The following is a 144,179-nucleotide window of genomic DNA, read 5'->3' on the forward strand; positions in this document are numbered from 1 at the left end:
GAGTGCCGAGTGTCGAGTGCCGAGCGATTGGGAAGATTGAGTGATTGTGAGGACTGGGTGACTGTGAGGACTGAGTGACCGGGAGGACTGAGTGAATTGATACTTTGAGAGTATGCATATGGTTTTATTACTGAGTTGCATCGCATTGACATGCACACTTGACATACAGGCATAGAGATGCATTTTTCCTCATGTTGTACGATATTGCGTCATTCATGACTTTACATACTCATTGACATGTAGGCATAGAGATCTATTTTTCTCATGCCATTTGAAAATAAAACATCCTATCTGTTGTTGAAAAGTTTTTGGGAAAAGTCACAGTTTTACAAAATGTACTCATATTTTGATGATTTCGGTAAACTATTTGGGTTTTCACTGATATACTTGAAAAGCAGGTCTATTTTTCTGGAACGGTGAAAGAGCTGAGCATTTTATCTTTGAGCTACTTGTTTTATTACTTCTATTATGTTGTTATGAATTATTATTGGCTATTGGTGTTAGACCCTGACCTTTGTTCCAGCTCGTCACTACTTTCAACCTAAGGCTAGGTTTGTTACTTATTGAGTACATGGGGTCGGTTGTACTCATACTACACTTTTGCACCTTGCATGCAGATAGTGGATGTTAATGTTACTATCATCGACGGGAGCTGGATTTGAAGATGTACTTGTGTTCCGGTCATAGCTGCCTCTTGTTCATGGTAGCCTTAGATTTATAAAAATATTTTTATGTACATTTCAAATAGATGATGTATTTTTTTCATACCAACTTATAAATTCTAATCTTAGAAGCTCATGATTTGTACTACCAGACCTTGGGGAGTTTATTAGAGTCAATTAAATATTATTGGAATTGGATCGTTATTAGTTGGCTTACCTAGCGGGTTGGGTTAGGTGCCATCACGACTAGTTGGATTTTGGGTCATGACAAGTTGGTATCAGAGCTCTAGGTCCATAGGTTCTACAAGTCATGAGCAAGTGTCTAGTAGAGTCTTGCTGATCGGTATGATGACGTCCATACCTATCTTCGAGAGGCTACAAGGCATTTAGGATAATTTTCCATCTTTCTTTCCTTATCGTGTGGAATTGATTCAACTTGAAACATAACTCTTTGAATTCCTTCCACGCATTCGTGTGAGCATGTGAGCGCTTGGTATCAGTTTGGCATTTCCGTCTTGTGATTTCAGGGATGACATGCGAGATGTGTATTCTATGTTTTGGTGATAGGCCAGTCTGGAGGACTTGAAGCCAGGTTTAGACCGCATCATAGACTCAACAATTTCGGTTGTGAGAACTTGTACATTTGGACCCATATGTCCGGTAATGTCCCCACGAGTGGAATTTATGGCCCGATGAGTGATTGAATGGCTATATGATAAGTATGATGTGACTGCGGGATGTGTTCAGATGGGTTAAATGTGACGAATAAAGTTTACTTGTGACTCAAGAGTTTGCTATTGGGTACTTGATTTCTGTCTTGATTTGACGTATAGTCTCAAGTTATGAGTGTGTTGAAGGATCTTTCATGTTCTTAAATTGTGGGACAAATTAAATTCTCATGTCTTGTTAATGAATTAGGACTCAGGAAGATTAAGTAATTGCTTAGTAATTATGGTTGCGAAGAGGTTTAACAAGATGCGAATTTGAGGCTAAGCATGCGGGTTATCTCCTACAGGATAATCTACATATGTGTGTTCCTTATAATGTTGAGCGGAGAGTTTCTTTTCTATGAGCGGGATGTATATGTTGAGATCTGAATTTGAACCTGGTTGAGAAAGTTGACTTGACTGTCAAGAGAATAAATGTGAGCTTAGCGGATGATTGGGGTATTTTATGATTGGTGTTGCATTGGCTTGAAAAGCATTTTCGTTGAACTGACTGCAGTATTATGGCAGTAATAGAGTATGAGTATTGTGAGCTATCAAGTGTTTTAATCCATGTCTTAGAGCCAAATAGGGGAGCCTGCTATTGACAATTCAATTTCATCGTTATATGTTAAATTTTAGTTTTGGTCTGAGACATACTTGTGGGTTAGTCATGACTTGCAGAGGTTGAGATCAAGGATGACTCAAGTAGAGAAAATTTCTGAATACGGGTTACACTGCACTTTATGAAAATATGAAAATCATGGAATGATTAAGTTGTTGTTTTGAAGAATATAGTGCGCACGAAGTATGAATTTTATTGATGGTGTTAAGGCATGATTACTTCTTTGGGTGTTGTTGTGATAATGGGCCATGTGTCTTTCGGCCCGTTTGGGCAGTGCAATTTGGATTTGAACAAAATGGGTGACTCTCGAGAAAGTTCCAATGGTTTCGAGGTTTATATATAGAAATTGAGAATTTCTCCGGACTTGTGTATGGATAAAATCTGAGATTTGCATTTGATGGTGATACGGTAATTCTGTATGACTATGGATTCTACATTCCAGTATAAGAAAGGTAAAAGAATAATTTTAAATTCACATAATATACTTTTAGAGTGGGAGTTTCGATTGTGGTACTTATGGGGTGCTTAAGAAGAATATTGTGGCTTATGGGCCTTAGGGCGTGTCGTTTTATGTTAGGAGGTCTTGTAGTGAGCTTTGGGTAAGGATCGTAGAGTTCTTACAATGAGAAGTGTCAACTTGAGGGTAATTCAGAAGAAACTCGGAGAAAGTAGGACGACTGATAGTAGGTTGGACCAGTATGGTAATGGTATGATCAGTTATTTAGGTACCTATGATGTGGGGAGACGTTACATATGATTTTGTGGCAATAATCTTAGGTTTGGCGACTTGCGTAACTTGGTTGAGTTAGAGAGATTCAGTTCTGATGGCCTGGTTATGTGAAAATGGGTTACGAAGAGTTCTCGATAATTTCTATCACGGTTCGAGGAGGATATTTCCTATTAGCGTGAGGAACATGTTGCATATTGGGATTTTCTCCTGGATGAGATCAAATGGAAGGTTCCTGGCTAATTGAATATGTAGTTTGCTAGTGATCAGAGTTGATTATGAGATTCTCGTACCTTTTCATATGATGTGATGATAGATGCAGTGTGTTGTGTAGGATTCAGATTTGCATGTGCAACGCCAAAATTCAGTTTTGAAGGGAAGGTCATGAATTCTTAAACAACATGGACGGTTTCTAATATCTGGATGAATGCTATTACTACTTGGTATTGCCTGAGAATGGTGCGTATTTTAGAAGGCGCATTGTGTTTTGACTTACGGATGCTTCATTGGTATTGCGATGCTTGCCTGGTTGATCGACTGTTGATATTCAGATTTTGCTATGTGGCATGGAAGAATTATAGAAGTATTCCTCGTGGGATGATCGTGTATGAGAGATGTGTTAGATATTCGGGTGGTGGAGTTGGGATCATATATGATGATTTGTGTGTTCTATGGATTTGGAGATTGGGAGTTCTCAGGAGCAGATTGTTTCGTGGTTGTGGACTGTGAACTGTGACCAAAGCTAGCCAGATGATAGTATGTGTTATGATTCAGTCATTGTGGACTTTCGGAGGGTTATTTATCTATTTATGGGTGACCATAGTTGATTTGGGGTCCATTGGTAGGCCCAATGAGGATGTGTATTCTATATCGGGTCGAATTTGTTGACTCCGGACTGCTACTGTTGAGGGATGTGTCATTCGGTTAGAATGGATTTTATTCGTATTTGTTATGTTCTATGAGTTACTATTCCATGTTATGAGGGGTTGTGATTTGTTGGTTATATGCACACATGGTGCAGTTCTGTTTGGGCTTTATAGCGGAATTCGAGCGAGATGGTGATTGGGGTGTTTAATGGTTGATTGCGCCTTGGTTATGGTCTTTCTAGGCTATAGTATATTGTCTTATTGGCTTCTCTATGGTTATGATCATGCACTTCGTGTACTTGATGTTTAATTGCATGTAGTTGTTTATTTTGAGCATTGTGGCTTAAAGTATTTCATATGGATCGGTATTTGGATGGCCACGCATTGCAGAGGGGCTATGTTGGGATATGATCCTTTGTGTTACATTTGTGTGTCTTGGTCCTACTATGTGTGATGGGTTCATAGCATTGCGTTGTAGTGGTACTTACTGAGCTTGCGGGACGATTCTCTCATTTGAGCCATTTTCCCTAATTGAGTACATTTAAATTATTGCTTGTTGGTGCATAAATTGCACGGCTATGACTTTAGGTTGTATTGGTGTGGCATATCAATAGAATAGTTTTTTTTATTAAGATAAGGTCATTGGACCTAGAATGGATATTATTGGTTTTGATTACGGTATGTTTGGAAGAATAACATCGGAAGTCGGTTTAGAACTTGGCTTTGGTTCCCGTCGGACGATAGAGAGCTTCATGACTTATTGACATGACGAGTGGTTAAGAGTTTCTATGTGTTTATTTCATCATCGGCAGTGTACAAAGGTTCAGAACAAGATTTTAATTGATATGAGGTTTGTTACCGATGTTGAGTTGGTTATCGAGCAGCTATTGCGGTCAAAAGTTATTGCTATGAGTATTTTAGTTATGTGGTATATCATGTTATTGTGTCTAGGGTTATGGTTATGGCTTTGTGCAACTTGTTCAGACTTAGACAGTGTGTAGATGCAAGATTCGGGTCTTGTAGAAAATTCTGAATGTTGGAAATTGGATTCTCGGGATTATGGGCTAAGGTTGAAGTAATGAACTTCAGTATGTTGTGTTGTTGTAAGGCCCTATAAATGTTTTACCTAAAACCCGAGGTTTCATGGCGCCGAGGTTGGCTAATATGATCAAGGATTGTAGAATGCGCTAAATTGTTGATGGAAAAGAGTTTACCGGAGTTTGACTTTTATGCAAAATTTGAAGTCATTTCGGATTGATTTGATACGTTTCGGCGCAAATTATAGAATTTGGAAAATTCATAAACTCATAATTCGATTCGAGGCATGATTCACAATTTCAGCATTGTTTGGCGTGGTTTGAGGTTGTAACAAAGTTCGTATTGTAGTTTAAGACGTGTTGGTATATTTGGTTAAGGTCGCGAGGGTCCCGTGTGGGTTTCGGACGGGGTTCAGATCGATTTGAGCTTTTTTGAAGTTATTGGTGCACGTTGGACACGGTTACCCCAACTGTTGGAACGGTTGCCCCAACTGTTGGGCACGGTTCAAGAGCTGAAGAAATGAAGGTTCTGGAATTCATCACGGTTCAGCGCATTTAACGTTTGACCTCACGGTTGGAACTTTGTACCCAATTTAAGCCAATGTCGGGATTTATTTCCCCATTTTCTCTTGGCCGAATTTTGGGGTTTTCCTCCACTCTCTCAAGACCCCCAACTCCTCTCTTCTTCAAGGTAAGTAATCCCCATTATCTTGCTGTGAAATTCTATAGGAATCTACACATGAAATCCTAAAATCTTCAAGAAATTTCTTTCAAGAACTCAAAGGAGGATTTTGCAAGATTTCATCCAAAAGGTAATCCTACACCCTTAGACTTACATGTATGAATTTATTATGGGAATATGAGTATGAATTAAGTATTGAAACTCATGGTATGGTGATTGGAAGCCATAAGTTCCCAATTTAAAAACATAACTATTGTAGAGATTGAGAGGCGATTATTTGATGGGATTTTGTTGGTTGGGTGTGGATAGATGGTCATACATGTGATGTTGGAAGTTATAGATTGTTTAAGAATGATGGTGGAATAAGTAATTGGAAAATGATGGTAGTTGAATGCACTTATTCTATAGTTATGAGATGTAGAGATTTATGCCTACTAGGTGTTTGATAAAGTGGGATTATACTGGGTGACAAGAGTGGGTTGCTCTAGTGGTGAGCACCCTCCACCTCCAACCAAGAGGTTGTGAGTTCGAGTCACCCCAAGAGCAAGGTGGGGAGTTCTTGGAGGGAGGGAGCCGGGGGTCTATCGGAAACAGCCTCTCTATCCCAGGATAGGGGTAAGGTCTGCGTACCAACTACCCTCCCCAGACCCCACTAGTGGGATTATACTGGGTTGTTGTTGTTGTTTGTATTAGTTATCATGGCCTAAAACTATGGAATTTGTTATTAATATTGTTCCCATTGGATATTGTTGTTGTAGATTGAAGTTTCTTAGTGTAGTGGATCATTGTAGTATCATTAAGGGGCGAAATTGAGGTATATTGGCTAAACTTATCTCTTAGAATTGAATCCCACGATATTCATGTAATTTATGTAAGTCCCGAGTTGTTCATTATAGAATTGGTTATTCTGAATAAGTTAGTGTTGAAAGATATATGTTCAATATGCATTTAGAATAAGCAAGGTGTCGAGAATTATGTATTCAAAATGTGTTCTGAGTGTTCCTATCTCATTATGTTATCCTTCAGGAATGTGTTCAAGAATGATATGTGTATTAAAATGTTATGGCTTTGAGTAGTGTTTCAAATGAAAGTTATCATGCCAAATTGTGGGAGAAAACTCGATGTGCTTAAGACTCTTAATTGCTCATATGTGTACCTTAAGTCTTGATTGGAAATACCTTGTTGTTGATAATGTATAAAGATGCTCGAAAGCGAAAAAAGTGAGTTGGTGATATAAAGTGCGGCCACCGTGCCAAGATTGAAAATTATACTTGTGGCTAGTGGTGCCAATGAAATGAGATGACGTGAGAAAGATTATGAGATGAGATTTGATTCAACTGTTCCAAAATTATTTCGAAAATAGAATTGCCTAAAAGCTTATGTACTCAAGTGATGCCCATATGTGGATTGTTTAACTAATGTTATGCTTTGTAAGTATTTTCGATGAGTTGAAATTATGTATTACCCTTTCTGGGGAAAAGTGTTTCAAGAATAAATGATGTGTTACTCGGTTATGATTTTAACTTGTGTTTCGATTGCCAATCATTTTACTCCATTTCTTGGAAGGAAATTCATTGTGTTTAAAGCCTTTATTACTAATGAACCTAAAGTTGTGGTTTCCAGAATATTCTATTTGTTGATATTTGTGATGATGATCCATGAAAGGGAAGAAATAAAAGTATGGAATATGAAATACGACCATTGTGCCATGAATGAAGAATCATATGTATGGCCAAGAGAGCCAATGAAATAATGATGTTGAAAGTGCCAATGAGGCTATATACGGTATGAAAGGTTATGAGGTAAATGCATTCATATTGTTGTTTCCTATGTAAGAAAATCAAAAATATTTTTGGGAGTATCGATAGTCACCGAGGAAGGGTAGGTTGAAATAACCTAACCCCGAAACTACACGTGTCGGTGTAGGAGTGGATTGTAATTATTCCCCTTATTTGGGAAGAGATTGATGTGATAAAATTATTCCCCTTAATTGGGATGAGATGTCACGGCCCAAAATCTCACATGTCGTGATGGCGCCTATCTCAACACTAGGCAAGTCGAAAATCTCAATAAAACACCATATCTTTTAAATTGGAAGGAAAAATATTTAAATTCAGCGAAAGAAATCTCACAATTTCAAATATAACACTCCCAAAACCAGGTGTCACTTAGTACATGAGCATCTAAATGAATACAAAGTCTGACCGATAAACATCATTGTCTGAAGTATAGAACAGTACAATAACTAAACAGGAAGGGAATCAAGTCTGCGGTCGTCAAGCAGCTACCTTGATATTCTCCAACAGAAATAACTCTGAATTCTAGTAGTTGTCGTATCCGGGAGCACCTAGACCTGCACACGAGGTGCAGAGTGTAGTATGAGTACAACTAACTTAATAAGTAACAAGACCAACCTCTAGGCTGAAAGAAATGATGAGCTCCGTATGTACAGTCCAGTAAAAATAATAGTACAGAAATATAGGCATGCTTTCAAGTTCAACAGTTAAACTCAGTACAAGTGAAATAGAACAATGCTGCATGATATGAGGCATATGACATCTTAGTATAAAGACCTCATGTAAATACTGGTCACAAATTATCCGGTCACTCGGTATTGTTTATGGCCAATCCAACCCAGGGGGTGTGTACAGACTCCGGAGGGGCTCCTTCCGCCCAAGCGTACTACAAATCCAGCATAGCCTAGTGCAGGCGGGCAGTCCCGATCCGTATAATAACAAAGCCTATAAGGCCTGCTGCAGGCGGGCATCCCCAATCCATAAAATAATAATAAAGCTTATAAGGCCTGCTGCAGGCGGGCAGCCCCGATCCATAAAATAATAATAAAGCCTATAAGGCCTACTGCAGGCGAGCAACCCCGATCCATAAAATAATATTGTATAAAGCCATTATGGCCTGTTGCGTTACGCAACTCAATCCCATAAATATCCTCACAATAGACAATTATTACTGAGTGTGAAATATATATTTTTGAATAATTAATTCAACAACAACACGACCCCATGGGTCCCAAAATATCGGTACGTAACCTAAACATGATTTTTTAATAGGAGCCACAACTCAATTTCTCTAACACGGGTCACATGTTCAGATAATAACACGATTCTTTAAATTTTACAACTTCACAAAATTTATTCAAGACCCAATTTTATGGTGCACGTCCACATGCTCGTCACATATCGTGTGTGTCACCTCCAAATAATTTATATCATACCAAATTCGGGGATTCATACCCTCAGAACCAAGTTTAGAAGTGTTACTTACCTCAAACCGTGTAATTCTTTACTCCGGTATGCCTTTGCCTCGTAAATTGGCCTCCACATGCCTCGAATCTAGCCATAAATAATTCGTTTCAGTCAATAAAACTAATAGAAATTAATTCCATAAGAAAATACAAATTTTCCATCAACATCCAAAATTTCACCCAAATATCACCTGTGGGGCCCACTTCTCGGAACCCGAAAAAAGTTACAAAATCCGAAAGCCCATTCAACCATGAGTCTAACCATACTAATTTTACCAAAATCCGACCTCAACTCGACCTCCAAATCCTTAAATCTTACTTTCCAATTCCTATGTTCAAATTCCCGATTTACATCTCAAAAACATATAATCTAGTCGGATTATTCGATGATAATTCAATATTATGGAGTAGAAATGATCACAAGTGACTTATCTCAAGATTTCCCCCGATTTCTTGCTCAAACATCGCCAAAACCCGAGCTCAAAATGTCAAAAATGATAAAATTGTCGGAACCCTCATTTTTAAACACTTCTTAGGCATTTTCGCACCTGCGGTGCCTGGGCTCGCACCTGCGCATCTGCTTTTGCGGACAAAAATGCGCACCTGCGGAATCTGCCAGCCTTCCAAAGCCTCGCATCTGCGTGCTCGCAGATGCGCATTCCCCTTCGCACATGCGTTCGCCTCACGCTAGCCCCAGTCCGCATCTGCACCAACACCTTCGCACCTGCTGCCTCGCAGATGTGAAAAATTCCTTGCACCTACGAACACTACCCAGTTCCATACTTGGCCGCTTCTACAACTGATTTCGTGCACATGCGGCTTCGCACCTGCGATCAAAAGCTTCGCAGGTGCGATCACACCAGTAGGCAGCAACCCCAACATTTCCTTAAGTCCAAATTTGATCTGATAACTGTCCAAAACTCACCCGAGGCCCCCAGGACCTCAACCAATTATATCAACAAGTCCAATAACATAACACAGACCTACTTGAGGCCTCAAAACACACATAAACATCGAAACAGCGAATCACACCTCAATTCGAAACCATTGAAGTTTGAAAACACAAATTCTATAACTTGTGCCGAAACACATCAAATCATGTCCGATTGACCTAACGTTTTGCACACAAGTCACATTGCATATTACGGACCTATCCCAATTTCCAGAATCAGATTCCGACCACGATATCAAAAAGTTAACCCACTGGTCATACTTCCCAAAAATGCAACTTTTGACATTTCATGCCAAATTCCACTACGTACCTCCAAATAATTTTCCGGACACGCTATTAAGTCCAAAATCACCATACGGAGCTATTGGAATTATCAAAAATTCATTCCGGAGTCGTTTATACATAAGTCTATATTCGGTCACTATTTTAACTTAAGCTTTATACGTGGAACTAAGTGTTCCAATTCATTCCAAAACCTCATCGGACCCGAACCAATTACCCCAAAAATTCACAAAACTGTAAAGCACAATTTGAGCAATAAATGAGGAAGCGGGATTGTAATTCTCAAAACGACCGGTCATGTCGTTACATGAGATGATTGATAGAAAAGGATGATGTCGATCCACATGGCATTGTGGTGAGATGGCCTAGCCGATCGAGTCGAGATCAGACACCATGTTGCACACATGGTGGTGATTGTACTAGAAATTATAGTTGAAATTGTGATTGTGGTAGATGTCTCGAATGAGATGGCCTAGCCGATCGGGTCGTGATCGGACTCCGTGCTAAAAATATGGTGGTATTGGTATTGTGAATATTGTTATTGTAAATAGTGGTATTGCGGATAGTGGTATATCAGTGCTAAAGATCTCCCAACCAAAAATAATATTATCATCATATTTTGATTATCACTTCATAGTGTTATCTTCATATTTTGAAAATTATTATGTATTAACTTGACATTTGAATATCATTGATTGTTGATTGTCATTTGCATGGTTTTCCCTTTCTTACATTGGTATTCTATTTTGAAAGACAACATTAAGTCATACATACTAGTGTTATTCGACGATACTAACATTCCTTTTACCGGGGCCGCTGCATCTTTAATGGATGCAGGTTGTTCTACAGCAGACGGCATTGATCAGTGATAGCGGTACACCCTTTTCCTACCTGACTTGGTGAGCCCCACTTCATTTTGGGGTCATGTATCTTTTGTTTCTCATGTATTGTGTTTTAAGGTATAGCCGGGGCCTTATTGCCGGTATTTCCATATTACTCTTCTATTGTACTTAGAGGCTCCGTAGACTGGTTGTGAGTTGTGGTTTATGTTGTTAATTGAACTAGAAATGTTGGTATTTGGCAAACATGTTTATCATTATATCTATAAACTTGTAATATTTTAGAAATTTTAAATGAAGTTGATAATGGATATGAAATGGTAGTTTTTAATAAAATCTTTTCAACGCTTGATTAATGGAGTACATCTCCTCTTTATTCACGGATGTGTTTGGGCAACGGGAAATCTAACAGGCTTGCTCGGCCGAGTTCACTCGGTTGAGCGCCGGTCGCACTCCCCGAGTTCGGGTCATGACAGTTATCGAGCCTATATGGAATAGAATGGCGTGGGATCACCCCCGGATATGTGCATGGTAAGGTTACACGATGATCTAGCGGCTTAAGAACAACTCCGGGCACGTTCGAGGACGAATGTATGTTTAAATGGGGAAGGATATAACGATCCGACTAGTCGTTTTTAGCATTTGCACTTCGCACGGTAGTTTGAGGGCATAAGTAGCTCTGTATGATGTATTATGACTTGTGTGAATCGTCGGTTATGATTTTCAGGTTATTCAGAATTGATTTGGAAGAACGATTCTCAGCTAGGAAGCTTTAAGTTGGAAAAGTTGACCAAGTTTGATTTTTGTGAATTTTACCCCGGAATGGAGTTTTGATGATTCCAATAGCTCCGTATGGTGATTTTGGTCTAAGGGGCATGTTCAGAAAATTATTTGGGAGTCTGTAGTTAAATTAGGCTTGAAATAGCTAAAATAAAAATTTAAATTTGAAAGTTTGACCGGGGAGTTGATTTTTTGATAACAGGGTCGGAATCCAATTCTAAAAAATTTCATAGGTCCGTTATGTTATTTATGACTTGTGTGCAAAAATGTGAGGTCAATCGGACTTTATTTGATAGGTTTCGGCATCGAATGTAGAAGTTAGAATTTCTTAGTTTCGTTAAGCTTGAATTGGGGTATGATTCGTAGTTTTAGCGTTGTTTGATGTGATTTGAGGTTTCGACTAAGCTCGTATTGTGTTTTAAGACTTGTTGGTATGATTGAATGGGGACCCACTGAGGTCATTTATACTATTGAATTATATGTTTAAACAATAATTTCATATTCAGTTATATTCATTCATTGCATATCATATCTCAGTCTCTGCTGTTATTTATTGATACATCATATCAGCATTTTGGGCAAGTTTCATGACATTGTGAGCCCGAGAGACTAGAGATATTGATGACTGTGTAAGGCAGAGGACCTGATTGTGAGGATAATTATGGGATCGGGCTGCACGCCGCAACAGCCCATATTGGCTTATTATAGCACGTTAGTTGTCTGTGCATCACGTGGTTATCCGTGCGGATTCAGATATTGATACTATAGCACGTGAGTTGTCAGCGCGGATCCAGATATTGATACTATAGCACGTGAGTTATACGTGTAGCACCTGAGTTGTCCATGTGGATCCAGATATTGATACTATAGCATGAGAGTATGCATATAGTTTTATTACTGAGTTGCATCGCATTGACATGCACACTTGACATACATGCATAGAGATGCATTTTCCTCATGCTGTACGATATTGCATCATTCAAGACTTCACATACTTATTGACATGTAGTCATAGAGATGTATTTTCCTCATGCCATTTGAAAATGAAACATTGTATCTGTTGTTGAAAGGTTTTTGGGAAAAATCACAGTTTTACAAAACATACTCATATTTTGGTGATTTCGGTAAAATATTTGGGTTTTCACTGATATACTTGAAAAGAAGGCCTATTTTTCTGGAACTGTGAAGGAACTGAGCATTTTATCTGTGAGCTACTTCTTTTCTTACTTCTATTTATGTTTTTATGAATTGTTATTGGCTATTGGTGTTGGACCCTGACCTTTGTTCCAGCTCGTCACTACTTTCAACCTAAAGTTATGTTTGTTACTTATTGAGTGCATGGGGTCGGTTGTACTCATACTACGCTTCTGCACCTTGCATGTAGATATTGGATGTTGGTGTTGCTGTGATCGACGAGAGCTGGATTTGAAGATGTACCTGTGTTTCGGTCATAACTGCCTCTTGTTCATAGTAGCCTTAGATTTATAAAAATATGTTTATGTACATTTCGAACAGATGATGTATGTGTTTCATACCAGCTTATAAATTATAATCTTAGAAGATCATGATTTGTACTACCAGTCCTTGGGGAGTGTATTAGAGTATATTATTGGAATTGGATAGTTATTAGTTGAATTACCTAGCGGGTTGGGTTAGGTACCATCCCGACTAGTTGGATTTTGGGTCGTGACAATACTCCTCTCAAGAAGCTCCAAAATCGCCTAAGAATGAAGAAAATGGGCTCAAAAATGCCTGAGACCCGTTTTTAAAACATTCTGCCCAGCACAGCAGCCTCCTTCTTCGCGAACACGGTAAGGACCTCGTGTTCGCGAGGCAAAATTCCCCAGGACCTTAAAATGCCCTTCACGAACGCATCAGGGGAAGTGAACGCGAAGGCTTACTTGGCCACCTTTCGCGAACGCGTGTGCTCCTTCATGAACGCGAAGGGTAAAATGTGTTGACCCATCCTAGCCCTCGTTCCTTCTATGCGAACGCGAGAAGGCCTTCGTGAACGCGCAGGCCTGGGATCCCCAAGCTTCACGAACACGAACCCCTGCCCACGAATACAAAGAACAACCACCCAGCTCCTCAAATCCATCATCGCGAAAGCGAGAGTCCTTCCGCGTTCGCGAAGAAGGAAACCAGAACTGGAAAATCTGGTTTTTTCAACTTAGCTCCGGGTGGTTCAAAACTCACCCGAGCTACTCGGGACACCGTCCAAATGTACCAACCAGTCCATGAACATAATACAGACCTGCTTGAACTCTCGAAACACATAAAATAACAGTGAAACTAGAAATCATACCTCAAAACCAAATTGAATCAACTTATGAACTTCAAGTTCTTCCAATTAGCTCCAACGTGCCAAAACATACCTAAATTACTCGGAATGACACCAAATTTTGCGTGCAAGTCTTAAATCACCATACGGAACTATTCCCAGGCTCGGAATTCCAAACATGCCTCGATTACTCCAAAACCTACTCCAAACCAAATATGAAGAACTTTAAACCTTCAAATAGCTAACTTTCACTATTAAGCGTTGAAACGTTCCCGGGTCGTCCAAAAGCCGATTTGAACATACCCCCAAGTCCAAATTCATCATACGAACCTATTGGAACCGTCAAATCCTAATTTTGAGGTCGTTTACTCAAAATATTGACCAAAGTCAGACATAGCCTTATAAAGGCAAACCAAGGAACCAAGTGTTCCGATTTCAACCCGAACCCTTCCAAATCCCGAACTAACCATCCCCGCAAGTCATAAAATAATAAAATCACATACGGGGAGTCTTATTTAGGGGAACATGGTTCTAGAAGGAAAAATGACCGGTTGGGTCTTTACATTCTCCACCTCTTAAACAAACGTTCATCCTCGAACAGGTCTAGAATCATACCCGGAGTGTTGATTAAGTGTGAATATCTGCTCCGCATTGCCTCCTTGGTCTCCCAAGTAGCCTCCTCGACTGGTTGACCCCTCAACTGAACTTTTACCACAAAAATCTTCTTGGAGCTCAATTGGCGAACCTGCCTGTCAACAATGGCAATTGGTTCCTCCTCATAACCCAAGCTCTCTTCTAGCTAGACCGTGCTGAAGTATAAGACATGCGACAAGTCGGCATAATACCTCCAGAGCATAAATACATTTAAAACCGGATGAACTACCGATAGATTGGGAGGCAAAGCAAGCTCGTAAGCAACCTCCCCAACTCGTCTCAACACCTCAAATGGGCCTATAAAACCTTGGGTTCAACTTGCCCTTTTTCCCGAACCTCATAATTCCTTTCATCTGAGAAACCTTCAAGAGAACTTTCTTCCCCACCATAAATGATAAATGATGCGCTTTCTGATCCGCATAACTCATCTGTCTAGAATATGCTATACGAAGTCGCTCCTGAATTAACTTTACATTTTCGAATGCATCCTTTACCAAATCAGTACCATATAACTTAGCCTATCCAGGCTCAAACCATCTGACGGACAACGATATCGCCGACCATATAAAGCCTCAAATTGAGCCATTTCGATGTTGGATTGGTAACTGTTGTTATAAGCAAACTCGGCCAAACTCAAAAAATGATCCCACCACTCTCTGAAGTCAATCACACATGCCTTGAGCATATCCTCCAAGATCTGAACTGTCCGCTCCAACTGCCCGTCGGTCTGCGAATGAAAGGTTGTGCTGAGCTTTACACGAGTCCCCAACTCACTCTGTACTGCTCTCCAAAAATGTGAAGTAAACTGGGGGCCTTTATCTTATATAATGGAAACAGGTACACCATGGAACCGAACAATCCCCTAAATATAAATCTGGCCAACCGCTTTGAAGAATACGTGGTCACAACCGGAATAAAATGTGCCGACTTGGTCAAGCTGTCGACAATGACCCAAACTGCATTGAACTTCCATAGAGTCCGCGAAAACCCAACTACGAAGTCCATAGTAATGCGCTCTCATTTCCACTCAGGTATACTCATCTGTAAAAGTAGGCCACCTAGCCTCTGGTGCTCATACTTAACATGCTGGCAATTTAGGCACCTAGATATATACTCAACTATGTCCTTCTTCATCCTCCGCCACTAATAATGCTGCCTCAGGTCGCGATACATCTTAGTAGAACCTGGATGAATAGAATACCGACAAGTGTGTGCCTCCTCTAGGATCTTTTCCCTCAGCCCATCCACATTAGGAACAAATAGATGACCCTGGAGTTTCAGAACACCATCTTCATCGATAGTAACCTCATTGGCACAACCCCGTAGTACCGTCTCTCGTAGAACCAACAAGTGCGGATCATCAAACTGGCGAGCCTTGATCTACTCAAATAGTGAAGACTGGGCAATGACACATGCAAGAATATAGCTGTGCTTTGAAATATCCAACCTCACAATTCTGTTAGCCAACGATCGAATATCCAAAGCTACTGGCTTCTACTTTGCCGAAATGAATGCCAAATTACCCACACTCTCCGCCTTTTTATTCAAGGAATCCGCGACTATATTTGCCTTGCCCGGATGATAAATGATGGTAACTTCATAACCCTTCAGTAACTCAAGCCACCTGCGCTGCCTCAAATTTAGATCCCTCTGCTTCAACAAATGTTGCAAGCTACGATGATCAGTGTAAACCTTACAGGACACCCCATAAAGATAATGCCTCTAGATCTTAAGAGCATGAACAATCGCAGCCAACTCCAAATCATGTACCGGGTAATTCTTCTAGTGGGGCTTCAGCTAACGTGAAGCATATACAATAACTCGCCCCTCCTGCATCAATACATAGCCCAAATCAATCTGTGAAGCATCGCAATACACAATATACATCCCCGAACCGGAAGGCAACACTAACATTGGTGTTGAAGTCAATGCGGTCTTGAGCTTCTCAAAGCTCACCTCATAATCATCGGACTATCGGAACAAAGCACCCTTCTGGGTCAATCTAGTCAAAGGTGCTGCAATAGATGAAAAACCCTCCACAAACTGCCAATAATAACCCGCTAACCCCAGGAAGCACCTGATCTCAGTCGCCGAGGTGGGACGATGCCAATTCTGAACTGCCTCGATCTTTTTGGGATCAACCTTAATACCCTCGCCCAATACAATATGCCCCAAGAATTCTACAGAGTCTAGCCAAAACTCACACTTGGAGAACTTAACATATAGCTTTTGTTACCGTAAGGTCTGAAGCACCACTCTCAAATGCTGCTTGTGCTCCTCCATGTTGCACGAGTAGATCAAAATATCATCAATGAAGACGATGACAAATGAGTCGATATGTAGCCTGAACACTCGGTTCATCAGATCCATAAACACCGCCGGGCATTAGTCAAATCGAAGGATATTACAAGAAATGCATAATGGCCATATCTAGTCCAAAAAGCAGTCTACGGAACATCTGAATCCCGAATCTTTAACTGATGGTACCCCGATCTCAAGTTGATCTTAGAGAACACTCTGGAACTCTGAAACTGGTCAAACAAATCATCAATACGCGGCAACGGGTACTTGTTTTTAATAGTAACTTGGTTCAATTGGCGATAATCAATATACATATGCATACTCCCATCCTTGTTCTTCACAAATAATATCGGTGCACCCCAAGACGACACACTCAGCCTGACGAACCTTTTTGGTAGTAACTCCTCAAGTTTCTCCTTTAACTCCTTCAACTCTTTTGGAGCCATGCGGTACGGTAGGATAGATATAGGGTGGGTACATGGAGCCAAATCAATACAAAAATCAATATCATAATCTAGTGGCATGCCTAGAAGATCAGAAGGAAACACATTGGAGAACTCCCAGACTATAGGCACCGACTCAATCGTCGGAGTTTCTGCAGTAGTATCCCGAACATAGGCTAGATAAAACAAACAACCCTTCTCGACCATGTGCCGAGCCTTTAGAAAAGAAATAACCCGACTAGATGCACTCTCAGACTAACCCTTCCACTCCAATCTAGGCAACTCTGGAATTACCAAGGTAACAGTCTTGGCATGGCAATCTTGGATGGCATAATATGGAGATAGCCAGTTCATGCCCAAGATGATCTCAAAGTCGATCATATCAAGCAGCAGAAGATCTGCTCTAGTTTTATGACCACAGAATGTAACAATGCAGGACCGGTAGATCCGATACACAACAACAGAATCTCCCACAAGAGTGGACACATAAATAGAAGTACCCAAGGACTCACGAGAAAAACCCAGTAAATAAGCAAACAGAGATGAAACATAAAAATACGTAGACCCTGGATCAAATAATACTGAGGCATCTCTACCGCAGACAAAAATAATATATATGATCATGGGATCTGAGGCCACTACATCTGATCTGGCCGAAAAAGCATAGAACTTAGTTGGAGCGCCACCTGGCTGGCCTCCGCTCAATTGACCTCCACCTCTAAGACGACCCCTACCCACCTGCCCTCCGCCTCTAGGTGGCCAGACGGCTGGTGGGACAACTAGTGCTATAATCATAGGTTGCTGACCCTGCTGCACTGCTTTGCTTCGAAGCCTGAGGCAGAATCTCCGTACATGACTGAAATCCCTTACTCGAAACAACCCTTCGGTACGGTGGACTACTGACCTGAAGTCTGGCCCTGAAGGCCTGAATACCCACTGGAGGAACCCTGGATAGCTGGTGGGCGGTAAGAACTCTCTTGCATAACACTAAAGTAAGGTCGCACTGGAGCACCCCGAGGAGGTGGAGGTGCTGGATAATTGGGCCTGCTAGAGTGACCCCTCACGAACTGACCTCTGCCCCCCGCCGGGGCACCACTAAACTCCCATGAATATCGATACCGCTTGTCTCTCGCCGCCTGCTCTCGGCTCCACTGACAGACACCCTCGATCCTCTGAGCTATCTCCATAACTAGCCCATAAGAAGTCCCCATCTCCACCTCTTGAGCCATGGTGGCCTGTATACTAGAGTGCAACCCAGCGACAAACCTCTGCACTCCCTCTGTATCGGTAGGAAGTATCATAAGTGCATGGCGAGACAACTTAGAGAACCTCGCCTCATAGTTGGTCATTGACATCTGACCATGCTAGAGTTGCTCAACTGGAACTGCAACTTTTCCCTCTGAGGGGGTGGAATGTATCTATCTAAGAAGAGGTATGTGAACTGATCCCAAGTCATGGGAGGAGAACCTGCTGGTCTACCGAGAAGATGTGACTGCCACCACCTATGGGTCCTGCCCTCCAGCTAATAAGTAGTGAAGTCTACCCCGTGGGACTCTAATTTCCTCATGTTCTGCAGTCTGTCCATGCACCGATCAATAAAATTCTTAGGGTCCTCATGTCGCTCACCTCCGAAATCAGGAGGATGAAGCCTAGTCCATCTATCCAATAGCCTGTGCAGATCACCGGTTGCAGTTGGTATGGGCTCCGGTGTAGCTATCGCAGCTGGCTAAGCTCCACCCACGGGTAGTGTACCCTGGGTATGATATACAGCAGTTGCATGCCCATGAGCCTACGTGGTAGGGGTCTGTGCTCCCCCTCCCACCTAAGACGTGGTTGGGTCTGCCGAAAATAAACTGTCTTGAGTCATAGTGTCCATGAACCGCAGCATACGGCCCATGACCTCCTAGAATTCCGGTGCGGACATGAAATCTACTGGGGCTGGCTCTTCCGCAGGTACCTCGCCCTGCTCCTCAATAATAGGATCCTCTACTAGATTCACTGGTAGCATAGCTGAAGCAACTCTGGGGCGTCCTCGTCCCCTACCACGGACTGGAGCCCTCCCTCAGCCTCTGCCTCGGCCTCTAGTAACAGGGGGAGCAGTTATTCCCTGGTCTAGAACATCCGTAGAGCGCGTTCTCACCATCTGTGATAGAATAAGAGAAAGATACTTAGTACCACATCAACTGCACGATGGGAGATTAAGAAAGGTAGTTTCCTAATACCCTATAGCCTCCCGAAGATAAGTACAAATGTCTCTGTACCGATCCACAAGACTCTATTAGGCCTGCTCATAACTTATGAGACCTACGTGAACCTAGTGCTCTGATACCATGTTGTCACGACCCCATTTTACCTATAGGTCATGATGGCGTCCAACGTTACCGCTAGGCAAGCCAAATAATAAATTAGACCGATTATTACTCTTTTCATAACTTCCCGAGAAATTAAACTTTCCTTATTTACCAAATTTAAGAAATAAAAGGTTTAAACAAATAAACCGAAAATTGCTGAGTGTGTCCATAACCAAAATAATAATTCAATACCACAAGTCTACTAGTGTGTGTGCCAAGACCTATTTTCACAAGTGCATGAGCATCTAGTAGATTATACAAAATTCCAACTACTGTCTGAACATAAAATAGACAAAATACAAATAAAAGAGAGACTCTATGGGCTGCAGAACGGCTCAGGAAAATAGCTCACTATTAGGCCTCGGGATATCTGGGATGTACGTCGGTAAGACCGCTTGATGCACCTGTCTCAGATTCTGCACAAAAAGTGCAGCAAGTGTAACATGAGTACGTAACTCAATGCGTACCCAGTAAGTATTAAGTCTAACCTCGAAGAAGTAGTGACGAGGGGTCGACTTCGACACTTACTATGGGTCAATAATATTAAGATAGAAATCTTAAATAAACACGGGTTATGTAAATGATAACAAGTTTCCTTAGCAAGCAGGAGCAAATAATTCTTTCACAATTTAATAATTTCTAATAAGGCATTTATCTTTACAAGCTGTAACCTTCCAAGCCACAACAAAATATCGAAATACTGAGTATTATTATTAAGCACGATTTATGCCGAGGTCGTTCGGCCTGATCAAGAATAATGTGTACACTGCCGAGGGCCGAGCGGCACGAACCATAGATGCATTTATCTACTGCCGAGGCATTCGACCTGCTCCACAAGAACAGAATGATATTTATAAGCATTTGACTTAAACGTTATTAAGGATTAATACACAAAATAATATAAATTTCGTTAGCGATCTTTCACAAAATCCTCTAGCCGGTTATAATATAATTTAGGCACTTTAATTAACAAGTAGGGTGCAAACAATTCAATAGTTCATGATTTGGGTCCTAAAACTACCCGGACATAAGTATAATTAGTAGCTACGCACGAACTCTCGTCACCTCGTACGTACGTGGCCCCCACAATTAGAAGCAAACATTAATTTAAACCACCTATGGGGTAAAGTCTCTCTTACAAGGTTAGACAAGAGACTTACCTCGTATCAAAGCCCACTTTCCGGTAATAATTACATTCTAAAGCCCCAACTCGGTACCGATCAATCCGAAACTAGTCAAATATTATATAATTTAATCAGTACATGCTCAAAATTTGTAATTTAATTTTTAGATTAATTACCCAACCCAAAATGGAAGAATTCCTAAAATTCACCCCGGGTCCACATGCCCGGAGTCAGGAAATATTTGAAGGACTTTGTTGCCCATAACCTTAAGAACTCAAATATACAATTTTCATCCCATTCCATAACTATTTTCGTGGTTAAAATCTCATTTTTATCAAAACCTAGGTTTTTCATCTAACCCATAATTTTTCACCATTTACATGTTAAAATCTACCCATAATCTATGTATTTAACTCACAATAGGTAGAATTAACTTACCTCCAAGTTTCTAGGTAAATACCTCTCTCAAGAAGCTCCAAAAATACCCATGAATGAAGAAAATGAGCTCAAAAATGGCTGAGCCCCGTTTTTAAAATATTCTGCCCAACACAGCAGCCTCCTTCGCGAACGCAGTTAGGGCCTCGCGTTCGCGAAGGCAAAATTCCCTAGGCCCTTGAGTGCAAAATTCGCGAAGGATCCCAAGCTTCGCGAACACGACCCCCTACCCGCGAACGCGAAGAGAAACTGCCCACCTCCCCAAATCCTTCATCGCGATTGCGAGAATCCTTCTGCGTTCGCGAAGAAGGAAACCAGAACTAGAAAATCTGATTTTTCCAACTTAGCTCTGGGTGGTTCAAAACTCACCCCAGTAGTCCATAAAAATAATACGGACCTGCTCGAACTCTCAAAACGCGTAAAATAACAGCGAAACTAGAAATCGCACCTCAAAACCAACTTGAATTAACTTATGAACTTCAAATTCTTCCAACGCGCCAAATAATTCCTAAACTACTCGGAATGACACCAAATTTTGCGTGCAAGTCTTAAATCACCATACAGAACTATTCCCATGCTCGAAATTCCAAACGGACCTCGATTACTCTAAAACCTACTCCAAACCAAATTTGAAGAACTTTAAACCTTCAAATAACCAACTTTCACTATTAAGCGTCGAAACGCTCCCGGGTTGTCCAAAACCATATTCGAACATACGCCCAAGTTCAAAATTATCATACGAACCTATTGGAACTGTCAAATCCCGACTCCGAGATCGTTTACTCAAAACGTTGACCGTAGTCAAACTTAGCCTTTTAAATCCAAACTAAGAAACCAAGTGTTCCGATTTCAACCCGAACCCTTCCAAATCCCGAAATAACTATCCCTGCAAGTTATAAAATAATAAAAGTACATACGGGGAGTATTATTTAGAGGAACGGGGTTTTTGAAGGCAAAACGACCGGTTGGATCGATACAAAACTTATGAAAATTGTCAGTATTTATAATTCTGTAAAGATTTATCAAATAACACAAACTAAAAATTAATCACCTGGTCTTTTAAAATTTTGCGAATGAAAAAAGTTGGCATTATACCTTCTAAGAATTTGATAGTGACAATGTAAAGTTTAAACAATGACTAATATTTGAACTAATATTTTACAAGAAAAAACTTAGTATAAAATTTATAGCGAGACGTTTTCATTTGTTAGACTCCATGCAAGAAAGAAACATATGACAACTCATTTATAATCTAGTTGGAGACGTTTTCATTTGTTAGACTGAATGCAAGAAAGAAACATATGACAACTGATTTATAATCTAGTTGCCTTCTACAATTTTACCTTATTGCTTAAATTTTGGTTTTTCACCAATTTGAATCTTTATTTTTTACTATAATTAATTTTGCTATGTTTTATGATTTCTTTCACTGTCCATACTCTTCTTAAAAAAATAAATTTTATGCACTCTAAGTGTTTTGTCAATTTAAAAAATATTTTTTCTTATATGATAAATTTGTAAAATAATTGAATTGGATTCGTTTGCTAATTAGTTAATGGAGCGACATAATTATTTGTTCTCAACATTAAAAGAAATAAATTATTTTTATTATTTCAAATTCTGAAAATTTGCTCATTCTAATTTTTAAATATTTGATAATAATTATAATTTTTCAATAAGAAGTCGACTTTCTAATAGTAAGAAAAATCATATGTTTTGAATCTTTATGTTTTCAGAATCTTATTGTGTGTTTGACTCCTAAAGAATTTTGCTATCTCACGTTTGCATAAAAAAGAATCTTATAGAAATAGTTCAATACAACTCTAATATTAACAACAACAACAACAACAATAATAACAACGACGACCCAGTGAAATCCCACTAATGGGATCTGGGGAGGGTAGTGTGTACGCAGACTTTACCCTATTTACCCCTACCCCGAGGGAGTAGAGAGGTTATTTCCGAAAGACCCTCGGCTCAAGAAGACGAAAAGAGACAACATCAGTATCACCAATAGAAACCATAGGAAAAATAACATCATGTAAATGAGAAAGTAGATACAAAACAAACGTGATAGAGAGTACATAGACCCGACACTATGGAAAACAGAAGAGTAGTAAGACACAGCATTGCCACTAGTTGACATCGACAAAAACCCTACCAGATTAGCCTCAGAAAGGTACGAAGTAAGGGAAACAACTCTAATATTAATGGGCTTTAAATAAGAAACTTTTAATAATAAACTTTTAGTTAATTTTCAAGTCCTAAAATTAGAAAAATAATTAAGCAACTATTTTATCTAGTATAAAATCTATTTTTAAAGGGCAAAATAGATGTATATATTTCGCTAAGGGTTTTTATATTTTTAATATAGTATAAATAGATAGATAGATAAAGATTTTAATGTTCTAATGAGATGTAAAAGTGCTCCAACTACACTAAATAGGGTTATGACATTTTGGGACGGTTCTAATTAAATATGTCAAAATGTTGGCGTAACATTTCAATAAACGGAGAGAGAAGAAACCAAAATTCAAAAGAATAATTTGTTAAAAAATTTATTTTGCCTTTTTTCGCTTTTGGTTAGCAAATTAGCCGATAAGTAACAGGAATAGACTAAAAAGGTGTAAAACTTATGTATAATTTGGATTTAGCTCCTACAGAATTTTGCTATATTTAACTATTTAAGTTCAAGCATAATTTATATTATTTATAACAAAACAAAAAGGGTAAAGACTTGAAAAATAAATATTCCTGACGGGGATTTGGACAAAGATAAAATTTTATTATATTTAACTATCTAAGTTTGATACTAAATATGATTAAATTATTTTTTATCTAAATAAAAAGGCCAAAGACTTGGAAAAAAACCGCCTAACGGTTCCTAACACGGTTTAAAACAAAACTTGGAAACTTAGAAGGATTTAAGAAGAGTCCTAATATATAGTATCTTGTACGAAGTTAAAATAAGGAAGTATTTAATAAATAATTTTAGTTGATTTCAAAGCCCAAAATTTTAGGGAAATAATTAAAGGAATATTTTGTCTAGTATGAACTCTATGTTTAGAGAATAAAAAAGGCAAACGACATTTCGCTAAATATCTTCGTATTTTTAATATAGTACTAGTCTCTATGTACGTGCATCGCACGTAATTTTCTAGCACTAAGAAAATAAAAACGTGAAAAAAAGTTACACAAGAGAGTAAATATAAAAAGTATATAACAATAACATGTCGAATAGTTAACGGGAGATATGTGAATACACTTGTTACAGCAAAGCGCTGATTTCATCCAACTTATGATATTAAAGATACCACTTTTTGTTAGCTAATTCATTTTTTTTAATCATAATTACTTTTTTAGTTGCTTATAAATAAAGATAAGGAAGACTTTCGTGCGTACATAAGAGACTTGATAGATTGAGTTGTAAGAACTTGCTTCGTGTTGTGTCGTTTTGTCATATGAAGGAAGAGACTTCTAATTCTAAAGTATAAGAAACGTTTAATTTAATAGGATGTATTAAAAAAGAATCTGTGTAAAAAACCTTAATCTGGAAACATATCTAAAATAAAAAATTATGTACGCTAATTAAATGTCCAAAATCATAGAAAATTTTATAAAGAACAAAGCGAATCAAATGAATTATCACAAACTTAAGCTATTGAATCTTTATGAAACCAAAATACCCGTATATTTATGCACAATAGATATTTCAAGAAAACATCTATCTTAAGGTAAATCACAAACTGAATCAACTAAAAAAATGATCTGAAATACAGAACAGATGATGAAAAAATATGACTTGATATTAGACTTGTAGAATTACAAGGTAATTGGATCAAGATGTTTTGAACCAAGATAACTCAAATAGTGTGTATGGGCCAGATATTTGGACAGAGGCTGTTGGGCTGGGGTCTGATGACCCAAAAGGTAATCTTATGTTTTAGAACTCGAATATGCACTCTTAACCCTTAAAAATCTCAATTTTACCTTCTTCGATTTACGTGCACGGTCCGGGGAAATTTCCGGAAAGCTTTTATGTTGAAAATTGATGAAAATAAGAATTTATGTCGTAAAAGTTGATTTTAGTTGATTTCAGTCAATATTTTTGATAAACGGACCCGAATCCAAATTTTAACGGTCCTGGTGGGTCCGTATCGAATTATGGGACCTGGACGTATGCCCGGAATCGAATTCGGAAGTCCCTAACTCAAGTTATGATTTTTTTATGAAAATAAAAAGTTTGGAAATTATTTATTTTTAAGAATTGATTGATGTTTAGCATTGTTAGTACCGGGTCCGTATTTTAGTTCCGAAGCCTGGTACAGGTTCATTATGATATTTAAGACTTGTCTATGAAATTTGGTGAGAAACGGAGTTGATTTGACGTGATTCGGACGTCTAGTTGAGAAGATAGGAATTTTAAAGTGTTCTTGAGAATTTTATTTGATTTGGTGCTAAATTCAAAATTTTAAGTATAATTTTGGCGATTTGATCGCGCGAGCAGGTCTGTATGATATTTTTAGACTTGTGTGCATGTTTGATTTGGAGCCCCGAGGGCTCGGGTGAGTTTCGGATAGGCTACGAGGTGATTTGCACTTAGAAAATCCGAGATTTTTGCTGCTGCAGCTATTCTGGTGTGCCCTTCTTCGCGTTCGCATAGGTAGTGTCGCGAACGCGAAAGGTAAAATGGGGGCAGGGAAATTTTCTTCTTCGCGAACGCGAAGGACTGGTCGTGAAAGCGAAGCACTGGGGGTGGTACCCTTCGCGATCGCGATCTATCTCATGCGAACACGATAGTTTAAGGGACGTGGGGGAGGGGGTCATGTTCTTCTATGCGAACGCGTCCACTGGGTCGCGAACGCGAAGTCTTGGGGGGAGCTGCCTTACGCGAACGCGTAGAAAGACTCTTGAACACGAAGGCCTTAGGCCTCTGTGCATCGCGATCACGACAGGCCTCTTGCGAATGCGATGAAGGCATGTCCAGTGGCTTTAAACAGACTCCAAACACGGGTTTAAGTCATTTCTTCAATATGTTTCAAGAACCAAACGGGTATAGACGATTTTCAAGAGTTATTTTCTTCCACAAAGTGTTGGTAAGTGATTCTAAACCATTTTCTTTCAATTACCCATTACATTTCTTGAATTATCAACCTAAAATCTACAGTTTTCATGGTAGAATTAGGGGTTAGGGTAGAAACTAGGAATTTCGGAAATTTGGGGATTTAGACCTCAATTTGAGGTCAGATTTCAAAACCAATTATATATTCGGGCTCAGGGGTAAATGGCTAAATAAATTTTGGTCCGAACCTCGAATTTTGACCAAGCGGGCCCGGGGTAGATTTTTTGACTTTATTTAGAAAATTTAAAAAATTTAATTTATGCAATATAGTTGATTCCTTTAGCAGTATTTGATATTATTGAGTCATTTTTGAATATATACGAGTGGTTTGGAGGTGAATCCCAAAGAAAAAGTTGTGATTGAGAATTAAGTGACCTTCGGAGCGAGGTAAGTGTTGTGTCTAACCCTGACTTGAGGGAATTAGGAACCTTAGATTACTTGCTAAGTGAAATCCATGTGAGCGGCGTATATGTGAGGTGACGAGTACTTATGCGCCGCCAATTTACCTGTTTTCCATGTTTCTCTGTTTTTCTTATATTGTCCCTTTCCTATGCCAAATTGCTACGTGTTATACTAGTGTTGTTCAATTTATCGTTCTCATCATGTTTATGGATTTTCTGGTGATAATTGAGTTTTTATTTCAAAGTTGAGATTGATATTATGGAACCAAATGTTGAAGTAAGGTTTGTACTTGTTATTCTATCTCCTTGTTATTATTTATGCATTGCATTACGGTAAGGGAGAGTGTTAATGCATGAAGGGTGATGATGTGCCATATTGTGAGTATTAATGCACGAAGGGTGATGTCGTGCCATATTGTGAGTGTTAATGCACGAAGGGTGATGTCGTGCCATATTGTGAGTGTTAATGCATGAAGGGTGATGATGTGCCATGATATGAGAGTTAATGCACGAAAGGTGATGTCGTGTCGTTTCTATTAATTTTATGGTGAGATTGATAGTAAAAGCACGAAGGGTGATGTCGTGCATTTTTTCTTACTGTATTCACTATTCCTGTTGATTCATGGTATACTGACTGCTCCGGTGATCATTCTTTTGTAGTTCTTTATCTTGTATTTCCCCCAGTATGTTCCCCTCCCGACATTTCTTGCTTAGTTCTTCATTTCTGTTATTTGTATATATACTGTTAAATTGTACAGGTTGATTTGTAGGTGCCTTGCCTTAGCCTCGCCACTACTTCGTCGAGGTTAGGCTCGATACTTACCAGTACATGGGGTCGGTTGTACTGATACTGCACTTTGTACTTTCTGTGCAGATTTTGATACCGGCTCGGGTTGATCGAGATTTTGCTATTAGTCCGTTGTCCGTAGGCTCAAGGTAGATATGTCGGCGTTCACAGACCTTGAAGTCCCCGTCTATCTTTTTTGTTCTACTGTTTCTTTCATTCAGACAGTTGTATTTCTTTCAGACTATTACTTGTAGTAAATTATAGAATGCTCATGAATTGTGACTCCAGATCCGAGCGGTAGTAATTAATACAAATTTATGATATTCCGCACTTATTATATTTCATCTTAGTTAATTACTGAATGGGAATAAGAAATTGGTTTAATGATTCTCTAACCTTGGCTTGCCTAGCAAGTGAAATATTAGGCACCATCACGTTCCCGTCGGTGAGACATTTCGGGTCGTGATAAGTTGGTATCAGAGCACTAGGTTGGCTAGGTCTCACGATTCACGAGCAAGCTTAGTAGAGTCTGGAGGATCGGTACGGAGACGTCTGTGCTTATCTTCCAGAGGCGAGGACGTTTAGGAACAAGTTTCACTTCTATTCTTCTCTGTCGTGCGATTTTGCTTTCTCAATAGTGATTGATCTCTTCTACTTTTATTCTCTCGCACATGGAGAGAACACGTACCGCTTCCTCAGCTGAGCAGCAGCCAGAGCCTCCAGTGGCAGATCCTACGCGGGGCAAAGATCGAGGCTGAGGTTGTGTCAGAGGCAGGGGCAGGGCTCAGCCTAGAGATCGAGAAGCAGCCCCAACAGTGGAGCCTCAGATAGAGCTTGACGAAAGGGTTCCAACCCAGACTGTTCCTGCCGGACCAGCTCAGGTTCCGGGGGGTTCATTGTTACCCCAGTACTTCATGACGCTTTGGTCCGTTTGGTGGGCTTTATGGAGAGTGTGGCACAGACTAGAGCATTTCCCACGGACCAGCAGTCTCTCAGGCTGGAGGAGGAGCCCAGACTCCGACCACTCCTGCTCTGGAGTAGATAACTCCCCAGTATCAGGCTCCAGCAGCTCAGCCAGTCGGATTAGCTCAGCCTATCAGATTGCAGATAGCTAAGGAGACTGGGAGTGAGATTTCTTTTCTAATGTCGCCAGATGAGTCAAAATGGTTCTTACTCAGGGAGGTCAGGGGTCTGACAAGAGACCTCGTCATTTCGGTGAGTTCAGCGGTGCCTCATTTAGAGGTAGGAGTACTTTTGGTAGAGGCCATCCTCCTAGGCAGTTTCATTCAGCGCTCCAGGCATCCCACGGTGCCTCAGGTGGTCGTGGCCCTCAGATGCATTATTCCGACTAGCTAGCCTATAGTGCACCACCAGCTCCTATTAGTGCACCTCCACTCCAGAGTTATCAGGGTGGTTATTCAGGTCGACAGGGTCAGTTTCAGGGTCAGCAGTCACAGCGGCCGAGGTTATGTTATACTTGTGGTGATCCAAGACACATTGCTAGATTTTGCCCTCGGGCAACGGGCAGCTCACAGCATCAGAGTTCCTGTGCCATGGTTCCGACACCAGTTGTTGCACCACCTGCTCAGCCAGCCAGAAGCAAGGGTCAGGCAGCCAGAGGTAGAGGCCAGACTGTTAGAGGTGGAGGTCAGACCGTTAGAGGTGGAGACCAGCCAGTTAGAGTCTGTCCTAATATCGTAGTCCAGGGTGGTAGGGCCCAGCCCTTGTGTTATGCTTTCCCAACCAGGCCTGAGGCTGAGTCATCTGACGTTGTTATCACAGGTACTTTTTTAGTTTGCAGTAGAGATGCTTCAGTTCTATTTGATCCGGGATCTACTTACTCTTATGTGTGATCCTATTTTGCTTCCTATTTGGTTGTGCCCCGTGATTCTTTGACTGCTCATGTGTATGTGTCCACACCTATGGGAGATGCTATTATTGTAGATGCATTGTTTGTTTACCTTTAGTTCACCACTATCATTTAACCATTGGAGTCTACAGGGAGTAGGGTGTTTCATGCATGCAAGTCCCAATTGTTTCACAAAGTATGAACTCGCCACATTAGCACAACTACCACTATCAATGATCATAGAACAAGTTTTCCCCTTTATCCCACACCTAATATGGAATATATTCTCCATTTGTTCTTCACTATTGCTTCCCAAATTGATAGGCATAATCCTCCTAACTACCCCAATCATGCCATCATTAGGTAGTTCTATATCATCATCATTACTCACATCTCCCTCTTCTTCTCCCTCACTTTTTTCACTCTCATATCTTCCTATCTTCTCTAAGAATGATATTTCTTCTACTTGGACATTCATGCATCATATGTCCCCTCCTTTACATTTATGACACTGAATAGAACTAGAAGGTGTTTGTTTAGGATTAAGGTTTTACCTCCCTCTTTGTTCTCAAATTTACCTTATCCCAGTCTTCTTGAGGTCTAGAAGAACTCTTCATCTCTTGATTCGACCATGGCTTCTTGGAGATGGTGTTTGACCGACCTTTCCATGGGCTAGTTTGCTTTCTTTTATTTTGATTTTCTACCTTTATAGACAAATCAACTAACTCATCTATTGTTATATATTGTTGTAATTCTACTACATCATCTATTTCCTTATTTAAACCATTTAAAAACCTAGCCATTGTAGCCTCTTCTTCCTCCATACAATTAGCTTGGATCATAGCCATATCCATAGCCTTAAAGTACTCATCCACATACATGGACCCTTTCTTCAATGTTTGAAGACATTGTTGTAGCTCTCTTTGAAAGTGTGATAATATGAATCTCTTTCTTACCACCCTCTTCATCTCAACCCAAGTAGCAATTGGTGTTTGTCCTTCTTGCAAATTTTCCACCAAATAACACCATAATCAGAAAACTCAACAATAGCAAGTTTAACCTTCTTACCCTCGGAGTAGTTGTGACAATCAAAGATGGCTTCAACCTTTCTTTCCCAATCAAGGTACAATTCTGGATCCCTTGTTCCCTTGAAAGATGGAATCTTCATCTTTATAATGCTTATATTATCTTCTTCTACTCTACCTCTTTGTCCCTCCCGTCTCTTCCCATACTATCAAAATCAATATCATTAAAATCATCTATAGGGTTTTCTTGATTTACAATGAGAGCAAGGGGTAAATTTCTCCTAGCTTGGGGCCTAACATTATTTTTCCTTCTAAGTTCAGCTATTGTATCATTTTTCTCAGCAATGGTGTTCCTCATCTCTTGGAGTTGCAAATTCCACCTTTCGAATTGTTGATGCATAGCTTGCAAGGTAAAATCATTTATTGCTTTGATTTCGGCTTCTTGAAGAACCCTTCGTTCATCATCACTACATGTACATGACATCTTAAATAATTAAACTGTATCAGACAAATTGACTTTTTCCTCAATTGTTCTAACACACACTTTGCCTTATTTTTTCTCTCTCGAAATAACCTTTGAACAAAATACTTTGTAGATTTATAGTTAAACCCAACTCGTATAAAGCTCTTAGTAGTAAAATATAGATTTTTGGAGAACAAATGAAAGAAGAACCAAATCCTAGAATTATTAGGCTCGGTTGAAACAAGACACGAACAAAAAGGACAGGATTATATATTTAGATTAGAAAGAGTAAAAGAAATTTATTTTTGTCTTATCTTTTATAATATAGAATCCCCTCTTTTTGTTTCCTTTGTTAGTATTTGGAAACAAATTAGATACAAAAGAAAGTTTCTCGAGAGCAAGAAATTATTTTTTTAAAACTGATTTTCATTTTTTTTTTGGTTTTTTTAACTTGTTTTTTTTTTGCTCTTCGTATTCAAGAAATACCCAGAATTATCAAAAATGAAACCTTGATAGAACCGCTCTGATACCATTTGATAACGACAAGGTCAGGAATTCAAACTAGAGTAAGAATTTGAAAAGTAAATGCGGAAGCAATAACATCGTTCATGTGTGGTCACCATTGGTAGTCTTGAGACTCGTGTAGATCTTTTACTTCTCGACATGGTTGATTTTGATATCATATTGGGTATGGATTGGCTGTCACTTTATCATGCTATATTAGATTGTCACGCCAAGACGATGACCTTAGACTTGTAGGGGTTGCCTCGATTAGAGTGGAGAGAGAATCTTGTCCATTCTGCCAGCAGGGTTATCTTTTATGTGAAGGCTCGGCATATGGCCGAGAAGGGGTGTCTAGCTTATTTGGCCTATGTCCATGATTCTAGTGCGGAGGTTCCTTCCATAGATTCGGTGCCGGTTGTTCATGAATTTTCAGAGGTGTTTCCTGCAGACCTTCCGGGGATGCCACCCGACAGGGATATTGATTTCTGCATTGATTTGGCTCTGGGCACTCAGCCTATTTCCATTCTTCCCTATCACATAGCCCTGTCAGAGTTGAAATAATTGAAGAAGCAGTTTCAAGGTTTGCTTGATAAGGGCTTCATTAGACCTAGTGTCTTGCCCTGGGGTGCACCTGTGCTGTTTGTGAAGAAGAAAGATGGATCGATGAGGATGTGTATAAATTATTGGCAGTTGAACAAAGTCACTATCAAAAACAAGTATCCATTGTCGAGGATTGATGATTTATTTGATCAGCTTCAGGGTGCCCAGGTGTTTTCAAAAATTAATTTGAGATCTGGCTACCATCAGTTGAGGATTAGGGCATCTGATATTCCTAAGACAGATTTTCGGACTCGGTATGGTCATTATGAGTTTCTAGTGATGTCATTTGGGCTGACAAATGCCCAGCAGCATTCATGGATTTGATGAACCCGGTGTTCAAACCCTACTTGGATTCCTTTATGGTTGTGTTTATTGATGATATCTTGATCTACTCCCACAGTCGATAGGAGTATGAGCAGCACCTTCGGATCGTTCTTCAGACTCTGAAAGACAGCCAGTTATATGCTAAGTTCTCAAAATGCAAATTTTGGTTAAGTTCAGTTGCTTTCTTGGGTCACGTTGTATCAGCAGAGGGTATTTAGGTGGATCCTAAGAATATTGAAGCAGTCCAAAACTAGCCTAGACCTACTTCAGTTACAGAGATCCAGAGTTTTCTGGGTTTAGCAGGTTATTATCGTCGGTTCGTGGAATTATTTTCATCTATAGCAAGCCCACTGAGAAAACTGACCCAGAAAGGTGTCCCATTCAGGTGGTCAGACGAGTGTGAGGCGAGCTTCCAGAGGCTCAAGATAACTTTGACTATGGCACCAGTTTTGGTGTTACCCACAGGTTCAGGATCTTATACAGTATATTGTGACACATCTCGTATTGGTCTGGGTGCGGTATTGATGCATTGTGGCAAGGTTATTGCATATGCTTCGTGGCAACTGAAGGTTCACGAGAAGAATTATCATGTTCATGATCTAGAGCTGACAGCCATTGTTCACGCGCTGAAGATTTGGAGGCACTATCTTTACGGCGTGCCATGTGAGGTATTCACTGATCATCGGAGCTTGCAGTATATCACCATATTGTATCATGTCGGGAAGGCCAATGTGGTAGCCGATGCTTTGAGTAGAAAGTCAGTCAGTATGGGTAGCCTTGCATATATTCCAGTTGGTGAGAGACCGCTTGCATTGGATGTTCAGGCCTTGGCCAACCAGTTCGTGAGGTTGGATGTTTCTGAGCCCAGCCGTGTTATAGCTTGTACAATTGCTAGGACTTCTTTGTTTGAGCACATCAGAGATCGGCAGGATGACGATCCTTGTTTACTTGTCCTTAGAGATACAGTGCGGAACGGTGGCGCCAAGCAGGTTACTGTTGGAGATGACAGAGTTTTGAGGATGTATGGTCATATTTATGTGCCTAATGTGGATGGACTTCATGAGTTGATTCTTGAGGAGTCACACAGTTCCCGGTATTCTATTCATCCGGGCGCCACTAAGATGTATAAGGACTTGAGGCAGCATTATTGGTGGAGGCGAATGAAGAAGGACATAGTTGCCTATGTAGCTAGGTGCCTAAATTGCAAGCAGGTAAAGTGTGAGCATCAGAAACCTGGTGGTTTACTTTAGAGGTTAGAAATTCTTGAGTGGAAGTGGGAGCGTATCACTATGGATTTGTTGTTGGACTCCCATAGACTCAGAGGAAGTTAGATGCAATTTGGGTTATTGTGGATAGGCTGACTAAGTCAGCGCACTTCATTCCTGTGGCAGTTACCTATTCTTCGGAGCAGTTAGCAGAGATTTATATTCGGGAGATTGTCCGTCTTCATGGTGCGCCCGTGTCTATCATTTTTGATCGAGGTACACAGTTTACCTCGCACTTTTGGAGTGCAGTACAGCGTGAGTTGGATACACGGGTTGAGTTGAGCACAACATTCCATCCTCAGATGGACGGGCAGTCCGAACATACTATTCAGATCTTGGAGAATATGCTCTGCGCTTGTGTCATAGACTTTGGAGGTTCTTGGGATCAGTTCTTTCCCCTTGCAGAGTTCGCCTACAACAATAGTTACCAGTCGAGCATTTAGATGGCTCCCTATGAGGCATTATATGGTAGGCGGTATCAGTCGCCAGTTGGGTGGTTCGAGCCGAGAGAGGCTCGGTTGTTGGGCACAGACTTAGTACAGGATGCCTTGGATAAGGTCAGGATTATTCAGGATCGACTTCGTATAGCTCAGTCCAAGCAGAAGAGTTATGCCGACCGTAAAGTTTGTGATGTTGCATTCATGGTCGGAGAGAGGGTGTTACTTCGGGTATCACCCATGAAGGGTGTAATGAGGTTTGGAAAGAAGGGCAAGTTGAGCCCTAGGTATATCGGACCTTTTGAGATTCTAGATAGAGTGGGAGAGGTGGCTTATAGGCTTGCGTTGCCACATAGTTTAGCGGTTGTTCATCCGGTATTCCATGTGTCCATGCTTCAAAAGTATCACGATGATCCATCCCATGTGTTAAATTTCAGCTCTGTCCAGTTGGACAAAGATTTGACTTACGAGGAGGAGCTGGTGGCAATTCTAGCCCGGCAAGTTCGCCAGTTGAGATCAAAGAGTTACCTTTCAGTTCGAGTGTAGTGGAGAGGTCAGCCTATTTAGGCAGCTATTTGAGAGTCCGAGTCCGATATGCAGAGTAGAAATCCCCACTTTTTCACCGGCCCAGGTACTTTTCTATGTCCGTTCGAGAACGAACGGTTGTTTTAGAGATGGAGAATGTGATGACCGAAAAGGTCATCTTATGTTTTAGAACTCGAATCTGCGCTCTTAACCCTTAAAAATATTATTTTTACCTGCCTCGATTAGTGTGCGCAGTCCGAGCAGGTTTCCGAAAATCTTTTATGTTGGAAATTGATAAAAATAAGAATTTATGCCTTAAAACTTGATTTTAGTTAATTTTGGTCAACATTTATGGTAAACGGGCGCGGATCCGTGTTTTGACAATCAAGGTGGGTCCGTATCGAATAATGGGACCTGGGCGTATGCCCGGAATCGAATTCGGAGGTCCCTAGCTCAAGTTATGAATTTTTGATGAAAATTAAAAGTCTGAAAAAGATTTGTTTTAAAGAATTGATTGATGTTTGGCATTATTAGTAACGGGTCCGTATTTTGGTTCCGGAGCCCGGTCTAGATTCATTATGATATTTAAGACTTGTCTGTGAAATTTGGTGAGAAACGGAGCTCATTTAATGTGATTCGGACGTCCAGTTGAGAAGATAGGAATTTTAAAGTGTTCTTGAGAATTTCATTTGATTTGGTGCTAAATTCGGAGTTCTAGGTGTTATTTTCGCAATTTGATCATGCGAGCAGGTTCGTATGATGTTTTTAGGCTTGTGTGAATATTTGGTTTGGAGCCACGAGGGTTCGGGTGAGTTTCGGATAGGCTACGGGGTGATTTGCACTTAGAAAACCCGAGATTTTTGCTGTAGCAGCTGTTCTAGTGTGCCCTTCTTCGCGTTCGCGTAGGTAGTGTCGCGAACGCGAAAGGTAAAATGGGGGCAGGGGAATTTTTTTCTTCGTGAACGCGAATGACTAGTCGTGAATGCGAAGCGCTGGGGGTGGTACCCTTCGCGAACGCGGTCTGTCTCACACGAACGCGATAGTTTAAGGGACGTGGGGGAGGGGCCATGTTCTTCTATGCGAACGCGAAGGCTTTGGGGGAGCTGCCTTACGCAAACACGTAGAAAGACTCGCAAACTCGAAGGCCTTATGTCTTTGTGCATCGCGATCGCGACAGGCCTCTCGCGAACGCGATGAAGGCTGTTCAAATGCCTTAAAATAGACTCCAAACACGGTTTTAAGCCATTTATTCAACATTTTTCAAGAACCAAACGGGTATAGGCGATTTTCAATAGTTATTTTCTTCTCCAAAGTGTTGGTAAGTGATTCTAAACTATTTTCTTTCAATTACCCATTACATTTCTTGAATTATCAACCTAAAATCTAGAGTTTTCATGGTAGAATTAGAGGTTAGGGTAGAAACTAGAAATTTTGGAAATATGGGGATTTAGACCTCAATTTGAGGTCGGATTCCAAAACCAGATATATATTCGGGCTCGAAGGTGAATGGGTAAATGGTTTTTGTCCCAACCTTGGGTTTTGACCAAGAGGGCCCGGAGTCGATTTTTTGACTTTTTGGAGGAAAATTTGGGAAATTTAATTTATGCAATATAATTGATTTCTTTAGCAGTATTTGATATTATTGAGTCATTTTTGAATAGATACGAGTGGTTTGGAGGTGAATCCTAAAGGAAAAGCTGTGATTGAGAATTAAGTTCCCTTCGGAGCGAGGTAAGTGTTGTGTCTAACCCTGACTTGAGCGAATTAGGAACCTTAGATTACTTGCTAAATGAAATCCATGTGAGCGGCGTATATGTGAGGTGACAAGTACTTATGCGCCGCCAATTTACCTGTTTTCCATGTTTCTTTGTTTTTCTTATATTGTCCCTTTCCTATGCCAAATTGCTACGTATTATACTAGTGTTGTTCAATTTATCGTTCTCATCATGTTTACGGATTTTCTAGTGATAATTGAGTTTTTATTTCAAAGTTGAGATTGATATTATGGAACCAAATGTTGAAGTAAGGTTTGTACTTGTTATTCTATCTCCTTGTTGTTATTTATACATTGCATTATGGTGAGGGAGAGTGTTAATGCATGAAGGGTGATGTCGTGCCATATTGTGAGTGTTAATGCACGAAGGGTGATGCTGTGCCATATTGTGAGTGTTAATGCACGAAGGGTGATGTCGTGCCATATTGTGAGTGTTAATGCACGAAGGGTGATGCTGTGCCATGATATGAGAGTTAATGCACGAAAGGTGATGTCGTGTCATTTCTATTAAATTTATGGTGAGATTGATAGTAAAAGCATGAAGGGTGATGCCATGCATTTTTCCTTACTGTATTCACTATTCCTATTGATTCATGGTATACTGACTGCTTCGGTGATCATTCTGTTGTAGTTCTTTATCTTGTATTTCCCTCGGTATGTTCCCCTCCCGGCATTTCTTGCTTAGTTCTTCATTGTTGTTATTTGTATATACACTGTTAAATTGTACAAGTTGATTTGTAGGTGCCTTGCCTTAGCCTCGTCACTACTTCATCGAGATTAGGCTCGACACTTAACAGTGCATGGGGTCGGTTGTACTGATACTGCACTATGCACTTTCTGTGCAGATTTTGATACCGGCTCGGGTTGATTGAGATTTTGCTATTGGTCCGCTGTCCGGAGACTCAAGGTAGATCTGTTGGCCTTCACAGACATTGAAGTCCCCGTCTATCTTTTCTGTTCTACTGTTTCTTTCATTCAGACAGTTGTATTTCATTCAGACTATTACTTGTAGTAAATTCTAGAATGCTCGTGAATTGTGACTCCAGATCCGGGTGGTAGTAATTATTACAGTTTGATGATATTCCGCACTTATTATATTTCATCTTAGTTAATTATTGTTAATTACTAAATGGGAATAAGGAATTGGTTTAATGATTCTCTAGCGTTGGCTTGCCTAGCAAGTGATATGTTAAGCGCCATCACGGTCCAGTTGATGGGAAATTTCCGGTCGTGACAGGGGGCTAAACCGCAAAGAGGTCCATGATTTAGAAAGCCCAACAAAAGATTTGTCTGGGATCCAGGTTAAGGAAGCAAGCGACTAAGTGAATAAAATAGGTTATTGTCTAGGTTTGAAGATTAGGCAAATGTCATGTGAAAAGCTCTATACTCTCTTCTCTTTCTGTCTAGGCTTCTTATGTAATGACCCAACCAGTTATTTTAACTTTTAGAACCCCGTTCCCTAAAATAAAATTTTTCGTATGCGCTTTTATTGATTTATGACTTACGGGGATGGTTGGTTCAGGATTTGGAAGTGTTTGGGTTGAAACAGGAACACTTGGTTCCTTAAGTTGGCCTTAAAATGCTAAGTTTGACTTCGGTCAACATTTTGAGAAAACGGCATCGGAATAGAATTTTGACGATGCCAAAATCTCCGTATGTATTTTGGACTTAGGAGCGTGTTCGTAATTTTATTTTGAAGCCCGTAGTTAAATTAGGTTTGAAATGGCTAAAATAGAAATTTATATTTGAAAGTTTGACCGGGGAGTTGACTTTTTGATATCGGAGTCGGAATCCAGTTTTGAATATTTTCATAGCTCTGTTATGTCATTTATGTCTTGTGTAAAAAATTTGAAGTCAATCGGACTTGATTTGATAGGTTTCATGAAGAAGTTGGAAATTTTAAGTTTCATTAAGCTTGAATTGTTGGATGATTCGTGGTTTTAGCGTTGTTTGATGTGATTTGAGGTTTCGAATAAGTTCTATGATGTTTCAGGACTTGTTGGTATAATTGGTTGAGGTCACAAGGGGCTCGGGTGAGTTTCGGACGGCTAACGGATCATTTTTGGCTTTGGGAACATTGTTGATAGCTACTGGAAAATTTCTTCTGATTTACTTATACGCGCGCGTGGATTGGGTTGCGATCGCGTAGGCTTAATTTGGCAGCTAAGAATTTTTTCTATGTGATCGCGTAGGTTGGATTCAGTTGTGCTACGCGAACACGTGGCTAAGGCTGTGTTCGCGAAGAGGAAACAAAGCAGAAGCTGACCACGCGCTTCATGCTTCACGATCGCGTGGGGAGGCTCGCGATCGTGTAGGCTTGCGGAGACTATGCTTCGCGATCGCGTGGGATTTTCCTCGATCGTGTAGGGTTAATATTTGGGCAGTAAAAATTTGTGCTACATAATCACGTGAGGAAGTTCGTGTTCGCGTAGAAGAAATCACTGGGCAGAGAGTTTAAGTTCGGAAAATGGGACCATTTCCCATTTTTAATGATTTGGAGCTCGGATTTAGGCGAATTTTGGGGGATTTTCCGAGAAAATAATGGGGTAAGTGTTATTAACTCAATATTGGTTAAATTACCTGAATCCATCACTATCTTTATCATTTAATTAGTGAATTGAGTTGGAAAAGTTTGAAAACCCTCTTGGATAGATTTAAGGATTTGAGGGCCGAATTGTTATCGAAATTTAGTTTTTTTGGTATGGGTAGACTCATGGTTGAGTGGGTGTTCATATTTCATAACTTTCGCCGGGTTCCGAGACGTGGGTCCCACGGACGAATGTTTAATTAATTTCGGAGTTTTTATTGAAAATGTAGTATTTTTTTATAGATATGATTCCTATAATTTTTAGTGATTGTATCGAATTATTTTTGGTTAGATTCGAGCCAGACAGAGTTGGATAATCGTGAAAAAGGTCCTCTAGTAGATTAAATTGGAGCTAGACGAGGTAAGTCTCTTGTCTAATCTTATGAGGGGAAAATTACCTCATAGGTGATTAAAATTAAATAATTATTGCTAATTGTGGAGGCCTATGTACGCACGGGGTGACGAGAGTCCATGCATAGCTACTATTAATGCTAAAGCCCGGGTATTTTAGGACTCAAAGCATGAATTACTTGTGTAAATTATATTCCTTGTTTAATTAATATTACTTTATATATATATATATATATATATATATATATATATATATATATATGAATTGTTAGCTAAAAATATTAAAGGATGAAAATCTCATATACTTTATTTTGTGTTTAAATTAATTAATTGTTAAGAGAAATTATTCTTCCTCCCGAATTTATCTTATAATAAATATACTCTCCTTCCGGAGGCACATAAGAAAATGTCCTCCTTTCTTGTGGAGCGTGCCGAACGCCTCGGCAGGATAGATGCATCTATGGATCGTACCGCACATCCCTCGGCAGTGTACACGACACTGTGGATCGGGTCGTACGTCATCGACAGAAATCATACTTAATAATAATAATTATATAATATTTTAATAATTTATTTCAGCTTGCGAAGCTAATTGATAAATTGGAAATTCCTTGGAATTTAATGAATTATTATTCTTACATGTTAAAGAATCAATTGTTATTCCTATAAATGACATTTAATTGATAAATTAGAAATTATTTGAATTGAAGAGAGTTCCTACCGCCCACCAGCTATTCAGGGTCCTCCCAGTGGGTATTCAGTTCCCCAGGGCCAGACACTTATTCAGCAGCCCATCACACTGAAGAGTTGTTACGAGTGCGGGGATCCCAGTCACATGCAGAGGTTTTGCCCTAGGCTTCGGTGTAGACCAGTACAGCAGGGTCAGCAACCTATGTTTACCGGACCAGTTGCTCCACCAGTAGTCCAACCACCAAGAGGTGGAGGACAAGTAGGTAGGGGTCATCCTAGAGGTGGAGGTCAGCCAGTTGGTGCTCCAGCTCGGTTCTATGCTTTTCCGACTAGACCAAATACAGAGGCCTCAGATACTACGATTACAGGTATTATTTCTGTTTGCGGCAAAGATTCCTCAGTATTATTTGATCCAGGATCCACGTATTCATATGTGTCGTCTCTATTTGCTCCATTCCTGGGTGTTTCTTGTGAGTCCTTGAGTACTCCTATTTATGTGTCCACTACTATAGGCGATTCTATTATTGTGAACCGGATCTACCGGTCCTGTATTATTACATTCTATGGTTATGAAACTAGAGCAGATCTCTTATTGCTCAAGATGATCGATTTTGAAATTATTCTGGGTATGGACTGGTTATCTCCATATCATGTTATTCTAGATTGTCATGCCAAAACTGTTACCTTGGCTATTATATTTTTGCCTAGGCTGGAGTGGAAGAGTTCGTCGATTAGTTCATTTAATCGGGTTATTTATTTTATAAAGGCTCAACACATGGCTGAGAAGGGTTGGTTGGCTTATCTAGCCTATGTTTGGGATACTACTACAGAGAATCCAGCTATTGATTCAGTGCCAGTAGTTCGGGAGTTCTCTGATGTATTTTCTTCAGATCTTCCTAGTATGCCACCTGATCATGATATTGATTTCTGTATTGACTTGGCTCCAGATACTCAGCCTATTTCTATCCCACTGTATCGTATGGCTCCGAAAGAATTGAAAGAACAACTTGAAGAGTTACTAGCCAAAGGGTTCGTTAGACCGAGTGTATCGCCTTGGGGTGCACAGGTATTATTTGTAAAAAAGAAGAATGGAACAATGCGGATGTATATTGATTATCGCCAATTGAACAAAGTCACTATTAAGAACAAGTACCCATTGATGTGTATTGATGATCTATTTGACCATTTGCAGGGTCCTAGGATGTTCTCTAAGATCGACTTGAGGTCGTGGTATCATCAGTTGAAGATTCGAGATTCAGATGTTCCGAAAACTGCTTTCCGTACTAGAAATGGTCATTATGAGTTTCTGGTAATATCTTTTGGTTTAACTAATGCCCCGACAGCGTTTATGGATCTGATGAACAGGGTATTCAGGCCATATATTGATTCGTTTGTCATTGTCTTTATTGATGATATTTTGATCTACTCGCGCAACAAGGAGGAACATGAGCAGCATATGAGAGTAGTGCTTCAGACATTGCGGGAACAAAAGCTATATGCTAAGTTCTCTAAATGTGAGTTTGGCTAGAGTCTGTAGCATTTTTGGGACATATTGTATCGGGCGAAGGTATTAAAGTTGATCCCAAACAGATTGAGGCAGTTCAGAATTGGCATCGCCCCACTTCGGCGACTGAGATTAGGAGTTTTTTGGGTTTAGCAGGTTATTATCGTCGTTTTGTGGAAGGTTTTTCATCTATTGCAGCACCTTTGACCAAATTAACCCAGAAAGGTGTTCAGTTCTGATGGTCCGATGATTATGAGTCAAGCTTTCAGAAGCTCAAGATAGTATTGACTATAGCACCAGTGTTAGTGTTACCTTCCGGTTCAGGAATGTATACAGTGTATTGCGATGCTTCACGCGTTGGTTTAGGTTGTTTCTTAATGCAGGAAGGGCGAGTTATTGCATATGCTTCACGTCAGTTGAAGCCCCATGAGCAGAATTATCAGGTACATGATTTGGAATTAGCTGTGATTGTTCACGCTTTTAAGATTTGGAGGCATTATCTTTATGGGGTGTCATGTGCAGTTTACACTGATCATTACAGTTTGCAGCATTTGTTCAAGCAGAGGGACCTAAATTTGAGACAACGCAGATGGCTTGAGTTACTGAAAGATTATGATATTACTATCCTATATCATCCGGAAAAGGCAAATGTGGTTGCAGACGCCTTGAGTAGAAAGGCGGAGAGTATGGGTAGTTTGGCTTTCATTACAGCAGAGGAGAGGCCATTAGCTTTGGATATTTAATCCTTGGCTAACCAACTTGTGATGTTGGACATTTTAGAGCCCAGACAAATTCTTGCATCTGTTATAGCTCAGTATTCACTATTTGAGCAGATCAAGGCTCGCCAGTATGATGATCCACACTTAATGGTTCTTCAAGAAACTGTACTACGGGGTGGTGCCAAGGAAGTTACTATTGGAGCGGATGGTATTCTAGGACTCCAGGATCGTCTATGTGTTCCTAATGTGGATGGACTGAGGAAAAAGATCCTAGAGGAGGCACACAGTTCTCGGTATTCTATTCATCTAGGTGCTACGAAGATGTATCGTGATTTGAGGCAACATTATTGATGGAGGCGAATGAAAAAGGAAATAGTTCAGTATGTAGCTAGGTGTCTAAATTGCCAGCAAGTTAAATATGAGCACCAGAGGCCAGGTGGCCTACTTCAGCAGATAACTATACAAGAATGAAAATGGGAACGCATTACTATAGACTTTGTAGTTGGGTTGTCGCGGACCTTGCGGAAGTTTGATGAAGTTTGGGTCATTGTTGACAGGTTGACCAAGTCGGCACACTTAATTCTGGTTGTGACTACGTATACTTCAGAGAGGTTGTCTCAGATTTATATTCAAGAGATAGTTCGGTTGCATGGTGTGCCTGTTTCCATCATATCAGATAGAGGCCCTCAGTTTACTTCACATTTCTGGAGAGCAGTACAGAGTGAGTTAGGGACTCGTGTAGAGCTCAGCAAAGCCTTTCATCCGCAGACCGACGGGCAGTCAGATCGGGTAGTTCAGATTTTGGAGGATATGCTCAGGACATGTGTGATTGACTTTGGAGGTCAGTGGGATCGTTTCTTGCCTTTGGCCGAGTTTGCTTATAATAACAGCTACCAATTCAACATTGAGATGGCTCCATTTGAGGCTTTGTATGGTCGGCGATGTCATTTGCACATCGGGTGGTTTGAGCCCGATGAGGGTAAGTTATATGGTACTGATTTGGTAAAGTATTCCTTGGAAAAGGTAAAGTTGATTCAGGAGAGACTTCGTACATCATAATCTAGGCAGAAGAGTTACGCGGATCAAAAAGCACGTGATTTATTATTTATGGTAGGTGAGAAAGTTCTCTTGAAGGTTTCGCCGATGAAGGGAATTATGAGATTCGAAAAGAAGGGCAAGTTGAGTCCAAGGTTTATAGGCCCATTTGAGGTGTTGAGATAAGTTGGGGAGGTTGCTTATGAGCTTGCATTGCCTCCCAGTCTATCGGGAGTTCATCCGATTTTCCATGTATCTATGCTCCGGAAGTATCATGCTGACCTATCACATGTGTTGGACTTCAGCACAGTTCAGCTAGATAAGAGTTTGGGTTATGAAGAAGAGCCATTTGCCATTGTTGATAAACAAGTTCGCCAGTTGAGGTCCAAGAGGATTTCTGCAGTAAAGGTCCAGTGGAGGGGCCAACCAGTTGAGGAAGCGACTTGGGAGGCCGAGGAAGACATGCGGAGCAGATATCCACACTTATTCAGCACTCCAGGTACAATTCCAAACCCGTTCGAGGACGAACATTTGTTTAAGAGGTGGAGATTGTAATGACTAAACCGATCATTCTAACTTTTAGAACCCCGTTCCCTAAAATAAAACTTCTCGTATGTGCTTTTAATAATTTATGACTTGCGGGGATGGTTGGTTCGGGATTTGGAAGTGTTTGGGTTAAAACCGGAACACTTGGTTCCTTAAGTTGGCCGTAAGTGCTACGTTTGACTTCGGTCAACATTTTGAGAAAATGACTCCGCAATAGAATTTTGATGATTCCAACAGCTCCGTATGCTGATTTTGGACTTAGGAGCATGTTTGGAATTTTATTTGGAAGTCCATAGTTAAATTAGGCTTGAAATGGCTAAAATAGAAATTTAAGTTTGGAAGTTTGACCGGGGAGTTGACTTTTTGATATCGGAGTCGGAATCCAGTTCTGAAAATTTTTATAGCTCTGTTAAGTCATTTATAATTTGTGTACAAAATTTGAAGTCAATCGGACTTGATTTGATAGATTTCGGTACCGAATGAAGAAGTTGGAAATTTTAAGTTTCATTATGCTTGAATTGGAAGATGATTCATGATTTTAGCGTTGTTTGATGTGATTTGAGATTTTGACTACGTTCGTATGATATTTTAGGACTTGTTGGTATAATTTGTTGAGGTCCCGAGGGGTTCGGGTGACTTTCGGACGGCTAACGGATCATTTTCGACTTTTGGAACATTACTGATAGCTGTTAGAAATTTTCTTGTGATTTCCTTATACGCGATCCATGGATTGGGTTGCGATCGCGTAGGCTTAATTTGGCAGCTGAGAACTTTTTCTATGCGATCGCGTGGGCAAGTCCGCAATCGCGTTGGTTGGATTCAGTTTTGCTACGCGAACGCGTGGCTAAGGCTGCGTTCACGAAGAGGAAACGAAGCAGAAGATGACCACGCGCTTAATGCTTAGCGATCGCGTGGGGAGGCTCGCGATCGCGTAGGCTTGCAGAGACTGTGCTTTGCGATCGCATGGGATTTTCCGTGATCCGGTAGGGTTAATGTTTGGGCAGTAAAAATTTGTGCTACGCGTAGAAGAAATCACTGGGCAGAGAATTTAAGTTCTAAAAATGGGACTTCGGCCCATTTTCCATTTTTAACGATTTAGAGCTCAGATTTAGGCGATATTTTGGGGGAATTTTAGAGAAAACAACGGGATAAGTGTTCTTAACTCAATATTGGTTAAATTACCCGAATCCATCACTATTTTTATCATTTAATTAGTTAATTAAGTTTGGAAAAGTTTGAAAACCCTCTTTGATAGATTTGAGGATTTGAGGGGCGAATTGTTATCGAAATTTAGTGATTTTGGTATGTTTAGACTCGTGATTGAGTGGGTGTTCATATGTTGTAACTTTTGCCGGATTCCGAGATGTGGGTCCCACGGACAAATTTTTAATTAATTTCAGAATTTTTATTGAAAATGTAGTATTTTCTTATAGAATTGATTCCTATAATATTTAGTGATTGTATCGAATTAATTTTGGCTAGATTCGAGCCAGACAGAGTTTGATAATCGTAGAAAAGGCCCTCTAGTGGATTAAATTGGAGCAAGACGAGGTAAGTCTCTTGTCGAATCTTGTGAGGGGAAAATTACCTCATAGGTGATTAAAACTAAATAATTGTTGCTAATTGTGGGGGGCTACGTACACACGAGGTGATGAGAGTCCGTGCGTTGCTACTATTAATGCTAAAGTCCGGCTAGTCCTAAACTCAAAGCATGAATTACTTGTATAAATTGTATTCCTTGTTTAATTAATATTACTTGGTATATATATATTGTGAATTGTTAGCTAAAAATATTAAAGGATGGAAATCTCATATACTTGATTTTCTGTTTAAATTAATTAATTGTTAAGAGAAATTATTTTTCCTCCCGAATTTATCTTATAATAAATATACTCTCCTTCCGGAGGCACATAAGAAAATGTCCTCCTTTCTTGTGGAGTGGGCCGAATGTCCTCCTTCCTTGTGGAGCGGGCCGAACGCCTCTGTAGGATAGGTGCATCAATGGATCGCGTCGCACGTCCCTCGTCAGTGTACACGACACTCTGGATCGGGTCGTACGTCCTCGGCAGAAATCGTGCTTAATAATAATAATTACACGATACTTTAATAATTTATTTCAACTTGCAAAGCTAATTGATAAATTGAAAAATCCTTGAAATTTAATGAATTATTATCCTTGCTTGTCAAAGAATCAATTGTTATACCTGTAAATGATATTTAATTGATAAATTAAAAATTATTTGAATTGAAGGAATTTAATTAATATATTGAGAATTGATGCATTTGAAGAAATTTGATTATTTCTGCTGATTAAATAAATTATTTTAAATTCTGTAAATCATGCTGATTTAAATATCCTAGTTGTATTTTAATTATTATTATTGACCCATAGTGAGTATCAAAGTCGGTCATCTCGTCTCTACCACTTCGAGATTAGGCTTGATACTTACTGGGTACACGTTGTTTTCGTACTCATACTACACTTGCTGCACTTTTTGTGCAGGACCTGAGGCAAGTACTAGTGGGGGGCCTATCGTCTTATACCCACGTTATACAGGGGCATAGTGGTGAGTTGTTTCTCTGATCCGTTCTGTAGCTACTAGTGTCTCACTTTGTATTTTTCATTCTGTCTATTTTTATTTCAGACAGTATTTGAGGTTTTGTATAATCTACTAGATGCTCATACACTTGTGACACCAGGTCTTGGCAGGCACATTGGTAGAATTTGGTTTTTATTATTTCTCTTGGTTTTAAATTTTGTCAATGAATGCTTAATTTATTAAGTTGGCTTGCCTAACCGTAGTGTTGGGCGTCATCACGACCTATATGTGAAATTGGATCGTGACATCTTATCTCCTTCTTTTATGGTATATTTCTGTCCTATCGTCCCTCTCTGTTATCTCTCAATTATTCATTACTGTTTCATTGCATTTTTCAGTTATTTATAATCCCGTTGAGTGGATCAATATAGCTAGTTGGTTTGGTTGTTATTCGGTTCGTTCCAAAGATGAAAAGGAAGATGTGCAAATCACAGAGGTGCGAACAATTTAAAAAAATACACCATTAGTGTATACAAATTAAACTGTATTACTCTATAGCCAATGACGCAATGGTTCACCTTGTTGGTGTTCTACTGCCTAATCCTGTGAATATCATCCAAAGAGGTCATCGCTATCTGGCAAGCCAACACTTTTATATACGAAGTCCGATAATTGCTTATCTTGTTATAGTTATTTAAGAACTTCTTTTATATAGAGAGAGAGAATATTTATTGTTCTCCAAAGAATTAATATTCAAACCAAATACTATCGTTTTGTCTTCTCTTTGATATTTCTTCAGCAAGAATTTGTATTGTGCTTAAAAACTCGAAGTAGCAAAATCATTGTTGAATTCAAAATTTCAAGTTTAAAGTGTTAATGCTTTATAATTTTATTGAACAAAAAAACAGTTTAATGTTAGGTCTCGTTGATTAATTTTAATCTTATATTCTCACTTAGCTTCGTTGGTTTTAATATTTATGTTTTGACTTGGATTCAGCTCTTTGCATAAACTAAATTAATTTCAAAGTCTTACATTTATTCAATTATGAAGGAATTATGAACGAATTACAAATTTAATAAGTTTTATTAGTAGTTGATTTTAAGAGTCTTAAATATTACAGAGCTTTATCTAACTTGAGATTTTCTCTTTGAAGAATTTATTTAGCTTACGAAAGGCATAAAAGTTAGTTAAATTTGATATTACTTCCGCCGATCAACATTATGTTTTGAAGATTCGTGCTTTCGATGTGTCTTTCTAATCCAAGTAGGATCAAAAGTCAAAGAATCTTGAGAAGAATTTAGATACTAAATATTCATAGCATGGATAAAATTTTTACCTGTAATTTGTATTACAATTTGAGATTAGTTTGCTCCGCCACCGTAACAAAAACGAACTTAGGATTCCTAGTCGAGTTGAGAATCTTATAAATAGCAATCCTCTCCTAATCAAATTTAGTGTCCTACCACGAAAAAGATCTCATAAAGATAACCTCTTAATTGTTTGCAGGATCCTTGTTTACCCGAAAAATCGGATAATGTTGAATTTATGTATGGTTCTAATGGTAAGTAGATTCCTTTGATCTGAAGATAACAATACACGTATTTATGATGTAAAATAGGAAATGATGAATAAAGATACTTAGTGAGCTTTAAAAAGATAAACACAATGAATTCTTAATCCCGGGGAAGATGTCTTCTATTACAATCTATCTTGCCTTTTATAGCCAAGGATCACTACTTTATCTATAGTAACATAATGGAATAATATTACTAGTGGAGGACCCATGATGATGTGTCTCCTCCTTAATTCCCGCCAAGATTCTCTCCTTTGGTGCGGTTGTAACAACTTTTTGTCTGTGAGCTCGATACCGACTCGAGCTCGGTGTCGGATCGGAACCTCGGCCTTGGTTTCGAGCTTGGTGATCACTTTCGGGCATCTATGTTCGGGACCTGTATCGGTCGATGTTACCTCAGTCGATTCAGACGCCCCAAGTTCGACGCCCCCGTCTCGAAATTCATTCGGGTTCTCCATGAAGATACCCCTTGACTGAGATGCCATCCTCGATCGATCTTCATGATCGAGGATCGATTTTAACCGTATACAGATAGCCCCCTCGTTTCTTGGAAAGGAGATGACGAGAAACGATGTGATTTCCCTAAGGTTCGACCGAATCAACGATGACGTTTCTATCGACTTTGACTATGACGTGCGCGATAGCTGTCCCATCGATTTGGTTTTATCGAGGTATTTAATGTGTGTCAGTCGGTGGTCGGCCACCACTAGAAACGAATCGCCATGCCTTATAAATAGTTTTCTCATGTAATGTTTTCCACTTTTGTGCTTCCTCTTTTCCCAAATTCCCTTTGTTTATTTTCTCTACTTCATTGCTTTAGTGCCGCTTATACCAGAGTTTTGGTGTTGTCCCCTCTTTCACCTTCCTTTGCGACTTTTCTTCTCATATTGATGGCGAAAACATCAAAAATCGTACCTCACAAGGAGAAAGCTTCCTCCTCATGGCCGTGTGACGATAAGGCGCCGACGGAGCCATCCGTTCAAGATTATATTCCCGGCCCGTATATTTTAAAAACTGATTTTAGGGTGGAGAACCCTTCGTCCGTTCCGGGTCGTGTGAGCACGTATCGATGTATACGTGCTCTATAGCGGAGGTTCACCTCGAGGCCGTCAGAAAAGACTGCGGCTGGGGTTCTGAAGTTGTGTTACAAATCACATCCTCCGATGAGAGCGTCACTACCTACGTGGAGGGATTTTTAAGTGTTTACATTGGGAGCTGTCGATCCCGTGATTTTTGATTTCTGCAGGAGATATCAGGTCACCCTCGGCCAAATTCATCCTTCCTTATGGCGTATAGTCATCTTATTGCGTTTCTTCTCTACCAAAGCCGGAGGGTTGGATTTTTCTCTGAACCACCTTATACGACTGTATCGGCCTCAGATTTATCGTGGACTAATTAGGCTACATCGTCGAGCATCGAAGGCTTTGATGTCGAGCATCGATGAAGATAAGGATCGAGGTTGGATGGGTCGATATATTCGAGTGAGGACTCGTGATCTTATCCCGGAGGAAAAAATGTCGTTTCCTGAAAAATAAAATTTCGACCGTAAGTGATTCTTGTTTGCTTTTTGTGTCTTTTTTTATTTTTGTTAATATTATTTTCTGATGTCCAGCTGCACCTTGGATGCCACAAGTTGTGCTTGATCTCGAGGATTGGGTTCGAAAGTTAGCCTTGACTCCATCCTATGCCGAGCGCGCTTGGCGTGATTTGGCTAAAGGTAGATGGGAGGCCAAGAATCATGGTGAGGTTTGGTTCCTGTTTCCCTCGAGGTATATTCTGCGTTCATTTCATTATCGATTTTTCCTTTGTAGATAGATGTAACTAGGGATGCTGTTTTGAGGCCTTCGAGCGGTGATGAAGGAAACCCCGGTCCTGGAATAGGGAAATGAAAAGATTCGAAGGGCTTCCTCTCGGCCGGAGGACCCTAAGCCCAAAACTCGAAAGGTGAGGAGAAAAATCATTGCCCTTTCGATCGACTCGGTCCAACGACTGAGGGAGGAAGAAGAAAAAGAAGATAGCTCCTCGGCTTTGGTAGTTCGACCTGCGGAGGCAGTCGAGGTTGCTAGAGCTGCTGAGCCGATGGCGGTCGTGCCCATCGGGGTTGGTTCCGAAGACCTAAGTCTCGATCGGAGTACTCCGAGTGATTTGCTCGTGCTTCCACGGCTCCAATCCGTGACCTATAGGTCACACGGATACAATTTTATCTTGTCTCCAAAGCTCCCATTCTTTTGTCAAATATGAAAAGAAAAAAGGTAGCCCGATGCACAAAGTATCACGCATTTACGCAGGGTTCGGGGAAGGGCCGCATCTCAAGGATATGATATAGACAGTCTACCCTAATGCAAGGGTTAGTGACTGCTTCCACGGCTCGAATCCGTGACCTATAGTCACACGGAGATAACTTTATCGTTGTCTCCAAAGCTCCCATTCTTTTGTCAAATATGAATATGAAAATAAAAATTGAAATGGCAACAAGAAGGCACGTAAAGACCTTTGATATAATTCTAGGAGTAAAACCCAAACGAGCTGCACATGTCAAAGCATTCCCAGTGTTTCCACCTCCTTGAACCTATACAAAGCAAATATCCCTTGAAAATTCAATTAAAATCAAGAAATTGAGCTCACTTTTACAGAAGAGTACTAAAGAAAAACCAATCACACCAGAAAGCTGGTGCTACGAATCTTATCATCAGGCTTAGGATAAGAATCAACAGTCACCAAAAAGTCCAATGCCACCATCCCACAACCCAACTGCTTGAATGAAAAAGAAAAAAAAAGTTAATTCATCAGATAAACCAAATCCAAGAAAATCGCGAAAAGTGATAATCAACAGCTAGCTAATAAAGAGGAGTACACACAACAATGTTGTTTATTGGGTTTGTAGCCGCTGATGGGGTTGACTGAATCGACATTTTAACCATACATTTTCTGCAGTAAAGCAGGTATCTGATATGATCCAGAAAGTGTATCCTTGGTGCAACCCTATTATAACTGGAAAGTGTTCCGAGTCTTCTCCCATAGTCTTCACCAGAGTCTTCGCACTATCATATATATCCTTAATCATCCTAGTGTACGCTACCAAGATGCCGTTAACCTCCAAGCACCTCCACAAAATCTCCCTCGAGACTTTATCGTATGTTTTTTCGAAGGTCAATGAATACCATATGCAAGTCATTCTTACTCTCCATGTACTGCTCCACTAGTCTCCTCACCAAATGGATAGCTTCCGTCTTCGAAAGCACCGACATGAATTCGAACTAGTTCTCGGAAATAGACACGCTCCTCCTCGCCTTGGATTCCATCACTCTCTCCCAAATCTTCATAGTGTGGCTCAATAGCTTTATACCCCTGTAGTTGTTGCAATTTTGACTTGTTCTTGTACAATGGGACCAGCATACTCCACCTCCGTTCTTTGAGCATCCTCTTTGTCTTAAAAATAACATTAAGCAACTCGGTAAGCCACTCCAAGCCAGCTTGGCCCACATTCTTCTAAAATTCGACCGGAATTTCGTTTGGTCTCATCGCTTTGCCCCTGCTCATCTTATGTATCGCCTCTCCACCTCTTCTGCCTTAATACGCCTACAATATCCAAAATCATGCTGGCTCTCAGAGTGCTCCAACTAACCCAGCACGATGCTTCAGTTCCCCTCATTGTTCAACAATTTAAGGAAGTATGTCTGCCATATTTATCAAATATGTGCCTCGTCCATCAATACTTTGTCGTCCTCGTTTTTTATGCACTGCACTTGGTCCAAGTCTCGGGCCTTTCTCTCCCTCACTTTATATAACCAGTATAGCTTCCTATCCCTGACCTTTTCCCTGAGTTCCTCGTACAAACGTCCAAAAGTCACAGTTTTGGTCGCCATAATTGTTAACTTCGCCTATTTGTTTGCCTTCTTATAACACTCCTGATATGTCCTTTTCTACTCATCGTCTTTACTCTATACAAGCTTCAAATAAGCAGTTTTCTTGGCGTTCACCTTACCTTGAACCTCTCCATTCCACCACCAGTCCTCTTTGTGACTCCCAGAATAATCTTTCAAGATCCCTAAAATATCTCTAGCAGTTTTCCTAATGTAATTCGTTATCGTGGTCCACATCATAGTCGTGTCCCCCTACTCCTCTATGCCTTCATAGCCAACAATCTCTCCCCCAACTCCTGGGATTTATCCTTAGTCAAGTTACCCTGCTTGATCCTAGGTTGCCTGCACACCACACTCTTCCTCTTACTCCTTTTGATCTCCAAGTCCATAACCAGAAGCCTATGCTAGGTCGTGCGGTTCTCACTCAGGATGACATTGCAATCAATGCATAAATCTTTATCGCATTTCCTATAGAGAAGGTAATCAATTTGGGTCTTTGCCACCGTACTCCGAAAGGTGACCAGGTGCTTCTCCCTCTTTGGAAAACTCTAGTTGGATACCACCAAGTCAAAAGCACTAGTGAAATCCAACAGTGAGGTACCTTCCTCATTTCTAACCCAAAAACCAAATTTGTCATGCACACCATCATAGCCCCTATAATTAGCCCCAATATGGCCATTGAAGTCCCCTTTATTGAAAATCTTCTCGGAGTGTGGGATACTACACATCACATTGTCCAAATCCTCCTAGAATCACCTCTTGACCTCCTGATCTGATCCTACCTGAGGGGCGTACGCCTTAACCACGTTTACAGTAAACCCTCCAACTACAAGCTTAATACTCATCAACCTATCGTTTACCGTTCTAACCTCTACCACCAACTCCGTGAGTTCCCTGCCAACTAAAATAGCTACCCCGTTCTTTCCCCCCAACGCATTCTGAGAACCACAGTTTATATTGTTCTACATCACGTGCCTTAGTACCTATCCATCTAGCCTCCTGGACACATGTTATGTTGATCTTACTCTTCTGGAAAATCTTACCTAACTCTATAGAATTCCCCGTCAACGTCCTTATATTCTAGGACCCAACTCTTAGCCTAGATGCATCTTTTACTCATTAAGAAGCAATACTATAAATTACCGTACAAATAAAATTTATTGAGTATTTATTTTTTGGGAAATAAAATGTGTAGTTTGATAATATTTTTTTAAGATTGTGATTTTGAATTATTTCAATGTTAAAACGTTATTAGTTGAGTTATATTTATACTATAGTAACTTTAACACTATTGGATTATTTATACTTGTAAAAATATGCTAGTTATTTTATTTTCTATGAGTTTCTTTAATTTTTTTAATTTTCTTAAATTTAATGTATTTTTTATATTATCTTGTGTGATTGTGTTATATTATTAATCTATAAATTGAAAAATTTAAAGATCTTAAGTTTTATAGCTTGAGGTTTACACCTCTCCCGTGTCAAATACGGCCGATCTTTTAAAAGAATGGTCAAAAGGAGGAACCTGATTAGCATTTGGAATTTAGAAATGTAATCCAGTCCTAATTTCCTGGAATTACTCTCCCTAAGCTTTTTAGGTTAGGCCAAGTCATCATAGCTAGGTCAGAATAGGTTAATTGGCAAATTAAAGTTTTTTGACTAAACATGTCCTAATCTTAATTTTGTTGTGCAGTATTTTTTGCAATTCATGCCGAAATGATGGCAATGGGTTTGTGTGGGTGCGGGGCGGGGGTTTAGACACATGCGGGACGGTGCGGGTTTAAACATATGGGGTGCAGTGCGGGTCAAAATAAAAATAAAAAAAATCTAGAGTGCGATGCGGGTGCGGGTTTAAAAACTTCATCAAAGAAGAAAACTCAATTTTCTGACTTTCTAAAATTTCATATTGTTTGAACTTTGAACCTAATGCTTGCACGTCAAGTTCAAATTCTTTTCTGACAAGTTCTGATAATGTAATATCCAACACATAATTATTAATTAATTATAAATTTATTTTATTGATCAAACTAATATATCTAACACGTGATTGTTTAAACGATAAGTATTTCGAACAGTTGTAAATTATACTTAAACAAGTTAATATATGTTGTACTTGTCGTTTTACATTATTTTTCACTAAATTTTCTATGATAAATCGAAACACGGAGTTTTAATATGTTAAGATCATGATTTGATATTACTTAGTCTTATAGTAAATATAGTATACATGAAATTTAACTGAGCTGTAGAGCTACTCTAACTGTACAATGTGTTTAATTGGTCAATTATTGCATATGGCCCCATAGATGGCAGCTCTTGATTTTTGCACTTTGGCCTCAAAAAAATATAATATAAAGTATTGTAAAAAACAAAAATAAAAAGAGAACACTTATTTTAGTCACATAACAGTTGTAATTAAGAGATATTATGATATCAAAGATTTTTGTTAAGTAACTTTATTGCATATGTGCAAAATTTAATTCTGATAAATATATTATCTTCTTCTTTCCATGACGGAAGTCTAATGTAATCTTTAGAATTAATAAAAGTACGAGTATATATCTAAAAGTGTAAAAGAATCTAGGCAAAAGATTTAAAAAAAAATTAAAACTAACAACATAAAACAGTTATGCGGGGCGGGGCGGGGCGGGCGTGAGTGTAGATGCGGGACGGGTGAACGTGGGTGCAACCCGCACCACTTGCCATCCCTCAGCCAAATTCTAGAGAGGCTCACTTAAAGTTTTGTTCATGATATTTCTTCGTTACGTGAACATTATAAAATCTGGTCAAGGACTGTATTATGGGGATCTCACTCTTACTGCATTTTTATGATTATGACTAGGTTTCTTGCCCAGATTTTAGAAAATTCATATCTAATTATTTTGTGTTGCTGGTAAATTCAGTATTTGCTGGAAATCGAAAAAACAACATACTATTATTTTCTTATTTTCAGTTGAAGTCGAGCACCGTCCATCCGAATGCTTGTATCTGAATTGATTTGGCTACAACAAATACTGTATGATCTCTCAACGAGAGAATCCAACTTTGTCCCCAAAATGGAGAGATTTAACTCCAACTCTCCCCAAATTTGGGGCACACTATTCATCTCTTCATTTACTATTCTCCATTAAAATATTATTATTTTTATTATTTAATCTTTTAATTTATCTTTTTGACAAGAGTGGTTTGTTCTAGTGGTGAGCACCCTCCACTTTCAACCAAGAGGTTGTGAGTTCGAGTGACCCCAAGAGCAAGGTGGGGAGTTCTTGGAGGAAGGGAGCCGAGGGTCTATCGAAAACAGTCTCTTTACCATAGGGTAGGAGTAAGGTCTACGTACAAACTACCCTCCCCAGACCCCACTAGTGGGATTATACTGGGTTGTTGTTGTTGTTGTTTTAATTTATCTTTTTACAAATACTTAATTATATTTATATAATATATTTACCTAATTAATTTTTCATCTTAACTTTGACGTATAATTTTGAAAAATTAATTATCGTGCATCTATTTTTTTTTATGTAAAATTGGTAGTTAATTTTATTATGAGTTATAATTGTATGAAAAAGATATAACCATCACAAAAAATGAAAGGTGCAAATATAAAATATTTGATGTTGCTAAAATTGAAATACATTAAACTAAAATACATTAAAATTGAAAATACATTAAAATTAGAAATACATTAAAATTGAAAATACATTAAATTAAAGTACATTAAAATTGAAACTACGTTAAATAACATAATAATTTAGTAGCGAGACATGTCATTTTCAAGTACACCAAAATTATTATAGTACTGAGTGAATGAGGCAGATGATTGTTGTGGTTGTGACTGTTGTGATTGTTTTTTTATACATTATTTGTTGTTGTTCTTGCCGGAAATACTCACGACGATCTCGATCCAAAACAGAATCCACACATGATCAAATTTAAATTCTTTTTTGAAGTTTGGATCTGGCATAAATAAAACTTTTGCCTGTGTAAGCTGCAATTTTTAAAAAAAGATAAGGAAAACAATAAGTAAATATATACAAATAAAGTAAAAGTGTGATGACCCAAAATGTCATATTTAAATTTAATAAGTAATTCTGTATTCTAAAATCTCAAAAAGCACCATTCATCATTTCTCGACATGCGTGCGCAGTTCGTAAAATTTTTTGAAAAGTTTTTATGTGAAAAATGAATTAAAATATGAAATAGAGCTTTAAAACTCAACTGAGTTGACTTTGGTCAATATTTTGAGAAAATGAACCCAGATCAGTGTATTGACAGTTCCTGTAGCTCCGTATCGTGATTTGGGACTTGGGCGTATGCCCAAAATTTAATTTGGAGGTCCCTACCTCAAGTTATGACCATTTAACGGAACTAGCAATTTAAAGGCTAAAGATTCCAAGTTTGACCACGATGTTGACTTTTTTATATCAGAGCTGGAATCCGATTCTGAAAATTTGAACAACTCTGTTATGTCATTTATGATTTGTGTGCCAAATTTGTAGTCATTTCGGATTCATTTAATATGTTTTGGCACGAGATTTGCAAATTGAAAGTTTAAAACTCAAAGTTTGAATCGGGGTGTAAATTATAATTTCAGCATTGTTTGACGTGATACGAGACCTCGAGTAAGTCCGTATTATGTTATTGTACTTGTTGGTATATTCGTACGGGGTCCCGAGTACCCCGAGAGTGATACAGACTGAAATAGGATCAAGAACTGTATTTTCCATTCTGCTGTAATCGCAGCTGCGGATTTTTCTCGCAGGTGCGAGCTCACAGAAGCGAGCCTTCGATCGCAGATGCGCCCGGACGTGGCTGGGCAAAAGTCTGCAGGTAAGGAAACCTGCGCGCACTCGCGCATCCGCAGAAGCGGACCAAATGATCGCAGAAGCGAAGGCAGCGCAGGTGCGCATTTTTCCTCCACAGGTGCGAGGCCTCGCCTGGCAGTCCCATTTCGCAGATGCGAGCTCGCATGTGCGAGCCCAGGCACCGCGGGTGCGGAAATACCTGGGTAGTGTATATATCGAAGAGTCCGACATTTTTACTCATTTTGGTCATTTTGAGCTCGGTTAAGGCGAATATTTCGGGGATTTTCACGGGAAATATTGGGGTAAGTGTCCTTATCCTATATTGATTATATTTCATGATTCTATACTCGTTTATATCATGAATCCATGAATTTATGGAAGAAAAATTAGATTTTTCTAAAATCTTCCAAAAACGAGAAATTTAGATTTAAAGGTCCATTTGATATCAGAATTGGACAATTTTTGTTTGGTTGAACTAGTATCGGAACGGGTGTTCGGATTTTGCGAGTTTTTTCGGATTTGAGACGTGGGTCCTACTATCGAATATTTAAATGTATTTCAGATTTTTATCCGAAAAATTTGTAAATTCATATGGAATTAATTCCTATGATTAGTATTAAATATATCGAATTGTTTGTGAATAGATTTGAAGCTTTCGGAGACAAATTTAAAAGGAAAAGTTGTGCTTGAGTAATTGATTAGAATTTGCAAAGCGAGGTAAGTGTCGTGGTTAACCTTGACTTGAGAGAACAGAACTCTTAAATTATTTATTATGTGAATGTGAACGATGTATAGGCGAGGTGACGAGTGTCTATACGTCGTCAAATTAATTGTTTGCCTGCTTACTTAAAAAATCATAAAATATTTTAAAGCATGAATTAATTATTATAATAATTATTTCTCTCCTATTCTTTGTCAAATATTAATTCTTGAATTCGTGCATTAATTGTTACATGCTATTTGAATTATGTGCCTTAATTGTTATTTGACATTTAGCATATTAAATATTAAACTGTATATTTTCTCTCTGATTTCCATAATAATTTGCTATTTGCCTTTGTTTGTTTCATAATTAAATCATAATTATTGTATGCTTGTTATCTTATAATTTTATATTAATTATTTTATTTATTGGGGAAATTTCTTCTATAAGGATTGGTAAATGAATATGTTGGAAGAGCGGGTTGCACGCCGCAACAGAATTGATTATAATGAATATATTGGAGGATCGGGTTGCACGCCACAACAGACTTATTAAAAGTCCATATTGGAGGATCGGGTTGCACGCCGCAACAGACTTATTAAAAGTCCATATTGGAGGATCGGGTTGTACGCCGCAACAGACTTATTTAAAAGTTGACATACATATACATATTGGGGGATCGGGTTGCACGCCGCAACAGACTTGATTAAAATGAATATATTGTGAGAGCGGGTTGCACGCTGCAACAGAATTGAATGTGAATATATTGGGAGAGCAGGTTGCACGCTGCAACAGAATTGATGGAAATGACAATTGGTTATGACTGCTGAGTTGGCTTCAATTATTATAAATGAATTACGTGATTTATTTCTATTATTGTTGTTGTTACTAATACTGCGAACAGGTATTGTAAGTGAACCGCCTTAACCTCGTCACTAATTCGTCGAGGTTAGGCTCAGCACTTACCAGTACATGGGGTCGGTTGTACTGATACTACACGCTGCACTTCTTGTGCAGATTGTGGAGTTGGTCTCAGCGGCGTACCATAGACTTGCTCGGATTTCAGCTACCATAGGAGACTTGAGGTATAACTGCATGGCGTTCGCAGTTATGAAGTCCCCGTCTATTTTACTTTAGCTATGTGTATATTTCCAGACAGTTTTATTTTATTTCAGACCTTTATTTGTATTATTCTAGAAGCTCGTGCACTTGTGACACCAAATTCTGGGATGGTATTTAGACACCGTTGTTTTTACGGATTATTCACTATATTTTAAACTTTGCTTCCGCATTTGTTTCTTTGATTATTAATAATTTAAAATTTTCTTAAAAATTGGTTAATATTATTCTAACGTTGGCTTGCCTAGCAAGTAAAATGTTAGGCGCCATCACGGTCTGAATGTGGGAATTTCGGGTCGTGGCAGTTGGTATCAGAGCACTAGATTACATAGGTCTCACGAGTCATGAGCAAGCTTAGTAGCGTCTAAAGGATCGGTACGGAGACGTCTGTACTTATCTATCAGAGGCTATGAAGTTTAGGAACAATATCACTTCTTTCATATTCTGTCGTGCGATTTTATTCTATCATCGATGATTGAATCATTCTTCTCTTATTCTCTCGCAGATGGTGAGAACACATAATATCTCTACCGATGGAGAGGGACCAGAACCCCCGATGGCAACTATGGCCAGGGGTAGAGGTCGAGGCCGAGGTCGTGCTAGAGGACGAGGTAGAGCTCAGTCCAGAGGTCGAGAAGTTGCACCTGTTGTAGAACCTCAGGTAGACCTTCAAGAGGAGGTCCTAGTTCAGAATGTACCAGTTGGACCAGTTCAGGTCCCGGAAAGATTCATAGCCACTCCAGTGCTTCAGGACGCTCTAGTCCGATTGGTGAGTCTTATGGAGGGTGTGGCCCAGAATGTTATATTTCCAGTGGCACCATCCGTCTCACATGCTGTGAGAGGAGCACAAATTCCCACTACTCCCGCCTCGGAGCAGATGGCTCCCCAGAATCAGGCTCCAGCAGCCCCGCCAGTTGGGATAGTTCAGCCAGTTGTTACGGCACAAACTGGTGATAGGCCTGCCATGTCTTTTGAGGCCTTATTGAGACTGGATAAGTTCACTAAGCTCTTTCCAGTTCACTTCGGTGGTACACCTTCTGAGGACCCACAAGATTATCTTGAACACTTCCACGAGGTGCTGCGGAACATGGGTATAGTTGAGACCAATGGGGTTGATTTTGATGTATTTCAGATGACGGGTTCCGCCAAGAGGTGGTGGAGAGATTATACATTGACCCGACCAGTCGGATCGCATGCACTTACATGGGAGTAGTTCTCTCAGCTATTTCTGGAGAAGTTCCTTCCTATCACACTGAGAGAGGAATTCCGCAGGCAATTCGAGCGTCTACAACATGGCAGTATGACTGTTACTCAGTATGAGTCCCGTTTTGTGGATTTGGCCCGTCATGCTCTCCTTTTACTACCTACGGAGGGAGAGAGAGCGAGGAGGTTTATTGAGGGACTCACTCACCCTATCAGACTTTAGATGGCCAAGGAAACCGGAAGTGAGATTTCTTTTCAGGCGGCTGCTAATGTCGCAAGGAGGATCGAGATGGTTCTTGCACATGAGAGAGGGCAGAGGTCCGATAAGAGGCCTCGTCAGTTTGGTGGTTTCAGTGGTACCTCGTCTGGAGGTAGGGGTAATTTTGGTAGGGGTTATCTGGCCCATCTGGGTTAGCTTTAGCCGCCACGGCATCAGTATGGGTGTTATGAGTGTGGGAGCATTGGTCACATTAGGAGGTACTGCCCTAGATTGTCGAGTAATAGATCTTGGCAAGATTCTCGTGCTATCATACCGGCATCGGTTGCTTCACCGCCTGCTCAGCCAGCTAGAGGTAGGGGTCAGGTAGCTAGAGGTGGAGGTCAGTCCATTAGAGGTGGAGGTCAGGCCACTAGAGGTGGAGGTCAGACCGTTAGAGGTGGAGGCCAACCAGTTAGAGGTCGTCCCAGGGATGCAGTTCAGAGTGGTGGGGCTCAGCCCCGATTTTATGCTTTTCCAACTAGGCCTGAGGCCGAGTTATCTGATGCTGTGATCACAGGTATTATTCCAGTTTGCCATAGAGATGCTTCGGTTCTATTTTATCTATGATCTACTTATTCCTATGTGTCCTCCTATTTTGCTTCATATTTGGTTGTGCCTTGTGATTCTCTGAGTGCTTCTATGTGTGTATCTACACCGGTGGGAGACTCTGTTGTAGTAGATCATGTCTATCGTTCGTGTGTGGTTACTATTGGTAATCTTGAGACTAGTGTGGATCTTCTACTTCTTGATATGGTAGATTTTGATGTCATCTTGGGTATGGATTGGTTGTCCTTTTATCATGCTATATTAGATTGTCATGCCAAGACAGTGACCCTAGTTATGCCGGGGTTACCTCAGTTAGAGTGGAAAGGGACTCCTGGTCATTCTGCCAGCAGGGTTATTTGTTATATGAAAGCTCGGCGTATGGTAGAGAAAGGATGTCTAGCCTATTTGGCTTATATTCGCAATCCCAGTGCGGATGTCCCTTCTATGGACTCAGTACCAGTTGTTCGTGAATTTCCAGAAGTATTTTGCTGCAGATCTTCCAGGGATGCCACCCGACAGAGATATTGATTTCTGTATTGATTTGGCCCCGGGCACTCAGCCCATTTCTATTCCACCATATTGTACGGCACCGCCAGAGTTGAAAGAATTGAAAGAGCAGTTACAAAACTTGCTTGATCAGGGATTCATTAGACCCAGTGTCTCTCCCTAGGGTGCACCAGTATTATTTTGTAAAGAAGAAAGATGGTTCTATGTGGATGTGTATAGACTATGGGCAGTTGAATAAGGCTACTATCAAAAATAAATATTTGTTGCCAAGAATTGATGACTTATTTGATCAGCTTCAGGGTGCCAAGGTATTTTTGAAGATCGATTTGAGGTCTGGTTACCATCAATTGAAGAGTAGGGCATTTGATGTCCCTAAAACAGTTTTTCAAACTCGATATGGGCATTATGAATTCCTAGTGATGCCATTTGGGTTGACAAATGCCCCAGCAGCATTCATGGATTTGATGAATCGGGTATTCAAGCCTTATTTGAATTCTTTTGTGGTTGTATTCATTGATGATATCTTGATTTACTCTAGCAGTCGAGAGGAACATGAGCAACATCTTCGAAGTGTGCTTTGCACCTTGAAGAATAATCAGTTATATGCCAAGTTTTCAAAATGTGAGTTTTGGTTAGACTCAGTTGCCTTTTTGGGGCATGTTGTATCGGCAGAATGCATAAAGGTGGATCCTAAGAAGATTGAGGTTGTTCAGAATTGGCCTAGACCTACTTCAGTTATAGAGATCCGGAGTTTCCTAGGTTTAGCAGGCTATTATCGTCGGTTCGTGGAAGGATTTTCATCTATAGCAAGCCCATTGACCAGATTGACCCAGAAAGGTGTCCCATTCAGATGGTCAGACGAGTGTGAGTTGAGCTTTCAGAAGCTCAAGACCGCTTTGACTACGGCGCTAGTGTTGGTATTACTCACAGGTTCAGGATCGTATACGATATATTGTGACGCATCTCACATTGGGCTTGGTGCAGTATTAATGCAAGATGGCAAGGTAATTGAATATGCGTCGCGGAAGTTGAAAGTTCACGAGAAGAATTATCCTGTTCATGAATTAGAATTGGCAGCCATTGTTCATGCGCTGAAGATTTGGAGGCATTACCTCTACGGTGTCTCGTGTGAGGTATTTACTGATCATCGTAGCCTTCAGTATCTGTTCAAACAAAAGGATCTTAATTTGAGGCAGAGAAGATGGTTGGAGTTGCTGAAAGACTATGATATCACCATTTTGTATCACCCCGAAAAGGCCAATGTGGTGGCCGATGCTTTGAGTAGAAAGGCTGTGAGTATGGGCAATCTTGCCTATATTCCGGTTGGTGAGAGGCCATTAGCTGCAGATGTTCAGACTTTGGCTAATCGATTCTGAGGTTAGATGTTTCAGAACCCAGTCGGGTTCTAGCTTACACAGTCACTCGGTCTTCTTTATATGAGCGCATCAGAGAGAGGCAGTATGATGATCCTCATTTACTTGTCCTTAAGGACATTGTGCGGCACGGTGATGCCAAACAGGTTATTGTGGGGGAAGATGGGGTTCTGCAAATGCAAGGTCGTATTTGTGTGCCTAATGTGGATGGGCTTCGTGAATTAATTCTTGAAGAAGCACACAGTTACAGGTATTTTATTCATCCAGGTACCGTCAAAATGTATCAAGATTTGCTGCAACATTATTGGTGGAGGAGAATGAAAAAGGATATAGTTGCATATGTAGCTCGGTATATGAATTGTCAGCAAGTTAAGTACGAACATCAGAGACCTGGTAGTTTGCTTCAGAAGTTAGAAATTCCTGAGTGGAAGTGGGAGTGTATCACTATGGATTTTGTTGTTGGTCTCCCACGGACTCAGAGAAAATTTGACGCATTTTGGGTCATTGTGGACAGGTTGACCAAGTCAGCACATTTCATTCCTATGGCAGCTACCTATTCTTCAGAGAGATTAGATGAAATTTACAATCGTGAGATTGTCCTCCTTCACGGTGTGCCCGTGTTTATTATTTCAAATCGAGGTACGCAGTTTAACTCACATTTTTGAAGGGTTGTACATCGTTAGTTAGGCACGCGGGTGGAGTTGAGTACATCATTTCATCCACAGATATACGGACAGTCAGAGCGCACTATTAAGATATTGGAAGATATGCTTCGCGCTTGTGTTATAGACTTTGGAGGTTCTTGGGATCATTTCTTGCCACTTGCGAAGTTTGCATATAATAATAGCTACCAGTCGAGAATTCAGATGGCTCCATATGAGGCATTATACGGAAGGCAATGTCGATCGCCAGTTGGTTGGTTTGAACCGGGAGAGGCACGGTTGTTGGGTACCAATTTGGTACAGGATGCCTTGGATAAGGTTAAGATTATTCAGGATTGACTTCGCACAGCTCAGTCTAGGCAAAAGAGTTATGCCGACCGAAAAGTTCGTGATATTGCATTCATGGTTGGAGAAAGAATATTCCTCCGGGTTTCACCTATGAAAGGTGTAATGAGGTTTGGAAAGAAGGGCAAGTTGAGCCCTAGGTATATCGGACCCTTTGAAATTCTTGAAAGGGTGGGTGAAGTAGCCTACAGGCTTGCATTACCACCTAGTTTATCAGCGGTTCATCTGGTGTTCCATGTGTCTATGCTCCGAAAATATCATGGTGATCCGTCCCATGTATTAGAATTCAGTTCAGTCCAATTGGATAAAGATTTGACTTACGAGGAGGAGTTGGTGGCTATTCTAGCCTGGCAGGTCCGACAGTTGAGGTCAAAGAGTTATCCTTCAGTTCGGGTGTAATGTAGAGGTCAGCCGGTAGAGGAATCTACCTGGGAGTCCGAGTCGGACATACGGAGTAAATATCCACACTTATTCACTAGCTCAGGTATTTTTTTTCTAACTCCGTTTGAGGACGAACGTTTGTTTTAGAGGTGGAGAATGTGATGACCCAAAATGTCATCTTTAAATTTAATAAGTAATTTTGTGTTCTAAGACCTCAAAAAGTACCATTTATCATTCCTCGACATGTGTGCGCAGTCCGTAAAATTTTTCGAAAAGTTTTTATGTGAAAAATGGATTAAAATGTGAAATAGAGCTTTAAAACTCAACTGAGTTGACTTTGGTCAACATTTTAAATAAATGGACCCGGATTAATATTTTGACAGTTCTGGTAGCTCCGTATCGTGATTTGGGATTTGAGCGTATGCCCGGAATTTAATTTGGAGGTCCCTAGCTCAAGTTATGACCATTTAACGGAACTAGCAATTTAAATGCTAAAGATTCCAAGTTTTACCACGGGGTTGACTTTCTTATATCAGAGCTGGAATTCGATTCTGGAAATTTGGACATCTCCGTTATATCATTTATGACTTGTGTGCCAAATTTGAAGTCATTCCGGATTCATTTAATATGTTTTGGCACGAGATTTGCAAATTAAAAGTTTAAAACCACAAAGTTTGAATCGGGGTGCGAATTGTAATTTTAGCGTTGTTTGACGTGATACGAGACCCCTAGTAAGTCCGTATTATGTTATTGGACTTATTGGTATATTCGTACGGGGTTCCGAGTACCCCGAGAGTGATACGGATTGAAATCAGATCAAGAACTGGACTTAAGCAAAATCTGTATTTTCCCTTCTATTGTAATCGCACCTGCGGATTTTTGTCGCATGTGCGAACTCGCAGAAGCGAGAGCAAATGCGCCCGGTCGTGGCTGGGTAAAAGTCCGCAGGTGCGGAAACCTACACGCACCCGCGCGTCCGCAGAAGCGGACCAAATAATCGCAGTAGCGAAGGCAGCGCAGATGCGCATTTTTCCTCCGCAGGTGCGAGGCCTCGCCTGCCTGCCCCATTTCGCAGATGCGAGATTTTTCTCGCAGATGCAAGCTCGCATGTGCGAGCCCAGGTACCGCAGGTGCGGAAATGCCGGGGCAGTGTTTATATCGAAGAGTCCGACATTTTTACTCATTTTGGTCATTTTGAGCTTGGTTAAGGCGAAATTTTGGGCGATTTTCACGAAAAACATTGGGGTAAGTGTTCTTTATCCTATATTGATTATATTTCATGATTCCATACTTGTTTATATCATGAATCCGTGAATTTATGGAAGAAAAATCAGAAATTTCTAAAATCTTCCAAAAACGAGAAATTTAGATTTGAAGGTCCATTTGATATCGGAATTGGATAATTTTTGTATGGTTGAACTCGTATCGGAACGTGTGTTCGGATTTTGTGAGTTTTTTTAGGATTTGAGATGTGGGTCCCACTGTCGAATATTTAAATAAATTTCGGATTTTTATCCGAAAAATTTATAAATTCATATGGAATTAATTTCTATGATTAGTATTGAATATATCGAATTGTTTGTGAATAGATTTGAAGCTTTCAGAGACAAATTTAAAAGGAAAAGTTGTGGTTGAGTAATTGATTGGAATTTGCAAAGCGAGGTAAGTATCGTGGTTAACCTTTACTTGAGGGAATAGAACACTTAAATTATTTATTATGTGAATTGCATGTGAACGGCGTATAGGCGAGGTGACGAGTGTCTATACATCGTCAAATTAATTGTTTGCATGCTTACTTGAAAAATCATAAAAAAATTTAAGGCATGAATTAATTGTTATAATAATTATTTCTCTCTTATTATTTGTCAAATATTAATTCTTGAATTCTTGCATTAATTGTTACATGCTATTTGAATTATGTGCCTTAATTGTTATTTGACATTTAGCATATTAAATATTAAACTGTATATTTTCTCTCTGATTTCCATAATAATTTGCTATTTGCCTTTGTTTGTTTTATAATTAAATCATAATTATTGTATGCTTGTTATCTTATAATTTTATATTAATTATTGTATTTATTGGGAAATTTTCTTCTATAAGGATTGGTAAATGAATATGTTGGAGGAGCGGGTTGCACGCCGCTACAGAATTGATTATAATGAATATATTGGAGGATTGTGTTGCACGCCGCAACAGACTTTTAAAAGTCTATATTGGAGAATCGGGTTGTACGCCGCAACAGACTTATTAAATGTCCATATTGGAGGATCGGGTTGCACGCCGCAACAGACTTATTTAAAGTCGACATACATATATATATTGGGGGATCGGGTTGCACGGCGCAAAAGACTTGATTAAAATGAATATATTGTGAGAGCGGGTTGTACGCTGCAACAGAATTGAATGTGAATATATTGGGAGAGCGGGTTGCACACTGCAACAGAATTGATGAAAATGACAATTGGTTATGACTGCTGAGTTGGCTTCTATTATTATAAATGAATTACCTGATTTATTTCTATTATTGTTGTTGTTACTAATACTGCGTACAGGTAATGTAAGTGAACCGCCTTAGCCTCGTCACTACTTCGTCGAGGTTAGGCTCAACACTTACCAGTACATGGGATCGGTTGTACTGATACTACACTCTGTACTTCTTGTGCAAATTGTGGAGTTGGTCCCAGCGACGTACCATAGACTTGCTCGGATTTCAGCTACCAGAGGAGACTTGAGGTATAACTACATGGCGTTCGCAGTTCTGAAGTCCCCGTCTATTTTACTTTAGTTGTGTGTTTATTTTCAGACAGCTTTATTTTATTTCAGACCTTTATTTGTATTATTCTAGAAGCTCGTGCACTTGTGACACCAAATTCTGGGATGGTATTTAGATACCGTTATTTTTATGGATTATTCACTATATTTCAAACTTTGCTTCCGCATTTGTTTCTTTGATTATTAATAATTTAAAATTTGCTTAAAAATTGGTTAATATTATTCTAACGTTGGCTTGCCTAGTGTGATGACCCAAAATATCATCTTTAAATTTAATAAGTAATTCTGTGTTCTAAGACCTCGAAAAGTACCATTTATTATTTCTCGACTTGCGTGTGCAGTCCGTATAATTTTCCGGAAAGTTTGCATGTGAAAAATGGATTAAAATATGAAATAGAGCTTTAAAACTCAACTTAGTTGACTTTGGTCATTATTTTTAGCAAACGGACCCGAATCAGTATTTTGACAGTTCCGATAGCTCCGTATAGTGATTTGGGATTTGAGCGTATGCCCGGAATTTAATTTGGAGGTCCCTAGCTCAGATTTTGACCATTTAACGGAACGAGCAATTTAAAGGCTAAAGATTTCAAGTTTGACCATGCGGTTAACTTTTTGATATCGGAGCTGGAATTCGATTCTGAAAATTTGAACAGCTTTGTTATGTCATTTATGACTTGTGTGCCAAATTTGAAGTCATTCCGGATTCATTTAATATGTTTTGGCACAAGGTTTGCAAATTAAAAAGTTTAAAAACTCAAAGTCTGAATCGAGGTGTGAATTGCAATTTCGATGTTATTTGATGTGATTTGAGACCCTGAGTAAGTCTGTATGATGTTACGGGACTTGTTGGGATATTTGGATAAGGTCCCGAGGGGCTCGGGTGAGTTTCGGATAGGCTACGGGATGTTTTGAACTTAGAAAATTTTGTTGGTATAACTGAACCTGTTGCAGGCCTCTGATCTCGCAATTGTGAGATCAGGCATCGCAAAAGCGAATCAAGCAAGTATGGCAATTGCGAGATTTTTATCGCAATTGCAAAGAAAGCCTAGGTCAGCAGTTCTCGCAATTGCGAGTTTATCTTCGCAATTGCGAAGGGCCAATTGTAGCAAATACAACATAATCTTCGCATTTGCGAAGGCAGCGGGATTGTGAAAGGCATCGCTATTGCGAGTATTTCTTCGCATTTGTGAAGCTCATGTCGCAATTGCGACACCTGCAGCTGAACGAAATGACTTTTGGACGGGATTTTTGATTCATTTCCCAAATCTTCAAAACCTAAAAACCTCAAGAGGCGATTTTGGGCAATTTTCACGGGAAAACATTGGGATAAGTGTTTCTTATCCTATATTGATTATATTTCATGATTTCATACTCATTTATATCATGAATCCGCGAATTTATGGAAGAAAAATCAGATTTTTTCTAAAATCTTCCAAAAATAAAAATTTAAGATTTGAAGGTCCATTTGATATAGAAATTGGACAATTTTTGTATGGTTGGACTCGTCTCGGAATGGGTGTTCGGATTTCGTAAGTTTTTCCGAGATTTGAGACGTGGGTCCCACTGTCGAATATTTTAATGAATTTTGAATTTTTATCCGGAAAATTTATAAATTCATATGGAATTAATTCCTATGATTCGTATTGAGTATATTGAATTGTTTGTGAATAGATTTGAAGCTTTCGAAGACAAATTTAAAAGAAAAAGTTGTGGTTGAATAATTGATTGGAATTTGCAAAGCGAGGTAAGTGTCGTGGTTAACCTTGACTTGAGGGAATAGAACCCTTAAATTATTTGTTATGTAAATTGCATGTGAACGACGTATAGGCGAGGTGACGAGTGTCTATACATCATCAAATTAATTGTTTGTCTGCTTACTTGAAAAATCATAAATTATTTTTAATCATAAATTAATTATTATAATAATTATTTCTCTCTTATTCTTTATCAAATATTAATTCTTGAATTCCTACATTAATTGTTACATGCTATTTGAATTATGCGCCTTAATTGTTATTTGACATTTAGCATATTAAATATTAAACTGCCTACTTGCTCCCTGATTTCCATAATAATTTGCTATTTGTCATTGTTTGCTTCATAATTAAATCATAATTATAGTATGTTTATTGTCTTATAATTTTATATTAATTGTTATATTTATTGAAAAAATTTCTTCTATAAGAATTGGTAAATGAATATGTTGGAGGAGTGGGTTGCACGCTACAACAGGATTGATTATAATGAATATATTGGAGGATCGGGTTGCACGCCGCAACAGATTTATTAAAAGTTTATATTGAAGGATTGGGTTGTACGCGGCAATAGAATGATTAAAAAGTCTATATTGGAAGATCGGGTTGCACGCCGTAACATACTTATTAAAAGTCTATATTAGAGGATCGGGTTGCACGCCGCAATAGACTTATTAAAAGTTCATATTGGAGGATCAGGTTGCACGCCGCAACAGACTTATTTAAAAGTCGACATATATACATACATATATATATATATATATATATATATATATATATATATATATATATATATATATATATATATATATATATATATATGGGGGATCGGGTTGCACGCCGCAACAGACTTGATTAAAATGAATATATTGTGAGAGCGGGTTGCATGCTGCAACAGAATTGAATATGAATATTTTGTGAGAGCGGGTTGCACGCTGCAACAGAATTGATGGAAGTGATAATTGGTTATGACTGCTATGTTGGCTTCAATTATTATAAATGAGTTACCTGATTTATTTCTATTATTATTGCTATTACTAATACTGTGTACAGAAAATATAAGTGACCCGCCTTAGCCTCGTCACTACTTCTGGGATGGTATTTAGACACCATTATTTTAATGTATTATTTCACTATATTTCAAACTTTGCTTCCGCATTTATTTCCTTGTTATTAATAAATTTAATTTTTTTTAAAATAATTAATATTATTCTAACGTTGGCTTGCCTAGCAAGTGAAATGTTAGGTATCACGGTCCGAAGGTGGGAATTTCAGGTCGTGACACCTAGCAAGTGAAATGTTAGGCGTTATCACGGTCCGAAGGTGGGAATTTCGAGTCGTGACAAAAAGTAACTACAAAATAAATACTCACAATGTCTTGCTCTGAAGCACCACTAAGGCGCAACATTTCTACTTGACGTACACATTCATTTAATTTTCTTACTGCTTTCTCAATATTTGCAAATCGATGTTGTAGTGATTTTTTGTTGCGAATCTCCCAATTAGATACATTTGCATTATTGTATGCATCTACAACTCGAGACCAAAATAGATCTCTAGATTGATAGACGCCCGTTATTGGATCTTGAGAAATATCTAAATACATTTGGTGTAATAGAAGATCTTCATCTACAGAGTATCCTACAAATCGAATGGACATTTTATTTTCAAGTGATTAGAGGAAAAGTGAGTTATATGGTTAAAGAAAAATAAAAGGCACTTATGGTTATGGAAGGATATGCTAACACCATAAATATATATATATATATATATATATATATATATATATATATATATATATATATATATAGAGAGAGAGAGAGAGAGAGAGAGAGAGAGAGAGAGAGAGAGAGAGAGAGAGAGAGAGACACTATAAATTAACAGACCCCAATAGAATAAGATTTATTTTGATCTAAGTCGTCGAGTGGATTTCGTCCTAATCTCAACCGTCCGTTGGATTTCATCCTTATCTCTATCTTATATTTACTAAATAAATATCTCTACATATTATTTAATAGACAACTCACCAGAGTCAATAATTTAATGGACCCCAATAGGATAAGATTTATTTTGATCTAAGCCGTCGAGTAGATTTCGTATTAATCTCAATCGTCTGTTGGATTTCATCTTTATCTCTATCTTATCTTTACTAAATAAAAAGCTATATAAAAAGGAACATTATTTTTAGAAAAATAACATCAGATTTTCAAATCATTTCAAAAGTAACTAAAAATTATTATGTGTCTTCTAAAAATAAATTTCTATATGGGAGGTTCATCTAATAATAATAATTCAAATTCCTTCATCATCGTCATCGTCTTCAGAAGCGTTACAGTCACATGGCCTTGAAGCTCACATGCAATTGTGCATGCAAGCATTTCAGATGAACAATTATGTGTTGCAGTATTTGCACGATCAAAATAATAATGTTATCAGAGTTGGCTCTGTTCCTGGCCATGTGGTAATCAATCGAGATCGTGAAGGTGCTGATAATAATTTTTTTCTGGATTATTTTTCAGAAAATTCACGCTATAATGATCGCCAGTTTCGTCGTAGATATCGGATGTCTCGTAATTTGTTCCTCCGAATAGTTGATGAAGTTAAAGCTCATGATATGTACTTTGTACAACGCGCCGATGCTATGGGTAGATTTGGATTATCTACTCTACAAAAAATTACATCCGTGTTTAGAATGCTGGCATATAGTTTGCCAACGGATGCCACTGATGAATAAGTAAAAATTGGAGAGTCGACTGCAATTGAAAATCAACGATTTCAAAAATTTTTAGCTCGACATAGAAGAATTAAGGACAAAGATACTCATTTTGCACTTCGTAATGCATTAATAGATCATTTATGGGAGAATACTAGAGGTTAAAATTGAATATTTATGTAGTATTTCGAATGAATTTTATCGTTATGTAATATGCATTTAATTAATCTTGTATCACAATGATTTCACTTTTATTTGAATTATTAGTTAATCTATAATAATTACTTACAAATTATATTATTTAAAATTTTATGGAATTGTTTTAATGAAAATTATAAATTAATAAAAATAAAAGATAGAATTTATTTAATGGAAATTAAAAAATAAAATTAAAATGAACGATAATAATATAATATAGAAGAAAGAGAAGAATATAAAAAAGAATATTCACTTTTGGGGAAAAAAATGAGGGAATGGTTGGAATAAGTTGCCATGATATAGCTTATCTGTCTTGGTTCACTGTGATAAAAAGACTGCAACACGCATTTCCAAGAATCTTATTTTCTACGAGAAAATCGAGCATATTGAGTTGACTTATCATTTTATTTTTCCTATACTTATTAATGAGTTTTTTAAAATAAAAATAATTTTATTGATGAATTTTTGTGGGTACAACAATGTTTGTTCTTTCGGTTCTTCTCTTCGAATTGTTCTCCGTGATTGGAGGGCTGAAAAAATATGTTTCTCGAACGTAAAATAATGCACTTCCTTGGAATGTATTTGATCTCCATGAAAAGGAAGAAAACCTCTTGATCACTTCGGCTTTGAGAAAGATATTATTTGATGTGTCTTTGATCGCTATGTGAATATTTCATGAATTTATAAAATTTTCGGGATGATCTCCTTGTTAATATTACACAAGTTTATGGAATGTTTTAGATTACCTATTAATGAGTTGATTCCTCTAAGCTAAACTCCTTCTCACCTTCGAATTGGGTGATATTTCTTGAGGAATTTTCATAAATCACTATAGTTTAGAACCTAGTAACTATAGTTTACCTAATTATCATTTATAATTACTATTTAATTGTTACTAACTTGTATCACTTGTATTTAAACGCTCAACGAATACAACCTGTGTCAACTGTATTCGTTCGCGCAATGAATACAATATGTATCAATTGTATTCATTCGCGCAATGAATACAACATGTATCAACTGTAACCAAGGCAAAATACAAGGGTATATACAAAGGTTACAATTTGTATCCATTGTATACATGAGTGTATATAAAGGATATAATATGTATCGACTGTATTCGTTCGCGCAACTAATACAAATAAGAAAAAATACACAAATACAGAAAAATAAAATGCTTTTGTTGAGAGTCGAACTCTAGATCTATGCTATCTAAGCGAGCGCTCTAACCAACTAAGCTACAAGATCTTATTGCTCTCTTATTTTAGTTCAAAATAATTATTCTCTTATTTCATCGATTTGCTATAAAATTTAAATATAGCTACGAATGATAAATTTGCTGAAAGTGTAACTATGAATGATAAATACACTATAAATGATTGATGTATTGCATAATATTTCCATATTTTTATTAAGGCATTACCTAAATTCAACACCGTGGCATCTTATTCAGGTCGGGGTTTCTAAGCCCGCTCTAACTTGGAAGGGGATGTTGAAGGATTATGTCACTCTTTTGTATTATAGTTGTACATTTACGTTGTTTGTGCCTTTTGTCTACTTCATAGGAAGTGTACAATGTAGGGATGTTCGTCGGTCGGTAAGGTACGGTATTTAGATATTTTGATTCAATATTTTTGGTATTCGATTTATTAAAATGTTATACCAATACGTACCTAATTAAATGCGGTATGGTTCGATTTTCTCTTTTCGATTTCAATTTATTCGGTTCGGTAACTTCAGTTTATTCGGTTTGAATACTAACTAGTGCATAGAGACATAAACAGTAATATTTCTAATTAAAGTACTCAAAAGTACAAAACTGAAAATGTTTGTTGACAAAAGTTTAGTCCAAAACCAACAAATATCAACCCATAGAGAGAAAATTGTGAATAAAGAAAAGTAAAATTTTAGATTTTTTTTATATTTATGTTATAATTAATAATATGTGTATTGTGTAGTATAATATATATTCCGGTACGATATCGTTATTTTGGTATTTTATTTTAAAATACCTAATACCATTTTTTAAAAAAAAATTTAAACCAAATATCATGCCGAATATCAAAATACCGAATACCGAATTTCAAAATTTTTAATTTCGATACGATAATTCGGTATTTACCAAATTATGCACGACCCTATTGGAATGTGTTTTAATGGTAGTGCGTACTTCAAGTCAGTAACTAGTTAGTCAATGCATATATATACTAAGGACATGATTGATATTTCTAGATGGAAGATGATTAAATCAAGCGTTTAAATTTTCCTCTTTTCTTCTCATTTCAGATCTCTATATTTCTTCCTCATCCTAGAATCCTAAATCGATTTTCCCCATTCCATATGCAGCCATAAAGTAAAAGGAAGAAACAAATAGATAATCTATAATTAGAGGCCAAAAAGTTGATAACCACAAGAACGTACGTTGTTCCTTTATTCATTTGCTTAATTTCTTAGAAGTTAGAAACTCTCCTTCAACGGTATACTTACTTAAAAATAAGTAGAGCTTTAAAATCTATTACATTTTTATGTATTTTTCGAACTTTATCTAATATTGGTATATCGATTCTGTTAATTGACGGTGCAAAAATATTTATACCGTCAACAAAGTTTGCATAAAGCATGTGAAAATTGAAATAACATAGAAAAGATAGCCGCCATTGGTGTTGGTCAAATTATGATAATCGTGTATTCGCAATGTGGTAATAAAACTTAAATTTTGTTGGCTTTTAGCATGTGGATTCTTTTGGAATATGCTGTCAAAGGTATGGTGTAGTACTACTTAAATGTTAGCAAGACATCTTGTCAAAAGGCCGAAAGAGTCCAATTAATTTTTTCTTTTAAAAAGAAAATTTTGAGAAGAGGCTATGCTGATATTCTTGTAGGGTCTACCTGCATATACTCTAATTTCATATTTGAGAGATCGTCTTGACAGCAATTTAATTTATTTATTATGTATATGTTCTTCCAATTAATTTAAAAAAATTACTTTCTTAATATAACTAATACTACGTATATGTTGTTCCAAATAATTAAGTCAATCAGCGGTGTAGTCGAGGATTACTGACTACCTCCTTGTATAAAACTATACTATATCTCATAATTAATGATGGAAGCAAAAATTTCATTAAAGGGTGTAAAATATAAAAAAACAATTATACAAAAAATTAAAATAATTCAACATATAGTATATATACATAAAAATATAATTCTAGCCTAACTATGTAATGTATTTTTCCAACAAAGGGTATCAGACTATAACTTGACACCCCGTAATCTAAGGTGCTCACAACCATCATCATCAATAACCATTATCAGCAGATGTCATTAACATGTGTTTCATCAAACAAATAGTTTTTAATCAACATACCGTAGTATAACTTAAGATTTTCTTTGATATTATAGAAAATAGCTTTTTAAATTATGTATTTATTAGTTTTAGAATAAAAATTAATTATATACATTTGGATGATGAGAGACAAACGAGATTAATTATTTAATGTTTAGATTTAGAGACAACCTCTTCATAATTAATTAATTATATAAATAGTTAAATTAGATATTCAATTTTAATAAAAAGGATGCGGTCCAAACTAGCTTAAAATTGATTATTTAAATACCATTATCTTTTAAAAGATTCGGCTTGAACTTATATTGGTCAAAGTGAGATGTTGAGACTTGATAAACTTGAGATGTGATGTGATGTGATGTGATAACTTCGTTAAATTAATACATTATGAATTCTTACTAGAACAATAGAGCTTTACGATCTAACGAAAACAACGCACAAAGTACTGACACGAAATCGTATTATATTATAATAACACTGTATTTACCCATTTCTAGAGGTCCTAGTGGAATAGGACAAGTGTTTTTTTTTTCCTTCTTTTTTTATTAGTACTTATCATTTTGATTACACAAGTAGCAAACAGAGGAGTAGTAATAATGTTTGTCTTTCCAAGAAAGAAACCCACGTCAACATTGGAACCCCACTTTAATTTGGCCCCATATCCAGTTGGAGGAAGAATGAAAAAAATAGTTTGGGTTTTATTTTACAAATACATATTTAATTATAAATTTAGATTTTATTTGGTAAATATATATTTGATCATAGATTTTGTTTATATTTTGGTTAAACTTCAAATCTTAAATTCGGGCCAAAATATCACTATTATATTTTTTAAAATTTGCCCGACTTTTGTATTTTATAAAAGAGTCCACCATTTATTATTTTGTAACGATGTTGATTCATCTTCTCAGTCATCTGATAATGTATCATGTAATTCATTATAAAAATAATAATTTTGTATCAAATTTATTTATGTTTAGAACTATGATTTACGATAATATAATGAATATTATTGATAATGGTATTGTTGGGTATTTGTGATAGTTTTTAGAACTTGTAGGTATAAGTCATGTTTTATGTTTTTTCAAATCAAACTTCACCCAAAAGGCCAAAACAGATGTCCAAATATATTTTCATTTTCAAACCAAACTTCACCAAAATCAGGTTTTTCAGAATAAATTTGAGAATTTATGGTCAAACACTAGCTTAAACATCTGATTCATATCCCTTTAGCTATACTCAAGGGCGGATCTACTAGTGCCCGAGGAGCAGTACGCCACCCACAAACTTCCGGCGAAACGTTAAATATATATATACATACATATGCAAAATCCCATAAATATTTCACTTTTCATCGAGGGTAACAAATGATGTCACGGTATCAGTGGCAAGAGGCAGAAAGTTCCTCTTCGGTGGCGGGGAATCGAGACTTCGTACTAGCAGCTTCCAAAATTTTGACATAAAGTTAAAATACTTTGACAAATCTTCTCTCATTAGAATTTCAAACAAAACCTCGACCATCGTGTCACATCCCCTTCAACAGTCGCCACGACACCGCTACTTCTTTCATCGGCTTGATATGACTTGCTTTTTTGCTCAATAAAGGCAATTTGCTATTTTAGAATTTATCTTTAGATGGCGATCGACTCTTGAAGGCCAAGTTCATTGACGATTGATCTATTTCTTAAGATTTAATTGTTAAGAATTGAAAATCTTGCTATATTTTTCTTTGAGCGAGTGAAATTTGGGATTATGCATTGATAAAAAGGGGTGTGATTCCCTTATTGAATTCGAATTAATTATGAATTAGATTGAACTTTTGTTTTGTAGGAAGGTGTTCTAAGTTTGTGAATCGAGATGCATATTAATAATACTTTTAGAAGTTTTATACTTTGCGTAATGTTATCATAATTATTATATTTTTTCGTTCGATATATTTGTTTATATAAATCAAAAAAATAAATAACTCAAATCGAAATTCCGATCTATTTGGACCGTGTAAATAGCAACTCGTCTACGTCCAAAGTAGTGTGGCACCTGGAACCTTAAAATCCTGAATTCGCTTCTGGCTATACTAGTGTTAAAATTCGCAATATGCGCGAATAATTTGACGACAACAACAACAACAACCCAGTATAATCTCACTAGTGAGGTTTGAGGAGGGTAGTGTGTACGCAGACCTTACCCCTACCCTGGGGTAGAGAGGCTGTTTCCGATAGACCCTCGGCTCCCTCCTCCAAGAACTCCCCACCTTGCTCTTGGGGTGACTCAAACTCACAACCTTTTGGTTGGAAGTGGAGGGTGCTCACCACCCCACCCGCGAATAATTTGACACAATATTAATTTTATAAAATTATAATTTAATAAATCATGTTATTTTAATAAATATTAGTTGTTAATTTATTATGCAATATAGTGTACAAAAATATAATAAAATCTATGCAAAATCAAAGAATATACATTATATAGTAATCAAATACTAATTGTTTGTTCCTTATTTATTCTTTGTCATTATTAAATCAGTATGTACTTAGTATTATACATTTACTAATATGACTTTTTATTAACTTATCAATTGGATTAATATTTTGATACTACTTCTCTTTTAGTATAATATAGATATATATTTTCTTACTCTGAAAATATTTTTATTTTTTAAACTTATGTTAGATTATTCAAAATTCTTCAATTGTCTAAAGTATATAGTAATATGAATATTTAATAAATATGCAATTTAATCTAACACAATGAATATAATTCTTTATTATTCTTGAAATTTAACTTGACTTTATCAAATTACATCGATATTTAAATTTATCAGTAATATTTTTGAGTATTATTTATTTACTTAATTTTATCAAATAAATTTAAAGCGTGGATATAATCACCTTATATCTATTATCCTCCTTATACATTAGTTTTTATTCTACAATATTTTAACTTTTTTCATTTAGTGCTTATCAATAATACGAATATTATTATATTGTTTTTCTAAATGGATGGTGGTGAATTAATTCAAAGGTTAAATAGAGAAATTATTTTATTATATTTCATAAATCTACTAATAATTGTAATTATTATTATTTTTGTATTGTTTTCAATAAGAAATTAAATTAAATTCTTCTTCCCCTTTGTATTTAATATGAAATTTTAATTTTTTTAATTAAAATTACTACATAATAAGTTAAATTATATCTTTATATATTTTGTTTTCTTGAAATTATTGTTTATATATTTGTCTTTAGTTTTATCTATTATAACATTTTTAGTGACGTGATCTTATATATATAGCATGAAAATATGAATTATTATTCAAAAACTTTCTCATCTCAAAAAATAAATTAGTCTTATCATTTTACATATATCTACATTGAATGTATTTATTTATATATATTTTTCTTTTTTTATCATATTTTTCTTTAAAATAAAATGTTAATTTATTTATTAATTATTAATATAGATTTTGTCCTCCACGTTTTTATTTATTAATTTTGCTAAGTGTTTGATTTATTTATTTTATTTTATAAAATTAGGATTTTTCTAGTAGTGACACTTGTCATCCTATCCTTGATTTTCCTCTCCTATTGTATATAGATAGATGACACTTGTCATTCTATCCTTGTTTTACCCCTCCTATTATGGATAGATAGATATATAATTATTAACTACTTATGCCGTGTGACTTTTTTCTTAGGCTGCCACTTGGCTTAAGGAGAGGGCTTTATCCTCTCCTTTTAATAATATATAGATTTTTGTATGCTTCTTTACTTTCTTTATATATATATATATATATATATATATATATATATATATATATATATATATATATATATATATATTTAATTCTATTACTCTCAATAATAGTTTTTGATTAAATAAAAACATTATTTTTAAAAAGAAAAAAATAACTACTTATGTCGTATGCCTTTTTTCTAGGCTGTCACTTGGTTTAAGGAGATGACTTTTTCCTCTCCTTTTAATAATACTAGTATAAGAACACGCGCGATGCGCGGATAATTTATTAGAATATTAATCTTATAAAATTATGATCTAATATATCGTATTAACTTAATAGATATTAGTTGTATTATTTAATATAGTGTGCAGAAATATAACACAATCTATACAAAATTAAAGGATACACATCATTGCATATAGTAATCAAATAAATTGTTTGATCTTTTTTATTTTTATTATTGAATTAGCAAGTACTTAGTATAATTGATAATTTTCTTGAGTGTTATTTATTTATCTTTTATTTTTTAATTAATTTAAAATATAAATATCATAAAATTATCTATATCCCCCTCTTTTCTTACATTATTTTCTATTGTAATACTTATTTGATTAGTTTTCAAATTTTGTAGTTTATTAAAAATTTAAATAATGTAATATTTTTTTATTAAATTATAATTTTGAATTCATCAAAAATATAAAGAGATAAGCATTTTATTATTTTTATAAAAAACCTACTAATATCTTTATATATTTGTATTTTTCATTTGACTTGAAATTTTCTTTATTTTTTATTTTGTTTTTTTATTTTAAAATAATTTTAAAACTCCAACTTGAAACTACTCCCCAATTTGAATGAGTAGTGTTTTTTCCTTTTTGTATTATATATATTTTCATTTTTTTATTATAGCTATTTTTAAAAAAAAAAATATTTATAAAACTTCAACTTGAAATTACTCCCTAATTTAAATGGGTAGTTTTTTTTTCTTTTTTTTATTATAACTAATTATAAGATATCTTTATTTATAATTTAAATAGAGTAACCAATTAATTTAAAATTTAAAATTCAAAGGGTTTTTAGTTAGAAAGGGAGTAACCAAAACTACTCCCCAACTTGAATAGGTAGTTTTGCATTTGTTTTTAATAATTTCGTTTTATACTGTAGCTAATTTAATTTTTTCTTATTTTTTTTTTTAATTTTAAAATAATTTTAAAATTCCAACTTGAAAAAACAAATAAATTTTGAATTGACTGTTTTTTATTTTTTTTTATTTTAGTTTTTTATTTAAAAATAATTTAAAAACTCCAGCTTGAAACTACTCTCCAATTTATGGACAGGTTTTTTAATTTTCATCTTTCATTATAAAATATTTTATTTTATTATTTTATAGATATTTAAATTCAAAAAAATAACAAATAACTAATTATTAAATAAATAACTACTTATGTCATATGCCTTTTTTCTATGTTGCCACTTGATTTAAGGAGATGACTTTTTTCTCTATTTTTAATAATATATAGAATAGATTTGCCGAGCCATCTGCTTATGTCACGCAAACATGGTTAACACTCAACAATTAGAATTGTTTACTGTTTAGCACATTTGTTCTAACTAACTAGAGATATTTAATTAGAAAATCGTGAAATCGGGGGTTTTATTTTACATAGTCGTGCATGTTGAGGTGTTAGTTTGTTTATTGGATTTTTTTTATTTTTAGCGCGCGTTAAAAATTATTTATATTCGATAGTTAAAAATGTGTGTGTGTGTGTGTGTGTGTGTATATATATATATATATATATATATATATATATATATATATATATATATATATATATATATATATATATATATATACACACACACACACACACATTTCGACTATTATTTTGAAAGCGACTAAACAATGTCATTTTTTCTTATTTTTTATTAGCTTAACTTAGTTATAGAGGTTGATATATTAATTTGAGCTTTTCTGAATTTATTAGTAGTAAAATTCAAACTATACTAATTTATGAATTTAAAATTTTATAATCTGGGAAAAATTATAAAAATAGTTGCATTACTGGTGTTGTATCAAACATTTTGAGATGTTGAAAATAGAGAGGATCCCATGAGATGATGAGTTTGAAAACTTGCGCTGGAAGTGGACACAATGCGATTTGTAGCAGCTAAGTTTCTTTTTGGTCAAATTTTTTTTTTTAAAGTTAAAGTGTTTGGTTAAGGTTTTAAAATAAGAAAATGCTTTTGAGTAGAAGCAGAAGCAGAAAAAAATAACTTTTTTCCTAAATTATTTTTTTTAAAAGTATTTTGGGAAAAAATACACTTAGAAATACTTTCGGCCAAACATTATTGATGCTCAAAAGTACTTTTCAAATTAATTAGTGAAACATAAACTATTTCTCACCAAAACTTTTAAAGTACTTTTCAAAATAAGATGATTTTAGAAGTTTGGCCAAACAGGCTATAGAGCTCGTAATTCTTAGCTGATTTAATAAAGTAGCTTATAAGCATTAAGTACAAAAATTAATTTAATAAATAAGTTGATATATGTTTGGATAAAAGTGTTGAAACTAATAATAAGTCGTTAAAATATTTGAGGAGAAAATGTTGATACCCAATTTTTCTGTTGAATCGACTCAAATAAAATGCCCTAAAAGCCATTAACACTCATAAGAATATGATTATTATATTTCAATTTTAAATCAAGATTAATTTAACAGAGAAGGTCCAAATATACCCCTGTACTTTCGAAAATGGTCTAAGAATACCTCTTGTTATACTATTGGGTTATATATACCACTTCAATCATACCCCTCATTTAAACTGAGGGACACGTGTCATCGTCTTATTAGTCAATTCTAAATATCTCCTAATTAATTAAAAATACTCATTATCCATACCCGAAAAATAATTTTATAAAGTAATTTATTTATTTTTTTTGTAAAAACTAGAAAAAAAGAATATTTTTTACTAAAAACTGAAATAAACAAAAAAAAAATTCTTTTCATTTTTTACAAAACAATCTGCTTCAAAAAAAAACTGGAAAATATTTTTTAAAATAATGTTTTTGTAAAAACTGAAAAATAATTTTCTAAAGCAATTAAAAACGGGAAAAAACTGATTTTGTTTTACTAAAAACTGAAAAAATTAAAAATATTTTTTTTCCAGTTTTTAGAAAAACATTGCTTTTAAAAAAAACTTAAAAATAATTTCTAAAGCAATATTTTTTGTAAAAACTAAAAAACAAAAATTTAAAAGCAATATTTTTGTAAAAACAGAAAAAATGACTATTTTTTTTCTTCACTTTTTTCAGTTTTTAATTGCTTTAAAAACAAAATTTCAATTTTGTTATCCAGTTTTTACAAAAATATTGTTTTAAAAAATATTTTTCATTTTTTTTTGAAGTAGAGTTTTTTTGTACAAAATGAAAAAAAATCGTTTTTTTTTCAGTTTTTAGTAAAAATAAATTAGTTTTTTTTTTCAGTTTTTACAAGAATAAATTGCTTTATAAAATTATTTTCCGGGTATGGATAATAGGTATTTTTTATTAATTAGGATATATTTAGAATTGACCAATAAGACGATGACACGTGTCCCTCCGTTTAAATGAGGGGTATATTTGAATCTAAAGTATGAGTGCAGGGGTATAGATAACCCAATAGTATAACGATGGATATTCTTAGACCATTTTCGAAAGTAAAGGGGTATATTTGGACCTTCTCTGTTAATTTAAATACAAAATAATTTAATGTCTCAATTTATTTTTAATCTAAAATTAATTAGATAAAATTATTTTATGATAAACTAGAGCAAAATCATGAACTAGCTAAAATGACCCCTGACCCTTCATTGCGTTCACGAAGCCCCTGACCCCTGACCCTTCGCGTTCACGCTCAAACTCTCGCGTTCGCGGTAGCCAGCTACCCCCAGCCTGGAACTCCTTTCGCGTTCGCGGTCTAAGCTTTGCGTTCGCGAAGGCTTAATGGCTCAGGGTCCCCAGCTCTCCTTCCTTCTTCGCGTTCGCGACCCCTATGTCGCGTTCACGTAGGCATGTATCGGTTCTTCTCCGCGTTTACGTTCTCTGTATCGTGTTCGCGATGAGTAATTTCCTCCAGCCCACAAATCCTTATTCGCGAACGCGATCTCCTCTCCGTGTTCGCGATGAAGGACACCAGAACCAGCATCAGCGGCAACAAAACATGGGGAAAATGACCTGAAACTACCCGAAACACACCCGAGGCCCCCGGGACCCCCGTCCAATCACACCAACCTGTCCCAAAACATGACACAAACTTGATTGAGACCTCAAATCGCATCAACCGATATTGAAACCACGAATCGCACCCCAATTCAAGCTTTATGAACTTTAGAACTTCAAACTTCTACATCCGACATCGAAACCTATCAAATCAAGTCTGATTGACCTCAAATTTTGCACACAAGTCATAATTGACATTACATACCTACTCTCACTTCTGAAATCGGAATCCGACCCCGATATCAAAAAGTCCACTCTCGGTCAAACTTCTCAAAATCATCCAAATTTTCAACTTTCGCCAATTGATGCCGAAATGACCTACGGACCTCCAAATCAACGTCCAGACATGCTCATAAGATCAGAATCATCATACGAAACTATTCTCGATTTTGGAATCCCAAACGGACATCGATAACATAAAACTTCATTCCAACCCAAACTTAGGAAATTATTAAGCCTTCAAAATACTAACATTTCGTGATAAGTGCAGAAATACTCCCGGGCCACCCGATAATCGACCCAAACATACGCCCAAGTCCGAAATCATCATATGAACCTATTGGAACCTTCAAATCCCGATTCCGATATCGTTTATTATAATTCCAAACCTTAGTAAATTCTTCCAACTTAAAGCTTTTGAATTTAGAATTTACTTCTTGAATCAACTCCAAACATCCCGAAATTCGATTCCGACCATACGTACAAGCCATAATACCTGAAGTGAAGCTACTCAAGGCCTCAAACCGTCGAACGACGCACTAGAGCTCAAAACGACCGCTCGGATCATTACATTCTCTCCCACTTAAACATATGTTCATTCTCGAACGTGCTAAGAACTGCTCTGGAGTTGTCTGAAATCAGTGTTTAACACCTCGAGCACCTACCCGTGCTACCACAACTCAGTTGATCACATTAGTTCGAGCAAATCTGAAGATCCTTCCCTTTATTTAGGCAAATAAGCCTTAGAGATAAATTTCAATATCTGAAATTCTCTACTAGGTCTGCTTCCAACATACGAACACTATTTCAATCACTACACAATGTACCACTACATGATTGTATACTCTCATTGAATTCACACCATGCACCGCATTATTCACATGAGCACAATAACATCCTCTGACAACAATAGCCGAAATCCCACAAATCTGATGCTCACAACACACCTCATGACACATAAAAGTCTTGTTCCAACTATTGAAATGTTGTCACGACGGAAGAGATATGTAGAAATTCATACCAACTGCCAAGTCAACAAGACATTGGGTTTCTCCTCCCGACAAGGACCATTACCTCATTATGAACCAAATAACGGTATTTGCTCTTTAATACGCTTTATATAAATCTTATCTCACTGATCTCGGGTCCATTAATCTCGTCTCACCCAGTATAAGCTGCTCAAGCAAGAAGCCACCTCAGACACTGCCAAAAATCTCATATGATGCCCCAATGTGCCAACAAGCTATAAACTCGAATGTGATACATAAGAAAAAATGAACTCTGGAAAAAACTACTTCACCCATGTAACTAATTAAACAACCGAAAGCATGTTATGAACCTTCCTCAGAAACGAGAGACAAAATATACAAGAATAGATATGGAGAAATGTACTCAACATCATACTGTTGTGGCGTGCATCCCAATCTACACATGATACCGTTGCGGTGTGTAACCCGATCCAAACAATATACCCGTGGCGGCGTGCCACCCGATCCAATCATATTCCCGTGGCAGTATGCCACCCGATCCACACATGACAATAAATAGGGAAGTACCCATCAAGCCAAAATGCTTATACCTACAAAATACCCGAATGCCAACCACAAGCACGCCAAGTGCACAATACCATCAGATAGCGTCATACGCTATAAAACTCAAGCACGGCTAAGATGCAATAACTGACTTGCATCTCGAGAGCCATCCTGATCATATAACACCGCAAATTATATAGGATCTCAATACGAGTGTGAATAATCAAACCGCCTTATAACCCACATGGTACAATAGAGACTACACGGAAGTGCCAACAATAGAAATAACATACAATTCCCGAAGGCCCCTCCGAAAACAACGTTATGCTAAAATGAACACATCCAGCCTGATATAGAGCCTATATTCACATTTAGATCCATCCACGGACCTCAAGCCGATTCAGATCGTACCGCATTGGGCTAATAACCTTTCAAGGATCCACAATAACCCTTTTTCCCCATGACACACAAGAACAACCGTCAAATCCAGAACAAACTTCCACAGTCCACAACCAAATGAATTGAGAGCCCTTCAGGCATAAATTCTCACATTAGCGATAGTACCACAATCTCCATACTTGGTTTTAAATCTTTAATCAATCAAGTGACTACATGTCACACTTATACAATTTTCCCGTGGGATACACTCCCACGACCCTCCGTACTAGGTAACAAGTCTACACCTCCATACCACCGGCCACACTAATGCTATAAAGCAAATCAGTAATCCGCGATTAGTACGTACAACCTCTTACACATAACACCGATCTCAGGTGATGCTAAAGACAATACTAACTTACTCTAACCTTCTGAATCCTTTCCTGCTCATCCGAGCTCTTGACATTCTTGTCGACACCAAACTATAACCTCGATCCTCAACTTCCAATTCCCATGCCGCTTACTGCACCTAACATACCAATACGTGAAAGAATAAGAATTCCATCATGATTCCTGATCCACTAATAGACTAAACACTCCATCATGTAGCAACCTTTTACTTAACTCATTTCAGGAGAACCATTGCAACACGCGACTAAATTCCTATAACCGCAGAAAATACAATCTTCAAGTAGTGGTCTAAACCACCATAACTCTTTCGGGATCCATCTACACATAACAGGACATAATACTCGAATGCCTCTAAATAAAATCAATTACGGAGGCCGTCAAGCCTTGCATGTATTGCCACGAATCACATGTATAACTTAACACGCTGAGGGAACTGATCATTACCACCATCATTCCAATTCAACCATTGCTAACAGATCCGACTTCTTCTAATTTACTATGGATTTTCCTTAGGAATAATAATAGCTCCATTCAAAGTATCATGAACCCAAATACGCACTCATCCCGAGTGACCCCATTTCACGAGACCACGTTGTCTCCAAAACCCACGAACCATCTCATACCCTTCTTATGCGCATATTCGCATCTACCACTGGTACACCTATTCTGAAAATCCCTCTATGAATCCGAAATTATTTTCTCCCATTCTTCCAATTCCACATCGCAGACCAAAGATAACGTAGAACACTCCAAGCCACTTCCCTAATCAGTTGCTAAAGCTCGATACTTAACCATACTACGGAATCGAAATCCTTAGGCACCGCACTTTAACTTTTGAATCCACTAGGACCGTTGTTGCGAGTCACCTATTCTGGCTTGGTCTAGACTATAATCAAATTCCAAGGCCTTGCTTGAACATGAACACCCTCTCAAAGAAGCACCCGACTAGATCACTTTCCTTGTACATCACCTCCACACGAAGCATAAACCCTGAGTCTTCTCAAAACTGAACATGAACCGATAAGGCCCAAGTATAGCACACATTCCTCCAATCCTTTGCTCAAATTACCACTAATATTTTCTTTCCTTAGTCGTAATAATCCACCAATATGCTGCTAACCGGAAACCTTACAAGTAGATAACCATGTAATCCAATCCTAGACGGTGGGGCTCTCCCACATAGCTTGAAGCTACAATTACATAACCCCGGAACCTACCAATATTCCTCCTTCCTCATAGACATGAGCCTACACAATCGACCTGCCAAATTTCTCGAAATCCTCATGTTAAACGTTTCGTGAACATTCTGAATCACTAGTCACATTCACATATTCGACCTCTTACTGGATAGCCAGTACAATTCTTCACATAATCTTCGTCAACATCACACGACTACTAACCTACTCACAGGAGATAACCCACATATGGAAGATACATGCCGACATCTTCCAACAGCGCTACACCGAGTACAATTACTACGAAATCAATAAACCACCCTGAGCCCGTGTTCATTCACCAACTGTACAAGTACGTTCACTCCCTGTTGACATCAACTAAAGATGCTACGATACATTCCAACCCAAAGTCATGTTGCATCCCTCTTCATATTAAGCAACTCCCTCCTGTCGTATCCAATCCTCCTCAGTATAGTAGCCAATATTCCAAATTAGTCTGTGGACCTAGTCACTGCCCACCATGAATCCCAAATTATTATGAACTTTTCACAAGGTGTGTAGCTATCCTACCACAAAACCCATATGTTACTCTGTCACTTTTCCACTTTGGTCAAATCCTCTCTTTTAAGCAACTACTCAACTTTTGTTTCTCACACTTGGCCTTCTAGGAACCTAACCACCATAAGACACCTCCCATATGTCCTTCCTCATCCTTTGATGCCCAGTTGTTGCCTTAAATCAGAATCTATCTCTATAGCACTTGAACCAATCGATTACTACCAACTTTAAACCTTTCCGAGGATCATCTTTCTCGAACCATCAATACTAGGAACACTGCTTTGATCCTGAACCACTGCACACCGCGGTTTCTGAAAGTCACTTCCCCAGCTCTATTTCATAATACTATGCCCCAAAGGCGGATTGAAGAAGACCATAACACCGACAAACTTAACATATTCCATTAAGGACAATGTCACCACATCACAGATGAAAATTCCACCGCGCTCGACAATACGAAGTCTCGACCCAAACCTGAGCATTCATAGTCCGATTACTTGTCCTCCGCCGGAAATAAAATACTGAATCTCTAAATCATGCACTGAGCAAAACCTACTTTCAAGTCATTCACTGTCGTGATGCATAGACAAGCATCCTACCATTACACGAACATTGTGCGATAGCAACGCACGAATTGTCATAACAATCAATGCCAAATCTCAAAACCTTGGATAATACTGATACAGAGCTGAAACGACAGAGTGACCTTCCCCAAGGCAATGACAATAGCTCAATCAAATATGCATGGAGAAACATCCTGCTCCACGTCTGTAGTACCACTGAAACTCCACGATGCCCAATAGACATGAGCGCTCAACATCGTGTAAGAATAAGTAGAAAGGAAATAAAGGCACAAGCCTTAATGTAATCAAACCGCACGATAAAGGAATAAAGAAGGGAAATGCTCCTAATAGCCCTGTAGCCTCTCGAAGATAAGTACAGACGTCTTCGTACCGATCCACAAGAATCTACTAGACTTGCTCATGACTTGTGAGACCTAAGTGAACCTAGTGCTCTGATACCATGTTGTTGCGACCCAAAATCTATTAAAGGTCGCGATGGCGCCTAACACTGCAATCAAGCAAGCCAACCATAATTAATTAACTTAATTACTCATTTTAATATTTTTTGAATCGAAATTTACTTCAATTAAATAGTCAAAGATAGAACTTACAGAGTAAGTGATAGATATTTTCGCAACTAAAATACTAAATAATCCATAACCACTCCCAAAATCCGGTGTCACAAGTGCATGAGCATTTACTAGGGAGTAAAGTAAAATACAACATCTGTCCGGAATACAATTTAGACAGGAAAAATATAAATAAATTTGAATGAGACTCTGTTGGCTGCAGATCGTAATATAGAATGCAGCTTATCTAAGTCCCCACATTAACTACACCTCTGCGCCCACAAGGCCGCTAGACATATATGTACCTGCATAAAAATGTGCAGCAAGTGTAGCATGAGTACGTAAATAACGTGTACCCAATAAGTATCAAGCCTCATCTCGAAGAAGTAGTGATGAGAGGTCGACTTTGACACTTCACTAAGGGTTAATAATATTAGAATAGAAAAATTTAAATCGACTTGATTTATAGGAATAACAATAATTTCCTTACAAAGAAGAAATAATTAATTCTTCCAATTCCAATAATTTTTAATTTATCAATTAGCTTCACAAGCTGCAATAAAATATCAAGGTATCGTGTAATTATTATTATTAGGCACGATGTCTGTTGAGGTCGTTCTACCTGATCCAGAGTGTCGTATATACTGCCGATGGACGTGTGACACGATCCATAAATGCATCTATACTGCCGAGGCGTTAGACCCACTCCACAAGAAAGGAAGACATTTTCTTATGAACCTCCGGAATGAAAAGTTGTTATAAATCTAACACATAAGCATGTACAATTTCTATTAATAATTAAATAATTTACACAAAGATTCAAGTATAAGAAATTACGTTCTTTTACTATTTCCTCTAACAATTCACAATATAATTCCAATATTTTAATTAAATAGAGGATGCAATTTGTCACAAGTATTTCATGATTTGAGTCCTAAACTACCCGGACATAGCATAATTAGTAGCTACGCACGAACTCTCGTCACCTCGTGCATACATAGCCCCCACAATTAGCAACAATTATTAATTTAAATCACATATGGGGTAAATTTTCCTCTTACAAGGTTAGACAAGAGATTTACCTTGTCTCAAAGCCCACTTTCCGATCACAACGTCGCATTAAAGTTTCAATTCAATGCCGAAAATTCCGAAACTATCCAAAGGTTATATGAAATAATTAATACATGCTCAATAATTTGAAATTATACTATCAAATAAATTACCCGACCCAAAATGGTAAAATTCATAAAATTTATCCCGGGCCCACGTGCCCGAATTCCGAAATTTTTCGGAGATAAACTTTACCCATATCATCACGAACTCAGATATATCATTTATTCCAGATTCCATGTCCAATTTTGTGGTCAAAATCCAAAAATATCAATTTCTATATTTTTTTCAAAATCTCAAATTCCTACTAATTTCCATGTTTAAATTCATATATAAACCAAGTACTTAACTTGCAATAGGCAGGAATCACTTACCTTGCATTAGATGGTAAAAATACTCCCTTGAAGAGCTTCAAAAATCGCCCAAGCCATGTGAAAAATGGGTGAAATGAACCCAAATCACGTTTTTAAAACATTATGCCCAACACAGTCGCCCCTTCTTCGTGTTCGCGACCAATGCCTCGCGTTCGCGAAGTCCAAATGTCTCTGCTCCAAAATTTCTCTTCGCGTTCACGACTTCCTCGTCGCGTTCGCAAAGCCCATGACCCCTGACCCTTCGTGTTCGCGTTCGCGGTAGCCAGCTACCACTAACCTGGAACTCCTTCTTCGCGTTCACAGTCTAAGCTTCGCGTTCGCGAAGGCTTAATGGCTCAGGGTCCTCAGCTCCCCTTCCTTCTTCGCGTTCACGACCCCTGTGTTGCGTTCGCATAGGCATGTATCGGTCTTCTTCGTGTTCACGTTCGCGTCCTCTGCGTCGCGTTTGCGATGAGTAATTTCCTCCAGCCCACAAATCCTTATTCGCGAACGCGATCTCCTCCCCATGTTGGCGATGAAGGACACCAGAACCAGCATCGGCAGCAGCAAAACATGGGGAAAATGACCCGAAATACACCCGAGGCCCCCAGGACCCCGTCCAATCACACCAACCTATCCCAAAACACGACACGAACTTTCTCAAGGCCTCAAATTGCATCAAACAACATTGAAACCATGAATCGCATCCCAATTCAAGCTTTATGAACTTTAGATCTTCAAACTTCTACATCTGACATCGAAGCCTATCAAATCAAGTTCGATTGACCTCAACTTTTGCACACAAGTCATAATTGACATTACAGACCTACTCCCACTTCTGTAATCAGAATCCGACCTCGATATCAAAAAGTTCACTCCCGGTCAAACTTCTCAAAATCATCCAAATTTCCAACTTCCACCAATTGACGCCGAAATGACCTACAGACCTTCAAATCAATGCCCGGACACGCTCATAATATCATAATTACCATAGGAAACTATTCCCATTTCCAGAATCCCAAACGGACGTTGATAACATAAAAATTTATTCTAACCCAAACTTAGGAAATTATTAAGCCTTCAAAATACTAACTTTTCGTGATAAGTGCTGAAATACTCCTGGGCTACCCGATAGTCGATCCGAATATAGACCAAGTCTGAATTCATCATACGAACCTATTGGAACCTTCAAATCCTGATTCCGAGGTCGTTTACTATAAATCCAAACCTTAGTAAATTCCTCCAACTTAAGGCTTCGTAATTTAGAATTTCCTTCTCGAATAAACTCCAAACATCCCAAAAATCGATTTCGACCATACGTACAAGTCATAATACCTGAAGTGAAACTACTCAAGGCCTCAAAGTGATCGGTCGGGTCATTACAGCCTTACTAGAATATTACTTGAGGTATTATGTAAGAGCGCATCAGAAAGACTGGGCAAGGCTCCTAGACATCGCCTAATTCTCTTATAATTTACAACGCAGTGAGTCCATGGGGAAGACACTATTTGAGCTAGCCACAGGACAACAACCACAAACTCCACATTCATTACTAGCCGCGTTCGAGGGAAAGAGTTTGGGGGCTTATCATATAGCCAAAGGATGGGAGGAACAACTTGACACTGCTAAGTCTTACTTGGATAAGGCATATAAGAAGATGAAAAAGTTTGCGGACCGTAAGCTGCGTCCCACAGACTATAGAGTTGGGGGGGACATGGTCATGGTGGAGTTTAACCCAAGACAGTTCAAGCCACTACGAGGCATACATCAAAATTTGATTCGCAAGTATGAGGGGCCATTTAAGATTGTCGCCAACGTAGGCAAGATCTCATACAAGCTTGACATGCCATCGTATCTTAAGATCTACCATGTCTTCCATGCCAGCATGCTTAAGCCATATCATGAAGATTAGGACGATCCAAGTAGGGTCCAATCAAGTCGAGCGCCTACTACTATCATCGTTTTGCATGGTAGGTAGATTGAGGCTATCATAGATTACCAAGACATGCGAAAACAAGGGCAAAAATCCACCACTATGTTCCTCGTCCATTGGAAGGGACAATCACCGGAGGAGGCCACGTGGGAACGATATGAAGACTTATGGCAATACAAAGATAAGATCCAAGAGTTTATGCAACAGCATTGCGCCACTGTCGTCGCAATATTAGGTGGGGGAGAGTGTGATGACCCGCCATGTCATCATCCCATATAGGCACTGATCTCATCCAATTTCACACCTCAAATCAAGGTTATGAAATGGTCGATTACAATAATAGTACCCAACAAGAGTCGGGGTCGATTTCCACAAGGAGCTATATATGGGAGTTAGTCGTATATATTATAGTACGTGAGTTTGCACTACCTCAATTTACACTTCCACAAATTGGGGTTGATTCTATGTCTAATTTAAACTAAGGTTGCAAAGTTAATAAATGAAACTAAGAGAATTGCTTTTGTTGTTTTTCAAGTTTTGTAAAAAGCCTAGGGCTATGACTATCACCTAGTGTTTTTCAAATGGGATATAAACCTTAATGCTTGTTTTATTGATCGAGGTGTATTATAGCTATCAACGCTCAATTATCCACTCAATACCTCTCGGTCAGAGAGTGATTTTGTCCAATTTGGCTTTCTCAAGTCCAAATGGGTATTGCACAAAACAGTTGATAAGAGCTCAAGTCGGGTTATTACTATATCTAGGTTGAACCCTTTAATTGGGATTATTAATCTCTCGATTGACCCAATTTCTTGTTAACCAAGTTGTCCTAGACCAAGTCTCTCTTTCTCAAGTAGAGACAAAGTTAAATAGGTATGAATTAATATTTGCAATTATTAATTCCACAAATTAAAGCATGAACAAGGCTAAATAATAAATACCCAACCATAAACAAACATCAAATTAAACACCCGTAAGGTTTACACACTAGGGTTGGGTGACAACCCTAGTAAAAATCTAGCTACTCATGCTTTAAATTGAAAAAATAGAAAAAGAAATGATAAATAAACTCATATTGTGAAATCAAAATGATATAATCTATGTTAAAATATTCCAAAATATGAAAAACTACTAAAAGAAGTAAAGAGAAACGGCTACTCTATCTGCTGATGTCAAAAGTAGACCTAATTTCGTGAAACTCTTCTATTTATACAAAGCTGATAATTTCGGATAAAAATGCCACTAAGGAGGTTCTGCGGCCGCACAATTCCATGTGCGGTCCGCAGATTTCTTCAACTTGTCAGGAACTGGAGGTCTGCAGTCGCATAATTCTGATCTGCGGCCGCGAGACATTCTTTCTGCGGTCCGCAGATTTGTTAATGCGGTCGCAACTTGGTTATGCGGTCCGTACTTTTACTTCTGTGGCTGCAAGACACTTCTCTTGCGGCCGCACAATTCTTGTATGGTCCGCACTTCTGAGGGACTTGGTGAATTTGCACATTCTCTGAACTTTGTTCCTAGCCCAACTTTTGCGACCACACAATTCATATACGGTCCGCACTTTGTGAGCTTATGTACCTTTTATTTTCTTGAGTTTAGATTATTCCTTTTTGAGTCGGATTTCATCTCGGGAGTCCATCTTCCAATATTTCTGCAATTTAGCATATTTTATCAGTTTCGGGAATACAATTTAATGCTTTTAGACTAAAACAAAAGCTAAAATGTGCTAATAAGTAGTCAAATTTCTCACTTATCAGGCACCATTTGACATGTATTAATGCCATGTGGAAGCTTACATAGGAAGAGGACTAGCATTTGTGAGAAGATTCTAGGTAAGTATGGATATTTCCTTTGGAAGATCCTAGATCCCTATGGATTTTCTAGGAATGTCCTTTGAATCTTCTAGGCTTGTAGAAAATTCTAGAGAAAGCCCTTTTCTTGTAAATATTAAGGACTTGTGTAACAATTAATATTTACACACTAGCCCCTATGAGACTAGTATATAAAGGGGGTCATTCATTTGTAATTCACCAAGCAAACAATTCAAGTTCTCTCTAACACAAAGCTTCCTTTAACAATTCTCTTGTGTACTTTCTACTATTCTCTTAGCGATCTTGAGTGTAGTAAGACTGACTTGGCATAGTAAGAACGTGAGCAAGTTGTGTAAGATCGTGAATGAGTTGTCAAGTACCGCATGTGTACTTAGTTAACGACTAAGGACGTGACATAGGGATGACTAGTTTATGGCTTTAAATAGATGACTTATCAGTACTTTTAAGTTTACACATGACTTGGGCCGCAGGGGATGGAGGGTTGGATTTTGGTATATCTGCCACTTACTTAATCAACAAGAAACTCAATTGATATGACACTTTATATGCATATGAATATTTAGTGAAAATTGTATAGTTAAGTAAAATGGAGATCTTCAAAATCCTCGTCTGTCTCTACTTCTCCCACAACTTTTCTTGGTCATGCGAAGGATCCAAACGAAAAAAGAATGTTATCTTTTCAAGTGCACATATGCTATCATATAAAAATGAAAACGAAAAAGGGTTAACAATATCCCTAACGTATTGAAAATGATTCAAAAATATTCTTCGTTAACTTTTTTTGGTCCGTAAATGTCCTTAACGTTTGTTTTTGGGTTCAAACTTACCATATATCTAACCGAACTAACCTGGTTAATTTTTTTACTATAACTTCGCCATGTGACATTTTCATAACCTGCCACGTGTATTATTTGTATTAAAGAAAATCCACTTGTATCTTTTAAAATACCCAACGACCCTGACCCGCTCCTATATATTTGAACGATTGGCTAAAAATAATTATATTCGCTTGTTAAATATTAAAAAAATATTGATTATATATAAAAATATGTATATTATACATTAATATTTTAATATATATTTTTTACATGAAATTATTTTTAGGAGAAACTATACGGTGTAGTTTTTCCTATTAATTATGATCTATAACTTGAATTAATTAAGCAAATCTGATAATGGAATGACAGTTTTTGCTAATATTTTAGCTCTATCGTTATATATTAAAACACTATTAGTTCCCATTGAAAAGATCAAGTGAAGTCCATTAATGTGATAAGCAGTTGAATATGTATATAATTAATGGTTTTGAAGAATTTCCTTTCCATATGCTTCTTTGCTTCTCCTTTAGAAGGTCATATAAATAGAACATTATCATTTTTATGTTTTCAAATTAAAATTTATATTTGTTAAACTTGTTAAGATTTATAAAATTTGAAGGAAAAACTACACCGTATAATTTATCTTAAAAATAATATCATGTAAAATATATATTACAATATTAATGTATAATATACATATTTTTATATATAATCAATATATATATTTTTATATATTTAACTAGCGAATATAATTATTTTTAGCCTACCGTCCAAATATATAAGAGTGGGTCAGGGTCGTTGGGTATTTTAAAGATACACGTGGGTTTTATTTAATACAAATTATACACGTGGCAGGTTAAGAAAATGCCACATGGCGAAGTTAAAGTCAAAAAATTGACTAGGTTAGTTCTCTTAGATATAGGGGTAAGTTTGAGCCCAAAAACAAACGTTAGGGATATTTGCGGACCAAAAGGTTAATGAAGGGTATATTTGAGCCATTTTCAATACGTTAAGGGTATTTTTGGCCCTTTTCCGAAATGAAAAAGTCTGGTCTCCAAGTCTTTAAATATACAAGATATTTATAATAACTAGCGGAAGTAAGGCCCGTGCTATCGCACAGGCTCAACATTGCAATTAAAATTGTTATGAAAGAAGAATATTCTAATATTATAGTAATATTTTAATTGATATTTTCATAGAATATCCCTATAAATAATTTTAATTTTTAATAAATATTCTCAAGTTTTAAGGGAAATTTTCAAAATATTTAACTGCTTAGCTATTAAATATCTACTACTTGAATATCCTTAACGAGTCAGCTTTATCGAGATTGAACACTATATACCATCCAATTCAATAATTTTAACTAAACTTTTAGATATAGTTATTATATTTAAATTTAGCATATGATATTAAAATAAATTTATAAATAATAAGTGAGTGTAAGAAATATTTTTCGACGAAATGCTAATACAAGTTTTCATCATTTCTTAATTTCGCGGGATAGTCAAATCAATTTCAAACGGTAGTAATGCAAATAGACATATCACTTGCAACTCAAGAAGTTACTAAATTAAAATGTTGTAAATTGTTGGTTTTTTCCATAATATATATTCTAGTGATTTGGTCCATTATTTAGGGTAATTAACAAATATAAATTAAATCAATAACTAAATTAGTAATTAGCTTAAATGTTAGTATTTAAAAATAAATAAACTCATGACAATATAAGGGTTAATAGGTTAGATATAATATCGTAAAAGTTAAATTAGAAACTAATTTTAAAGTTGCAAAATTAATGTAAAATTTTATAATAAATTTTATTTGCATAATATTACTTTTATTAGTAAAAAAGGTATGTACATTTCTTCGTATTGAAAGAGTTGGTGCCCAAATAATTGTACTACTATTTGAAAGCATTAAAAATACTTAAATTGCAAAATGTTATAGTACTGTATTTACTTTCTTTGATGAATTTATAATGTTTAAAGTTTTAGATGAATATAAATATTAATTATTAACTTATTGACATAGGTTGAACTCAAACCTAGCATATATTTGTATGTAAAAATTATTCATTATTTAATGAATTTATTCTACTATATTCTTTTATTTAGTGAATTTATTCTGCTATATTTTTTATTTAGTGAATTTATTCTGCTACGTTTTAACTTGTCAATTTTATTTATTCAAGCTTAACTACTGATTTAACATATTTGCTATTCAAACTCAGCAATTAGTTATCTATTAGGTCCTAATTGCATAAAACTTATATATTTAATTAAATTCAAATTCAATTTCCTTTTCAATTTCTGTGCTGGAAATAAATGAGCTGCCAGATATACTTGATTTAGAAAATCTTAGATTGGTTGAAGTATTTGTATTACTATGTGCTTATAAACAGATGCAACTTTCAAGGAATAGTGGTCCGACAATTTATACTTTGCATATCGGGAGAAGTCGAGAAGAGTGGGTTGCTCCGTCGTAGTCACGATCCAACTCCAATTAAGAGGTTGTGAGTTTGAGTCACCCCAAGAGCAAAGTGAGAAGTTCTTGGAGGGAGGGAGCCGACGGTCTATTGAAAATAGCCTCTCTATCCCAGGATAGGGGTAAGGTTTGCGTAGACATTATCCTCCCCAGACCCACTAGTAAGATTATACTGATTTTTTGTAGTTGTTGTTGTTGTTGTATATCCAGAGAAGTCGGGGGTAAACCATAAATATGTGTTCAAATGGATCCCATATTTTTGTACTATGTATTTGTGGAGAAAAACTAGGCTTTAAAAATGCCACAAAATTTCCCTTTATTTACTAAATAGTCTGATGGCAGTTAATGTAATAATATCAAAAAACAGGGGTAAATGTATAATGATGGAAAGAAATTGTTAGTCTTTTTAAGTTCCATGTCATGCAAAATTTAATAAATTCGCACTCCATATTTTTAAGGATACAAAACTATAATAAAAAAATGTTTGACTTATCAAGTGCCGAATAAAACTATAATATCTAAATGGACAATTCTCCAATGGGGCAAGTTCAATCGCGTCTCTCTCCCATAATAAAACGAAACTGTTATACAGATTGAGTTACAAGGGATAGTAGTACTCAAGGAAATGTTTATCACTGGTCCACTGGTATATGCCTTGCAAATAGTAACTAGAAAAGTAAATTTAAACAAAAATGAACTCAAAAATTACAAAAAAACTCATTAAAGAATACTATTGGTAAACTCTTAATAATGTTAGTCAAACAAAATAGATCAAAATGTGTGTTGAATGCTATAATTAGCTGAAACAAATAAGATAGAGCTGTTGTAAGTGGTATTAGTTAAATTACCTGTGAACCAACATCTGCTTTAGTTTCACCATGGACAAGAGAGAAGGGAAAGAAAACAAAGGAAGATCTTCATCTCCAATAAAAACAAAGGAAGTTTCTTCATCTCCAATAACGCGTAGAGAGCAAAAAAAAGTTGAATTCGGTCTACAGACTCCTACGAAAGGCACCTACTTTGGATGTGTTTGGTCCAATTTTTTTATGGTTGATTTAAATATTTTAAAAAATATTTTCCTCAAGAATTTATTTTTCTCAAATTTCTTCAATTGGAGGAAAAATATTTTCCAAAACTCTTTTTCAATATTCTCCACCCTATTCCCCATTCCCACCAACCCACCCCGCTCCCTCACCTACCCACTCCACCCACCCAACCCCTACACCCCATCTCACCCTAAATAAAATTATTATTAATAGTAATTTCTTTTCATGTTATAGATAGATTCTTTTTTCATTTCAACAAATGAGTATTTTCTTTATGATATAAAAACGTATTTTTTTTTATTTTAACAAAAAAAAGTATTTTCTTTTCATGATGTAGAAAATATATTGTCTTTCATTTAAACAAAAAGATCTTTTTCTTTTCATGATGTAGAAAATAATTTTTTTTATTTCAACAAAATGAGTATTTTCTTTAATTTCAATAAAATGAGTACTTTATTTTCATGTTGTAGCAAGAGTACTTTTTCTTTCAACCAAAAAAAAGTATTTTTTTTTAGTTATGGAGCAAATTTCAACGTTGTTTTTGCGTAAAAAAATAAAGTAGTACGTTAGTTCCTTTGGGTTTGAGTGAATTTTTAGAAGAATGATTAAATTCTTGAAGAATAGAGTTTTGAAAATATTTAGTATTTGTATGTGGGGGGGGGGGGGCAAGGAAACATGTAGACTTGGGAAAGGGGGTGAGGAGAGTAACATAAAAATATATTTTTCTAAAAAATATATTCTAATCTCTAACCAAATACTAAAATAATTTTTTCACTCATCAACCAAACAAGGAAAAATAAGTGATAAAATCACTCATTTTCTAGAAAAATATTTTCCTTGGAAAACTTTTTTTCCTTCGTACCAAACACATCCTTTATCTCCAAACTTTTTAGATTTTCCTACAAAAAGATACATATAGTTTTTAAGGGGTGACTACTCAAACAACATGAGTTTGTGTGCTTGAATTCTACAGTAGGATTCATGATATATGAGAAATTCGTGTGGATATAAAAATTTGGCAAAATACATAAAGATGACACCAACTTACCGGATGACCATATAGACACTTTGTGTTGGTTTTAGAGTGTCTCGTAAATAGCCTTCACGTGCTCAAATATGAGTGAGACGCTCGTTTGAGCGCGTGAAGGCTATTTACAAGACACACTAAAACCAACATAAAGTGTCTATTTGATTACTAAGTTGGAGCGTGAGGTAGACATCTCTATTTTGCCAAAAAATTTCGTTTGCTAAAGCAGAGATAAATAAAAAAAGTGACAAAATGTTAGTTAAAAATGCGACAAAGAGAAGAAATTAGCAAAGAAAAAAGTAATACTCATTGGTTTAACAAAGATAAACAAAACATATTGCCAAGGGCTGATATTTAACATACCCCTCTATAACCATAATACAACCAATTTTACTTGATGAAATTCAAGAAAACATGGAAGCGGTCACTATTGTGAAATTCAAGAAATGACCGCGGTACAAGAAAAACCAAACAATGTCACTGGATACAGGAAAGATCATTTAACTAAATGTTGTAGTATACAACATTTAAAATCTAAACAACATGAAAAACAATCGTGGTACAAAGTACACACAACAAGGATATATAGTATGAATTACTCTGCTTATTTTTGCAAAATTACATAGGAAGACTAAACCTCTGTTCCATTGGATAAAAAACCATGTTCATCCTCCTCCTCATAAAATTCCAAACAGTTTCTTCCCTCCTTCTCTGAAAATACGATTCTTCTTCAAATTGTTGCATTATTTTCTTGAAAAACCAAAGTAACATTTCACCTCCGGAAAGCAGAAAACAGAGAAAATACACAACAGGGGAAATAGAGTCCGGAAAAAGAACAGAGGCAGTGGAAGCCAATGACAGAGAACTAAAGAAAACCATAACATGGTTCACGAAGTCGGAGAATTTCCTGTAAAGAGGATGACAAGAAAACCTCTGCTTAACACCATATATTAAGCAGTAAAGGAGCAAAGAAGTGACTGATACTCGCATGGTTTTGGGATGGGTTTGAAAAGGATCAGTTTTGTCTTTGCCTTGATATTTCAGCTGTAGAAAATTGAGGAGAATTGAGAAGAAGAATCCAAGAATGGTGAGGGAACAAGTTGTGGTGCTCTGTTCCTCGTACATATAGAAAATGTAGGAAAGTGTAGCCATGAAAGTTTCATTGAACTGATTGGTGAAAGTTGTCCATGTTTGGACGAGAAATAGGCCAATTCTTGCATTAATGGCCATTGAACTAGAAACTAAGGGGCAAGAGCAAATAAAAGGGAGTGATGAAGTAGAACAACAAGAAGAAGAGAAGAGATCTAAGAGAGAAGATATTCCCTACGACTAAAGGGTTGATGGTAATGTATATATATATATGCTGTTACTTGGGAGGAGATTGTAGGGCCCAAAAGATTTTCCTTGGCTGAGTTGTGAGTCAATATTTCTGAAATGTCATTAGTCAGTGGCTGGTGAGACATTCGGCTTCTGCCGAACTCATAGCTTTGTTCAAGTAATGTAATTGTCTTAAAAAATTCATTGAATATATATAATTTATTAATTTAGAATTCAATAACTTAAAATGATTACACTTTTAAATTTATAAGGTTCAAATCTTGACTCCGTCTATCTCGTCAGCACTGGTATATTGGAAAAGACTGATTCAGTGGAAAGGGCTTAGGGTATATTTAAGGGCCAGAAGGTTCAATGGTCGAATTGGCTAATATTAACATTAGTACATTCACTTTTTCAACAACCATGAGGTGTCACAGCCACGTCCAATTCTACCCCGGAACAACAAAAGTTGCAGCCAGTATTAGATACTCGCGCAAAACTAGAAGAAAAAATGACTCGCCTATATCTATTATTTGGACCAAAATTTAAAAAGTAATCGAGCATTATGAGTCATAAATGAGAGCGAAATTACATATTACTCCTACTAATAAAGTTTGATTGTGATTGGAAAAAAAGAAGGCCTTGTGTGTGTTATATAAAAGTTTATTTAAAATACATGACATCCATAATTTTAATTATGTATTATTCGAAATTGAACAATACTGTCATTTGCTAAAAATTTTTTATCTAATATTACCCTTGTTGTGAGAAAAATATATCTCATTCTTTTGCCATAACCCCTCTAACGGAGCTACTACTTGAGGTAATATAAGCCATAATCAAAAGTTGATAGGTGAAGTTCACATATTTTATGCTGGAGTTCCGTTAAAATAAGATAAAATATAAGATGATTTGTTAACGGTAAAAATAATGGATCAGAAGTTAAATAAAAGACAATATTGCTCAATTGCAAATAATACAATGAAAAATTTAGACGTTTTCCTTATTTAATGATGCAAGCACTGGTATATTTTATTCCAACAAAATACAGTACTCTTCACATACTATTGTATAGTACATGACTTTATTTCCTTGATAAGAAAACTTAGGATGTTAATTTTGCTTATACTTATATAAAGATAATAGAAAAACAATATCAAAACAATAATAGAATATAAATTTGTTAAGAAAAAATATCACAGCTAGATTAAAATTGAATATGAATAAACTCAAATTCTTAAAGATTATATATAAAATACTATACGACTAATATTTATTAGTATAATAACGTTAAATATTTTAATGATGCATTAAAATCGATTGATGAAATAATTTATCATATGAATATTAACACACATATTCAATAGACACACTTTTGTCAGGTGAAGTGTTTAATACGTACAAAGGTCAATTAAAGTGTCAAAACAATAACAACAACAACAACATATCTAGTAATATTTCACACCGTGAAGTTTGAAGAGAATAATGTGTACGCAAACCTTATCCTTACCTTGTGAGGATAAAAAAATTATTTCCAATAGACTCTCGACTCAGGAAAATATAAGTACCGAAGTGTCAAAACCAAAACTAGAATTTGGCCTATTTTTTCCATTAGGAACATTAACACTTGACAGTAGAATACGACGTGGCCTTGTGCGACACCTATACATTTTACACAAAGTAGCACTTCGCATTGGCAAAAACGTTGAAACAAAAAGATTTACACTTCTTGTCGTTTCTTTTTAGTTCTCATGGGAGAGGAAAAGGGTGGTGAGAGGATAAAAGGCTAAAGGGACCAATGGGTTGCAAGTTGCAACAATTGCTATCTAGCTAATGTCTCTAAGAGAAAATATACGTAATATCAAACGTAAAGGCTCTTTTGACGATGGACTTGTTGAGAGAAAAGATATCAAATTTGGGAACAATGAATTATGGTATTTACTTTTTCTCTCTCTTTCATTTTACTACGTTACCTTCTTAAATACAGTATCATCGTATAATCTCTCTTAGTTATGTTGGTTTAAGTATTTTTCGGTAAATATTTAGTTGAATTTTCAAATTCGGTATCAGTAAAGTTATCTCACAATTGTGATATTATTGTCACGACCCCAAATTCCCTCCGTAGGAGGTCGTGATGACACCTAGTCTCTAAGACTAGGTAAGCCTATCAATGTGGAATAATAATAAATATCTGAATTAAATAAACTACAATTCAAACAATTTCAACTCACAAAACCCGGTAGAAATAAGTCACAAGCTTCTAAGAATTTATTCTATATGTCTATATACATCAGAGTCTAAACCAAATAAGGAAGACAATATAGTAAGATAGAAAGGGACTTCGGAGTCTGCGAACGCTGGCAGATATATCTCGAAGTCTCCTCGTACAACTAATCTATTGATGCCTGGTCTGATGAGATGTACCTGGATCTGCACAAAAAGATGTGCAGAAGCGTAGTATGAGTACACCACAGCGGTACCTAATAAGTGCCAAGCCTAACCTCGATAGAGTAGTGATGAGGTGAGGTCAGACCCTACCGGAGAATAAATAATGGCATGGTAAAATGTTTAAACAATATTATAAGATAAAATGACAATGAAAATGAATCAAGTAGTATGTCACATTTAATTACACCAAATAATGGCAAATAAATAACTCGTGGAAACAAAACAGAATTCTTTTCAACTTTAAGAAAATCACAACAATAATCAAAGGCAACTGCGACCATAAATCAATATCAACAAAGGCACTCTCAAGGTACCATCTCGTAGTCCCAAATCATAAACAAATTAATAATATCTCATATCCTTATCACACCGCGGGAGCCTTTACAATTTATTTGAAAGAAAATATTTTTTCTGAAATAGCATCCCGCGTTTTAGCCATCCTTATCACACCGCACGACTTCTTGTAGTTCCCCCTACTAGCCACGCATATCAAGCCACCCTTATCTCACCGCATGCGTTTCAATACCCATACCTTATACCACCACATGCGTATCAATATCACAATATATTATAATTTGCTCCTCAAGTGCTCAAATAATTTAACTCGCCAAAATAATTCAACAATAATATTTTTTCACAATAAAGAGCTCACGGCTCATGCCAAAATAAATAATTCAGAAAAATAATATTTCAAAATCTTTAATACGTTGCTTCAATATCAAATAAAAGAAATGTCAAATACTTCATATTAATAATATTTAATTTAAAGAAAATCAACCTTCAAACAATGCATAGAATAAAAGAAACCAAGTTTAAACTAAATAGGTAAAACAATTAGCTGGAAAAGGTCAAACAAATTTAAAGTATATATCGGAGATCAATGATGAAGAATATAACAAGATAAAATAATTTAATAAATGTGCAACAGTGATCTACACAATTAAAAATATAATCTTTTACATTTAGCCCGTGTACACACTCGTTACCTCGTGTACACGACTTTCAACACATTTCAATAATCACATCAATACCAATCCTAGGAGAAATTTCTCACACACAAGGTTAGACAAGTTACTTACCTCGACTTGTTCCAATTTAACCAAGTAGTATACTTTTTCCTCGATTTTTCGATTCCGATAAACTCGTATCTAGTCATAATTAATTCAATACAGTCAACAAAAATTATAGAATCAATTCCATAAGAAAATAATATATTTTTCAATAAAATCCGAAATTAACTCAAAAATAGCTCTCGGAATCCGGCGAAAGTTATGAAATATGAACGCCCATTCAACTACGAGTCCAACCATACCAATTTTACAAATTCCGACATCAACTTGATCTCCAAATCTCAAATTCTCAGTTTGAAATCCCTAGGCCTAAATCCTCTAATTTCACCTAAAAAACATGTAATCTATTCGAAATATTCAATAATAATCCAATATAATTGACAAACAATGATCACATGTGACTTACCTCAAGTTTCCACGTGAATTCTCTCTGAAACAATCGCTCAAAACCTTGTTGAAAATGTCCAAATGACAAAAATATCGGAACCTCTCTCTTTTTGTAATCTAGTCAGTGCTTTCGCACCTGCGGACAAAATTCTCGCACCTGTGGTCCCGCATCTGCAGTGAAATACCGCATCTGCAGAAATGGCTCATCCCATCTGCCTTCGCTTCTGCGAGCTTTGGACAGCATCTGCGCCTTCGCAGGTGCGGAAAATTCCATCGCACCTGCGGACTGCCCGCACCTGCGCCCTTCCTCTCGCTTCTGCGCAACATGAGCCGCATCTGCGACTCCAACTATGCAGCCCTTCGTCCGCTTCTGTGAGCCATATCTTGCTTGTGCGAGTCCGCACCTGCGGCCAGTTCCTCCGCAGTTACGATGACACTAGAGGCTGCAAATTTCAGAATTTGCCTAAGTCCAAAAATTGATCCGATTTCGATCCGGATCGCACTCGGGGTACTCGGGACCCCGTCCGAAAATACCAACATGTCCTAAATCATCATACAAACTTAGTCGAGTATTCAAATCACATCCAACAACACTTAAAACACGAATCACAAATAGATTCAAGCCTAATAAATCTTAAGAATTTCTAACTTCTACATTCGATCTCGAAACCTATCAAATCAAGTCCAATTGACCTCAAATTTTGTACACAAGTCATAAATGACATAATGAAACTGTAAAAATTTTTAGAATTGGATTCCGACCTTGACATCAAAAGATCAACTCCAAATAAAATTTCGAGCACGCTCCTAAGTCAAAAATCACCAAACAAAGTTGTTGGAATCATCAAAATTCTATTCCGGGGTCGTTTTCTCAAAATGTTGACCAAAATCAAACTTAGCATTTTAAAGTCAACTTAAGGAACCAAGTGTTTCGATTTCAACCCGAACACTTCCAAATCCCGAACCAACCATCCCCTCAAGTCATAAATTTATAAAAGCACATACGGGGAGTTTTATTTAGGGGAACGAGGTTTTAAAAGTAAAAATGACCGGTTAGGTCATTACATTCTCCACCTCTTAAACAAACTTTCGTCCACGAACGAGTTTAGAATTATTCCTGGAGTGGTGAAAAGATGAGGATAACAACTGCGCATATCATGCTCGGTCTCCCAAGTCGCCTCCCCGACCGGATGGCCCCTCCACTGAACCTTCACGGAAGCAATGTTCTTTGACCTCAACTTTTGAACTTGCCTATCTAAAATAGCCACTGGTTCCTCAGCATAAGACAGATCCTTGTCCAACTAAACTGAATAAGTCTAACACATGATACAGATCGCCGTGATATTTCCGAAGCATAGAAACATGGAATACCGGATGAACTATAGAGAGAGTAGGTGGTAGCGCAAGTCTGTAAGCCACATCTCCAACTCTTTCAAAAATCTCAAAAGGCCCAATATACATAGGGATCAACTTTCCCTTCTTCCCGAACCTCATCACACCCTTCATAGGCGAAACCCGGAGCAATACCCGCTCACCGACCATGAATGCAACATCGCGAACCTTCAGATCTGCATAACTCTTCACTCTAGATTGGGCTGTACGAAGTCGATCCTGAATCAACTTAACCTTCTCCAAGGCATCCTGAACCAAGTCTGTATCCAATAATCTCGCCCGGTTCGAACCAACCCATTGGAGACCGACACCGCCTACCATATAAGGTCTCATACGGAGCCATATGAATGCTCGACTGATAACGGTTGTTGTAAGAAAACTCCGCAAGTGGTAAGAACTGATCCCAAACACCCCAAAAATCTATCACACACGCACGAAGCATATCCTCCAGTATCTGAATAATGCGTTCGGATAGTCCGTCCATCTGAGGGTGAAATGTTGTACTCAACTCCACACGAGTACCCAACTCTCGCTGTACAACCCTCCAAAACTGTGTACCCTGGTCACAGATGATAGATACTGGTACACCGTGAAGTCTTGACAATCTCGCAAATATATACCTGAGCCAGCTGCTCTGAAGAGTAAGTAGTAATCACATAAATGAAATGAGCTGATTTAGTCACCTTATCCACGATCACCCAAACTTCATCAAACTTCCGCTAGGTCCGTGGGAGCCCAACAACGAAATCTATAGTGATCCACTCCCATTTCCATTCTAGAATCTCTAACTTCTGAAGCAATCCACCCGGTCGTTGATGCTCATATTTCACCTGTTGACAATTTAGACACCGAGCTACATACTCCACTATGTCTTTCTTCATCCACCTCCACCAATAGTGATGTCTCATGTCCTGATACATCTTTGCAGCACCCTGATGAATGGAGTACCGCAAACTGTGAGCCTCCTGGAGAATCAACTCACGCAAGCTATCTACATTAGGTACATATAGCCTGCCTTGCATCCGTAGTACACCGTCATCTCCAATAGTGACTTCCTTGGCATCACCATGCTGAACGGTATCCTTAAGGACAAGCAAATGTGGGTCATCATACTGACGGTCCCTAATACGATCATAAAGAGAAGACTGGGAAACCACACAAGCCAAAACTCGGCTCGACTTGGAAATATCCAATCTGACAAACTGATTGGCCAAGGCCTGAACATCCAAGGCTAAAGGCCTCTCTGCTACCGATAAATATGCTAAGCTGCCCAAACTCTCCGCCTTACGACTCAAGGCATCGGCCACTACATTGGCCTTCCCAGGATGATAGAGAATGGTGATATCATAATCCTTAAGCAACTCCAACCATCTCCGCTGCCGCAAATTAAGATCCTTCTATTTAAACAAATACTGTAGACTCCGATGATCGGTGTAGACCTCACAATGGAAACCGTACAAATAATGCCGCCAAATGTTTAAGGCAAGAACAATAGATGCTAACTCCAGGTCATGTATAGGATAATACTTCTCATGCACCTTTAACTGCCTCAACACGTAGGCAATCATCCTACCATCTTCCATCAACACTGCGTCGAGACCAATACGCGACGCGTCACAATACATAGTATGAGACCTGTACCTGTAGGTAATACCAATACTGGAGCTGTAGTCAAAGTTGTCTTGACATTTTGGAAGCTCTCCTCACATTCCTTGGTCTACGTGAACGGAGCACCCTTCTGGGTTAATTTGGTCATAAATGCAATAATAGAAGAGATACCCTTTACAAATCGGCGATAATACCCTGTCAAACCAAGAAAAATATGGATTTCCATAACTGAGGACGGTCTGGACCAACTCTGCATTGCTTCATCTTCTTCGGATCTTCCTTCATTCCCTCGCACGAAACTATATGGCCCAAAACTCCTACTGAATCAGGCCATAATTCACACTTTGAAAATTTTGCATATAACATCCTTTCTCTCAAAATCTGAAGCACATTCCTCAAGTGTTGTTCATGATCTTCCTGACTCCGGGAATACATCAGAATGTCGTCAATAAACACAATGATGAAAGAATCAAGATAGGGCTGAAATACACTATTCATTAAGTGCATAAATAATGATGGGGCGTTGGTCAGCCCAAAAGACATCACAAGGAACTCGTAATAACCGTACCGAGTCCTGAAAGTAGTCTTCGGGATATTTGGCTCCCGAATCTTCAATTGATGATAGCCTGAATGTAAGTCGATCTTAGAGAATACTCTAGCACCCTGAAGCTAATCAAATAGGTCATTAATACGTGGTAATGGAAACCTGTTCTTCATGGTAACCTTGTTCAGCTGACGGTAATCAATACACATCCGTATAAAACCATCTTTCTTCTTAACAAATAAGACAGGAGCACCCCAAGGTGATACACTAGGCCAAATGAAACCCTTATCAAGCAATTCTTATAACTGTTCTTTTAATTCTTTCAACTCTGCTGGGGCCATACGGTATGTTGGAATAGAAATGGGTTGAGTGCCCGGTAACAAATCAATGCCAAAATCAATATCCCTGTCGGGTGGCATACCCGGAAGATCCGCTGGAAATACATCTGGAAAATCCCTTACTATAGGAACTGACTCTACGGTAGGAGTATCAATACTAACATCTCTTACATAGGCCAGATACGCATCACATCCCTTCTCAACCATTCGTTGAGCTTTAAGAAATGAAACAACCCTGCTAAGAACATGATCTGAGGTACCTCTCCACTCTAGCCCCGGTAAACCTAGCATAGCCAACGTCACGGTCTTGACATAATAATCAAGAATAAGTGATAGGGCGACAACTAGTCCATGCCTAAAATAATATCAAAATCCACCATATTGAGCAGGCTCTGGTCTCAAAACCACTAATATTAATTAAACACGACCGATACACACAGTCCACAATAATATATTAACCCACAGGTGTAGATACATAAACAGAAGAACTCAAGGAATCACGTGATAAGCCCAAATACGATGCAAAATAAGATGACACATAAGAATAAGTGGAGCCTGGATCAAATAAGACTGATGCATGCATCTCTATGACATACCAGAATAATACATGTGATAATAGAATTAGATGCAATGGCATTTGTTCTAGCCGGAAGGGCATAATATCTGGCATCGCCTCCCCCTCTAGGGAGACCTCTACCTGCCCGACCTCTACCTCTTGCTGGTTGTGCAGGTGGAGTGGCAATTAGTGCAGTAATCATGGCCTGAGAAGCTTGAGGACCCTGTGGAATAGGTGAGGCCTGAGGAATCCGTGGAGGTGCACCACTCCTAATTCTGGGACAATCCCTCATGATATGAAGAGTGTAACCACACTCAAAATAAGCCCTCAGAGTACGTGGCTGCTAGGACTGGCTCGGGCCTGATCGATTAGGCTGCCCACTGAAAGCACTTCGTACCGGAGGTACAAAAGACACTGGCGGTGCATAATAGAGAACCTGAGGTCTGGGAGTAGACGAAATACCACTGAAAGGTGGAAGTGCTGAATGAATAGGATGACTAACATAACCTCTACCATGACGGGCTGTAATTGGGGCATGAGAATTATTATATGTGCCAGAATCTCGAGGTCTCTTAGCTTCCCTCTCTTCCCTTTCCCGAGTCCGCATACCTTCCAATCTCCTAGAAATTGACACCACCTGTTGGTATGTGATGTCCATCTCTAGCTCTCGGGCCATACTGTATCTGATACTAGGGTGAAGACCCTCATTAAATATGCGAACTTGCTCTCGAACAGTAGAAATTAAAGTTGGTGTATGCCTAGCCAAATCACTGAATCAGACCGCATATTCTGACATGGTCATAGAACCCTGACACAACTGCTACAAACTCTGTGTGCCATGCATTTCTAAGAATCTGAGGGACATACTCCCTTAAGAACATAACAGAAAATTGAGTCCAAGTAAGTGAAGATGCCTCAGCGGGACTATCTAACTCATATGCCCGCCACCACTGGTAGGCTGCTCCTCTAAACTGGAATGTCGTGAAAGAAACCCCATTGGAATCCACAATATCCAAAGTACAAAGGATACGGTGACATTCCTCCAGAAAATCCTGAGCATCCTCTGAAGCTAAACCGTTGAAAGTGGGAGGGTGGTACTTCTTGTACCTCTCAAGCCTGAGCTACCCTCCTTCTGAAACTGCTGTCTTAATCTTAGGTCGAACTAGGACAACTGGCTGCACTGGTATACCCTTTGGGGCATAGTCAACTTGGGCCCGTGGTTCTGGAGTACGGGCGACGAGAGTCTGTGCTCCTCCCCCGACCTGAGATGTGGCAGGAGCAAGTGGAATTAACCCTGCCTGAGCTAAAGTGCCTAACATGCTAAAAAACTGGGCAAAGGTCTCCTAAAGTGCAGGAGTAGTAACAGGCGTCTTAAGTGCCTGTTCTCCAACTGGAGCTACTGGTGGCTCTGGTGCAGCAGCTCGTGCAGGTGCTCTGGCTGCACCACGTGGTCTTCTTTGACCTCTGACTCGACCTTTGCCCCAACCCCGGCTTCTTCCGGCTCCAACAGGTGGCGTGGGTGTCTGATCATCGGATCCAGTTGTGCGTGTCCTCACCATCTGTGATAGAATAGAAAGACAAATGTTTAAAACTTTTGAAATCAACAAAGACGCACGATAAGGAATCAAAGAAGTGAATATTTCCTAACAGTTCCATAGCTCCTCGAAGATAAGTACAGACATCTCCGTACCGATCCGCAAGACTCTACTAAACCTGATTGTGACTCATAACACCTATGAACCTAGCGCTCTGATACCAACTTGTCACGACCCCAAATTCCCTCCGTAGGATGTCGTGATGGCACCTAGTCTCTAAGACTAGGTAAGCCTATCATTGCGGAATAATAATAAATATCTGAATTAAATAAACTACAATTCAAACAATTTCAACTCCCAAAACCCGGTAGAAATAAGTCACAATCTTCTAAGAATTTATTCTCTATGTCTCTATACATTAGAGTATAAAGCAAATAAGGAAGACATCATAGTAAGATTTAAGGGGACTCCGGAGTCTGCGAACGCTGGCAGATATACCTCGAAGTCTCCTCATACAGCTAGTCTACTGATGTCTGGTCTGATGAGATGTACATGAATCTGCACAAAAAGGATGTGCAGAAGCGTAGTATGAGTACACCAGAGCGGTACCCAGTAAGTGACAAGTCTAACCTCGGTAGAGTAGTGATGAAGTCAGATCAGGCCCTACTGAAGAATAAATAATGGCATGGTAAAATGTTTAAAAAATATTATAAGATAAAATGACAATGGAAATGAATCAAGTAGTATGTTACATTTAATTACACCAAATAATGGCAAATAAATACCCCGTGAAAACAAAACAGAATTCTTTTCAACTTAAAAAAAATCACAACAATAATCAAAGGCAACTACGGCCATAAATCAATATCAACAAGGGCACTCCCGAGTACCTTCTCGTAGTCCCAAATCATAAACAAATTCACAATATCTCATATCTTTATCTCACCGCGGGAGCCTTCACAATTTATTTGAAAGAAAATATTTTCCCGAAATAACATCCCGTGTTTTAGCCATCCTTATCACACCGCATGACTTCTAGTAGTTCCCCCTACTAGCCACGCGTATCAAGCCACCCTTATCTCACCGCATGTGTTTCAATACCCCGACCTTATACCACCGCATGCGTATCAATATCACAATATATCACAATTTGCTGCTCAAGTGTTCAAATAATGTAACTCGCCAAAATAATTCAACAACAATATTTTTCCACAATAAAGAGCTTACGGCTCAGGAAAATAATATTTCAAAATTTTTAATACGTTGCTTCAATATCAAATAAAAGAAATGTAAAATACTTCATATTAATAATATTTAATTTAAATAAAATCAACTTTCATAATGCACAGAATAAAAGAAACCAAGTTTAAACTAAATAGGTAAAATAATTAGCAGAAAAAGGTGAAACAAATTTAAAGTATATATCTCACATCAATGATGAAGAATATAACAAGATAAAATAATTTAATAAATGTGCAACAGTGTTCAACACAATTTAAAAATATAATATTTTATATTTAGCCTATGTACACACTCGTCACCTCGTGTACACGACTTTCAACATATTTCAATAATTACATGAATACCAATCCTAGGGGAAATTTCCCACACAAAAGGTTAGACAAGTCACTTACCTCGACTTGCTACAATTTAACCAAGTAGTATATTTTTCCCTCGATTTTCCGATTCCGATCGACTCGTATCTAGTTATAATTAATTTGATACAGTCAAACAAAAATTATAGAATCAATTCCATAAGAAAATACTATCTTTTTCAATAAAATCCGAAATTAACTCAAAAATAGCCTGTGGGGATCACGTCTCGGAATCCGACAAAAGTTACGAAGCATGAACGCTCTTTCAACTACGAGTCCAACCATACCATTTTTACAAAAATCCGACATCTACTTGACCTCCAAATCTCAAATTCTCATTTTGAAATCCCTAGCCCCAAATCCTCTAATTTCACCTCAAAAACATGTAATCTATTCAAAATATTCAATGATAATCTAATATAATTGACTAACAATGATCACTTGTGACTTACCTTAAGTTTCCCCGTGAATTCTCTCAGAGAAAAGCGCCCAAAACCGTGTTGAAAATGTCCAAATAACAAAAAATATCGGAACCCCACTATTTTTGTAATCTGGTCAGTGCTTTCGCACATGCGGACAAAATTCTCGCATCGGCGGTAAAATACTGCATCTGCGGCTCCAACTGGGCAGCCCTTCGTCCGCTTCTGCAAGCCACAGCTCGTTTGTGCGAGTCCGCACCTGCGGTCAGTCCCTCCGCAGATGCGATGACACCAAAAGCTGCAAATTTCAGAATTTGCCTAAGTCCAAAAATGGATCCGATTTCGATCCGGATCGCACTCTGGGTACTCGGGACCCCGTCCGAAAATACCAACAAGTCCTAAATCATCATACAAACTTAGTCGAGTCTTCAAATCACATCAAACAACACTAAAAACACGAATCACACATAGATTCAAGCGTAATAAATATTAAGAATTTCTAACTTCTACATTCGATGTCGAAACTTATCAAATCAAGTCTGACTGACCTCAAATTTTGTACACAATTCATAAATGACATAACGGAGCTGTAAAAACTTTCAAAACTTGATTCCGACCCCGACATTAGAAAGTCAACTCCCCGGTCAAACTTTCAAAAATTTAAATTCTTATTTAGCCATTTCAAGCCTAATTTAACTACGGACTTCCAAATAAAATTTCGAGCATACTCCTAAGTCCAAAATCGCCATACGGAGCTGTTGGAATCATCAAAATTCTATTCCGGGGCCGTTTTCTCAAAATATTGACCGAAGTCAAACTTAGCATTTTAAGGCCAACTTAAGGAACCAAGTGTTTCGATTTCAACCCGAAGACTTCCAAATCCCGAACCAACCATCCCTGCAAGTCATAAATTTATAAAAATACATACGGGGAGTTTTATTTAGGGGAACATAGTTCAAAAAGTAAAAATGACCGGTTGGGTCACTACATTCTCCACCTCTTAAATAAACGTTCGTCCTCAAACGAGTTTAGAATTATACCTAGAGTGGTGAAAAGATGAGGATAACAGCTGCACATATCATGCTGGGTCTTCCAAGTCGCCTCTCCGACCGGATGACCCTTCTACCGAACCTTCACGGAAGCAATGTTCTTTGACGTCTGCTTTCGAACCTGCCTATATAAAATAGCCATTGGTTCCTCAACATAAAATAGATCCTTGTCCAACTGAACTAAACTGAAGTCTAACACATGAGACGGATAGCCATGATATTTCCGAAGCATAGAAACATGGAATACCGGATGAACTACAAAGAGACTAGGTGGTAGCGCAAGTCTGTAAGCCACCTCTCCAACTCTTTCAAAAATCTCAAAAGTCCCAATATACCTAGGGCTCAACTTGCTCTTCTTCCCGAACCTCATCACACCCTTCATAGGCGAAACCCGGAGTAATACCCGCTCACCAACCATGAATGCAACATCGCGAACCTTTCGATCTGCATCACTCTTCTATCTAGAATGGGTTGTACGAAGTTGATCCCGAGTAAACTTAACCTTCTCCAAGGCATCCTGAACCAAGTCTGTACCAATAGTCTAGCCTCACCTCGGTTTGAATCAACCCACTGGAGATCGGCACCACCTACCATACAAGGCCTCATACGGAGCCATCTGAATACTTAACTGATAACTGTTGTTGTAAGCAAACTTTGCAAGTGGTAAGAACTGATACCAAGCACCCCCAATACGGAAGCTACTGAAGCTACTGATTTGCCTACATATATGTGTTTGCTATCACACACTACCCTTAATCTCTGCAATGTTTGTCTTGCATGTACAATGTGTTGCAATTTGTATTAAAACCATTTCTATCGACTATGATCTTGCTTCCATGCTAATATGTTTTCCATACTGTCTTTTGTTCATTTGATACCTTGTTTCTTTTAGTGTTTATCACAATGTCTAAATACTGATTAGTATGACCCTAAGATGTATACTTAATCTAAATTGGACTTCTTAAGTCTCAACCTGTTTGTGTTAACGTTTTGTCAAATTTTACAAACCTGTTCCTCCCTCTAATATGGGGTTGTTATGTGTTATTTTGCTAAATGTTCAAGTTCTACTGAACAAAGACTTGTGATCTGCTTGATTAGTTGTTTCGTATGCTCAGCTTGACTATGTCTGTTTTAAGTATAAGTGTATCACCTAAATTTCTTCCCTCCATCACTATCCACCTTCCTTACTTGCTACTTATGCTATTCTGAATCCTTCATTCTTAGCCGGCTAAAAGCCAAGGCTACCTAGGTTCTATTGTTGGCCTCCATAGTGTGAGCACTGCTCGGGGTCCAATTGAGACCCTTGTGAACTTTGACACACTGGGGCTTGGTCCTTAGTCACTCCCACAACCTCTAAAACTGTTCCTATTATTCCATTTCCCTTGTCATGTACTGTGTATCTGAATTTGATTGTTTCAAGTGGTGCAACACTTGGTGCCATGGTTAAGTAAATTGGTTTGGACTCTTCTATGGACCCTTGAGTAATGTATTGAATGTGACACTCTGTTGAAAGCCTCGGTATGTTGGAGGAGATGTTGAAGGCCCAGGCAATGCTGGGTATTTATTTGAGCCTACTGTGGGCATGTTCACTGTTATGTGACATCGTTACTTTACTCATTATTGGGCATGTAATAATTTTCGTATAAACAATTGGGGTTGATAGTAAAAGGGAATGGGGTAGATTTTAATATTCATATGTGATGGGTAGATAACATGCCTATAGTACTTAATGAGGTGTTTGCTATATGTGTCGTTCACTCTCTATGTACAACATTAGAAATCATGCCATTTGGAAAATCACACACTCACACAACTTGTATGCTATCAAAGCATAAGTGCTTTATTTTTTCCCATGTCTATTGCTATGTGTCGCTAGACAACATGCCTATAGGAAATAAATGTCAACAATTGTCCTTCTATTTGCATAACCGCACCATGTTCATTAGATATCATGCCCATAGGATTTTAATTATTTAATTCACTATTGCAGCTAGAAAACATTCCTATAGGAACTAAATATAAAATATCGGTTCCAATCGCCAATATTTAGAAATTATGCCTATAGGGTATTACTACTCGCTCTAAAGTGTTGATACTTGACTCTTCAAACATTGTTTATTGCTTAGCCACACCACTATTAGAAAACATGAGTAATTCTGAGCATTTCCCATAATTTTTACTGTCCATTACTGTGTAAACCACTTAGAGATCATGCTTATAGGTTTTATTAACTTATAATCTATAATCTCTTAATAAATAACTTAGCAGTATCAGATACTCTCAAACTAGTAATTTAGAAAGCATATGTCTAAAGTGGCGCCCAGCATCTGAAACTGCTTGCATATTTGGATCATATCATATAGAAACCATGTCTATAGAGCTTAATGACTTCAATCTTCCTCAATTCTGAAACTGTCTAATGCTTAACGTAGAAATCTGTTTGCGTGCATTTGTTGTCTAATTGCGGAAGTTAACTTGAGCCTTTAACCTTCCTTAAGTGCAGTCCTATTTGTTTTGAATTGTCGCCTAGTTTTGACATTTTCTGAGAAGCCTAAGTAAAGTCTAAAACTACCAAAAATAGAGGTCAAATGCCTCATGGACCATAGGTATGAGACGGGTAGTGGACGCATAAGGTACTACTTATAAATGAACTAGTACGCTTTAGATAATAACTTAAAGATAGTAATCGGGTAGCATAAGATGATAGTCTGTGCCCGCTGAATAATACGAGTTACACCCCATCTTGAGGGAGTTACAAAGTATTATTTATGTTGCATGGGGTGATCCTTTAGGCTAAAAAACTTAGGATCCCCCTCCCCCCCCCCTTTTTTTCCCCTTTTACATTTGAATCAAGTGTTTGTATTTCCTCAAAGACTTTTAATAATAAAATTTCTCAAACTTTTTGCTTTCTCTGTCTTTATTTATCCGATTAATTTGCAAGTAGGGGTATGTGCATTTCGAGGGCTGTAATATGTTGCTACAGGTTTGGCTATTAGAACATTTCCAGAGAAGTGAATGTCGTCAGGAACTTTTGTGATGACCATTGAATGACTACATAGCCTACCACCATCCAAAAAGAATGACATTTATCCCAGATAGGTTCGCGCAACCCGGAAATACTGTGAGCTGGGTGCGTTTCTTCAGCATTTTGATTGACGAAAGGGTACATTGGATGTTCGAATGGTTCCCTAGCAGCAAGTTCATCATCAGGTCAAGAGAAACCACTCATTTAGAGTTGATCGGGTTAAGAGGAATATATCTTTATGCTCTTATAAGAGTAATGAAGCAAGAGGGAAGAAAGCAGGTTATACCTCGGGTTTCCAACATGGTTCAGTATAAAGCATACTTTAAAGGGAGCATCATTCTGTTCAAGTTCGAGGTGCAACATATATGGAATCTAAAGGTCGTTGTAGAGAAAGACATTATCGAGCCAGACATGTACTATGCCGGCCGTGTATACTTCTACCTGTCGTGGTTGGTCGATGATATAGCGGGATATGTCAAACCAGGGATTAATCTGGAAAATAGGGTTATTAATGACGCCGTTGAAGCACAAGTCAAGTATAGGATGGTGCGCAAGAGGGTTTTCGAGTCTGAAGCTAGAATTTGGAATAACACAAAGTGGATATGGAATCTATCGGCGAATGAAAAGAAATTGCTACTAAATCAACAGAAAGATTGGAATATTTGGAGCAAGGGTTAATGGAACTCGCAGGGAAAAAGAGGAAGAGGCTCTCAGATTGTTAGAATACGGAAGGTAGTGAGGGAGAGCACCTAGCAAGGGCTTACCTACTATTGGACATGCGCGACCTGGGGAACTTGATTGATGGATCCAAGAAGGCCAAGCCTGAAGAAGGTCCCTCCGGGGCCAAATAGATTAGGAAATGATGTTCTTTACTGATTTTTAGCTTAGTTTTAGATTTCAAATGTGATAAGGCAAATTCCATTAGTGACTTTCTTATTATTGTCGTTTTAGTAAGGATTTGATCCATTTTCGCATTAATGAAATGACATAATTATTGGCATCAATTTTCTCCAAGTCTATGTGTCGCTTAGGCCTACCTCGGGTACAATGGGGTCCCCCAAAATAAGGACGTCAATTTATTTACTGATTCTGCAACACATGTTCAATATTGCAAGCATTCTTTCAATATCTCTTACTAACTTGGTTACCTTTTTGTTTTTCTTTTCTTTTGTTTATACCCATTCTCCAAAGGTTGGTTCGTGCATACTGGCATCATCCACATATCATACTAGATCTAGAGGTCCTCCACCTCGTCCTCTACCAAGTGATCCTAAAGGCAAAAGCAAAGGGAAAGAAAAAATGGACGATTTAAGCGGTATCAGAAAGGACAATGCAGAGAACATTGAAACCTTGGATGGTCGGAATACTCCAGCACAGAACAAACTGGTCCAACGTCTGGAACAGAAAATATGGGAACTACAAGGAGAACTTGAGCAGGTCCGGAACTTGGCAAACATTTCCATCACCCTAAACATCCCCGACCTTAACCAAGAAAACACAAATGCTCAAAGCCCGGTACCTCCCCAAAACACATGAAATTCGCAAAATCCTCCCGCACCACATCAATACACCATACCTCCTCAGAACCACAACCCTCCACCGATACCTACTCCCCCAAAACGCCGTCACCACCCAACTTAATACCCACATACCACACCACTCAGAATGCACCATAGCCTACTCCTGACCTGCAAAACTCAACCAATGACCACCATTACGCCCAGATTCTCGGAGTCCACCAAAGCAATCCCATATATGTGGAAACCTTACCATACACCTCACAACAGACCCTATACATACCCGAATCCACCGAGAAGGAACTGCTCATCAAGAACATGGCAAAGGAACTCAAGAAACTTACTGACAGGGTTCAAAGTGTCGAAAGGGGCAAAGGCATTGAGGGTTTGAATTATGAAGATTTATGTATTCAGCCAGATGTAGAACTGCCAAAGGGTTACAAACCTTCTAAGTTCGAAATGTTCGACGGAACTGGTGATCCGAAAGTGCACTTGAGAACATATTATGATAAGCTTGTAGGAGTTAGCAGGGATGAAAGAATCTGCATGAAGCTATTTATGAGAAGCCTCACCGGAGACGCCTTATATTGGTACATCAGTCAGAACCCAAAGAAATGGGTTAATTGGGTGAGCATGGCATCGAATTTCATGGATCGGTTCAGGTTTAACACAGAAAACGCACCAGACGTTTTCTACATTCAAAATCTCAAGAAGAAGTCAACGGAAACTTTCCGCGAGTATGATACTCGGTGGAGGTCTAAAGCTGCAAAGTAAGGCCAGCGCTAGAAGAAGAACAAATGAATAAGTTCTTCGTCAGAGCTCAGGATCCGCAATACTACGAAAGATTGATGGTTATTAAAAACCATAAATTTTCTGATATCATCAAGTTGGGAGAGAGAATAGAAGAAGGGATCAAAAGCGGAATGGTGACAAATTTTGAAGCACTCCAAGCCACAAATAAGGCCCTGCAATCAGGAGGTATCTCCAAGAAAAAAGAAGTAGGTGCAGTAATGGTAGCCCAAGGTCGGAAGTCTCCTCTCACATACCAAACACCTCCACCTACATATCAACCTTCACCTCCCAGATACCAACAATCTTCCATCACTTACCATACCATCCCCTACAAAACTCACAAATTTTCTTTGGATGCAGGCACAGTAAGACAATATTATCTGCAGACACATCAGGTCACTACCTTCAATATAGCAGATTATCTATCCCAAGCATCTCCAGCTAAGAAACACTATACTGTCACTCATCGTTTTCTTTGCATGAGGCTAAGCCATGCCTCCTAACTATATAAGTCTAAGCATTGCCTTCCTTTGCAAAAGACTAAATATTGTCTCATAATTGCATGAGACTAAGCATTGTCTCCAATTTTGCATGAGGCTAAGCTCTGCCCCCTCAACTGCATAAGGCTAAGCACTGCCTTTCTTTACATGAGGCTAAGCAATGCCTCCTTAACTGCACAAGGCTAAGAATTGTCTTTCCTTACATCGAGACTAATCATTGTCTCCTATTTTGCATGAGGCTAAGCCATGCCTCCCTAATTGTATAAGGCTAAGCACTGCCTTTCCTTGCATGAGACTAAGCATTGTCTCCTTTCTTTGCATCGAGACTAAGCATCGTCTCCTATTTGCATGAGACTAAGAATTGTCTCCTATCTTGCATGAGGCTAAGTCCTGCCTCCCTAATGGTATAAGGCTAAGCACTGCCTTTCCTTGCATGAGACTAAGCATAGTCTCCTTTCTTTGCATCGAGACTAAGCATTGTCTCCTATTTTCATGAGGCTAAGCCCTGGCTCCTTAACTTCACAAGGCAAAGCACTTCCTTCATTTGCAAAAGATTAAGCATTGTCTCCTATTTTGCATGAGGCTAAGCCTTGCCTTCCTAATTTCATAAGGCTATGCACTACCTTTCCTTGCATGAGACTAAGCATTGTCTCCTTTCTTTGCATCGAGACTAAGCATTGTCTCCTATTTGCATGAGACTAAGCCCTGCCTCCTTAACTGCACAAGGTTAAGAGCTGCCTTCCTTTGCAAAAGACTAAGCATTGTCTCCTATTTTCATGAGACTAAGTATTGTCTCCTAACTTGCATGAGGCTAAGCCTTGCCTCCTTAACTGCACAAGGTTAAACACTGCCTTCCTTTCCAAAAGACTAAGCATCGTCTCCTATTTGCATGAGGCTAAGTACTGCTTTCTTTGCATGAGACTAATCATTGTCTCCTATTTTGTATGAGGCTAAGCCCTGCCCCCTTTTTGTATAAATCTAAGAACTGCCTTTTCCTCAAGACTAAATGTTATCTTCATTACGCCATCTAAAACCTGGCATTATCCTCTACTCACCCAGGGCTAAGCACTGCCCTCACCTTACCCAAGACTAAGCTTTGTCGTGTCATATTTTCGCATATGACCAAACATCATGTCTTTGCATTTCATGGGCTGAAACATTGCCATTTTGTCCAAAGGCGTCATAGTCCTAAGGCATCATCCTCATAGCCGGAAGATACCATTCCATGGCCTGAGGACATCATTTCATGGCCAGCGAATACATTATCACATGATTCATGGCCTAGGACATCATGGTCTAAGGACATCATCCTCACCGTCCAAAGACAACTTTCATAGTCCAAAGGGAACTTGCATCATGTTTAAACTCTCGCAATAATCCATATATACTTGCATACATCATGTTTTAAGTTTTGCAGGTAATCCAGGAAGTAACCATTCTCCCAACGGGAGAAATCTTCGCTCCGGTTTCCATCCAGTAATTGTTTCAAACATAGCCGACCACCGTCAATTACCCGTCTTTTACTCTATGACCGTTCAAATATTTTCATCCATAACGTTTCAGACTCACATTCACGATTTCGTATAAACTTATCTGATAATGTCCTACCCCAAAAGAACCCTTTCCGAAGCATGCAACTCCATCGGTTAAGATCACCGTTGGATCCAGAACTATACACAGTCTGATTCCCGTAACACTAGGGATATGTAGGAAAATTAGAAACCAGAGTTCGGCCTCCATTTTTTAAATCACCTCATTCGGTCAAAATCGGTCATCATTTCCTTTACCCGACAACTCTTTCAAGATTCCCGGGTAAAGAGGGGCAGCTGTTGATACCCAATTTTTGCCCTCATATTTTCCAAAATACATATACACTTTCAAAACAGCATATTTGCATCAATATTTAGTTTACAAACCAATACAAGCATTTTTTTATAATATTTCACAATATTTTAGAGCTTTAAATTAAATAATTTTTTATTAATTTTCCCTTTAAATTATTTTGTGATGACTTAGTTACCTAAATTATTATGTTTCACCTATAATATATGTCTCAAATATTTTTATTTCATTTCATATAATTACATTAGCATTTTTAAGCTATTTATCTAATTTTGCAATAATGACCTATATCCATACACAATTGCTATTTATTTTATATTATTTGTGTCAAAATAACATCTTTATATATTTATAATACAAGTTATTATTTTGATCATTTTAGTGCATAAATAATATTTTTTAATTATTTATTGAATATTTGTAGTAAATCATTTTGAAAACGTTTGGGGTATTTAAATAATAGCCCAATTTTAACATATTTTCGGACCCAAATTAACCTAGCAGCTTAGCCCAATTACCCCAAGCCCAATACCAAACTACCCTTTAAAATTGACCCGGTCGTTACCCGTTTCAATCGACCCGCCCCGTTTATTTTAAATTCCAGTCGTTGATCTTTCAAGATCAACGGTCCTCGTTCGTCCCCCCACTTTTAATTACCTCCTCACCTAAACCCTAGAGACCCATTTCGTCTTTTTCAATCGCCTTCACAACCTCTTCTCCTCTTCACAGAAACCCTAGCCGCTTCCCCTTAATTCCTTCCCCTAATCCCACTAATAATGGGATTCGACCTTTGTTTGTTTACCATATATGGATCCTTTGGGTACTGGTTACGCGATTTCGGTATTACTTAGGTATTTGCCTAATTTTGGCAAACACCACCTCTATATCGGACGAGAATCGACTAAATCTTGAAGATTTGGATGATATCCCATCCATATACACGAAATGAACTAGATTCTTCATACCAGTTGGCCGATTATGAATTTAAAACCCTAACTGGGGTTTGGAAATTGATACTTTTCCTTTCTTGTTACTCTACTGACTTGATTTCCCCCTTCTCTTCGTCCATGTTTACTTGATTTCTTTCCTTATCTACGTTCAATTAGTTATTTTCCTTGTTTATTCATCCAATTTTACTGTTATATAAGCCCTTCCCCATTCCCTTTTGAGACGGACTTTGGAGTCAAGATAATCACACTAAAATTTGAGGCTTATTCTGTTGATTCCTTGATTATCCTGTTATGTGCTTTGTGTTGGCTAGCTGAAAGCCAAGACCACTAAGAGTTTACTATTCGAACTTTCTATTGGTCCGAGCATTGCCCTGGGTTCTTTTGAAGCTCTTGGGAACTTTGACGCATCGATATTTCTAGGTTAGTGTGGATCTTTTGTTCTTTATTGTTGTCCGTTTAACTAGTAAGCTACTTGACTTTGCAATTTCATCCCTATGTGTCTTTGAATCACATGTGTTCTCACCTCTAAAATGCATAACTTAATGTATTTTTTAGATTATTTTGTGCGTGATTCTGTTAACTCTAATGTATTCTAAGTCTCTTTAGCATCTAACTTCTCCTAATGCTGCTAGTTTTGAGATTGCTTAGGTCTAATTTAGATAATATGATTCTCTTAAGTTTGTTTAACCAGTGTATTGGTGCCTGAACATTCCCTAAAACTTGCTTATTTGCCTTGTCCTTAATCTCTATAATGAATGCTTCACACTTGTGTTAGAAATTCCTGTGTTAATTACATGTTCCCCTGCTATTGTATCACTCAAAATGAGCCCCCATACCCATTAGTGATTGACTGAGATCTTAACAATTACCTCAACTTGTCTTCCATGCCCTGCTTGAATCATTTTGTTTTATGGCAAAACTTAGACCTTCTTTAGTTAATTAATTTATTGTATCAATCCCAGAATACATACATGTGTTTGCTATCACACACTACCCTAAATCTCTGCAATGTCTGTATTGCATGTACAATGTGTTGCAATATGTATTAAAACCATTTCTATCGACTATAATCTTGCTTCCATGCTAATATGTTTTCCAGACTGTCTTTTGTTCATTTGATACCTTGTTTCTTTCAGTGTTTATCACAATGTCTAAATACTAATTAGTATGACCCTAAGATGTATACTTAACCTAAATTGGACTTCTTAAGTCTCAACCTGTTTGTGTTAACTTTTTGTCAAATTTTACAAACCTGTTCCTCTCTCTAATATGGGGTTGTTATGTGCTATTTCGCTAAATGTTGAAGTTCTAATGAACAAAGTCTAGTTATCTACTTGATTAGTTGTTTTGTATGCTCAGCTTAACTATGTCTGTTTTAAGTATAAGTGTATCACCTAACTTTTGTCCCTCCATCATTATCCACCTTCCTTACTTGCTACTTATGCTATTCTGAATCCTTCATTCTTAGCCAGCTGAAAGCCAAGGCTACCTAGGTTCTATTGTTGGCCTCCCTAGTGTGAGCACTGCTCGGGGTCCAATTGATACCCTTATGAACTTTGACACACTGGGGCTTGGTCCTTAGTCACTCCCACAACCTCTAAAACTGTTCCTATTATTCCATTTCCCTTGTCATGTACTGTGTATCTGAATTTGATTGTTTCAAGTGGTGCAACACTTGGTGCCATGGTTAAGTAAATTGGTTTGGACTCTTCTATGGACCCTTGAGTAATGTATTGAATGTGACACTCTGTTGAAAGCCTCGGTATGTTGGAGGAGATGTTGAAGGCCCAGGCAATGCTGGGTATTTATTTGAGCCTACTGTGGGCATGTTCACTGTTATGTGACATCGTTACTTTACTCATTATTGGGCATGTAATAATTTTTGTATAAACAATTGGGGTTGATAGTAAAAGGGAATGGGGTAGATTTTAATATTCATATGTGATGGGTAGATAACATGCCTATAGTACTTAATGAGGTGTTTGCTATATGTGTCGTTCACTCTCAATGTACAACATTAGAAATCATGCCATTTGAAAAATCACACACTCACACAACTTGTATGCTATCAAAGCATAAGTGCTTTATTTTTTCCCATGTCTATTGCTATGTGTCGCTAGACAACATGCCTATAGGAAATAAATGTCAACAATTGTCCTTCTATTTGCATAACCGCACCATGTTCATTAGATATGTTACGCGGCGCCTTCCTGAAGTTCCTTGGAAGGGCGACGTAAGGCTAGGCAACCGATGTCAGTACGGTTGCTGTCCGCCAACTGAGGTCCCCTCCGTACGCTAGACTAGATTGTCAGTGCCGTACGGGAAAACCAATGTCATGAGCAATTGAAAGAGAGCAGAAAAGAGAATTGAGAATGAAAGAAAGCTTGATTGCATTGAATGAAAGCTATTACAGAAAACAAGACGGTGTCGGGGGGAGAGACACCAGTACAGAGAATTGTTTGCTTGCTTGAAAGTTTTGATTGCTTGGTCCCCCTTAATAATGCTTAAAAAAAATAAACCAAAGTTACATGACTAGACCTATGAAAGCTGGAAAATCACACTTAAAGAAAATGCAGCAAAACTACTCTATATTTACAATGAAAAGGACTTAGTCTTCTACAAAGCAGCAGCAAGTCCGTTGGCAGCAACTTTGTCTTTAGCATCAGGGTCTGCGCGCGCGGCATTGTCTGCGCGCGCGGCGCTGTCGGCTTTTGCCTGTGGCTGGGCGCTGGCGATGGCTATCGGTGGGGCGACAGAGGCACATGCGCGCTTGTCACTTGGAGCTGCCGAGACCACGGGGCCGACCGTGGCGACGGGCGTTGGGAGGCTGGCCAGGACGCCACGGGGCGCGTCCAAGGGATCATGGGGCATGGCTGGAAAGCCGCCCATGACATTCTCCCCCACCTGAGTTGGTGACGTCCTCGGCGCCTTCCTTGCAAGGTAATCATCAATCAGGCTCTTGTAGGCTTTGAGGTTTGTTCCCCTCTCCCAAGTATTCTCCTCTGCATCACATCCCTGCCATTTCACCAAGAACTCCTGGTGATCTTTTCTTGAGGCGTGAATCACTCGATCATCAAGAATAGCTTCAGCACGCCTTTTTCCGGTTGAATTGGGGCCTCGAATACTTGGTATTGTGAGTTGGCTTCGTGAAGGATCCTCCACATCTTCCCGAAAAGGTTTCAGGAGACTGACATGGAAAACAGGATGGATTTTCCACCAAGCTGGGGTATCCACCCGGTATGCAACTTTACCAATGCGCCTTTCAATGGACAAGGGTCCAATATATTTTTGCAATAGGCGAGGGTCATGGACCCCTGCAAACAAGTACCGCTTTGGGATTTTGACCATCACTTTGTCTCCCACCTGGTATTCCACAAAGCGGCGATTCTGATCAGCATGCCTCTTCATCCGCTTTTGGGCTTTGACAAGATAGCTCCGCACTATCTCCAAATTTTGCTTCCATTCTTTTGAGAAGCTGGCAGCCCGAGGAGATTTTGACATGTTTGGTGCGTTCACTGTGTGTGGGAGTAGCGGTTGCTGTCCGGTAACAATTTCAAAAGCGCTTTTGTTGGTACTTGAGCTCTTTTGTGAATTGAAACACAGTTGAGCAGCATCCAGAAGCTTCACCCAATTCTTCTGCGATCCGGTCACAAAGTGCCGGAGATATTCCTCTAGCATGCCATTGAATCGCTCCGTCTGGCCATCAGATTGCGGATGAAAACTTGAGCTATGACTCAATTTTGACCCGAGGCACTTAAAGAGTTGGGTCCAAAAATTGCTAGTGAAGCGTGAGTCGCGATCACTAACAATGTCTTTAGGTAAGCCCCAATACTTGACGACATGAGAGAAGAATAGTCGAGCTGTATCTTCTGCTGATATATATTGTGGGGCTGCTATAAAGGTAGCATACTTGAAAAACCGATCCACCACAACCAAGATAGTTGTGAGATCTCCGACCTTGGGCAATCCGGTGATGAAGTCCAGGGAAACGCTTTCCCAAGGTCTTTTTGGTACAGCTAGTGGTTCCAAGAGCCCTGCCTGCGTCAAGCGGTCTGACTTATCTTTTTGGCATACTAGACAAGTCTTCACATACTGAGCGACGTCATCGACCATTTGAGGCCAATAATATGCACGGCGAAGCAATGCCATGGTGCGTTCCTCGCCGGGATGACCGGCCCACAAAGTATCGTGGCATTCTGCAAGAAGAGTCCGTCGCAGATCTCCTCCTTTAGGAACATAAAGTCGGTTCCCTTTCACCTTCAGGAACCCATCTTCGGTGTAGAACTGGCGAGTCTTGCCCTGTCCTACCAAATCAACCAAATACTGTGCAGCAGGATCCTTGATGAGTAGATCCTGTATCTGGTCTTTTATGGTGGTGGTTACTTCGCTTCCCTTTAGGGCGGCGAGAACACACATCGATGCTAGATCAGCTCTCCGACTGAGTGCATCAGCAACATGATTGGTCTTTCCACTTCGGTACTCCAGGTTGAAGTGAAATTCCGCTAGGAGTTCCTGCCACCTAGCCTGTCGTCCATTCAGCTTTGGCTGGGTCATGAAATGGCTAACGGCTGTATTGTCTGTCTTGACCACGAATGGGGCTCCCAGTAGATAATGCCTCCAAAGGCGTAAGCAATGAACGACAGCCAATAATTCTTTCTCATGGGCGGCATAGCGTCGCTCTGCATCCTTCAGTTTCCGGCTCTCGTACGCTACGGGATGCCCTTCTTGTAGCAATACTCCACCAAGTGCATAGTCGGAGGCATCCGTTTGCACTTCGAATGGCTTGGCCAAGTCAGGGAGGGCCAAGACTGGGCTACTGGACATAGCCATCTTCAATGCGTCGAAGGCCTTTGCCCGCTTGGGGCCCCAATCCCACGGGGTGGCCTTCTTGAGAAGTTCTGTCAGCGGCACTGCAATGAGGGAGTAACTTTTCACAAACCGCCGATAGAAGTTGCATAGGCCAAGGAACGACCTCAAGGCATGTATATCCTTAGGAGGCGGCCATTCTGTAATGGCCTGAATCTTCTGCTGGTCCATCTTGATCCTCCCTTCCTCGATGACATGTCCGAGGAAGTCAATTTGTTTCTGAGCAAAGGAGCACTTGGATAGCTTCGCATATAGTTCGTGCTCCCGCAATCGGGCTAGGACCTTCCGCAAATGCTCCAGGTGTTCTTCTAGTGTCTGGCTATATACCACAATGTCATCCAAATAAACCACGACGAATTCGTCAATGTATTCTCGGAAGACTTGGTTCATCAAGGTGCAAAATGTGGCTGGCGCGTTAGTCAAGCCAAAGGGCATAACCAGGAAGTCGTACGACCCATATCTTGTCACACAGGTCGTCTTGTGCTCATCACCATCGGCAATCCGAACTTGCCAATAACCTGTCCTCAGGTCTATTTTGGTGAATACCGTCGCACCACCCAGTCTATCAAACAAGTCTGCCATTAGCGGAATAGGGTACTTGTTTTTCACGGTGATTTTGTTTAGAGCCCGGTAATCCACGCAGAGTCGCAAACTACCATCATGTTTCTTTTGGAATAGCACAGGGGACCCGTATGGGGACTTAGAGGGCACAATGATCCCTGTGTCTAGCATTTCCGTCAATTGTCTCCGAAGCTCGGCGAGTTCGGGTTGTGACATTCTGTATGGCGCCCGGGCAGGTGGCTTCGCACCCGGCACCAACTCAATCTCATGGTCCACAGTTCGCCTAGGCGGAAGACGCTTTGGCATGTCTTGTGGCATGATGTCTTCAAATTCCAGAAGTAACTCCTTCACGGGTGCAGGAATGGGACCCGAGGAGCGTTCTATATCTTCCATGCAGAGGGTAGCCAGGAACGTGGGTTCATGTCTTTTTACCCCCTTCTTCAACTGCAAGGCCGAGATGTTCTCGGCTGCCATCTTCATGGGAATGCACGGAATAATGCAGGGCTTGGCCCCATTTGCCCCCATCATCAGCAGCATGTCTGCATACGGTGCGGGCATGGTATTGGTCTGTCTCAGGAATTCCAACCCCACGATTAACTCAAAGTCATCTATGATCACTACGCGCAGGTTGAACTTTCCTTCATAAGGGCCAAGCTTCACTGGTACTTCTTTGGCTATTCCACCCACTGGTTGAGGTGGTGAGTTGATAGCCTTCACACGACCTTTGCCCTTTCCTACGACTAGTCCAAGACGCTCCACCTGAGTCGAGGCTAAGTAGTTGTGGGTGGCACCTGTGTCTATCATTGCCCGAATGGGCTTGCCATTTACCTTCATGTCAACGAACATTAGGGTCCTCTCTTGATGAGGAGGAGTCCTCAAATTCGCCTTCTTATTTCCTTTCCTGGCAATTGGACAGGGGTCCTTCTTCTTGCGGATACCGGCACTGGTACCCGCTAAGGGCTCAGAAATGGAGCCAACAATTGCATTGAATGCACCTACTGGCTCGGTCTGGTCCGCATCATCGGCGTCGTCATCCGTCCCATCCTCAAAAGCTTGATGAGCATTCATCTGTGCATGTGGACATTCATTATTCCAATGTGGTCCGCCGCAATGGCGACATCCTGAGGGGGGCTTCCTCCCCCGATCATTGTTGTTAGATGCAGCACTAGTACTGCCGGAAGAGGGAGTCTTGGATTTGGGTGCACTCCGGTCTCCTCCACTTCTGCTAGGGCCACTAGTGTTTGGTTGGCCCCCTTTGTATCCTCCTCGGACAGGCTGTTGAGGCCTATCCTTCCGGGCTTCCACTTGGTAATCCCCAAGGCACTCTGCTGCTTGGATTGCCTTAGGCAACGTGTCTACCCTTTGTCTCTGCAACTCCATCCGGGCATAAGGTTTCAACCCTTCCAGGAAGGTGAAGAGTTTGTCTTTGTCCCCCATGTCCCGGATGTTCAGCATGAGCGCGGAGAATTCCCGCACGTAATCTCGCACTGATTTGGTCTGGCGGAGCTCCCGCAACTTTCTCCTGGCATTGTACTCAACATTTTCGGGGAAGAACTGTAGGCGTATGGCTGCCTTCAGTTCCGCCCATGTGTCGAGGGCATCTTCACCTGCCTTGATGGCTTCGTACTTCACCCGCCACCAGAGTTTGGCATCACCCTGAAGATACATGGCAGCAGTTGCTACCTTCTTAGCTTCTTCCAGGCTTCCCACGGCATCGAAGTATTGCTCGATGTCGAAAATGAAATTTTCCACTTCTTTGGCATTCCGAGCTCCACTGTATGGCTTTGGCTCAGGAATTTTCAGCTTTTGTGCCATGGGGGCGAGGTTCACACCACCCCCAAATTGGTTTCCGCCTCCTCGAAGTAGGCCTTGTAAAGCAGCATTGACAACATTGAGCTGGCCTGTCAAGTTGTCAATGGTTTGTTGCATGGCAGTCACCCTGTCTGCCTCTTGTTCCCTGTTGGCTAAATCCTCGGCACGCTCCTGCTGGAGGACCTCAAATTTACCAAAAATTTCAGCTGCCTCTGTGGCTGCTGTTTGCCGGTCTCCTTCAGAGTCGCGGCTGATGTTTTCTATGTCAACTTCGGCCTGGATGAGTCTGCGGTCCAGGTCGTCCAACCTTTGCACTAGGCTGGTTTTTAGATCGGGCACCATTTCCACGATGGGCCGTAATGCGTCAACTGTTCCCTCAAGGGTCGCGATGCGATCCCCATAATTCACCATGGTCAGAAATGGTGGTAATTGCAATGTGATCCCTCGTCCGATGTCGAGCCTAGGCTCTGATACCAACTGTTACGCGGCGCCTTCCTGAAGTTCCTTGGAAGGGCGACGTAAGGCTAGGCAACCGATGTCAGTACGGTTGCTGTCCGCCAACTGAGGTCCCCTCCGTACGCTAGACTAGATTGTCAGTGCCGTACGGGAAAACCAATGTCATGAGCAATTGAAAGAGAGCAGAAAAGAGAATTGAGAATGAAAGAAAGCTTGATTGCATTGAATGAAAGCTATTACAGAAAACAAGACGGTGTCGGGGGGAGAGACACCAGTACAGAGAATTGTTTGCTTGCTTGAAAGTTTTGATTGCTTGGTCCCCCTTAATAATGCTTAAAAAAATAAACCAAAGTTACATGACTAGACCTATGAAAGCTGGAAAATCACACTTAAAGAAAATGCAGCAAAACTACTCTATATTTACAATGAAAAGGACTTAGTCTTCTACAAAGCAGCAGCAAGTCCGTTGGCAGCAACTTTGTCTTTAGCATCAGGGTCTGCGCGCGCGGCATTGTCTGTGCGCGCGGCGCTGTCGGCTTTTGCCTGTGGCTGGGCGCTGGCGATGGCTATCGGTGGGGCGACAGAGGCACATGCGCGCTTGTCACTTGGAGCTGCCGAGACCACGGGGCCGACCGTGGCGACGGGCGTTGGGAGGCTGGCCAGGACGCCACGGGGCGCGTCCAAGGGATCATGGGGCATGGCTGGAAAGCCGCCCATGACAGATATCATGCCCATAGGATTTTAATTATTTAATTCGCTATTGCACCTAGAAAACATTCCTATAGGAACTAAATATAAAAAATCGGTTCCAATCGCCAATATTTAGAAATCATGCCTATAAGGTATTACTGCTCGCTCTAAAGTGCTAATACTGGACTCTTCAAACATTGTTTATTGCTTAGCCACGCCACTATTAGAAAATATGAGTAATTCTGAGAATTTCCCATAATTTTTACTGTCCCTTACTGTGTAAACCACTTAGAGATCATGCTTATAGGTTTTATTAACTTATAATCTATAATCTCAATAAACAACTTAGCAGTATCAGATACTCTCAAACTAGTAATTTAGAAAGCATAGGTCTAAAGTGGCGCCCTGCATCTGAAACTGCTTGCATATTTGGATCATATCATATAGAAACCATGTCTATAGAGCTTAATGACTTCAATCTTCCTCAATTCTGAAACTGTCTAATGCTTAACGTAGAAATCTGTTTGCGTGCATTTGTTGTCTAATTGCGGAGGTTAACTTGAGACTTTAACCTTCCTTAAGTGCAGTCCTATTTGTTTTGAATTGTCGCCTAGTTTTGACATTTTCTGAGAAGCCTAAGTAAAGTCTAAAACTACCAAAAATAGAGGTCCAATGCCTCCTGGACCATAGGTATAGGACCGGTAGTGCACTCATAAGGTACGACTTATAATTAAACTAGTACGCTTTAGGTAATAACTTAAAAGATAGTAATCGGGTAGCAGGAGATGATTGTATGTGCCCGCTGAATAATACGAGTAACACCCCATCTTGAGTAAATTGGTTTGGACTCTTCTATGGACCCTTGAGTAATGTATTGAACGTGACACTCTGTTGAAGGCCTGGGTATGTTGGAGGAGATGTTGAAGGCCCAGGCAATGCTGGGTATTTATTTAAGCCTACTGTGGGCATGTTCACTGTTATGTGACATCGTTACTTTACTCATTATTGGGCATGTAATAATTTTTGTATAAACAATTGGGGTTGATAGTAAAAGGGAATGGGGTAGATTTTAATATTCATATGTGATGGGTAGATAACATGCCTATAGTACTTAATGAGGTGTTTGCTATATGTGTCGTTCACTCTCTATGTACAACATTAGAAATCATGCCATTTGGAAAATCACACACTCACACAACTTGTATGCTATCAAAGCATAAGTGCTTTATTTTTTCCCATGTCTACTGCTATGTGTCGCTAGACAACATGCCTATAGGAAATAAATGTCAACAATTGTCCTTCTATTTGCATAACCGCACCATGTTCATTAGATATCATGCCCATAGGATTTTAATTATTTAATTCACTATTGCAGCTAGAAAACATTCCTATAGGAACTAAATATAAAATATCGATTTCAATCGCCAATATTTAGAAATTATGCCTATAGGGTATTACTACTCGCTGAAAAGTGTTGATACTGGACTCTTCAAACATTGTTTATTGCTTAGCCACACCACTATTAGAAAACATGTGTAATTCTGAGCATTTCCCATAATTTTTACTGCCCCTTACTGTGTAAACCACTTAGAGATCATGCTTATAGATTTTATTAACTTATAATCTATAATCTCAATAAACAACTTAGCAGTATTAGATACTCTCAAACTAGTAATTTAGAAATCATAGGTCTAAAGTGGCGCCCTGCATCTGAAACTGCTTTCATATTTGGATCATATCATATAGAAACCATATATAGAGAGCTTAGTGACTTCAATCTTCCTCGATTCTGAAACTGTCCAATGCCTAACGTAGAAATCTGTTTGAGTGCATTTGTGTCTAGTTGCGGAGGTTAACTTGAGCCTTTAACTGTCCATAAGTGCAATCCTATTTGTTTTGAATTGTCGCCTAGTTTTGATATTTTCTGAGCAACCTAAGTAAAGTCTAAAACTACCCAAAATAGAGGTCCAATGCCTCCTGGACTATAGGTATGGGACCGGTAGTGCACGCATAAGGTACGACTTATAATTGAACTAGTACGCTTTAGGTAATAACTTAAAAGATAGTAATCGGGTAGCAGGAGATGATTGTATGTGCCCGCTGAATAATACGAGTAACACCCCATCTTGAGTAAATTGGTTTGGACTCTTCTATGGACCCTTGAGTAATGTATTGAACGTGACACTCTGTTGACCCCCCAATCTTATTCCCATTTTACATTTGAATCAAGTGTTTGTATTTCCTCAAAGCCTTTTAATAAAAAAAATTCTCAAACTTCTTGCTTTCTCTGTCTTTATTTATCCGATTAATTCATATAATTCAAGTTCAGCCGGGACCCACAGTTGTGGGCCTCAAAGTGTGCCTAACACCTTCTCTTCGAGGTAATTTCGAGCCCTTACTCGATCTCTGGTGATGCAAATTAGTCAAACCTGAGTCATATGCAAATAGGTACCTTAACGCACCTTAAACCGTTAGGTGGCGACTCTTCTCTTTTAATACCTCCTAAAAAGACTTGTTGCATGTCGAAACCCAATTTTGTGAGGAAAAAAGGGTGCGACAACTTATATTACCAGAAATTATAGAAACATTTATTTTTTCCTTATGCAAATAAGAAAACTATTTCTGATCTTTGAACATGGCATAGGTTGTTCCACTATCAATTACACAAATATATTCATGATTGATCTTTGATCCAAACATAATTTGAGTATTATCCATATTCTTCAAAATGACATAAACAAAACAAATATGATAGTACATCATTATCAAAGCATAACTTTTATTTATGTACAACAATTACATAACCATATTATCTACTACAAACACCAAAAATTAAAATATTTACATCTCTACATATTCATCACCGATCACATGACTTATTTTTTCTTCCGGGAGTACAAAGTAATCAGCTACATCCAAATGCATGAATTCTAAATTATCTTCAGAAATAAAATTTGCTTCAGCATTTTTCTCAGTCTTATTTACGGAGGCTTGATACAGCTCAACCAGGTGCTTTGGCGTACGACATGTACGTGACCAGTGCCCTTTTTCCTCCACATCTATAGTATGCATTTTCTGCGTTTGCTGCTTCCACCGCTTCATGCTTATATTCCTTCCTTTTCCACTGCTGGTGGTGAGGATCAGTAATATTATCACCACATAATTTTAATTGGAAGATAATTCTGAACATAGCAGAATTATACTCACTGATAGATATAAAATCTTGTAGCCTTAAATGAGTCCAATCATAACATGCCTGTGGAAGAACGACCATCTTCAGGTGGTCATATCTAATTTTCAAATTATTTCACATTATGACTAGATCTTTAATAGTGAGATATTCCATTTTCAAGCCTTCATCAAAGTAATGGCGTAGGAATATCATTGCTTTGGCACGGTCTTAGTTTGATGCTTGATTTTTGTCCATAATGGTGTCTGCCAGATCCATCGCATCAAGATAAATTTCAGCATCAAACACCCAAGATATGTAGCTTTTGCCCGATATAACCAGGGCTACAAACTCAAGTTTAGAAAGATTTGATATTATTTAGAAAAAGAAAGTTCGTACCTCTGATACTTTCAAAGTATTTGCCCGAAATGGCAGTCTCGTGCTGATTCAAGAAGCAGAAACTGACCCTTTCCAGGGTTTATACTACTCAAGGACATGACAAGCATGTCATCGTCTATCAACCCAATCGCTTTCCTAACAAAATTTCTCAGTAGATGCCTCGTTCCATAAAGAGTATGCCTCTATAAATTGGATCTCCTACAGATTTGTAAATACTCTTTGAGATTATCATATGAGCCACTTACTAATTGTTTCACCGACAACTTTGAATCGGGGAGTTTTGGTGCATTTAGAGGAATTGTCAGACTTGGAAAATCACATCTTTCCGTTACGTTTTTGCACCTTTTACTTGATCTTATGATAATTGTGTTGAGACGATATGGCACACTTGTGCTTAACCATTTCAGAAGCTTAATTACAAAAAAAATTTATAAAATATTATTTTTCTTGCGTAAGTAATTCTGAACAAGACAGTTTCAAGAAAATATGAAACAGAAAGTGGTTTCTGCAATTTTGCTTCTCCTTTATCTTCACATATTTTCACTTCTCATGTTTCTTACTCTTATATATCCAATAGAAGAAAATAGCTCAGAAAGCCAAAAAATATTAGGACTCTTCTTTCAGAAATTTTCTATTTTACACAATTGTATCATCTAGTCGGTTTGAGATACTTAGGATTCGCCTAGTATGAGAACAAATAGCTTGTTTCATCAAAGAAAAATATCCTACATAGAAAACTATGACTACACTTCTTTACCCATCCAAAGTTAAAATACTTATATTCATAGAGCACTAAAACTCAATTCCAAAATCAATCGCTAAAAATGGATAGAGTATAATCATCAGAAATCATCAGATTAACGAGTGTATTCAATAATCAGCATCATCCCACCTCTTTTTAATTTCAAGCAAATCTACTAAAAAATGTGCTCACATCAGTATATACAACATAGTCCGAAAAACATGTGAACAGAGTAGTTATAAATATTAGTCCAAAATTAAATTTACAGATACGCAGAATTTCCGATAGACTCTCGGCTCCCTCCATCCAAGAACTCCCCACCTTGCTCTTGGGATGACTCGAACTCACAACCTCTTGGTTGTAAGTGGAGCGTGTTCACCACTAGAGCAACTCACTCTTGTCTAACCGTCCAAAACATACGGTCCGAAAAACATGTGAACAAAATAGCTATAAATATTAGTCCAAAATTAAAATTACAGATACCATAACAAGCAAAAGAACCCTAGATTGAAACGTACAGTGTAAACCCATGACTATGGAAAATTCGACATTCTGCAACTGCAATTAATAGTTACAGAAGTGCAATTAATAGCTACAAAGGCAGAAACTTATATTGATGAGAAGAAAATTCGCAATTAATAATTATAAAAGTGCAATTAATAGTTACAAAATCAGAAACTTACATTGATGAGAAGAAAACTCTAAGAATGATGTAGTTTCTTTATCAATCACATGTGACAACGACCAGACCAGTAGACAAGCAGGTGATGATGAGCAGTAACGAGATAAGGCTGAAGTTTTTTTAACATAACTCTGAATGTGTTTTGCTATCAAAATAGAGGGAAGGTTGAGGGTTTTCCTTTTTTTTGTTGGGCGGTGGGGTGGCGGGTTGAGATGTGGGTTGTGAAAAATAAAGAGCAAAAAAGTAGCGCCTTGATATTTTGTTAATTAAGATCGGATATTAAGCTTTTTAAGGGCTGAATAAAAAACCCACATTAATATGGAACAGAAAATTAGCAATTAACTACCGGAAAAAGACTGGATCGTTATAAATACACTTATTATGACCGGATTCTTATCCCTTCGTTAAGAATTAGTCGTTGAAACTCAAGTTTCTTGTAATGAGTCTCGTCTATCAATACTATATCATCAGCACCTCTCGCCTAACAAAATCTGCAAACAACATGCACCATGGCACCTCTCCTTGGATGTGCCGCATCAGCACCTCCATCGCCAGGGCAAATAGGAACGGGCTAAGGGCCGATCCCTGGTGCAACCCCTATCATAACAGGAAAGTATTCCGAGTCTCCTCCCATAGTCTTCACCAGAGTCTTCGCACCATCATACATATCATTAATCATCCTAATGTACGCTACCGGGACGCCGCTAACCTCCAAGCACCCCCACAAAACTTCCCTCAAGACTTTATCGTATATTTTTTCAAGGTCAATGAATATCATATGCAAGTCATTTTTACTCTCATTGTACTGCTCCACTAGTCTCCTCACCAAATGGATAGCTTCCGTCTTAGAACGCCCCGGCATGAATTCGAACTAGTTCTCGAAAATAGACACGATCCCCATCGCCCTAGTTTCCACCACCATCTCTCAAACCTTCATAGTATGTCTCAATAGCTTTATACCCATGTAGTTATTTCAATTTTGAATATCGCCCTTGTTCTTGTACAATGGGACCATCGTACTCCACCTTCATTCTTCAGGCATCCTCTTTGTCTTAAAAATAACATTAAGCAACGCAGTAAGCCACACCAAGCCAGCTTGGCCCGTATTCTTCCAAAATTCCACCCGAATTTCGTTTGGTCTCGTCGCTCTGCCCCTGCTCATCTTACGTATCCTTAATACGCTTACAATACCCAAAATATCTCTGACTCTCAGAGTGCTCCAACACACCCAGCATGATGCTTTTATTTCCCTCCTCGTTCAACGATTTATAGAAGTATGTCTGCCATCTTCGTCAAATATGTGCCTCATCCATCAATACTTTCTCGTCCTCGTCTTTTGCACTTCACTTGGTCCAAGTCTTGGGCCTTTCTCTCCCTTACTTTGGCCAACCAGTATAGCTTCTCATCCCTGACCTTGCCCCCAAGTTCCTCATACAAACGTCCAAAAATCGCAGTCTTGGCTGCCATAATTGCTAACTTCGCCTCTTTCTTTTCCTTCTTATAGCACTCCCGATATGTCTGTTTCTCCTCCTCGTCTTTACTTTCTACAATCTTCAAATAAGCCGCTTTCTTGGCATCCACCTTACCTTGAACATCTCCATTCCACCACCAGTACTTTTTGTGACTCCCAAAATAATCCTTCGTGACCCCTAAAATATCTCTAGCAGTTTTCCTAATGTAATCTGTTGTCGTGGTCCACATCATAGTCGCGTCCCCCCACTCCTCTATGCCCTTATAGCCAACAATCTCTCCCCCCAAACTCCTGGGATTTGTCCTTAGTCAAGTTACCCTACTTGATCCTAGGTTGCCTGCACACTGCCCTCTTCCTTTTACTTCTCTTGATCACCGGGTCCATAACCAGAAGCCTATGTTGGGTCGTGAGGTTCTCGCTCGGGATGACCATGCAATCAATGCATAAAGCTTTATCGCATTTCCTATAGAGAAGGTAATCAATCTGGGTCTTGGTCACCGTACTCCTAAAGGTGACCATGTGCTTCTCCCTCTTCGAAAAACTTGAGTTGGCTACCACCAAGTCAAAAGCACTAGCGAAATCCAACAGTGAGGTACCTTCCTCGCTTCTAACCCCAAAACCAAATCCGTCATGCACGCTATCATAGCCTCTATCATTAGCCCCAATATGGCCATTGAAGTCCCCTCCAATGAAAAGCTTCTCAGAGTGTGGGATACTACGCACCACCTTGTCCAAATCCTCCTAGAATCATCTCTTGGCCTCCTAATCCAATCCTACCTGAGGGGCGTATGCGCTAACCATGTTTACAGTAAAACCTCCAACTACAAGCTTAATACTCATCAACCTATCATTTACCGTCCTAACCTCTACCACCAACTCCCTGAGTTCCCTGTCAACTAAAATAGCTACCTCGTTCTTTCCCCCAATGCATCCTGAGTACCACAGTTTATACCCTTCTACATCACGTGTATTAGTACCCACCCATCTAGTCTCCTAGATACATGTTATGTTGATCTTACTCTTCTAGAGAATCTTACCTAACTCTATAGAATTTCCCGTCAACGTCCCTATATTCCAGGACCCAACTCTCGGCTTAAATGCATCTTTTACTCATTAAGAAGCAATATTTTAAATTACCGTACAGATGAAATTTATTGAGTATTTATTTTTAGGGAGGTGAAATGTGTAGTTTGATAAATAAAAAAAAAATTAAGATTGTGTTTTTGAATTATTTCAATGTTAAAACGTTATTAGTTGAGTTATATTTATACTATAGTAACTTTAACACTATTGGATTATTTATACTTGTAAAAACATGTCAGTTATTTTATTTTCTATGAGTTTCTTTAATTTTTTAAATTTCTTAAATTTTTAATGTATTTTTTATATTATCTTGTGTGATTATGTTATATTATTAATTTATAAATTAAAAAATTTAAAGATCTTAAGTTTTATGTCTGCTTACACCTCTCTGACACGTCCAACCTTTTAAAATAATGGTCAAAAGGATGAACCTGATTAGTATTTGGAATTTAGAAATGTAATTCAGTCCTAATTTCCTGGAATTGCTCTCCCTACACTTTTTAGGTTAGGCCAAGTTCATCACTCGTGCAAATAGCTAGATCAGAATAGGTTAATTGGCAAATTAAAGTTTTTTTGACTAAACACGTCCTAATCTTAATTTTGTTGTGCAGTATTTTTTGCAATTCATACCGAATTCTAGAGAGGCTCACTTAAAGGTTTGTTCATGATATTTCTTCGTTACGTGGACATTATAGAACCTGGTCAAGGACTGTATTCTGGGGATCTCACTCTTACTGCATTTTTATGATTATGACTAGGTTTCTTGCCCAGATTGTAGAAAACTAATATCTAGTTATTTCGTGTTGCTTGTAAATTTAGTATTTGCTGGAAATCAAAGAATCAACATACTACTATTTTCTTATTTTCAATTGAAGTCGAGCACCGTCCATCTGAAGGCGTGTATCTGAATTGATTTGGCTAGAACAAATACTGTATGATCTCTCTATGATATAGCTTATCTATCTTGGTTCACTGTGATAAAAATATTGTAACACGTATTGCTAAGAATATTATTTTCTACGAGAAAACCGAGCAAATTGAATTGAATTATCATTTTATTTTTCATATACTTATTAATGAATTTTTTTAAAACAAAAATAATTTTATTGATGAATCTTTGTGGATACAACTCTGTTTGTTCTTTCGATTCTTCTCTTTGAATTGTTCTCTGTGATTCGAGGGCTGAAAAAATATGTTTCTCGAACGTAGAATGATGCAGACTTCCTTGGAATGTATTTGACCTCCATGAAAAGGAAGAAACTCTCTTGATCACTTTGGCTTTGAGAAAGATATTATTTGATGTGTTTTTGATCGCTATGTGAATATTCCATGAATTTATAAAATTTTCGGGATGATCTCTTTGTTAATATTACATAAGCTTATGAAATTTTTGAGATTACCTATTAATGAATTGATTCCTTCAAGCTAAACTCCTTCTCACCTTCGAATTAGGTGATATTTTTAGAGAAATTTTCATAAATCACTACAGTTTAGAGCCTAGTAACTATAGTTTGCCTAATTATCATTCATAGTTACTATTCAATTGTTACTAACTTGTATCACTTGTATTCAAACGTGTTGAGAGTCAAAATCTAGATCTCCGCTATCTAAGCGAGCGCTCTAACCAACAAAGCTACAAGAGCTTATTGCTCTCTTGTTTCGGTTCAAAATAATTATTCTCTTATTTCATGAATTTGCTATAAAACTCAAATATAGTTAGGAATGCTAAATTTATTGAAAGTGTAGTTATGAATGATAAATACAGTGTAAATAGTTGATGTATCCCGTAATATTTCCATATTTTTATTAAGGTATTACCTAGATTCAACACCATGGCATCTTATTCAGGTTGGGGTTGCTAAGCCCCCTCTAACTTGAAGGGGATGCTGAAGGATTATGTCACACTCTTGTGTATTATAGTTGTACATTTACGTTGCTTGTCTTTTTGTCTACTTCATAGGAAGCGTACAATGTAGAGGTGTTCGTTGGTCGGTAAGGTATGGTATTTAAATATTTCGGTTCGGTATTTTTGGTATTTGATTTCTTAAAATGCTATACAAATACCGTACCTAATTAAATATGGTGTGGTTCGATTTTTCTCCTTTCGATTTCGGTTTATTCGGTTCGGTAACTACGGTTTATTCGGTTTGAATACTAACTAGTGCATAGAACTATAAACTTTAATATTCCTAATTAAAGTACTCAAAAGTACAAAACTGAAAATGTTTGTTGACAAAAGTTTAGTCCAAAACGAGAAAATATCAACCCAAAGAGAGAAAATTGTACATAAAGGAATAAATTTGATCATTAGCAATGACTTGTTACTTGCTTAGAGTTAATTGATGAACTTAGAGAATAAAGAAAAGTACAATTTTAAATTTTTATATTTATGTTAAAATTAATAATATGTGTATTGTGTAATATAATATATATTCCGGTACGGTATTGGTATTTTGGTATTTCATTTTAAAATATCAAATATCATACATAATACCATTTTTTTTAAAACTTAAACCAAATATCATGCCGAATATCAAAATACCGAATATCTAATACCAAAGTTTTCGATTTCGATTTCGATACGGTAATTCGATATTTACCGAATTATAGGCAACCCAATACAATGTGTTTTAATGCTAGTGCGTAGTTCAAGTCAGTAACTAGTTAATCAATGCATATATATATATATACTAAGGACATGATTGATATTTCTAGATGGAACATGATTAAATCAAGCATTTAAATTTTCCTCTTTTCTTCTCATTTCAGATCTCTATATTTCTTCCTCGTTCTAGAATCCTAGATCGATTTTCCCCATTCCATATGCAGCCATAAAGTATAAGGAAGAAACAAATAGATAATCTATAATTAGAGGCCAAAAAGTTGATAACCACAAGAACGTACGTTGTTCCTTTATTCATTTGCTTTCTTAGAAGTTAGAAACTCTCCTTCAACGGTATACTTACTTTAAAATAAGTAGAGCTTTAAAATCTATTAGTCCATGCGTTTCAATTTATGTGAACTTGTTTGACTTAACACGGAATTTAAGAAAAAAATGAAGACTTTTGGAATTTGTGGTCCTAAACAAGTTAAAAAGGGCCCCAGAGTATTTGTGTGGTTATAAAAGTTTCTCACTAAGGGTAGAATTATAAGTTTAAGCTAAATTGTTTCCAAATTTAGAAACGAGTCATTCTTTTTGGAACGAATCAAAAACAAATAGGTTCACATAAATTGAAACGGAGGGAGTACATTTTATGTATTTTTCAAACTTTATCTAATATTGGTATATCGATTCTGTTAATTGACGGTGCAAAGATATTTATACCGTCAACAAAGTTTGCATAAAGCATGTGAAATAACATAGAAAAGAAAAAAGATAGGTGCCATTGGTGTTGGTCAAATTATGATAATCGTGTATTCTCAATGTGGGATTCCGGAACCTAAATGTGATTTTTTAAGTTCAAATGACCGAAATGAGTGAAAAAAAAAAATATTGTGACCAAATTATATATAGCGTCATTTTATAAGGCGTTATACCTTAACGTCCAAAACGGACGTTAATATACAGCGCCCTTTTAAAGGGCACTATATATGAAGTTGATTAGACTGCCAAGTATATCGCAGTTTATTAAGGCGCTATATGTATAACGCCTTAATAAACAACGCTATACCCCTTCAAATATCCGTCCCTTCCCTTTCCCCCGTTACAGAATCAAAACAACCCCCCCCCCCCCTTCCCTCCCATTTTTAAAATCAAACTAGCGGTCCCCCCATTAACGACTCAAAAAAACTCGAATGGACTCAACCCGTCCCACAAAAATTAAAGATTATTGGTCTCACATCCTAGCTAAGCCTTCTCTCGTTGTGGATTGCTCGTTTCGGATTCAAATCTTCAACTTTCCAAAAAACATAAATCGAGGTATTCCGATTTAGTTTTTGTCGAAACTCGTATAAACAATGCATATTAGTTGTTTTAAATATATTCTATGTTGTTTTGTATTTGTTTTTGCGATTAAACTGGTATGTTATTTTTATCCGGATTAAGATATTAGTGTGCTAAAAAAATATATAAAAATTGAGATATCATTATTATTTGTTCAAAAAAATATTAATAAGTTACTTTTTACTGTTGTATATGTATTTTCGTGAATGTTTTGTGATTAAATGTATTTGTTATTTTTATCTGGTTTAGATTATTTATTTACTTAAAGACTAGTAATATAATTCCCTTTTAGCGTAGTAAAATGTAGTGCCTTTTAGCGTAGTATCCCTGTAGTTATTGAAATTAATCATTTAAGTATCTCTTTTACCCAAAAATACGTCAAAATAGCTGATAGATCAAACAGAAACACTGTCCAATTCTAGTCAAGGATCGTAAGAAAATAACATGAGAAAACAATAATATTTTGCGGATATCTTGGTGCTACTTGGCCTCAAATATCGAGCTTGAAACCCATATGTGAATACTTAATAATTAAATCTTGTATAATTATAAAAATTAATTATTTAAGTTACAAACAAATATATAAAATTATAAAACTAACACATACAAGAATTCAGGATATCTTGGTGCTACTGGGCCTCAAATATCGAGCCTGAAACCCATATGTGAATACTTAATAATTAAATCTTGTATAATTATAAAAATTAATTAATTAATTTATAAATAAATATATAAAATTATAAAACTAACATGTAAAATAATAAAACTAACACATACAAGAATTCAGGATATCTTGGTGTTACTAGGCCTCAAATATCGAGCCTGGAACCCATATATGAATACTTAATAATTAAATCTTGTATAATTATAAAAATTAATTATTTAATTTACAAACAAACCTATAAAATTATAAAACTAACATGTAATTAATGTTGTTTAATTTACAGTAGATGACATGGAGGTTTCGCCTATGCATCCCGGACCTTCTAGCGATGAGCTACAGTCGTTACAGGGCGATCATAGGTCCTCCCACATATGGGAGGGATAGTTACTGGCCTAGAATCTCCGCGTCAGGAGAGTGGACGACATGTAGGACTTTCTGAAGAGCAAAGTTCTCCATCCCCATGTAGTGAGACGCCTGCAGGATACGGGCTTCTATAGGATTTTGGAGATCGGGCGGCTGCAGCTCTATTGGTCTTTGATCACGGCCCTGATAGAGCGGTGGCGACCGGAGACGCACACATTTCACTTGCCCATTGGCGAGGCCACCATTACACTGTAGGACGTGGAGGTTATATATGGGCTGCCCGTTGATGGACACCCCGTTGCTTTGCCGCAGGCCATGAGAGAGCTAACAGGTGGGCAGTACCTGAACATGCTGCAGCAGCTCACTAGTTTCCAGCCACAAGAGGAGACTGCACTGGCTGGGGCCAGTCGTCTGCAACTGACGACTATCCGAGACCATTTGGAGGTATTGCACCCTGACATCACAGGCGATACACCGGAGGTGCATATTCACCGGTACACGAGGTTGTTGTTGCTCCTTATGTTTGGAGGGATCTTGTTCCCGAACACTTCGGAGAACCTAGTCAGCTTGAGATTTCTTCATCATCTTGAGCGGCTAGATGATTTACCCCAGTACAGCTGGGGTGCTGCTGTTCTCGCCTACTTGTACAGGCAGATGTGTCGGGCGACTATGGGCACCCAGCGTGACGTTGCTGGATTTTTGCCGCTGCTACAGGTGAAAACATATTCGAGTACTCTATTCATTATAACATACCTAGTAAAAATATATCTTAAATTTTACGTCCACTTTGTATGTTAGGTTTGGGCCTGGGAGCGGTTCATGCTGTTGCAGCCACCTCTACCACCATTAGCTCTGGGTGTACCACCTCCGTTTCTCTCTCTAGCTAGGAGGTGGGTTCTCCGGCGGGGATATGGACGAGAGTCGAGGCTCGACATAATCTCCATTTGTGCAGGGATTTATTGGAATTGCTGGAGGGCGCACAGGTAAATGTATACCTAAGTTTACTTGCTTCACCTGTGTTGCGTATACTCACGTTTTCTGTTATTACTTAATAGTTCATCTGGACGCCATATAGCAACGCGCTAATAGCTAGCTTGCCCGATTATTGCTCGGCTGACCGACTTATTTGGAGCTCTTCCGTCTCATTGATGTGCCTTGATATTGTGGAGCATCATGCCACCGAGCGGATACTTCGCCAGTTTGGTCGTCCGCATCTTGTACCGTCACCGTCCACCTGGCAGACCACACATTTCCAGCGGGATGATCGTTCCAGGGTGGACCAGGCATATGTGGCAAGGCTAGAGGCGCAGATCGATACTTGGGACCGGCGACTTGACCTGATTCCGATCCCCTTTCACCGCGCCGACGGATACTAAGCATGATTATATGGACTGGTACCGCGCCGTTACCCGACTTTTCGTCGGGAATCCCATTCATCGCGCTGGCAGTTGGTACGTTCCATACGCCGGGAGGCACGAGGCACTTGTATGTTATTTGGTATTCTTACTTATAACTGTAACCTAGCATTCTATAATTTTATATTTTACATGTTGTGCAGGCTATTGGTCTACATTTATTCCACCAGTTGGAACTGCAGATGCAACAGCATGCCAGCGAGGAAGCGGCCACTTTGCACGAGTATGGCCGGCAGGTTACAGAGCTGGCTTCCCGGATACTGCGACGAGCCCGAGAGGATGAGCGCTTAGGACACGACCCTGCCTATGTGGCGCCAGAGCAGTACCATCGAGGTAGGGTTGTCCCACGAGGTAGGGCAGTCCCACGAGGTAGGGTTGTCCCACGAGGCAGGGCTGTCCCACGGGGTCGTGGGGGCCGGCGAGAAGGTGGTCCCCAGCAAGGGAGCGTTGTGGCACTTGTTGAGGATGTTGGAGTTGATCAGCCGGGTGACCTCCATGAACCAGACTACCATCACAGCAGCATGTCGTCATACAGCCTTCAGCTTCAGCTCACTCCAGGGTCTTCGCAGGTGACCCCATTAGATCCATTGTTGATCACGGGCACGAGCATTACACGAGAGGATTGGGATCAGTACTTTCCAGGCCCATCGACCGCTGTTGATGATCCTCCGACCCGAGATGTAGATAGTGGGCACCCGCTGAGTTATGGCTCTTCATCAAGGGGTGCTGGAGATCTTTCACAGGTGCAGGTATGTTTGTATTACTATTAAATTTAAATTTATTTTTATCTCATTGA

At 38.2% G+C, this 144,179-nt stretch overlaps 1 protein-coding gene and 1 long non-coding RNA gene across 2 annotated transcripts; both read right to left on the minus strand.

Annotated features, from left to right (window-relative positions):
• Nucleotides 1-132,192: 132,192 nt before the first annotated feature.
• Nucleotides 132,193-134,716, minus strand: LOC142177489 (uncharacterized). The gene is made up of 2 exons (XR_012705959.1): nucleotides 134,446-134,716; nucleotides 132,193-133,218 (listed from the first exon to the last, which is right to left on the minus strand). It is a non-coding gene; the product is annotated as an uncharacterized LOC142177489 (long non-coding RNA).
• A 1,033-nt stretch (nucleotides 134,717-135,749) lies between these two features.
• LOC142177363 (uncharacterized) lies at nucleotides 135,750-136,148 on the minus strand. Its single transcript, XM_075245840.1, has one exon. It carries the CDS (start codon nucleotides 136,146-136,148, stop codon nucleotides 135,750-135,752), a length of 399 nt encoding a protein of 132 aa, XP_075101941.1.
• Between the last annotated feature and the right edge of the window lie 8,031 nt (nucleotides 136,149-144,179).

Source organism: Nicotiana tabacum, chromosome 23 (genome assembly GCF_000715075.1).
Source record: "Nicotiana tabacum cultivar K326 chromosome 23, ASM71507v2, whole genome shotgun sequence".
In the NCBI taxonomy this organism is placed as follows: Eukaryota; Viridiplantae; Streptophyta; class Magnoliopsida; order Solanales; family Solanaceae; genus Nicotiana; species Nicotiana tabacum.

Bases quoted from the DNA above. Each gene is read 5' to 3' on its own strand.
- LOC142177363 (XM_075245840.1), bottom strand. From the start codon at position 136,148: ATGATGTGGACCACGACAACAGATTACATTAGGAAAACTGCTAGAGAT.